At 39.0% G+C, this 144,179-nt stretch overlaps 5 protein-coding genes and 6 non-coding genes across 15 annotated transcripts; 6 read left to right on the plus strand and 5 right to left on the minus strand.

Annotated features, from left to right (window-relative positions):
* Positions 1-2,828: 2,828 nt before the first annotated feature.
* Positions 2,829-2,901, minus strand: trnav-cac. The gene has a single exon. It is a non-coding gene; the product is annotated as a tRNA-Val (tRNA).
* Positions 2,902-22,125: 19,224 nt separating this feature from the next.
* On the plus strand, positions 22,126-35,105 carry ncf1 (neutrophil cytosolic factor 1). Its single transcript, XM_041801462.1, has 11 exons — positions 22,126-22,217; positions 22,405-22,485; positions 23,416-23,491; positions 28,734-28,899; positions 31,404-31,462; positions 31,771-31,893; positions 32,001-32,108; positions 32,200-32,317; positions 32,993-33,106; positions 33,339-33,511; positions 34,274-35,105. Exons 1-11 carry the CDS (start codon positions 22,146-22,148, stop codon positions 34,429-34,431), a joined length of 1,248 nt encoding a protein of 415 aa, XP_041657396.1. The 5' UTR covers positions 22,126-22,145; the 3' UTR covers positions 34,432-35,105.
* Positions 35,106-38,342: 3,237 nt separating this feature from the next.
* On the minus strand, positions 38,343-38,414 carry trnaw-cca. The gene has a single exon. It is a non-coding gene; the product is annotated as a tRNA-Trp (tRNA).
* Positions 38,415-39,148: 734 nt separating this feature from the next.
* Positions 39,149-39,220, plus strand: trnae-cuc. Its single transcript has one exon. It is a non-coding gene; the product is annotated as a tRNA-Glu (tRNA).
* Positions 39,221-43,461: 4,241 nt separating this feature from the next.
* On the plus strand, positions 43,462-75,518 carry st6gal1 (ST6 beta-galactosamide alpha-2,6-sialyltranferase 1). Of its 2 annotated transcripts, none has more exons than XM_041801753.1 (9): positions 43,462-43,633; positions 47,099-47,191; positions 63,512-63,718; positions 64,101-64,469; positions 65,413-65,677; positions 66,520-66,617; positions 70,269-70,370; positions 71,372-71,546; positions 74,289-75,518. In XM_041801753.1, exons 2-9 carry the CDS (start codon positions 47,180-47,182, stop codon positions 74,558-74,560), a joined length of 1,500 nt encoding a protein of 499 aa, XP_041657687.1. In that variant the 5' UTR covers positions 43,462-43,633; positions 47,099-47,179; the 3' UTR covers positions 74,561-75,518. The 2 variants fall into 2 exon arrangements, with proteins under 2 accessions (XP_041657687.1, XP_041657688.1); XM_041801754.1 differs by lacking the exon at positions 43,462-43,633 and adding an exon at positions 46,688-46,770.
* A 12,826-nt stretch (positions 75,519-88,344) lies between these two features.
* LOC121519021 lies at positions 88,345-93,058 on the minus strand. The gene is made up of 4 exons (XM_041801783.1): positions 92,372-93,058; positions 90,580-90,785; positions 89,806-89,920; positions 88,345-89,017 (listed from the first exon to the last, which is right to left on the minus strand). Exons 1-4 carry the CDS (start codon positions 92,837-92,839, stop codon positions 88,775-88,777), a joined length of 1,032 nt encoding a protein of 343 aa, XP_041657717.1. The 5' UTR covers positions 92,840-93,058; the 3' UTR covers positions 88,345-88,774.
* Positions 93,059-94,036: 978 nt separating this feature from the next.
* trnad-guc lies at positions 94,037-94,108 on the minus strand. Its single transcript has one exon. It is a non-coding gene; the product is annotated as a tRNA-Asp (tRNA).
* A 2,534-nt stretch (positions 94,109-96,642) lies between these two features.
* Positions 96,643-96,715, plus strand: trnav-aac. Its single transcript has one exon. It is a non-coding gene; the product is annotated as a tRNA-Val (tRNA).
* A 3,113-nt stretch (positions 96,716-99,828) lies between these two features.
* trnav-aac lies at positions 99,829-99,901 on the plus strand. Its single transcript has one exon. It is a non-coding gene; the product is annotated as a tRNA-Val (tRNA).
* A 1,234-nt stretch (positions 99,902-101,135) lies between these two features.
* Positions 101,136-119,410, plus strand: LOC121518856 (putative monooxygenase p33MONOX). Of its 4 annotated transcripts, XR_005992674.1 has the most exons (10): positions 103,493-103,633; positions 106,901-107,030; positions 107,150-107,214; positions 109,291-109,466; positions 109,564-109,678; positions 110,959-111,086; positions 111,874-111,977; positions 112,123-112,298; positions 112,423-112,507; positions 116,266-116,347. XR_005992674.1 is itself a non-coding variant. In XM_041801520.1 (9 exons), exons 3-9 carry the CDS (start codon positions 107,190-107,192, stop codon positions 116,478-116,480), a joined length of 939 nt encoding a protein of 312 aa, XP_041657454.1. In that variant the 5' UTR covers positions 101,136-101,208; positions 106,901-107,030; positions 107,150-107,189; the 3' UTR covers positions 116,481-119,410. The 4 variants fall into 4 exon arrangements, 3 of the variants coding, with proteins under 3 accessions (XP_041657454.1, XP_041657453.1, XP_041657455.1); XM_041801520.1 differs by lacking the exons at positions 103,493-103,633; positions 112,423-112,507 and adding an exon at positions 101,136-101,208 and having other exon boundaries at positions 116,266-119,410; XM_041801519.1 differs by lacking the exon at positions 112,423-112,507 and having other exon boundaries at positions 116,266-119,410.
* Positions 119,411-124,024: 4,614 nt separating this feature from the next.
* LOC121519204 (rho GTPase-activating protein 24-like) lies at positions 124,025-137,281 on the minus strand. The gene is made up of 9 exons (XM_041802040.1): positions 136,795-137,281; positions 135,608-135,721; positions 135,273-135,480; positions 135,050-135,182; positions 132,340-132,413; positions 131,343-131,464; positions 130,812-131,046; positions 127,659-128,573; positions 124,025-125,161 (listed from the first exon to the last, which is right to left on the minus strand). Exons 1-9 carry the CDS (start codon positions 136,844-136,846, stop codon positions 124,924-124,926), a joined length of 2,091 nt encoding a protein of 696 aa, XP_041657974.1. The 5' UTR covers positions 136,847-137,281; the 3' UTR covers positions 124,025-124,923.
* Between the last annotated feature and the right edge of the window lie 6,898 nt (positions 137,282-144,179).

Genomic DNA, 144,179 nt, shown 5'->3' on the forward strand with positions numbered 1-144,179 from the left:
AAAGAAAGAAAAGTTATTGAATCATAATAAGATTTTTAAGAATGACAATACAAACAAGCAACAATGTAGCCTTACAATGCCCATTTTGTCCAAAGAATAATCATTTCCTGATATCAATAACTAAATAAATAAATATGCTTGTAGGGCAGCACACAAATTGTTCTTAGTCATTCAAAAGAAAGAAAGAAAAAAGGTTCATGAGAGAACGTTAAAAGTGGGTGCAAGCATGAACCAGGGAGTCCGCTGTCAAGGAATCCAGTTTAGTTTGGTGAACTGTGGCGCCTCCTAAAGGTCTCTGAGTGTAACTGCACTCAGAGTCCATCATTAACAACCTGCTTTAGTAGACAACCAGAGGAGGTGGAGACTCTGAAACCATGTCGAGGAACAAGGTACAGTCATATCTCTAGATGAGTTTAAACACCTGTGGTCAGCTGAGGAATATTCATGCAGTCTGGAGAGGCTAATTTAGTTTACTCTACATTTTACTATGATTAACTGAAAGCAGGAGACCCGGCCGCGCTGTGGTGACGACATTAGGTCCACCTTTAAAGTACTGTTTTAGGTTTAAAAACAGTTTATAAAAAAGAAAAAACAACAAATCAGATGGTTTTTTTTTTTGTTTTAAAAGCTTAAAAGCACATACTACATAATAAATAAAACCTTACTATTAATATTTCTGCATTAAGAAAGATGCATCTTTAACCACACATGGGGGGGGGGGGGGTACCAAATTATAAGTTCGCCTAGGGCACCAAAATGGCTAGAAGTGGCCCTGTGTGCAAAGCTGCTAGAAGTGACACATACAGGCAGGAAAAGTACAAAATATGGCAAAGAAAACCTGTTTTTCCTTTCCCCAGCTCAATTCAAAACAGCCAAAACTTAAATGTTGTTGGGTGATATTCTGGAAAATGAAAACAATGTTTCCGCCCGACTTCGAACCGAGGGCTTTCGCCTTCGCGTGGCAGGAGAAGGCTGACACCTTGGCGTTGTAGTACCCTTTTTCACCATAACGCTTCTGCCTATGAGAAAATGGCGCTGTTGTAATGTTTTCATTACTTTGGGTCATGAATGTAATCCTATAAACGGAGAATGTGTTTGAATGTGCTGTAGAATAAGATATCGACAAAAACAAATGGTCAAACTGACTTAAAACTACTGCCTAAGCCCGATGTTGAACCGTTACCGGGAAACGAGCATCGCGAACAATAATCTTTTACCTCCTTAACCTTTCTCGTCCATTTTCCATGGTAGCGCTTATCACTCCAGATGTAACATATTTTAGGCCCCTGTAGGAGTTACGGGGGCGTTAGTTTACTCTTTCATAAATGTAAGGAGACCCCGATTCACAGTGATGGTGTCAGAATTTCATCTTCTTACTTCATCGTTTTTGACGATACTAATCTCATGACTTTTCATCTAAAAATGTCAAAATTTTATCTCACAATTTTGACTTTTATCTCACAGTATCGACTTTTTTTTAAATCTCATATGTATGACTTTTATTTCAAAATTTTTCAACATTTCATCTCATTCTATCTCATAATTTTGACATTTTATCTTAATATGAGGTCTTATCTCATATTTACAACTTACTTTACCTTAATTTCGACTTTTTGTTATCTCATTCTTTTCCTTTGTGTCTTGTAATTTTGAGATTTCATTTTGTTGTTTTGACATCTTTTCTCCTAATTTTGAGATTTTATTACATATTTTTTTCTTTTTGGCTCATAATTTCAATTACTTACTCATCTCTCATATCATTTAACCAATTCTTATCTTACAGTTTTGACTTCTTATTTCATAATTATAATTTACTTTCTCAAAATTTCAATTTCTGATTTCATACTTGTTGAACACTGTTGTTCTTGAATGTGCTCTTACACTGACCATTGTCTAGGGGGTGTGGTAAAACTTGTTTCAGGTGCAGCAAATAAATAAATGACTGCTTGCCCCTGCCACGTCTGTGTGAGCATGCCAGTCAAACAAAGCTGATGGCCATTGAGTTATTTTTCCTCTGTCATGTTTTAGTCGGCGTTCCGTCTTTTTTATTATGGCAGCTTCAACAATACTTTTGTCCTTTTAAATTTTTGATTAATCTTTTTATCCCACAATTTTGAATTATTTCATAATTTGACTTTTCTCGTTTTTGTTTTTTTTTTGTCATAATAACTTATCTCACAATTTTGACATTTTTTCTCATAATTCTGACTTAGGTCTCATAAATTTAACATTTATCTTATCATTTTGAGGTTTTCATAATTTAAACGATTTATCTAATAAATCTAACATGTAGCTTTTATTTCATAATTTTGTCGTATTGTAACATAATTTTGACTGTCTGAAAATTTTGTCTTTTGACCTCTGCGCACTGCGCCTCAGCATCCGCTGACCTGCTCCGTCATTTTACATGGCCTACCACTTTGTGGCTGAGTTGCTGTCATTCCCAATCACTTCCAGTTTGTTATAATACCACTGACAGTTGACTGTGGAATATTTTGGAGCAAGGAAATTTCACCACTGGACTTGTTGCACAGGTGGCATCCTATCACAGTACCACACTGGAATTCACTGAGCTCCTGAGAGCGACCCATTCTTTCACAAATGTTTGTAGAAACAGTCTGCATGCCTAGGTGCTTGATTTTATACACCTGTGGCCATGGAAGTGATTGGAACACCTGATTTCAACTAGTTGGATGGGTGAGTGAATACTTTTGGCAATAAAGTGTACGTGTAGATCTTCTATCTTTTAAAATGTAATTGAAAGTGTTTTTGGGTCAGACATTATTTGTGTTTAAATATAAAAAAAATTAAATAAATAAAACCAATAATGTTTCCGCCCGGTTTCGAACCGGGGACCTTTCGCGTGTGAGGCGAACGTGATAACCACTACACTACGGAAACGCTGAGTATGTGATGCGTTCAGGGTACGTAGTTAAAGTGACATCTCAGCATCTGCAGCCACGACTCCGTTATCTTTGTGATGAGAAATTAGAAAACAACGACCGCGTTACATGTAAAAGGCCATACGTGAGGCAACTGAACGAGTAAGCTGTGTAAATCAACTGATTCTTCTTTATTCTGACCCCAAACTAAACTTAAACTAAACCTAAACTTTGACATTGTAGTCCTGCACTTAAATACGTCTTACATCAAAACTCAGTTCTTAACAAATATCATTTGAAGCCACTTTACCAACCTTTTACATATATTCAGACCCAGCATTAATCCATCACAAACAGCAGATAGTGGATATATAAACCTAAAACAGTACTTTAAAAGCGGACCTAATGTCGTCACCACAGCGCGGCCGGGTCTCCAGCTTTCAGTTAATCATACTAAAAAGGAATAGTAAACTAAATTAGCCTCTCCAGACTGCATGAATATTCCTCGGCTTAGCACAGGTGTTTAAACTCATCTAGAGATATGACTGTACCTTGTTCCTCGACATGGTTTCAGAGTCTCCACCTCCACCTAAACACATTGTCCGTTTATAAGATTACATTCATGACCCAAAGTAATGAAAACATTACAACAGCGCCATTTTCTCATAGGCAGAAGCGTTATGGTGAAAAAGGGTACTACAACGCCGAGGTGTCAGCCTTCTCTTGCCACGCGAAGGCGAAAGCCCTCGGTTCGAAGTCGGGCGGAAACATTGTTTTCATTTTCCAGAATATCACCCAACAACATTTAAGTTTTGACTGTTTTGAATTGAACTGGGGAAAGGAAAAACAGGTTTTCTTTGCCATATTTTGTACTTTTCCTGCCTGTATGTGTCACTTCTAGCAGCTTTGCACACAGGGCCACTTCTAGCCATTTTGGTGCCCTAGGCGAACTTATAATTTGGTACCCCCCCCCCCATGTGTGGTTAAAGATGAATATGTCTTAATGCAGAAATATTAATAGTAAGGTTTTTATTTATTATGTTGTATGTGCTTTTAAGCTTTTAAAACAAACAAAAACCATCTGATTTGTTGTTTTTTCTTTTTTATAAACTGTTTTTTAAACCTAAAACAGTACTTTAAAAGTGGACCTAATGTCGTCACCACAGCGCGGCCGGGTCTCCTGCTTTCAGTTAATCATAGTAAAATGTAGAGTAAACTAAATTAGCCTCTCCAGACTGCATGAATATTCCTCAGCTGACCACAGGTGTTTAAACTCATCTAGAGATATGACTGTACCTTGTTCCTCGACATGGTTTCAGAGTCTCCACCTCCTCTGGTTGTCTACTAAAGCAGGTTGTTAATGATGGACTCTGAGTGCAGTTACACTCAGAGACCTTTAGGAGGCGCCACAGTTCACTAAACTAAACTGGATTCCTTGACAGCGGACTCCCTGGTTCATGCTTGCACCCACTTTTAACGTTCTCTCATGAACCTTTTTTTTTTTTTCTTTGAATGACTAAGAACAATTTGTGTGCTGCCCTACAAGCATATTTATTTATTTAGTTATTGATATCAGGAAATGATTATTCTTTTGACAAGATGGGCATTGTAAGGCTACATTGTTGCTTGTTTGTATTGTCATTCTTAAAAATCTTATTATGATTCAATAACTTTTCTTTCTTTCTTGCGAAAGTGTTCATTATTACTTGTCTGTTTGTGTAACTATGTATGTGAATGTTTGTATTTATGTTTGTATGCTTGACAGGGGAAATGCTGGGGAGTATGGGCTAAGGACATTTGCAGGCAGATTTGGGAATGGTTTTACCTTTCTATGAATTGTTGTTTTTTACCTGTTCCTGCCTTGTTTAATTAAAAAATCTTCAATAAATAAAGATAATTTTCTTGTATAACAATTTCAAAATTGAACTAAATTAATTTCCCCATTTGTGAGCAATATTTTTACTATAGTTAAACTAAATTTACTTGCATTATTTCACAGCACTGTACTACACCATTTGGACATTTCTAAGGGAGGAGCAGTATTGTTTTTGACTCTATTTTATGTTTAAAAAATGCATTAGCAAGAGCCGCAATCTAAGTGGTGCAAAGTGGGAATTAAGATAGGTTAAAGGTAGCAAAACTGGTCAAACAGCAGCAAACACGGAGAGAAAAAGTGGCAAAAATGGATGAGAAGTAACCAAAAAATGAGTTAACAGTGGCAAAAACGATCCAAAAGTGGTGAGCACTGAGAGAAAAATTGGAAAAATGGGCGAAAAGTAACCTAAAAATGAGTTAATGGTGGAAAAAAATGGGCTAAAAGCGGCAATCTCTGGGAGAAGAAGTGGCAAAAATGGGGAGCCAAAGTGGCATTATAGGGCAGAAAATACAAAAATGGGTGGGAAGTAACCAAAAAATGAGTTCACTGTGACAAAAATGGTCCCAACATGACAGAAGCAATAAAAGTGTGGAAAATGGGCGAGAAGCAACAAAAAGAAGTGGCAAAAATGGGCTAAAAGTGGCAAACACTGGGAGAAAAATGGCAAAAATGGGCAGAAAATGCAAAAATGGGTAGGAAGTGACCAAAAAGTCAGTTAATGGTGGCAAAAATGGTCCAAGAGTGGCAAAAATGTAGTAAAAAATTAGTGAAAAGTGAATAAACTGGGCAAAAATCAGAAAAAAAGGTGGAAAAACGGCATAAAAGTGTCAAAAAATGGGCGAGAAGTGACATAAAGAAGTGGCAAAAATGGACTAAAATCACCAAACACTGAGGATTAAATGGCAAAAATGGGCAGAAAGTGGCAAAGATGGGTGGGAAGCGACCAAAAATGAGTTAATGGTGGTTAAAAAATGGTCCAAAAGTGGCAATAAAATGGCTGAAATGTGACTTAAATGGGCAAAAAGCATGTAAGAATGGAAAAATGGGAAATACCTTTCATTTAACTGCTCAAGGCAGCTTAAATAGGCGTTGAAAAGGAAGACATTTATATTCATTACAAAATAGAGTAACATCATCAAGAAACAGAGGACATTAAAAAAAGAGCAAGTGATAATAACAAGACTGAGGATTGGACATAATAACTTGAATTTCATGGATGCCAACTGCCGTTAAACACCAGAGAAGAGGAGAAGAAGAAGAAAAGTGACGTCACAGCCAGTTCGGCTGTGCTTCACGTGGAGAGCGGTAGGGGGCGGTGTGTATTTAAACCGGCGCCAACACATGGAAATCTGTTTGAGGTGGCCATGGCGGATCCAGCTGTGAAAGAGTGCTGAATGAGCAGCTAAGAACTTGTTCACAAACATCAAACGCGGCTAAGCTGTCTTTCACCGGCTTGTGGGCACACGAGGAGCCGCTTTGATGAAGAGCAGCATGGGTTTTGGGAGCCTTTGGCTGGAGAGCGACCCGAAGTTGGGCTGTTTCTGTTTGACAGGTGCGTGTGAATGCTTCCGGTTAGCTTGTGCTAGCTCGCTATGCTATAGGCTTTTCAGTTGAAAACATATCATGTTCTCATTTAACTTCCAGTGTAGGAATAAAGCATCTATGTGTTCGCTGAGTCTGTTGTCCACTAGCACTGAAACATCTACGTTGGCATTCCTGATAGCTTGATAATTAAACTGGGGCCTACTATGACTTAAGTCGGCCTGCGTTCAGGCCAGGGAGCATCCTTCACTAAAGTTATTTGTAAGACTATCTTCATTGAAGGTAATCATTATTGTTGCTTCTGCAGGATGGACATCATTGTGGCATGTCAAGGACATAGTGGACCACTGCTGTCATGTTGCAGAGAAGTGATGACTAATCTGCATGTCATGGTGAGAACAGGATAAATACCAATTTTCTACAAACTAATTTGTGCAGATTTTTTAGTGTATATTTTTTCTGTGATTAGGACAGATTTTTAGCATGCAAAAAAATATATTCCTATATTTTAGGGCCTTTGGACGTCCTCCATGTTGCTGACGAGCCTGGTTGTGTTCCAGCCAGTCGGACAAGGACCTGGACTGAGAGAGGGAGCAGGACTTGCTACACCCTCACTATGCACTATGCCCCCGAGTACCTGAACCTCAGGTAAATATTGTTTATTTTAGTGGCTGTTGTTTGCAGATGGTATTGATGCAGGAGTCTAGTCTTTTTAACTGGTACATTCTTATTTAAAGCATGTACAGTTAGAGTTTATTGTCGCTATTATTTTGGTATGCTTAACCCCTCAGGCATCACTTTAATTTACTATCCTTTAAAACCATTAAGAACATAAATGTCCACTTCCAACAAACTGCTACAAAAACTTAACAGATTTATATTTTTATATTTTTTTCTGCCTCTTTTGTCCATAAATCTCTTAAACAACTTGAGCTGTGCTCAAAACTACCAAACATTCAATCATTTTGAGGATTTTAACCCTTTAAATGCCAGTTTTATTACTTAAAGATCAAAAAATGTAATTTGAATGGGACTCAATGGGACGTTTTTGTCCATGAGTGACTTAAAAGGATGGTAGATTTTAAATCAGATGATACACAAAAACTAAATATGCATCAAAGTCAATATTTTGGCTAATGTTTGACATACCCAGGGCTGATTTAACCCCCCCATCTCCAACCTTAGTTATCTGGAAAATAATCAGTTTTGTGTGGGTTTTTTTTTTTAGAAAAAATATGACCATCCTGTAAGTTGTTGCTGCTCATCTCAGTTCAGTCTCTCTAAACCCAAAGAATGAAGCAAAAAAAACTTGGAGTAATTCTGGACAGCGATTTAAATTTTAAAAGCCATTTAAATCAAATCACTAAATCTGCTTTCTACCATCTTAAAAACATCTAAAAAATTAGAGACCTATTGTCAGCATCAAATGCTGAAAAAATTGTACACGCATTTATTTCAAGTAGACTGGACTACTATAATGGCTTATTTACTGGCCTCCCTAAATGCTCTGTTCAGCGATTACAGCTCATTCAGAATGCTGCTGCTAGAGTCCTGACCAGAACAAAAAATTTGAGCACATCACTCCGGTCCTCAGATCCCTCCACTGGCTTCCAGTTCAAAGTAGGATTGATTTTAAGATTCTGCTTCTTGTGTACAAAACACTGAATGGCCTTGCTCCTCAGTACATCAGAGAGATGCTGACAAGTTATACACCAGTGAGAACTCTCGGGTCTACAGGTAGTGGTCTCTTGACCATTCCACGTTCAAGTTCCAAAGCAGGGGCGGCTTCTTTCAGTTGTTATGCCCCAAGTAAATGGAACGCCCTGCCTGCAGACCTGAGAGGGGCTCCAACATTACATATTTTTAAAAGCAAATTGAAAACCTTACTCTTTGCATCAGTTTACTGTTAGATTTCATTGCCTGCTTTTCAGTGTGTGTGTTTGTGTGCATGTTGTGTGATATAAATCTGTGTGGAGAACTTTGGTGTTCATGTTGAGCTTTTACTTCTGCTCAGATTCTGTATATTATGTTCTTGATTTGTAATACAATGATTGTTGCGATCACTTGTTTTGACTGTGAAGCACATTGTGTTGCCTTGTGTATGAAATGTGCTATATAAATAAAGTTTGATTTGATTTGTAATCAAACTGGCATTTAAAGAGTTAAAATCCTGAAAATTATAAAATAATTGTTTTGATCAGAACTGAAGTTGATCAAAAGATTTGACCAAAATTTAAAGGGTTAAAATCCTCCAAATGATTGAATTTTTGGTTGTTTTGAGCACAGCTGAAGTTGTTTAAGAGATTTAAGCAAAAAACAAAACACAAAAAACAAAAAACAAAAAAAAAGAAAAAAAAAAGCAGAAACAAATATTGATATGTTAAATTTTTATAACAAATTTTTGGAAGTGGAAATTTTTGTCCTTAATGGCTTGGTTCCCCTGACCTATTAGAGCAATTGAAATTTGAATTAAAAATTTGCCTCGAAAGAAACTTTGTTGCAAACAATTAGACAGTATGCATTAACACAGTCAAAATGAAGAGCAGAGAAAGAGGAAAAATTTGCCCAAATGGACAAAAATGTCCCTAGTGATGCCTGAGGGTTAACACTCACAGTACTTGTTTGTTTGTTTGTTTTTTTAATGGAGGACTGTTGAATTTCTGGTTAACAGCACTGTACCCTCTTACTGCTTCTGCAGGACTAACGTCACCATGGCATGTCGAGGACATAGTGAACTACTCTTGTCATGTTGCGGAGAAATGATGACCTATCTGCGTTACATGGTATGTACTGGAAAAGAGCAATTTTGTATCCATTACAAACAAAGTAATTTAAAAACAGACAGTTATTAAATTTTGTATGGTTGGGGCAGAGTTTTTGCATGCAAATAAATACAATACTTATTTTAGGAGCCTTGGACCTCCATCTTGTTGCTGTGATGAGCATGATTGCCTTGCAGTTGGACAAAGACCTGGGGCTGAGAGGGGGAGCAGACTGTCTCTACTATTGTGGTATGACCAAGACTGGCCCATACGCAACCCTTTATAAGTGGAAGACTGCTGATTTTCCTGGTTAACAGCACTGTACCCTCTTGTTGCTTCTGCAGGATGGACATCATTGTGGCATGTCAAGGACTTAGTGAACCAGACTGTCATGTTGCAGAGATGTGATGACTAATCTGCATTTCATGGTAAGAACAGGAAAATTGCATTTTTCTATCAATGTTATGCAGATTTTATTTATGTGTATTTTTTGTATGGTTGGGGCTGATATTTAGCCTGAAAATAAGCTTTTTTTTTAAATTTTAGGACCTTTTGACCTCCTCCATGTTGCTGGGATGAGCATAATTGCCTTGCAAGGACCAGGACTAATTACACCCTCCCTAACACACGGGGGCTAAAGATGTCCAAGTACCTGAACTTCAGGTAAAATGTGTTTATATTATTGATTGTTGTTGTTTGCAGATGGTATTGTGCAGGAGTCCACAGTCTGTTTCTTCGTGTGAAGTAACGGGTGAATCAACCAAATCACAAAGCCTAGAAAACGTAAATAGATGCTACATTAGATTTCAGATTGTATGTTGATGTTGCTCAAGGCTGATCCATACAGTAGTCTTGTGTAAATGGAAGGTTAACCCTTAGAGCTCACATGGAATGGATCTGAGCCGCAGGCACATCCCTTTATAGATCACTTGGTAACGTGTTTTTTTTTTTTGTTCTCCGTGCATTCGTCTCTGATGACGGTGTCATCATGAATAACAAGAAGTGACAAGTTTATAAAAACGTTGATAACTTTTGAAAAAATAAGTCATAGCCAATTACTTGTTTTTTTCCTCTGAAAGCTGTCTTTCTTGTCATTTGCTAACCTCAGTGTCTCTGTAGCCCTAAATGACTCTATTTTTAATCAATTTTTAATCAATTTTCGATCACTTACTTCGGCTTTCTGCTCAGGGCATTGCCATGTTGTTTACCGCAATGCATTGTGGGAGTTGTAGTCAACCAGTTGTGTCTCTGCTGCTTTGGGACTGGCACAAATGAATCTAAGTGCAAAAAATTGCGTGGACTTTTCTGTGTGTTGTAAAAAAATTGCTGTGTTTCAAATTCTGATTTGTTTTCTTTTGACTTTAGAGTCCTGTAACTTGTTAAAAATTCAAGTGACATTACTCTAGTTGATATATTCTTAAAGCCCCGGTTGTCCTGGAAAAAAAAAAACACAGGGTTGATGTTTTACAAGCTTTTTAAGACAAAATGTCCAGGCAAGACATGATGGTGAAAAAATAACAGTGAGCTCTAAGGGTTAACAGCACTGTACCTTCTTGTTGCTTCTGCAGGTTGGACATCATTGTGGCATGTCAAGGGCATAGTGAACCACTTTTGTCTTGTCGCAGAGAAGCGATGACCCATCTGCAGTCCAAGGTGAGAACAGAATAAATGGCAATTTTCTATCAATTATATACAAAGTTCTGCAGATTTTTTTATTTATCTTTTATTTTGTGTTGATTTATAAAAATGAGCAATTGAATTTGAGAAATGTACCTTTTTTTTTTTTTACTAGGAGGAAACAAAATAAAAGTTTCATGTGCATCAGCAATCCTTTCCTCTGTTACAGTAAGAGAGAAATGAATTAGTTATGCTGTGTTTTGCAGAGTTAAGACCAATGACACAGAGAGGGAGACTGCCCTTTTAAACCTGTGAACACATGAATGAGAATAAGCAACAACCTTGATAAGAAGCGACTTCCAAGACCACCTTGACATGCATTCATGCTGTCCAGAGTTCCCTGCAGCGCTGCATTCCTTCTCATCACAGTGACACATTTTGGGAATTATCCTTAAATGCTTTCCTGGAGTTCCACTGCCAGAGCTGTAACTGAAGCCCTGAACTTCCCATGCCAATGGGTCCTTCAATTCAGAGGAGGAAGAGACACCAAGGATGGCGGGGGAGGCCTTTGTCCAAGCTGAGGTCTGGAAAACATTCTGCTCCTCGCCCACATACAGGCACTGGACGACAAAACGAATGATGGTAATTGCTGGGACTGACTTTCACGCTATATATGTGCTCTGTTTTGTGCACTAAGCTGTGACGTTGTCTGCTTGATAAATAGTGTAATCCTTGATGTGCCCCCACTCTCTTAAAATAAATGTAAATTATGCCCAATGTAAGCATGCTATCTTTTGCAATATCTACAGCTATACAGCTGCTTATATCCCTCCTAAAGTGAACTTCTTGGCAAAGCTAATTCAAAACAAGTCTGGCCTAAGATAGTTAGCCAACTGTAAACAATTGAGATATTGTAAAACTCTTTTAAACACTCAATATTTTTTATTCCTTCATATCAGTATCGGCCCCCAAAAATCCATATTGGTCTAACCTTAATGTAGAGTTAATACAGATGACATCAGAACAATTTGGTTATGCGTCATATCTCCAAATTGACTGATTAGTAAATCATGTCGAGGCACAGCTGTGAGACTGAGAGTGCCTGAGGAAAATCGGACTATAAGGGGCAGTTTGCATCCTCTTTCGAGGTTTTAAACATCTTGTGTACAACCCAAGTTAGTCATGCATGGGCTCTCAGTACTGCTGACAACTAGGACTTTAACACACTGCACAATCATGAAAAAGAGACAACAAAGCTAAAATCGTAAATGAAACTTGATCAATGTTGGTGTATGACCAAAGGCACTGAGAAGAGGCTAAACCTGTAGCAGCAGCTCTAGACATGAAAAGTTGTCCCTGCAAGAAACCAAATCAGTTGCTTACGATAAGCTGTGCAATTTATCTTATTTTTAGCAAAGAAGGTGAAGTTTTAAACTGTCAAACTATCATTAAAACTTGTGTAAATGAATGAAATTAAATGCTAAACATCTGCAGGTGTATTTGAGATATTCTGATCCTTTTTTTTTTTTTTTTTTAAGCACTCTTTCACATGAAGTCCATCACACATCAGCAATGAAAGACCCTGTGCTGTGAACCTTGATGAAATATCAGGTTAGTGGTTACACTGAACTTCAAGATATTTGTAATAACACTGGAATGTTTTCTTTATTTTAAAATGATTTTTTTTCCCCCTTATTAGGTTCTTTTGAAGAGGATGGAGTGGTGCTCTATGATGTTGACACTCAGATCAGTAAGCGTCCTCTGGATGTGTAGTGCGTCTTTGAGAACACTACACTCAAAAAAAAAACACAAGACAAAAGGGAAACCACTCTGGCCAGGAGGACGCTGCCTCCTGCATGAGTATCTATGGAATGACTGCCTGGACTAGTAGGGCATGGTTCCTTCTTTTTAGCAAGGCCAGACATCCACTCTAATTGTCCAGCAGGCCAAATGTACTGTTGCAGTAACTGTATGCACAGTAACTACAGTAACTGGCATGCACAGTTTTGTTAAGCCCTTTAAAAGTGATGTCACAGGAATAGAATATCTGGGGGATATTAGAGGTCAGTAAGTGGGTAGAAATTGGTAGCAGAGACAGAAAAATGCTTCATTCAAACATTTCTTCTCGTAGGCCACCCAAATAAGAAAACTGTAGACATTCATACAGTCCACATGGTCCCTTGGCTCACAAAAGGTTCTCAATCTTTACAAGGGCAAATTTTGATAACCAATTTTAAAGAGTACATGAAATGAAGTCCTTTGTCTAATAACCTAAGAAATATATCCTTTTAATCAATTTGATAATAAAAACAGATAAAACTGTATAAAAAATGAAATTTCCTTAAAAATTGCAGAAGCTGCTGGTGAGGTTGAAGTGGAAATTTGGTGGGTGTGGCACCATCAGTAGGGCCCATCCAGGCTGCAACAGGATGGCCGGGACCAAAAAATTGGTGCTACCTGTTGTGCCTTCGGCCATGTTCAGCTTGAAGGCCAGGGCTAAGCCTGTACCTCGCGCCGCTGTGTGACCGCAGCGATCACAGAAGGCAGCACACTGCCAAGGCTTCATCAGCTGCTTCCTGTCTGTGTCTTCAGTCTGTTTCACAGCCTGGGCAGCTGCAACTGTAGACACCTAGGTGGTCTGAGCCAGGGCGTAGAGTTCCTGGCGTCATTTTTGTCCTGACTCGACCTGTGGCATGGTTATCCACGGCACTGTCACAACCACAAGATCCAAAGTGTTGGATAATATGATGTTTGATTTGTGCTGGTCATTGAGTGGCCACATTTAGGTTTGACTGTAACTTAGTGGTTGTGTAGTCAGGTGTTTAGGTGTCCACCTGTGGAAGGCTGACTTCCTGGGCGCAGTGAAAGAAACATCTCAGACTGACTTGTGATCATCTGCTTCCTGGTTAGTTTTCATTTACATTCAGGGTTGGGGTGAGAGAAGCATCTGCACTGATCATTAGCTTTCTGTCTGTGGGTTATCCTGAAGGGTCTTGTCACACCCATTGTCCCTGTGCATGGTGCTTCACAGGGCCAGTGAGGCTTGAGGTGTAGAGTCTTGAGTCTCGGTGTATTGTGACTGCAGAAAACGCCTTGGTGTCCTGACAGCTCAGAATCCTGAAACCATATAATTGTGTACCTTTTACACAAACCCCTGAGCTCTCGGTGCATCATGGTTCTGTGGTTGCTGTATGCTAAGAAGCAGGACTCTCCCTTAAGCCTCGCAGGCCTTGTGGACCCCAGGCATGGTGATTTGGGTTTGAGAAGACTCCTCAGGTCAACCTGTAGACAGATGGCTGACTGATTAGTGTGCATGGTTGTCTTATTTTGACCCTTGAATGTGAATGAGACTACCAGGCTGTGGTTGATCACATCTTTGCCAGAGATGGGTGTTTTCACTGTGGGCTAGAACTCAAATTTTCACAGGTAGAATGTGCCTGTTCCCAGCTCCTTTACGTCTTTGTGATTGATTGTTGGTTTGTTATGTGATCCATTAGGACATGTCTATTCAGTCATGTCACAGTTAGGTGATAGGGTGCTTCTGGTAGACATGGTTTGTGGCAGTGAGCATAGACTCAGGATTACTGCTGTCTGACATCTCACTCCCTGTATTGGCAGAGATGGCTAGTTGTTAGCGTAGCATCTTGTGCCCTTTGCATGCAGCATCTGTGGGTAGTGTCTGATTGTCCTGCCGGCTCAGGGGTTTGTTAGAGGTACACTTTCATATGGTTTCGGGATTCTGAGCCTGTGGGATGACCAGATGCCACCTGCACCTGCCGTTTTCAAAACAGCAAGATGGTTAGATAAAGGCTTTACTGGCCTTGCAAGAGTGTTTGTGTAGATTAAAACTTGTTTGACTTTAAGGTTTTGTAAGCATTATTGGATTTGAGTGAGGAAGCTTAGTTGAAACTGCAGCCCCACAATGCCTTTGTGTTTTGTGTGTCTGTCTGACAAGTCCACCGGTGATCGTGTGATGGGCCTGGACTTGGCGAATCTGAGGCCAGTAACGATGTGTCATGGTGAAGACCTCCTAGGGGTCAGTGCTCTGCACTGTTCAGGTTGTGTGATGGTCTGACAGCATTCCATTACCGACATCACATTTCCAACATTTCATTTCTGTTTAATTCCATCCCTGGCTGTTTCCTGGCATCTGGAAGCCCCAGTGTTGCTGATATTAACCTCGGGGTGGTGTTGCCTCTAGTGATCGTTAAAGCGCTCCTCAGCAGCTCGACGTACAGGTGTAGCCCTGACCTCTCTGCTGGATGTGGCCAGAGGCTCTACAGGCAGCAACAATGGGGTCTCGGTCCTCCTGTTGCAGCCTGGACTGGACGACACGGGGTGCCACATCCACAACCTCACCAGCAGCTTCTGCCGAGGAAGCTGGGGCCATTACTAAAATGGCCCCCATCTACCTCAGCCAGGGGGCCAAGGAGCCCGGAGGGGCCTCTACCAAAATGGCCCCCATCTACCTCCGCCAGGGGGCCAAGGAGGCTGGAGGGCCTTCTACTAAAATGGCCCCCAGCTTTCTTGGCTTGAGGGCCATCTACTTCATTTGCTAAAGGCTTTAGCCGTTCCCAGATCTAGGAAGGGTTGGCCTTAACCTCACAGCCTTCCATTTACTCAGGATTTAAAGAACTGGTGCTGAACTACTGGTTGACAAAAAGATGGAGTGGTACAGTCAGCACACAGTATATTAGCTGCCTTTAAAACACAATGCTACTTTCATTATACAAGGAATGAGTGAATTCCACCACGTTGATTCACTTTCAGTGTGCACACAGTGAAATGCAGCATGTTTTGTTTGCTTGGCCTTGCATAGCAGTGTCATCTCATTGAATTATATCTGTTTTTTCACAATGAAAGCTCACGAGCTGCAGCTTGTCAGTGTGCTTGATCTCTGCTACTACCATATCTCTACGTCTGCCTGAACAAATGTCTTAAGACTGCTCAGTGTTTGGGGGTAAATAGTCTCACACTTGTAGAGTATAGACTTGTGTCTTGTTAACCACGTTATCCCTGAAGTAGAGGCAAAACAACAGGATTCGATGACTAATTTTGTTAAAAACCTTAGGCCTATTTTTGTTTAGATTTATCTTTATTTTCATTAACAACAATTTTGTTTTGTTTTGTTTTTGGATTTTTAGTTGGTTGTAGGGCAAAATGTAGATGACATCAGCCTGGCCCACTGCAGTTTCAGATTGCCAAAGGTGCAATTTTTATTCAACCTGAGTGTGTCAAATACCATTTTAACACAGCATCTTGCAAGCATTTGTTTGTTTTTTCTAGAATAATTAGCAAAAATTATTTGTTCCCTTCAGTACAAAAACAATCATATCAAATTTGCAGTACAAGTCAAAATATATATTTTAAGATGGTTATTTTTCCAGAATTTTTCAGCCCTAGTGTTATCTACCCAGTATGGTATTTGTTACAATACAGAATCATTTATTGCTCTGTTTTATTAAAAAACAAGATGACGAATTTAAAAATCCCATATTAAATGGCAATCAAAATTTTGGGAAAAAATCACACGTGAATAATTTTGCTCCAAACTAGGGCTGAAGGATTTGGGAAAATTTATCATAATATATTTTGTTCTATATATATTTTTTCTCCTTTTGTTCTATTATCTTCTAAGTTTTTCCATTTTAGTCCAGCTGCCTTGTTTCCTTGTCACAATGCCTTAATGGCATTTCTCTATTCAACGTTTAATCTTTGGTTCACTATTATTTTTTGTTGTTCAAGTTTTGAAGTCGTCACATAAAGTGTTATCACAATGAACTTTAATTGACAACTGGATAATCTCTCGTCTCTAGATTGTTTCTGTCGGTCTTGCAAATTGCTGGTATTGACCAATAATCCTGAGTAGTCAACATTTACACTACAATGGTGTCTCCTGTTGCCTGCTGACTGTGACAGCAGCAGGGATTGTTGGATTAAAAATGTTGGCTGTAATTTGATAAATCTAACTTTAGTTAAAAATGATCTGATTCTGGTAGCTTTTCCAGCAGCTAACAATTTTAATCCAACCATCTGTTGGTACATGCAGTTTTAACTTAACTATGCTTGCAAGAACAGTAGATATGAGATTACTTTAGGAAACACCTTGGGATACATGGTAGTGGGTTTTTGCTGATATGGTGATGTTTACAAATTGATTATGATAGCAGTATGGATACCAATATTTACATGTTTTACAGACCTAAAAACCCACTAATTTTTTTAGTTTATATAGCCAAAATTTACAGTCAATATATGCTGATGTTCTCAGCCAAAATACCAGCTGTAGATATCGTCAGTAACTAAAAAAACGGCAAATACCAGCAGATGTCAAACTTTCTATCTGCTCATACTGATATCAGACTGATGATATCATGCATCCCAAGAAACCTCTACAGATCACTCAAGAACAGTTGGAAGAAAAAAGCTTTGTGCTTTTACTTCATGACTTCTAGAACGGTTCAGAAGTCGACTGATTCTCTTTTATATCCTGTAACTGGTTGCAAACATGCTCTCATTCAAACACACTTATATATTAGAATGGGTTACTACCACAGCAATGGCGGCTTGCCCACTTCCTCGTCTTTCCCTTGTTCTATCAGTGTTGAAGATTTCAGCACTAATTATTGACCTGTTTAAGATCAAATTAAATCTTAACTTTGATAATCCATGAAATATTGTATTAATTTGTACAGTGTTTAATAATCAAATGGTAGAATCTGCAGTCTCAAGAATTTGGTATTGAAAATAACTCATTCTAACCAGAAATATTAAAAAAATGAAAATTCCCAAACCTTGTTGACAGGTTTAAAATTGTTCAAATGTATAGACTGCATTCATTACAACTCATTTAATTTTTGTTTTGTTTTTTCCACATTTTTAAGGTATCCTCTTCTGTTGACTTGAAATAAAATAACTGACCTAAAAATTAGTTTCCTATTTGTCAAAAGTCTTGCATATTGTGTGTTCCCTATGCCTTGTGTGTTTTGTTTTTTTGTTAAATAAATGTTGCTGAGAACATAAGGCTTCTGTTGTGATTGTTTGATAATTACAAGTTAAAGTAAAGATTTTTATGGGGTTTTACCCGTTTTATTATTGACTGACAAGTCGCCCTTCCAGACGCTTGTCAAGCCTAGGTTTGGGTGGCTTTTTGAGGTCTTTGAAAATTAAATCCACATCAAATCCGCCATTGAATTTTTTTTAACCCATTTTTAATGAAATTTCTATCTTGCCTTTAAATTTTAAAAGGAGCAGTAACATTTAAATGATTACCTAGTTAACAATTTTCTGGAAATTAGAAATTAGATGTCTCTTTCAGGACATACTGTGCAAAGTGGAGATGAAATTTAAATGCCAATTGAATAATTTTGGGTCAAAAAATGCAGATTCTTACTCAAAATCTCATTCATTTGTTGTTGTTTTTAGTATCGGTACTTGCGTGTAAATCAATGAATGTAATTGTGCTTATTCCAACAATTCACGTACACCTCATCGACTTGTATTACCTTACGTAGCAGACTTGCCTCTCGCAATATGGCGGCTATGTCAACGTACAGCCAGCATGTCAATAAGGCATTTACTGCCATGGACGAAAGTATTGGCACCCCTGTAATTTTTCCAGAAAATGCACCATTTCTCCCAGAAATTGTTGCAATTATAAATGTTTCTGGTATAAATGTGTTTTTTTGCTTTATGTGCATTGGAACAAAACAAAAAAGCAGAAGAAAAAAGCCAAAACTGACATTATTTTACACAAAACTCAAAAATGGGCCTCATTGTGACACTTTTTTACCTTGCAAAGCAGATGGATACGGCCGTTTCCTTGTTTCTCACTGGTGAATCCATCTCTCAAAGCTCCCATCTGAACCGTTTGGGCCCGGTTAGAAATTGACAGGACCAAATCAGCAACGAGGGGCAGTACTTTCAGGCGCAGCAGAGTCGTGTTGTAAACAAACAGGCAGGCAGAGGATGGACCAATCACATAGCTAAAATGTGATTTTTAAATAAACCCCCACTCAGTCCATGCTAGAATCAGGATGAAGGGTTATTTATGTGTTGGATGTGGTAACCCATACTCTGAGTCATGATCAGTGACTGTGGATGTGTCATGAGAAGGAAATCATCGGCTTTCTCTAAATAGAAACTCTTTGGGAGGAGAGAACAATTGAACCACGGTCAGAACTTTCCTCAGCAGTTGCAGTAGAGGAAGTCCAATCCTGTGAGTCTCTGTTTCTTTTAATGCTGTTTTTTATTTTGTTCCTCTTTGACTGTTGTGGGAGTTTTGGAAATCACTAGATGGACCTAAACATCCCCAAATATTAGCCAGTAAAAACAGAAGTGAAAAGCCTGTTTTTACATGAGTCTGGAACGCGGGGATTCCCCTTCTGAAGAAACAATCAGAGGGGAACTCTACCATTGCAGCATTTCTACTGAGAGTTTTCTGCTTTTCAGTCAAGACAAACTTTATCTACCAAACCAACATCTATTACTGTAAACTATTAATATAGCCACTGGGAGTGCTGGGAGTCTCCCAGTAGAGAGAGACAGGGTGGTTAACTTCTATTTAATGGATGTTTCTATGGATGGATGGATGGATGGATAGATGAGTAAATAAATGGATGGATGTACACTGCCTGGCCAAAAAAAAAAAAAATTTGCCACCAAAAAAAAGGTCACACACTCTAATATTTCATTGGACCGCCTTTAGCTTTGATTACAGCACGCATTCGCTGTGGCATTGTTTCAGTAAGCTTCTGCAATGTCACAAGATTTATTTCCATCCAGTGTCACATTAATTTTTCACCAAAATCTTGTATTGATGATGGGAGCGTCTGACCACTGCGCAAAGCCTTCTCCAGCACATCCCAAAGATTCTCAATGGGGTTAAGGTCTGGACTCTGTGGTGGCCAAACCATGTTTGAACATGATTTCTCATGCTCCCTGAACCACTCTTTAACAATTTGAGCCCAGTGAATACTGGCATTGTCATCTTCCCATTAGGAAAGAAAAAATCCATTGATGGAATAACCTGGTCATTCAGTATATTCAGGTAGTCAGCTGACCTCATGGATGGATGGATGATATTATAAATGGATGCATGTATAAATGAATGGATGGATGTATAAATGAATGGATGGATGGATGGATGGATGGATGTATAAATGAATGGATGGATGGATGGATGGATGGATGGATGTATAAATGGATGGATGGATGTATAACTGGATGGATGTATAAATGAATGGATGGATGGATGGATGGATGGATGTATAAATGGATGGATGTATAAATGAATGGATGGATGTATAAATGGATGGATGTATAAATGAATGGATGGATGGATGGATGGATGGATGTATAAATGGATGGATGTATAAATGAATGGATGGATGTATAACTGGATGGATGTAGAAATGAACGGATGGATGGATGGATGGATGGATGTATAAATGAATGGATGGATGGATGGATGTATGGATGGATGTATAAATGAATGGATGGATGGATGGATGGATGGATGGATGTATAAATGAATGGATGGATGGATGGATGGATGGATGTATAAATGGATGGATGGATGTATAACTGGATGGATGTATAAATGAATGGATGGATGGATGGATGGATGGATGTATAAATGGATGGATGTATAAATGAATGGATGGATGTATAACTGGATGGATGTATAAATGAACGGATGCATGTATAAATGGATGGATGGATGTATAAATGAATGGATGGATGTATAAATGGATGGATGTATAAATGAATGGATGGATGGATGGATGGATGGATGTATAAATGGATGGATGTATAAATGAATGGATGGATGTATAACTGGATGGATGTATAAATGAACGGATGCATGTATAAATGGATGGATGGATGTATAAATGAATGGATGGATGTATAAATGAATGGATGGATGGATGGATGGATGTATAAATGAATGGATGGATGGATGTATAAATGAATGGATGGATGGATGACTGGATGGATGGATGGATGTATAAATGAATGGATGGATGGATGGATGATGGATGTATAAATGGATGGATGTATAAATGAATGGATGGATGTATAAATGGATGGATGGATATTATAAATGGATGCATGTATAAATGGATGGATGGGTGTAAAAATGAATGGATGGATGGCTAAATAGATGGATTGATGGTATAAATGGATGAATGGATGCATGTATGAATGGATGGAAGGATGTATAAATGAACAGATGGATGGATGGATGGATGGATGGATGGATGTATAAATGAACGGATGGATGGCTAAATAGATGGATGGATGGTATAAATGGATGAATGGATGCATGTATGAATGGATGGAAGGAAGTATAAATGAATGGATGGATGCATGGATGGATGGATGGATGGATGGATGGATAAATGAATGGATGGATGTATAAATAAACAGATGGATTGTTAAATAGATGGATGAATGGTTGTTTCTGTAATATATTTTGTATAACTCCCCATTAAGGCCAAAAACTGACAGTTTCAGATCAACAGTAAAAAGCTGATATTCTGTCATGTTTCTATTATCAGTTTGAAGAAGGGGACATGTTTGTCTTCAAAGACATTATTACTTGGTTGATTTTAAATCTAGCATTGCACAAAAATCTCACAATCAAAAAAAAAAAAAAAATTCCAATCTTTGAAAGAAGAAGATGATAAAGCATCACACCACCATAATAATAATAATAATAATAATAATAATTATTATTATTATTATTATTATTAGTAGTAGTAGTAGTAGTAGTATAACTATCGTTTTTGTTATTTCTATTGTACATTTTATTATTTTTTTATTATTAGTAGTATAATCTTATCATTATTATTATAATCATTTTATCATTATTATTATTATTATTATTGTTATTATTATTATTATTATAACTATCATTTTTTGTTATTTTTATTGTCAATTGTATTAGTTTATTATTATTATTGCTATAATATTATCATCATTATTATCATCATCATTTTATCATTATTATTATTGTTATGATTTTATTATCATCATCATCATTTTTATTATTATTATTATCTCAATCCTGAAAATGACTTCATATCATTTAGTTTGGATCAGGACTGAGCTTGATGACCTAAAGGAACTGGTATTAAATATTTATAGAAATGTAACTTATACCAGAGTTCTAATAGAGTAAAAAATGACTGGTTAATTCCAAGGGTTTTACCTTTATCATGACATTTCAGAGGAATTATTGAGCTCTAAAACTCTGACAGTGTGAAGAACAGCATTTATATTCTATTTATGAGTTATTTTTGTCTTTAAAGCTTCGTCCTCAGTTCTAGTCCTGCAGCAAACGAGTGAAAGCAGCAGCGTTTCCTCATTTCTGTTCTCTGTGATGAAAACTTTTATAGCCACGTAAAGAGGAACCAACCGCTCATATAAGCCTGCTCTCTGCTGCCCATCTCAGTCGGCACCATGGAGGAGAACTACGTCAGACATGTGGAGCTGTTGGGCTTCGAGAAGCGCTTCTTCCCCAGCCAGCACTTTGTAAGATTTAAACATTTACTTTACTTAACGGATCCTGTAAAAGCCAACAGATTTAAGGAGTTTTTATCAACAGAGTCCAGGTTTAGTTCCTGAGCAAACAGAGAAGCTAAAGCAGAAAGCTGCTCTCTAAAAATGCAGCTATTTCTTAAATTTTGACATCATAAATGAGATTCTGGTGAATGTTTAGGTGTACATGCTGATGGTGAAGTGGAGCGACCTCTCAGAGAAGCTCATCTACAGGACCTATCCGGAGTTTCACACCTTCCACGTGAGTTACAAAAACATCGGGATGAAATTTAAACAAATGCAGCAAATTTAAAACAAATCAGTGATCATTTTATTAGGCACACCTGTTCAACTGCTCATTAACATTCATATCTAACCAGCCAATCACATGGCAGAACCTGATGCATAGGCATGGTGAAGACGACTGAAGTTTAACGGAGAGAACGGTGGATTAATGACTGTGTCGACTCTAGCGATCCAGCAGTATTTCGCATTCTGAGGCTGATATTAAAAATCTTGGCATCCTTCAGATAATACAGCAGACCTTTATAGACGTCGATAGTTCTGTCTAAAGGCAGGTATAGCTGAGTGTCATCTGCATAAAGGTGGTATTTTTACAAATCAAACTGGGGGTGTATGATAGGACGATCTCAGAGTGTGAGGATAAAGGTTGCATTAATAATCTGCTGCAGCACACAGCAGCAGGGATGCTTTAACTGTCAACAACATAACGTCTGCATGAGTCCAAATGTGGCCTTTAGCTGCTTCAAGTACTAATAATGCAGTGAGAAATAACAGGTGTGCATGAGAAGACTAATAACCTGATTCATAGTGTGAGGTTTGGATTTGTTCCCCCCTTGTAAAAATGGATAATCATTCAAACACTGCATTTTCTATTTACTTGGATTGTCTTTGTGAAATATAAAAATTGGTTTTATGATCCCAAACATTTAAGTGTGATAAATATGCAAAAACATCACAATTCAGAAAGGGGCAAATACTTTTTCAAGGCACCGTACTCCCTCAGTAAATATCAGTCTCTTCTCCTAAACACCTCCATGTTCATTTAGTAACTTAAGGTCATATTCAGAGCTCAAATAAATATGGTTTAGTATAAATGTCTTGATTTACCTGAAAAATAATCAATAAATATAATTAAAATGTTGTTTCTGGCTGTATGTTTATTCCACAGAAAACCCTCAAGGAGATGTTTCCCATTGAAGCTGGTCAGATAGAGAAGAAGGACAGAATCATCCCCAAATTACCAGGTATAAAATACACAGCAGTCAGATTCCTAATCATGATAATCACTGTATGATTTTATGGTTTAAAATTCAGTTACCTTACATTTTAAAACAATCATGCTTCAGGTTTATACTGATTATGTGAATGAATTCTTTCCTGCATTTGTTTGTGGATCATTTTATTAAGCTGAATTCAGTTTGACTATCCACACCCAGACCTGATTACTGCCAGACCTGCTGGATGAATAAATCCCTTAAATAGAACCTGTCAGATAGAGTGAAATAAGCCAAATGATCTCTAACACATCATGGAGCCATCTAAAGAAATTCAAGAACAGATGAGACACAAAGTGACAGAGTCACTGACATCTATCAGTGTGAAAGATTACAAAGACATTTATGAGGCTTTGAGACTCCAGCCAACCACACTAAGAGCCATTATCCTCAAATGGAGAAAACTGTGGACAGTGAGGAACCTTCCCAGGAGTGGCCAGCCTACCAACATGACACCAAGATCCAAGTAAATATCAGCCTGTATCAGCTGTAAATATTAGTCTATATCAATTGTAAATATCAGTCTATATCAGCTGTAAATATCAGCCTGTATCAGCTGTAAATATCAGTCTATATCAGCTGACAATATCAGTCTATATCAGCTGTAAATATCAGTCTATATCAGCTGACAATACCAGTCTATATCAGCTGTAAATATCAGTCTATATCAGCTGACAATACCAGTCTATATCAGCTGTAAATATCAGTCTATATCAGCTGACAATACCAGTCTATATCAGCTGTAAATATCAGTCTATATCAGCTGACAATATCAGTCTATATCAGCTGTAAATTTCAGTCTATATCAGCTGACAATATCAGTCTATATCAGCTGTAAATATTACGCTATATCTGCTGTAAATATCAGTTTATTTCAGCCTTAAATATCAGTCTATATTAGCTGTAAATATCAGTCTATTTTAGCTGTCAATATCAGTCTATATCAGCTGTAAATATCAGCCTATATTAGCTGTAAATATCAATCTATATTAGTTGTAAATATCAATCTATATTAGCTGTAAATATCAATCTATATTAGCTGTAAATATCAATCTATATTAGCTGTAAATATCAATCTATATTAGCTGTAAATATCAGTGTGTATGTATGGATAAGTTTGTGGAGTTTTAGGCCTGAACAACAGACCTTCATCAACTGAATCATACATCGTCATTGGCTATAACGTATTTTTAAATATCATAAACAACTACTGCCATATATCCAATACTGAGCATCCCTAGTTTTTGGTTGTTTCGCGGAGACAGCCCAGAGAAAATGAAAGCAGCTCCAGTCCTCGTCAGAAATCCCTACCTGCTGTAATAGTCTCTGATAGGAACCTGTGATTATCAAACTGTCGCTCAGCTTCTCCTTTTCTACTGCTGTAAAACTGAAGAAACAGCTGCAACAGCGCTGAAATCCCCATGTTGAAATATAGAAAGGATGTTTGGCAGCTGTGAGAGCTGAGAGTGAGAGCAGGAAAATAGAAGCAGGAAGCAGCTGACGGCCCTGAAACCGTCTCGGATGGCTTGGTAGTAAGGTCGCCCTGGTTCAAGTTCAAGCCTGTGGCTCCATTCCTGCATGTCATTCCTAAGCACATGGAACATAATCTGCTCCTGTCGGATCATAGTTTTTAATATTTGTCTTTAAGAGAGAACAGAAGAGAGAGAGCAGGAGCACCATTACCCACAGAGGGAGATGACAAAAGACATTCTACTGTATCAGACCCTCTAATGCGGCGTATTAGGGCCAAAAATTACAGAACACATATATAACAGTAAAAACTGATATATATTGATTTGTTCTTTCCAACTTCTTTTACATCGTTTTTAAATCAGCCCATTAATTGCCACTGCCTGAGGACTTGTACAAAGAAAACGGCTTCATCTGGTATAAATTTATACTTCACAATGGACTTTATAATCTCAAAAATTCAAAACTTTTGTACTCTAATTGTCTGACTTTTTAAACTTTAAAATTTCAGGGGTTTTTTCATAAATGTTTGCCTTTTTAAACTTTAAAGTTTTAGGATTTTTTTTCATAAAATTTTTGACCTTTTAGCTTTGAAATTTTATAATTCTTTTCATAAAAGTTTTGACTTTTTAAACTTTAAAATTTCAGGATTTTTTCATAAATGTTTGACTTTTTAAACTCTAAAGTTTTAGGATTTTTTTCATGAAACTTCTGATTTTTTAAACTTTAAAAGTCATGATTTCTTCATAAAAGTTTTGACTTTTTAAACATTGAAATTTCAGGGTTTTTTCATAAATGTTTGACTTTTTAAACTTTGTATTTGTAGGATTTTTTTCATAAATCTTTGACTTTTTAAACTTTAACATTTCAGGTTTTTTTCAGAAAAGTTTTGACTTTTTAAACTTTGAAATTTCAGGATTTTTTCACAAGTTTTGACTTTTAAACTTGGAAATATTTAATGATTTTTAAGAACTAGACTGATTCGATTTTCTTCAGTGCAATGGTTGAGTTTCAACTGTCATAATGTTAAAAATCTTAGTTTTGGTTCTCAGACATTTATGACTTTTGAACTCCTTTTTTCTGTTACACACTGGCTGTGTTTGGTCTGAGCTGCTGCTTGTATGATGTTAATTTTAAAGTAATTATAAAATACCTGAAATCTACATTATTTCAATCAGCAAACACAAAGAGAGTCTCTGTCTCTAGTGTCAGTCTGAGGTGTGATAAACATGAAATAACTGACAGAACTTCACAGCAGTCAGCATGTGGGCGACTACTGTGTATTACTTCTGTAACATTAAAACCCGCAGCAGCATCAGAAGAAGTAAACTTTTAAACAGGTCATTTTCACATCCATCAGAGGACATCAGCCAGGTGTGTTTAAAGAAATACTGGGCAGGTTTTGTGTTTCATTCTACTTTCTGTTCAGATGTTTGGAGACGGTTTACATGAAAGCAGAAGTCAGCCTGCAAAACCACCTAGTGACAAAATTACCAACAGAAATGTTGCAATGACCAGAAAGGGAAGCACGCATGATGCAACAGCAGCTTAAAGAGCCCACAGGTCTGGAAAAATCCTTCTCTGAGAGCGAAAAACAACGCGGCTGAAGCTTTTAGCGGCTGGATGACAGAGTTAGAAAAGCTCTGTTTACCAGCTGTTAAAGCTCCTGAGAGGAGATTTCAGCTCAATATGAAACAGGATAAATGAGCACTGATGTCTGAATATGAGCTACAGAAGATAACAGGATCATCAGCATATGTTAGCAGTTGGTGTGTTCTACAGCTGTTACTGAAACTAGCTCTGTCTCCGTCACAGTTTAAAAATACAGAAAAGAGCCACGCGCCTTTTCAGACAGCTCAGAGAAAACAAAGAGATGATAAAAATAAACATCCTTTTCCTTCCAGTCTGTTTTACATCTCTGGTTTAGTTCCTGTTTCTCCTTTTATATTTACCACCTCTTGTTTTTTTCTTTTCCTTCTCTCTTTTTTGTTTACTTCTCTTATTTTTGTTTAGCTTTTGTCCTTATTTTGTCTACCTCTGTCATTTTTTGTTTACATCTCTTGTTTTTTGATTACTTCTCTCAATCTTTTGTCTTGTGTCTCTTATTTTTTGTAAACGTGTATTTTATTTCCCAGTTTTTCATTTATGTCTCTTGTTTTTTGTTTAACATTCTTTATTTTTGTTTTCCATTTTATTATTGTTTGTTTACTGTCTGTTTTTTGTATTTCATTTCACATTGTTTACTCTCTCACTTTTATTTTCTGTCTTGTTTGTTTTCCTTCTATTGTTTTTGTTCACTGTCTCTCTCTTTTGTTTGCGTCTCTTGTTTTTTGTTTTTGTCTCATTTTATGTTGACGTCTTTTGTTTTTGTTAACAGTTTCTCGGTTTTTGTTTATGTCTCATTTTTTGTTTACATCTCTTGTTTTTTGTTAATTATCTTTAACCCATTAAAGCCTGAAAACACAAATTATAGCCAGGAAATTCTCATTTATTGGAACTGAGATGTTTATTTCACTTTCTACTGGAATCAAAAATATCCAAATTTCCATAAAATTTAACATATATATTTTGTGTATCTCATGTGATACATTAGGCGTTTTTAGTAACTGATAATCCATTTGAGGACATTTTTATCATTTATCAGATTGAATCCAGAAGTTTTCTTTAGTAATTTATGATCTTACTGATTAGATAGAGGTATCATAAAGTTTGTATCAACTATGATACAACAGGTTTTAAGGGGTTAATCTGTTGTCTTGTGTCTCTCATTTCTTGTAAACCTTTTTTAACTTTGTTTTCCATTTTTTTGTTATTTGTTTACTCTGTCTTGGTTTTCTGTTTATCGTCTTATGTATTGTGTTTTCTGTCTATTGTGTACTGTCTTTGTTTTCTGTTTTTCATTTCATTGCTACTCTCTCATGTTTTTCTCTTTTTTTTGTTCACTGTATTTCTTTTTTATACGTCTCTTGTTTTTTGTTTAAATCTCTCTTTTTTGCTCTGTCTCATTTTTTGCTCACACATTTTTTTCCTGTATTGTTTTCCCTCTCTCATACCTCTGTTTAGTCTGGTATTTAGTTTCTTGTTTTTTTTTGTTTGTTGTGTTTTGTTTATCTTTGTGTCCTGTTTTTTTTTCTTGCATTCCTTCTCTTACTGTTGTTGTTTGTTCATGTCTCTTGTTTTCGTTTGTTTTTTTGCTTTGTCCTGTTTATTTGCTGTCTCTTGTTTCTTTCGTCTCTTCTTTTGTTCAAATCTCTCATTTTTTTTCTGTTCGCCATCTCTCATAGAATTTTTTAACTGTCATTTTTTTTTACTGCTTTTTGCTTCTGTTTCTTTGGTTTGTCATCTCTTGTTTTTGTCTCTCTTTTTTTATGGCCCTACTTTTTTGTTTATCATCTCTTGTTGTTTGTTTTTTGTCCCCCGTTTTTCCATGCCTTTGTCCACATGAATGTCTCTGAACCTTCTCCTACAGTAGACTTAGATGAAGGGTATGATGGACTTGTGTTCACATTGATCAGATGGGACCAGACTTTGAGGGTCGAGGGTTCTCAGATTAGGATCCGAGCTGATGAGTGAATAAGGTCATTTTCACGTCTATCAGAGGAACCACAGCTCCCCCTCAGTTCTTTCTTTCATTTTAAACATCGGCCCTGGTCCCCTGATGTGACACCGTCCTCTAAATCTCTGATAATAGCTCCACCTCCATCTGCTCCTCAGTCACGTGTATTTCTCTGTTCGTCCTCAGCGCCGCGGTGGTTGGACAGCCAGAAGTCGACAGAAACCAGACAGAGCACGCTGTCCGAGTACTGCAGCACGCTCATCAACCTGCCTCCTCACATCTCCCGCTGCAAACACCTGGCCAGCTTCTTCAAGGTCCGACCGGAGGACGAGAACCCGCCGGCCCCAAACACGTCAGTGCACCAGTGACCATAATATACTTCATGTTATTTACTGTCTGGTGTTTAATTTTGAAAACACAGCTGATATTTCTTTTTGCTATAAACCAAAGATACCAAAGAAAAAACAGATAGGGGGTCTAGACTGATCAAATCAGGCGGATAGATTCAGTTTGAGGTGATCTACATTAGGGTATTTTGGAGGAAAATCTGAGCTCCAGCATGAAATCCACCATTTTGAATAAACTGGTCAAAATTGGAGGTGGTGTTTGCCTTCGAAGGGTCAATCAAAGATGAACTCATCCAAGTCAGTTCATCCAATTGAGCTCAAATTTGGGTTCCACATGGAGGAGACAGTAATGATGAAAATGTGTAAGGCTCAGCTGACAAACTCGAAGGGTGCGGCCGGGGCGAGCCCTCAGATGTGCTGTTTTTTAAGAAACAGGAAGTTGCTGACAACTCAGCTGTACATGGTCTGATCTGACTGAAACGTCTATGAATGTAGAGCACTGATCATCAACTGGTGGTCCGGGGGCCAGCTCAGGCCCCCAAAGCTTCCTGTCTGGCCCCGAAAGATCAATGAATTCAGAAAAGGAGAAAAAGATGATTTTAAGAGTATCCTTTTGCTTTAAATGTCTGCAGCTGTTAAATCCATCCCACAAACAATTAACATTGAAATAGTTTTAGAATGACTAACCATTTGATCTGTTTTTACAGAAATTTACTGTCAAAATAAGTCAATATTAAAAAAACGGTTAAGGTTGGCAGAAGTGTTGCAAAAATTGGCAGAAAAAAGTTGTGAAAAGAGGTTAAAATGTGTCACAAAGTGGTAAAGGAGGAAAAAGGGGCAAAAGGTATCAAAAATTGGTTACAAATGACAAACAATATTGCAAGAAAGTAAAGACAAGGGGTTAAAAGTGGCAAAAGTAGAAGAAAAGTGGCAAAAATGGATAACAAAGTGGTACAAAAGGGATAAAACATGCAGGAAACATGGTTTAACAGTGGTTAAAATCATGCAAAAATTGGGTTTAAGGGGCAAAAAGTATCAACAATAGGTTAAAAGTGGGAAAAATGGTTTTAAAGTTGCAAAAATTGTTAGAAAAATGTATCAAAGGGAGTTAAAAAGTGGCAAAAATAGAAGAAAAGTGGCAAAAATGGATAAAAGAGTGGCACAAAAGGGATAAAAGATGCAGGAAATATGGTTTTAAAGGGGTTAAAATCATGCAAAAATTGGGTTAAAGAGGCAAAAAGTATCAATAAGGGGTTAAAAGTGTCAAAATGGGTTAATGTTGGCGCTAAATGACAATTAGGGAGGGCCCATTCTCTTGGATTTTGAAGGGTCCTGCCAATCCTGTTGTTGGGCCTGTCTCCTTGTGGCTTGCTGCATCATAGATAATAGGGATGGGTCTCACTGGTAATGACTAAAAATGTCCTGTAGTATCAGACCAAAATGTTTATTTAATTTTTGTGTATTTGAAAATCCAGCCCCCAGAGTTTCTGTTGAGACTAAATCTGGCCCTTATGCAAATGTACTTGATGAACCCTGATGTAGAGGATCCAGACCTGAACATATTCATACTCTCATATCTGGCACAGATCACAGCGTTTCCCTCTGGTGGCAGGGAACACAGTGGTTTACAGCAGAAGCTACTGTTTCAAGTCCATCCAAGATACTTGTGCTCAATTTTGTCTAGATGTTGACTCAGATGTCGATGCTTAGGATGCTGATTCAGCTCTCTGCAAAAATCTGTGACTTTACGTCAGATGTGGTGGTCTCTGTGAGGCCTCGCCATAAAAACAGTAACTCAGCTCTACATCACCATATCTGAACCTAATTTCATGTGATCGAACACACCAATATGAAAAAGTTTCATCAATTTTGCAGCGCCACCCTCTGGCAACAGGTAATCACTCCCCGGGTCGCTACAAACAGTTTCTACAAGGTTGGCTGAATCTTGCTGAAATTCACCCTGGCAGTTCCCAAAACATGAACTTTACTTCTCTTTGAAGGTCAAAAGTCTACACTGAAGTGGAGCCATGGTGATGTATTGTTCACCATGAAACAGGAAATGGAACAGGATTTTGCAGGGCTTGAAACTCTTGCACAGCTATGAAACTTAGGAGTTTCCTCCTAAGTAGGATTTTGAAAACTGGTGGGCATGCGTATCAGATCAAGACCTACAAAAAAGCCTCTTGGAAAATTATCCTAAAACAAAAATATGACTGGCATTTTGATTTATGTTTCTTTTAATTTTTCGGTATTTCTGAGGCCCTGACCTACGTGAAGGTGAACGGGCCCCTATTGCTGCTTGCAGCTTTAACTGGATTCAACTTTTGGTTAGCTTTATCCAAATTGAACTTGAACACCTTAATCTTTGACTAATCTTTTACATGACTTATTCATACACTTTAGATTTATCTTACCACATATCTGCTCTCTTGTTTCAGCTGATGTAAACATGGTCAGTATGTGTTGATTGAATATACCAGGACTAAAATAGTTCTGATTTTGTCTTTAGGTTGAAAAGAAACGAGAACTTTGTGGAGTCTAGAGAGCTGGCGAGAGGCAACGCATCAGGTAAGAGTCCCATTTAAAGGAGCAGAAAGGTTGGTGCACCAGGAAGCTTCTGTTAAAGGAGTGAGATAGTGACTTTTCAACCAACGTGTTCAGAACACACCTTCATTTCAGACCTTTCTGAAACAAATATTAAAAATGTCAATTAAGCTCTTTTCCTCTGGTCTTATCTGATTCTGAATCATGGTTGCTTCCATTATATGAATAACTTAAGCTCTAATTTACTCTGTAAGCTTGATGAAACAGGACCCAGATTCATTTTTTCCTCATAAAGTCCCAAAATAAGACACCAATGTTTTTGAACCTCCTAGAGATTTCCAGCCCCATCATCCTGGACACCTACAGGGTGATCGCGGACTTTGACAAGACGTCCAAACATGAGATCAACCTGCACACCGGAGACCTGGTGGAGATAGTGGAGAAGAACCAGAACGGTAGCTACAGCACTGTTTTCAGTCAAACTAATGCACTCTCTATTTTTAAATTCTTCTTAAACGACGCCACTGTTTCGATCTGTCTCTGTCCCTGTTGTTCTGTTCAGGATGGTGGTTCTGTCAGTGTGAGTCTAAGCATGGTTGGGTCCCTGCTTCGTACCTGGAGCCTCTGGACACACCAGAGGAGGCGGAGGAAGCTGAACCAGACTATGAAGGTGCGCCGGTTCTTCAGTTTTCAGACTAAAATGTCCTCCTCAGTCTTCCTGTGAGGGTTTCTAACTGCTGTGTGGTCGTGTGTCTCTGCAGGAGAGCTACATGTCACCATCAAAGCCTACAAGGCTGAGCAGAAGGATGAGATCTCTCTGGAGATGGGAGAGACCATCGAGGTGATTCACAAACTGCTGGACGGCTGGTGGGTGGTCAGGTATGGTCTGCAGAGAAACACATGCAGTAGATCAGCTATAGGCCAAAAATATCAGCCTATGTGAGCTGTGAATATCAGTCTGTATCAGCTGTAAATATCAGTCTATATCAGCTGTAAATATCAGTCTATATCAGCCGTAAATATCAGCCTATATTAGCTGAAAATATATGTTGATATCAGCTGTAAATATCAATCTATATCAGCTGTAAATATCACGCTATATCTACTGTAAATATGTGTTTAAATCAGCTGTAAATATCAGTCTATATCAGCCGTAAATATCAGTCTATGTCAGATTTAAATATCAGTCTATATCAGCTGTAAATATCAGTCTATATTTATTATAAATATCAGTCTCTATCAGCTTTAAATATCGGTCTATATCAGCTGTTAATGTCAGCCTGTATTAGCTGTATATATATTTGCCTACATTAGCTCTAAATCCCACTCTATATTGGCTGTCAATATTGGCCTTATTTTAGTTGTAAGTTTTGGCTGCTTGTTTGAATACGTTTTTAAAGACAGAGCTATGTTAGCTGAAGTCTTTTCCTTTAATCAGTGGTTTTCCAACGTTTTTACACCCACTATGTCTGAAACTTTCCATCAAGGCTGAGGTTGAAAAATGCTTGGGGTTTCCCTAAGATTCAGTTGTAATATCTTGTATTTTTTTAACAGGAAAGGAGAAGAGACCGGCCATTTCCCTTCCATGTTTCTACAAAAAGCTGGCAAGAAGGAAATATATGAAGCCCAGCGGCTGAACGTGCAGAGACAGAAACCACCACCACGCAGGTCGGTCACAGATCACACCTTAAAAACTGCACATGCATGCCTTTTGTGAAGTAGAAGTCACGCAGAGTTTAGGATTAAATGTGTTGACTTCCTCTGCCACGCCCTCTTTTTTAAATAGAGAACTGTTAAATAAATAATGTCTCTGTTAAAAATGTCCTTCCTGGTAAACACTGTCACAGCAATAGAGGCCACCTGTACTGACCAGAATACCTCATTTGTCCTTCCCTCTCAGGTCGTCCATCAGCAACGCCAAGAGCATCCACAGTCGAGCTCGCCAGCGGATCAGCCAGGACACGTACCGCAGGAACAGCCGCCGTTACCTCCAGCAGAAAGGTGGCCTCCGAGCTGAGAACAGGAACTCCAGGAACGCCACAAAGTCGCCGCTGAGGGAGAGGAAGAACCAGGGTAACCACACTGATTCTAGACAGAGAATATAGAGATAGAACCGCTGGGTCAACATATTTGTGAGACATAGACAACGTGTAGGGGTTGGCTTACAACTTTTGAGAGTTAAAAACATGAATTTAGCCATCACTGGGTGCCTACGACTTCTAATTTGTATGTTTTTATTATAGTCGACATCATTTGATTTATATCACACCAGAGTTTAAAAGTCTAATAAACCCTCGCCATGAATATCCACCAGAACACCTGAACAGACTACCATGTCCTGCATGAATTGATGCTGAGCTTCATTTATATGTTGGCATCATTATTATCTGCATCTGTACAAATGGAACTGTAAACATCAGCAGGCAAAAAGACACGCATGCTGTGAAAAAAAAGCCTTGACTGGCTCTGGTCTAACTAAAGAGGGTCAGCCCAGGAAGAGAGGAGAGACTCCTAGAGCCCACTCTCCTGACCTTACAGCCTGGCCTGAGCCTCAGAGTAACGCAACCATCATCATCCTCTGTGGAGACACAGAAATATCAGAAATATGAGATACTTCTATTGCAGATTTAAGTGCTAAACAGGCTGATATTTACAGGCTAAAAGGGGGGATATCACCACCTAGGGTAGTGGAGGCCGACATGCTTTCTAGAGTAAACCAATTGTCGTGCTCTGCATGTCCTACACTGGGACAAAGACAGTTAAACATGGGAATAGAGCAATAGCCAAAGCTCAGCTCAGTGTGTAAACATACTTTCTGTGTTTTCAAACCAACAGATAACATCCCAGAGCAGTCTGGCTCTAACTTGGAGGGCGAGCTGAAGAAGGAGGCCCCGGTCATCCCTCCTCGGCCGAGCGCTGAGCTCATCATGGAGCGCTGCAGCGCCAACACCCGCAAGAAAGTCAGCATCCGCCTGTCACAGGTCAAAGTGTAAAAGTCACGAAAACATCTTCTGATTTATCTGCTTTGATCTGTCCAGATGTTTGAAAATCAAGAGTTAAAACGATGAGAGGTCGAGGTTAAAAATGTTTAAAGGTGTTTTTTTTTTTCATTTCACAGTCATAAATGGTCCTAAATGGTGTGAAAACAGTTCCTAGTCTGGTTTTGTCTAAAGGGTTTAAAACTTTTTCTTAGTTGGACTCAGAACAAGTCATCACCATCAAAACAACTCAGTGAGGACTGAAACCAAAGATGTGTCACTTAAAGTCTCTTCAAATACATCAAAAACAACTAGTTAATTTGCTGTAAATATATACAACCCAAATCCCAAAAAAGTTGGTACACTGTGTAGGATATAAATAAAAACAATGTCTGTTTAATCTCATAAACCCACAATAGAACATAAAGAACACGTCAGATGTTAAACTGGGACATTTTATCATTTCATGAAAAATGTTCACTAACTTTGAATTTGATGGCAGCAACACATCTAAAAAAAGTAGGGGCGGGGCCACCATTGTGTAGCTTCCCATCTTCTTTTAGCAACAGTCTGTAAACGTCTGAGAAGTGAGGAGACCAGTTGGTGGGAGAGGAATGTTTTCCCATTCTTGTCTGATGTAGGATTCTAGCTGCTCAACAGTCCTGGGTCCTCTTTGCTGGATTTTTCCTTTTCTGATGCTCCAAATGTTTTCTATTGATGAAAGGTCTGGACTGCAGGCAGACCAGTTCAGGACCCGGAGTCTTCTCCTGTGAAGCCATGCTGTTGTGATGGATGTGGTATGTGGTTTAGCATCGCCTTGCTGAAACAGTCAAGGCCTTCCCTGACAGAGACATTGTCTGGATGGGAGCATAATGTTGCTCTAAAACCTCTCTCTACTTTTCAGCATTGATAGATCCTTTACAGAAGTGTAAGCTGCCCAGCCCATAGGCACTAATGCAACCCCATACCATCAGAGATGCAGGCTTTAGAACTGAGCCAGGAGAACAAGCTGGATGCTCCCTCTCCTTTTTAGGCCACAGGACACGACATCTGTGGTTTCCTCTGACCACAGAACAGTTTTCCATGTTTCCTCAGTCCATGTTAAATGAGCTTTGGTCCAGAGAAGACGGCGGTGTTTCTGGATCCTGTTCACATATGGCTTCTTCTCTCCATGATCCAGCTTTAACTGTCATTTGTGGATGGCACAGCCAACTGTGTTGGTAGACAGTGATTTCAGGAAGTGTTCCTGAGCCCATGCAGTGATTTCAGTACAGAATCACGAGTGTTTTTAATGCAGTGGCCCCTGAGGGCCCCTCCAGCCTTGTCCCTCACAGAGATTTCTCCAGATTCTCTGAATCTGTTGATGATATTATGGACTGTAGATGGAGGGAGATTCGAGGTCTTCCCTATTTTGCATTGAGGAATATTTTTCTTAACTTCTTCCATTATTTTTAGACTCAGTGTTTCACAGGTTGGTGAATCTCTGTGTATCTTTACTTCTGAGAGACTCTGCCTCTCTTAATACCCAGTCATGTCTCTGTCCTGTTGATAATTAACCTGATTAGTTGTAAAATGCTCCTCCAGCTGCTTTTCATGAGTACCACTTACCAGCCTTTTGTTTCCCTGTCCCTACTTTTCAGAAATGTGTTGCTGCAATCAAAATCAGAATTATCCCCTTAAACCCTGTTGTATCATATTTGATACAAACTTTTATGATACCTCTATCTAATTAAAATGATCATAAATAACTTTTTAAAAATCTTCTGAATACAATCTGATAAATGATGAAAATGCCCTCAAGTGGATTATCAGTTAGCAAAAACACCTAATGTATCAAATGAGATTAAAAAAAAATGTGTTGAATTTTATGGAAATTTAGATATTTTTTGCATTTCATTAGAAAGTGAAATAAACATTTCAGTTCCCCAAAAATTGGGAACTGAATATGGGTTTGTGAGATTTGACAATCATCGACTCTTTTCTTTTTTCTTTTTTTTTCTTTTTCTTTTTTTTTTTTTTACCTTTTTCCACAGCGACCCAACTTTTTTGGAAAGTTTCATGTTTTAAAGCTAATTTCTTCAGCATTTGCTCTTTGCAGAAAGGGAATAATGTGCACCATAATGGATCTGTTGGGACTATTTACAGTGAGGATGGTGTGTTAGGAATGTCTTTATGGTACTGATGTCTACAATTATCAGCTTTTTATCATTTTTACACAATAGTGCAGATGTTTGCTATGTGAAAAAGAAATATAAGGCTGTTATATGTCCAACTCTGTCTGTTTTGGTGTACTTAACAAGATTTGCAACTCCAGTTTTGTGTCGTATGTTTATTGGCGCCATCTGCTGGTCACGAGAAGAGTCAAAGACAGATGAAACGACCTCTGTCTGGGTTTGTTCTGACTTTATCTCTGCGCTCAGGTCTCCTGTTTGCAAAATGAGAATATTTACATGGATTTAACTCTTCAGCACTCCTGGAGACCTTGTGTTTTGCTCTACCTCGCTCTTAGCTGCAAGAAAAACAAGCTACAGTATATTTTCCATTTCTAAATAAGAGCTGAATTTATTTGGCTTTAATGTTCATAAAAGGATTGGGAAAAAAGGAGTTTTATATTCCTGCTCATGACTGTGTGAGTTCTATTTCTGACTATGTTTTTGATCATTTTTATTTATTTGCCTCAAATGTGTTTGCAATAATAAAACAGAGTGAAGCTTTTCTTTCTGGAGTTTTGATGATTTTTTTTTTACTCAAGAGAAAAAAATTCCTGTGAATCATCTTTGGGGCATTTTAAGACACAATACCTCATTTAATTATTTCGAAGAGCAAAGCAGGCGAGGTTTTCCAGGTTTTATAGGACAACCCTTAGTTTAAATCCAGAAATAAGGATGTAGGTTACAGTGAAAGTAGGTCTGTCTTTAAAATAACACCAAGGTTAAAGTCATGGTGAATTTAGAAACAAGAATGAGGATGTGAAAGACAAAAAGGCTGATTTTAACACAGGTGATCCAGTTATCCCTTTGTCTGGCAGGTTATGAAAACCACTAGATATAAAGATTAATAACCAGGAAAGAAAGATGTGTAATTCATCAAATCACAGAGGATTCAGCAATTCTGCAGGGAAAATACATATCACTATAGGAATATCCCTTAAATAGAACCTGTCTGACAGTGAAGTAGGCTAAAAGATCTCCAACGCATCATGGAACCGTCTGAAGAAATTCAAGAACAGATGAGACACAAAGTCACTGACATCTATCAGTATGAAAGGGTTACAGAGACCTTTCTAAGGCTTTGGGCCCCAGCAAACCACGCTGAGAGTCATTATCCACAAATGGAGAAAACTGGGGACAGTGGTGAACCTTCCCAGGAGTGGTGAGCCTGCCAAAATGACTCCAAGAGCGCAAGGACTAATCCAGGAAGTCCCAAAAGAAGCCAGTACAACATCTAATGACCCTCAAAGGCAAGCAGGGAATGTTGAATAAGCTTTGATGACATCATTTTTAAGGCAAGGATGGGATATTGAATAAGCATTGATGACATCATTTTAAAAGGCAGGGTAGAATGCACTTAAGTGTCTTAATCGACCACAGATAATAAAAAATGTTGAAAGTTGACATTTCTCTGCGTGCTCTGAATAATGTATATGGAGAGTTTTTCTTTGTAATCACCCGACTCACACCTGCAGGTTTGGACTGAAACTCTTGCAATTTTTTTTCAACTATATGGCCTTTTGGCTCAATTGTTTTGGAATTTAAATTAGAATAATTTTCTTCCTGTGTACAAATGCAAGAAGAGTTCATGTAAAATTCAGGCGAAGGCTGTCTTCATTGTTTATAGCTGTTAATTCACCAGTTTTCAGTAGTATTTGCATATGTGACCTGGATCTCTGCTGACGTATAAATTCAAAGACACAAAATGAAAAAGTTTGACCCCGACGTGATTTGAACACGCAACCTTCTGATCTGGAGTCAGACGCGCTACCGTTGCGCCACGAGGTCCTGAAACCACATCACAAACCCTAACATATATGAACAGAATCTCATTCTTGAACGGCGACAAAGTTTTGATTTGATATTTGTTGTTTTATGTCTTAAATTTTGCTAATGCTCAAACCTAAACCAGGGGAGTCCTAGCAAAGAGCAGCTAGCATACAAGCTAAGCTAAGCTAGCTTCTCGAGGCAACACTAGTAACCCATCTAACTTAGACTAACACGACAAAGCCAATAAGAAGCTATTCTCTTTAAAGGGTAGATTGGAATAGAGTTTATTTACCCGACTAAAAACAGCCTCAGTGAGCCGTCAAGTGAGTAAATAAACAAATACAGTGTAGCCTACAGTAACGTTAGCCGCTTGACTATATTTGCCGTATTAACAGTGTTATGGTTAAAAGATATACCATGTTAACTGGTGTCACAGAAAGCAATAAAATTTACTCTCTGGGTATTGTTCAGATACATCGTTTGAACAAAATTGTATATGGAGACATTCACTGAGGCATTTTTTTGTTGTCGATACGGAGACTGTTTACGTTCTTAGCCACCAACGGAACAAATTTTGGGGTACAGTACCAGCACATGAGAGCCGATACGTCACAAATATATAACCGTTAAATGAAGGGAGTTTTCGTAAACATCGTCCTTGATAATAAAAGACGACTATAAGTTACACTATAGACTCAACAGCAGCTATGATTACGTATATAAAAGTAACGTTGTAGTAATTGCAATCACAGTCCCTGGTGGTCTAGTGGTTAGGATTCGGCGCTCTCACCGCCGCGGCCCGGGTTCGATTCCCGGTCAGGAAACACCGATTTTGCGATTTTTATTTCTTGATAGGAGGGGTACTGCACATGTAAAGGCAGTTCCCGAGTTGTTTTTTTTTGCATAGGTAGAACAAAAAATGTCAGTGGCAGTGCCCAGGACCTTCATATGAGAGAGCTTAGGAGCATCTACTAATGTTGGTATGAAAACACAGTCCTGCTTGTCTCTATAGTAAAGCTTACCTAGGGATAAAGGGGTAAGTCTTCTGGAGCCCCCTTCTTCTAAGATCAAAGTCAGAATTCCGACATTTATAACAGAATTTTGAGATTATAGTCAGAGAACGTCAGCATTCTGATTTTAATCTCAGAATTCTACCAAAAACATTAGATTTTCTCTTTATCTCATAATTCGAAGAAAAGGTTGGATATCACAAACAAAAACTGTTCAGTGGCCCTAATCCTCTTGTGTAAATCAGAGCCTGGCTGTGATTGGAATGGTAGCCGGGACTCTAGACTGGGAAAATGTTAAGGTTTTGTGTTGAAAATGAGGACAGGAGAACCCTTCAAACCTCCTCTGGCTTTAACATCGTGTCTTTCTTAGATCATAATGGTTTAAATGCTGTTTTGGCTCTGTAATGCACTCTGAGTTCCTTTAATTACTACTGACGCTCTTTCAGTAAACTTTCATCTCCTTACTGAACAATGAAAGATACCTATTTCAACACCAGCCCTATTTTTACACGAACAACCATTTAAAAAACACATAATGGTTGATAATAGAATAAGAAATGTCACCATCATCCTTGAAAACTCCCCATGTTTCCTTAAAAAACGGGTTTGTGGTGATATGTGTGGTTCTCTGGACAGGACGGAGGTCTGTGGTGAAGAGTAAAGATGCCCTCTGCCTCCTCTTGAGCCTCTTCTTCTCTCCTCTGCAGAGAGATTGCGTGTCTTGGCTGCTGCAGAGAGATCCGTCAAGTTATAAAGATTCAAACCAGAGAAAACAGGATGTGGTATGCTTATCCCTGCCTTTCAAAATAAAACAACCCCTGAGTTTCAAATTTGTGGTGTCCCATGAGGAAAACAGAATATTTTTTGAATGATGCTACATCAACAACATGTTTTCAGCTATAAAATGTTGCTTCAGGATAAAAATGTTCAATTACATATTAAAAAGAATAATAAATGAAGATATTCCTAATTACAAGAATTTAGTTTCTAAAAACTTAGATATACACGATTCACATTTATGCCTTCAATCATTATACAGTTATTTAAAATTTTATATTAGGTCTGCTCTAATTGAGCAAAAATGTGATCCATCCATCCAGCTTCTTCCTTGTATCCAGGGTCAGGTCCCAGTGGCAGAGGTAAAGCAAGTCAACCCAAACATCCCTTCCCAAGGCAATGTTTCAGTTCCTCCTTGGAGATTCTGGGGTGTTATCAGACCAGCTGGGATATATTATCCTTCCAGAGAGTTCCTGGTCTGCCCAGGGGTCTCCTCCCAGTTAGACAAGCCTAAATGACCTTCACAGGGATGAAACAAGGAGGCATCTGGTGCTTGAACCACCTCAACTGACTCCCTTTGGTTTAAAGGAGCACCAGCTCTACTCTGGGTTGCAATTTTTCAGATCTGTAATCAAACCTCGCACAAATGTTTGGATAGATGGGTGGTATACACAGATGAATGGATGGATGGTATAATGATAGATGGATGGATGGATGAATGATGGATGGATGGATTGATGGATGGATGGTATATACAGATTAATGGATGGATGAATGGATGGTACATGCAGATTGATGGATGGATGGATGGATGGATGGTACATGCAGATGGATGGATGGATGATTGATGGATGGATGGATGGATGGATGGCTTGATTGATGGATGGTATATACAGATGGATGGCTGGCTGGCTGGATGGATGGATGCATGGATGGATGGTACATGCAGATGGATGGATGGATGGATGGTACATGCAGATGGATGGATGAATGGACTGATGGATGGTAAATACAGATTAATGGATGGATGGTATATACAGCTGGATGGATGGATGGATGGTATAAACAGATTAGTGGATGGATGCAGCAGAAACTGCAGTTTCAATCTAGACATTCAGATTTAGACCTTTTTTATTTGGATGTTGTGATGAAGGGTCTGGATCGGGTACAGACACCGTATGAAATATAAAATTTGGTCATAATCTCATCAAATATCTGTGCATGTTTACAGTCATTCAGGTTTTCCAAAGTTTGACCCAAACACGATGCTTGGTTCTGTTAAGGGTTCTGAAAAGGTTTTGTCTCCTCTGAAAGGCTTCAGCTCTAAAACTGACTGGAGAGAAATGTTTGTGGACCATTAGCATGCTAATGACCTGGGTTTAAGAGTCGTTGGCAGAGTCAGTGACCTAGTTACCAATCAGAAACGTTCAGCAGCAGCCCCATCCCCCATGGTTCCTGGGTCTTTGTGAGCAGAGACACTTCAAGGATTTTATACTCCAGGACTAAATTCAGACCAAGGTTCCTGTGGTAACAAAGCACACTGGACCTCATTCACCATATATTAGACTTTTCTTAAGTTTGTTCTTAAGGTTCTCATAGTCCTCACGTTGCTGAATAGTACTTTGCTGTGTTCTAAAGCTGATAAATGACTCATGCTCGTAAGCTGGAAGCATGTGCACATTTCTCCTAAATGGCATAAAGAAACGCCCCTTTTATGCCCATATAAGGACATGAGACTGCAGGGCAGTGTGCAAAAGGAGACAGCACACAGGAGTGAGAGGAGAAGGTAGATATCAGTAATGAGTTTCTGATGATAAAACTCCCATAGAAAATATTTGGACAAAAGTATTCGGCCGCCTGCTCATTCCACCAACAGGGACTGTAATGACAAATCCATGTACTTCAATATGAAGTTGGCCCCCTTAGCAGCTCTAAAATCCTCCACTCTTCTTGGAAAGCTTTCCGCAAGATTCTGGAGTGTTTCTGTGGGAGTGTGTGCCCATTCATTCTGTTGAGCATTTATGAGGTCAGGCACTGATGTTGGACCAGAAGGCCTGGCTCACAATCTCTGTTCCAGTTCATCCCAAAGGTGCTGGATGGGGTTGAGGTCAGGACTCTGAACTCATCAAACCATGTCTCTATAGTCCTTCTTTGTGCTCTGGGTCTCAGTCATGCTGGAATAGAAAAGGGCCTTCCCCAAACTGTTGGCACACAGTTGGAAGCATAGCATTGTCTAGAATATCTTGGTATGCTGAAGCATCAAGATTGGCCTTCACTGGAGATAAGGGGTCTAGCCTAAGCACTGAAAAACAGCCCCATACCATTATCCCTCCTCCACCAAACTTCACAGTTGGAACAATACAGATATATTAATCAGTTTAAATTTTTAATGGCATTTTCACCCCAATCATTAATTAATCAAAATGCACCACTGTAAATATATTCTATATGCATCACTAAATGCAGCTATATGGAGACGTGAGTAAAAACAGTAGAACCATCAATATGTTAAAAAGATTGCAATTTTTAATTGCAATTAATCTAACAATTTCTGTAGTTGATCACAATTAATCTCAGGGAGACACTGAGAGGAATTAAACAAATTGTGGTGAAAAGGACGATAACACATGAGATTAATCTCAATAAAAAATAGTGCACTAATTGTTTACCTTAATTAACCTTGACAGTTCTAGTGAAAAGCATTCATAAGCAGAAATAATTGACTTAATTTCATGGTTAGTTAATTAAAATGCGTGTTACTTTTTGCAGTTGAGTCTGTTTAATAAGTTGTGGTGAAAGCTGTACATTTGTTCTTTACAGGTCACACTACTTGTTAAATTGAGAGCATTCTGCAATTCTTTAAAAAAATAGTGGGACTAACCAAAGTTACTCATCCTTGACTGTTTAGAAGCTATAGTCATCCAAGCAGTGCAAATTCATATCTGTGGCACCTTTCCTGCATGTCATCGGTAAAAAAACCAATAAAGGTTAAGTAGAGGGCAGATTGAATGTTCCTGTTTGATATGTATTAATGTACATAGAGCTTTATTGTAGCCGTAATTAATTTGAACGATATTATTTACTAATTTGTTAGAATCTGTTTGAATGTGTTCACTCTGAACGGTCACTCTCTGCTCTTATTTTGAAAACCTGAGCGGAAACGCGTGTCCTCCTCTGCTCTAACTTGTCGCTGAGTGCAGCCAGCTCTCACGGTGGGGTAACAGAGGGAGAGAGAGAGAGAGAGAGAGAGAGAGGGACACGGATCCGGTTCGTACTTCTCCAAATGCCACCGGACACCGACAGCGGCCTCGGAGCGGACGGACGGACAGCGGTGGGACTGATGGGGAACATGGCGGCGGGAACAACAACCTGCTCGGTACCGTAGCGACGACAAATCTCAGGAACGACACGGCTCAGTGGCTAGTAACGGTGGAGCATCACTTAACACAGGTCAGCAAATACGAACGTAACACCCAAGAAGAGCTTAAGATAGAGATGATGGAGGAGGGTAAACGAATCAATCCATCAATTTATCGATACAAATATTGATCCGAAGCCTTGTCTTGATCTTATACTGATCCTAGTTGACATGCGTGGTCTCTGACTATGGCCTGCCAATATTTATATCTGCCCTGTATTAGCTGCTGTATTTCAGGAATTGTTACTTAAAACACGTCCGTACATTAAAAAAACCGTCGTATTTAACGTTTTATTTATTAACTTTAATCCTACATTTTAATATATTCACAGATTGATATATTATTCATTTTTAATTCATTTTTAACTCTTATTAAGCCGTATTTTTTCTCATCATTTCATATTTTAAATTGATATAATTTCAAATATTTTTCTAAAAAATGAAGTGTTAAAAAATATTTTCTCTGTTTTCTATCTTCTCCATCCGTTATCACGCCTTTTCTGTCATTGTTTTACATTTTTTTAAATACAAACAATGACTGTCAAATCTCATAAACCCCAATTTAATTCACAGTAGAACAGAAACAACATGGCAGAAGTTAAACTGAGACATTTTACCATTTCATGAAAAATATTAGCTCATTCTGAATTTGATGGCCACAACACATCTCAAAAAAGTAGGGACAGGACCGTGTTTACCATTGTGTAGCTTCCCATCTTCTTTTAACAACAGTCTGTAAACATTTGGGAAGTGAGGAGACCAGCTGATGGGTGAGGAATGTTGTCCCATTCTTGTCTGATGTAGGATTCTAGCCCCTCAACAGTCCTGGGTCTTCTCTGCTGGATTTTTCCTTTTTGATGCACTAAAATGTTTTCTGTTTTGTGGTGTTTCTGGATCCTATGGCTTATGCCATATGGCTTCCTCTCCCAGTGATCCAGCTTTAACTGTCATTTGTGGATGGCACGGCCAACTGTGTTGACAGACAGTGGTTTCTGGAAGTGCTCCTGAGCCCATGTAGTGATTTCAAGTACAGAATCATGCCTGTTTTTAATGATGTGGCCCCTGAGGGCCCCTTCAGCCCTGTCCCTCACAGAGATTTCTCCAGGTTCTCTGAGTCTTTTGTCATATTTTGCACTGTAGATAGTGGGAGTCTTTACTATTTTACTTTGAGGAACATTTTTCTGAAATTGTTCCACAATTTTTAGACTCAGTTTTTCACAGATTGGTGAGCGTCTGCCCATCTTTACTCCTGAGAGACTCTGTCTCTCTAAAATGCTCCTTTTATACCCAGCCATTATACTGACCTGATGACAAGTAACCTCATTATTGTCAAAATAAAAATGAGCAAACGTTTTTCATGAAATGGTAAATGGTGTTAATTTTTGTCGACTAAAACTATGACTAAAAAAGTTTGTTGACAGCCTTTTTTCTATGACCAACACTAGCCTGAGACTAACAAAAATAGATCTGTGATGACTAAAACTGACAAAAGTAAGTTTAGTGTTCATCATGATGACTAAAACTAGACAAAAATGTAATGTAGTTTTTGTCGGACATTCAAAATCTGTGATATTTCTTTACTGGTGGTAAATCTGCCGACAAAATGCATTTGTATCCGTTTTCCTTCTTAGCTGTAGAAAGCAGGGACCCCAGGTTTGGCAGAGTGCAGAGAATATGCTACCATGATTTGGTACCAGATTTAGGTAAGAACATAAATGCTTGGACTAAAAGTAAAGACTAAAATGAGAGGACTTTTTATGGACTAAAACTAAAAAGGGTTGAAATGACTAAAATGTGACTAAAACTAAAAGACATTTCCTCTAAAGACTAAAATTAAAATAGCTGCCAAAATTAACACTGATGGTAAAATGTCTGTTTTACCAAGTGACCCAACTTTTTTGGCACTGGGTTTGTAGAAGAAAAATACACAAACACAATAAAAGGACTTAAAGAAGGGGGAAAAAGTGCTAGGGAGTAAATAAAAAAGGGGAAACCAGCAGACATATAAACATGATAGAAAGGGAAGAAAACACAGCATTTATCAGTTATAAAATGTTTTTTTCAGATGTTTGCATTTCTCAGCAGATATAAGGATGTGAAACTCACTGTTTTTAGATGATACTGTGGTGTAATTAAACTGAAAGCAGCAGCATTTTTTAAAGTGAAGATTAAAGATAGAATAGACCTTTCTTTGAAAAGCTGTTTGCTTTCCAAAGAACAACTTTATAGTACAATAGACGAGGAATCAGTGATTACTTGACCATTTATTTCAGAAAGATAAACAACAGTGAAAGAGTAGTTTAGTCAGAGAAATCAATGGCACTTTATCACATTTTCACCTGTAGTGGATATGTGTTCAACTTTTCTTTGTCAGCTGGAAGAGCAACCAGCTGGAGCGTTGTTAAGTCCACTGGAAGGGTGATTTATCAACCAACCAACCAACCAGTTATTCAGTAAATCAGTCAATCAACCAACCAATCATTCAATCAACCAAGGAATCAGTTATCCAATTAGTCGACAAATTAGCCAAAGAAAAAAATTAATCGATTAATGAATGGATTGATTGATTTATCAACCAGCCAATCATTCAATCAATCAACCAACTAAGCAATCCATCAATCACTTTTTATTTAGGTAGCATCAAATCATAACCAAGGCTATCTCAAGAGACATTACAAAGAGGGCAGGTCTTGGCTGTAGTCTTCGACTCTGGAGGACACTTTGTCATTTTAAGTCCACTAGAAAGGAACCTTATGGGGGTGGGGGGGCACTTAATCACATTGATTCAACTTAAAGGGCATTTTACACTAACCCTAGATGCCGCTTTGTTTCATTTTGACCACTGGAAGGGCACTTTGTCATGTTTTTTAAACTGGAGGATGCCTGAGGGGGCACTTTATCATCTTCAGTCCACCTGAAGGCCACCTAAGGAGGCCCTTTTTCACATTAAACTTGCTGGACGGGTGCCTTAAAGGGCCATTTTCCCCTTTTGTGGACTGAGAGAAGACTCTGTGTTGAGCTAACACTGGGGCATCACAGTGTGGAATTTTTCACAGCATTCGTTCAAACACATGGCACCAGAAGAGGAGAGGCTGTCGCCCTCTTGATTCCACTAGTGAACATCGGTCATGCATCAACGACATGATGATGCAGTCAGATGACATTACAGGTAAATTATCATCTACCCTCAGATTAATTGGTGCCAGTGGGGAGATTCAACAAACAGACATTTACTTAGAGAAGCAGAGGTTGTAATCTAGGAACAGTGAACAAAGAAACACTCAAACACAGAGGTTAAATACCAGCTACACCATGTTTACCTAGAGTACAGCAGCTCTGTTGGAGTTCATCTTTAGAGCTTTTTGAGGGTGTGAGACATATGAAAAGCTTTTGTAAGTTTAGGAGTTGGATAAGTCTGTCTTTGTGTTCATGTTACATCACCTCATACCCAAAGCTGGCTCCATGTATTAACTTTATATTTATCTCTTTGTCCATAGAGGCGATGAGGGGAACCTGAAGGCTGCAGCCTGTTTCTAAGCAACAACAACAGCAACACTGCGAGCGCTAGCACACTCACCATGGCTTACAAGGTAACATCACAGCTCAGTCTCATCCACAGAGTAAAGATCTGAAAATCTGTTCTCAGTGTTAGAGAGCTGCAGCGGTTTTCTTCAGAAATGTGAGCCTCCTGATGACTCACGGCTTCAACAGTAGTAACAGTTACTGACGCTGCCATGATTCATTCATCACTCTGATACACCTACAGTACCATGAATTATGCAGATTTAAGCACAGCTGCTACAAAGAGAAGAGTCATAACAGACGACTGGAAGGAAATTTAAGACGTCTGCAAGAAGGCCTGAATGGAGGAGAAACTGCTTACTCATTATTGTTTTATTTCATTGGAAAAATAATCAGAAACAGCAACAACAAAATAAAAGCACGTCTCTCTATGAGGTACGTGCTCTGGGATACATATGTGTTCAGCTCCTTTTAACAAACGGCATAAACATAAGATAGGGCTGCTGCTGTTGGACGTGACTTTTCCACCTTAAAAAAATCTTTTCGAAGTAAATCCAACCTGCTAATCCCACATACTCCGAGCCTGTAGTGCTGCGTGTATGCTGCAGTTCTGCTTGAAATGATTCAAATCCACGTTGAATTTTGACAGCAATGTGCCACTTTGTGGACCCTGGAGGGATCCTGGAGGAAATCAGCTTTATTGGCCAAGTATGATCACACAGCAAGAAATTTAACCCTGGTTAGCTTTGCTCTAAGTGTACAGGAATGAAACTTTCAATAGAAAGAATAAATCAAACTGGAAAAAAGTATGAAAAATTAAAATTTGGGTGTGTACAAGCTCCTGTTAGGTATTTTCCCAGTATAAACAAGTCTGTGTGCATTGATAGTGTGGTTGCAAGATGCACAAAGGATGCACAAATGCTGACTAGACATGATGAGAAAATATGCAAGGATGTGGGCAGCTTTAGATATGGTAAAGAAAGGTCATTTGAAATAGTTCACATTCATTAGTGCAAATGTGTATATGAGGTGAAGCATTTTACCACAGGGAGCCTTCTGACAGAATTCAGGTCAGGTATGGGTGTATATGCCGGTTCAGCACTTCACCATGTCAGCCTTGGTCCTGTACTGCTCTGGCCTCCTGAGAATCAATTGTTCAATCCTGCACCAGGCCCTGATGAAAAGTTGTCACATAGGAGTCCAGCCAGTTCCTCTGGCCATTGGTCAACATCCAGTTCTCATAAGAGTGTAGTAAGACCAGAAGGACCAAACATCCGAAGACTTTAGTCCGCATGCTCAGATACCAGGCACCACACAGTCTTGCTCAGCGAACCAATCGCCCCATGTGTGAGTCCAGGTGAGGACAAGGGAAACCCTCCTTTTTGTCACTTGCCAACTACAGTCTACTATCTGGCAGAAATGGAGGGAATGAGCCCCAGCTTCACCAACATTCCATCCTTGCCTTTTATGTCATCCTTAAATATTTATAAAACATCCTCGCCACTGAAGATGATGTCATCATAGCTTATAAACTTTCCAGCCTTGCCTTTGAAGATGATGTCATCCTTTAGTGTTTATAAAACATCCTTGCCTTTGAAGATGACACCATTAAAGCTTGTAAACATTCCATCCTTGCATGCAGGCCAGTCTTTACTCCCACTGACTCCCAGCCACACTCCCTCACTTTCTACCCTCTGTCTGACATTCGACTGTCATCAGGATCATGTGACTTCTAACAACTAGAGTATAGGGAACAAACTGGGACGTTCTAGTCTCAAAAGACACGTTCAGTTTTGATTCATCCTGTTTTTTTTTTGTGTCACTCAGAGTTCACCTGTCGGTCAAAGTCAGAGCAGAGACGCTCTCAGGTTATCGGCTTACATAACAGCCTTTTTTTCCTCAGTGTCAATGCACCAACAGCAGATTTATCACATTAGAGTCCAGAATCAGCCTCACTTTGCTTCCTGTGTCTGTGAGACTCGTCTGATGTGTGCTACCTAATACCGCTTCATGCGTCTGCTCTGTGGTTTACATCTAGTTAGCAGCAGATTTAGAGCGAGAAGCTCGACGGCTCTGTGGTTTCAGTGTGAGGAAGCCTACGGTCTGATGACAGTAAGAACACATCCACACTGACTTACACCTCCTGCAGAGATAGTGAATCTAGGCCTGGCCCATAAATAGAAAGAATTTATTCAATAAAATTTATTTGTGGAAAATCTAGATTTTCTCTTTAACTTCCTCTGATCAGTCTGATCAAAAATCTGATCAGATTTTTGTTTCATCTTAAAATAAGTAAAAAATATCAAAAACAAGCTAATTTCCATTTATCGTCTAAAAAGCAGAACGTGGAGGAAAAGTGCCCGTGTCCATTTCAGGGAATATGACATTAAGCTAAGAGTCAAAAGTGTTTAATGAAAAAATATTCTTATTGTCCATCTCTTGTTGTTTCCTTTTTCATTGTTTGTTTTATTTTTTATAGGAGGATTTTCACTTTCTGTCAGTCATTTTTCATCACGTTTTTCATTTTCAGTCTCTTATTTTTACGTTTTTTCCACATATTTTTTATTTGAGTTTCTCCTTTTTGACACTTTTTTCTTCACTTGTTTTTTGTTAATTGTAAAACATTAGTAAAGTATTTTACTTTTCGCTTATTTCCGGGCTTCCTTGTCTTGTTTTCTGTGAGTGGAATTTCACTTTCTGCCGCTCAGTCTTTGTCACAGATTTTTCATATTCTGTCACTCTGAGTTTTTCCTTTAGCAGCACTCCGTCTCTTATTTTCTGTCCCTTTTTTTGTTTGACTTGTTGACAGCAGCTGAGAATGGTGGCTGCCTTACAGTTTTGCTCTAATATGATTGTTAAAATGCCTTCCAGACCGGCACTGTCGTACACAACAAGAAGTGACACAGTTTACCAAAAGTTAAATAACTTTTGAACCATAAATTATTGCCTCTTACTTGTTTTTCCTCTTTTTTTGCCTTCCCATTGATGCTATTGATGTCTTTGGATCCCCTACAGCAGCATTTTCAGCGAGCCTGGAACTTGTGTGACTTTTGGGGACTTTAATGATTAAATCCACACCAGTAAAACCAATATTGAACGTCTTTTTATCCATTTTAATTGAATTATGATCATTCATTACTGCTAGCTTGAATGCTAGGGGTCACAGAAGCAGCACAGCCCGTTTATGGATCAAGCCCTGTAAACATAAATCAGCAGGGATTTGCTCTCTGATGGAGGAGTGGAAGCATTAATGTGGACAGTAAGCATCAAAGATCTCTCCTGTTTGATTCAGAGTTCTGCTGCTGACACGTACACAGCCACCTCACGCTCTTCCTCTTCCTCCCCGACAGATTAAAACACACAGTCCTACCTTTTAATCTTGGGTACTTGATGGCTCCGCGGGCCCGTGCATAACACAGCGCTCTTCTGGCTGTAGTGTGTGCGTTAAGGCGGGGGATTTAGGGCGACATCTTTAAGCAGATATCTGGTGACACCACCATCTGTCTGAAGCTTTAAAGCCTGCAGCGCTGCAGTGATTCAGCCCTTATATTAATACTTTCATTTCTTTTATTCACTCACTCACAGGAGCCGACAGGCGTCCCATCCTCTGGTGGCTGTGTTCAAGGCTGACAGCCACATCTTACATGAACAATCATTCACAGCTCTGACATCCTCGTTTATTACTGCACGTTTCCTTGTGGGACGTTTCAACAAAGTCTGGCTGTTTTCTAACCTTCTGACTGTTTCTGCTGCTTCATCAAAAATGTCCACCCATAGCAGAGTTTATCCCAGACCGTAACCATTCACCCAGTGAGCACAAAAACAAAGTAGCGCCAAACACCGGCTCTGTCACTTTCTCTCTCGAGCTCAGAGCAACTGGAACGCTTTCAACTCAGGCGTCATTCCCAGCTCCGACATGGGAATTCTGAAGTAAATAGAACAACAGACACCCCCTCAAACTCTGGCTTTAGTTACTCTATAAATCAAACTCTGGCTTTAGTTACTCTATAAATAAAACTCTGGCTTTAGTTACTCTCTAATCAAACTCTGGCTTTAGTTACTCTGTAATCAAACTCTGGCTTTAGTTACTCTGTAATCAAACTCTGGCTTTAGTTACTCTTCAATCAAATTCTGGCTTAAGTTACTCTTTAATCAAACCTTGGCTTTAGTTACTCTATAAATAAAAAAGAAAAACTCTGGCTTTAGTTACTCTATAAATCAAACTCTGGCTTTCGTTGCTCTCCAATCAAGTTCTAGCTTTAGTTACTCTATAAATAAAACTCTGGCTTTAGTTACTCTTTAATCAAACTCTGGCTTTAGTTACTCTATAAATAAAAAAATAACTCTGGCTTTCGTTACTCTATAAATAAAAAAATAACTCTGGCTTTAGTTACTCTATAAATAAAACTCTGGCTTTAGTTACTCTTTAATCAAACTCTGGCTTTAGTTACTCTATAAATAAAACTCTGGCTTTAGTTACTCTATAAATCAAACTCTGGCTTTAGTTACTCTATAAATCAAACTCTGGCTTTAGTTACTCTTTAATCAAACTCTGAGTTTAGCTACTCTTTAATCAAAATCTGGCTTTAGTTACTCTACAAATGAAACTCTGGCTTTATTTACTCTCTAATCGAACTCTGGCTTTAGTTACTCTTTAATCAAACTCTGGCTTTAGATACTCTTTAATCAAACTCTGAGTTTAGCTACTCTTTAATCAAAATCTGGCTTTAGTTACTCTACAAAAATAACTCTGGCTTTATTTACTCTCTAATAGAACTCCGGCTTTAGTTACTCTATAAATAAAAAAATAACTCTGGCTTTAGTTACTCTATAAATAAAACTCTGGCTTTAGTTACTCTATAAATAAAACTCTGGCTTTAGTTACTCTTTAATCAAACTCTGGCTTTAGTTACTCTATAAATCAAACTCTGGCTTTAGTTACTCTATAAATCAAACTCTGGCTTTAGTTACACTATAAATCAAACTCTGGCTTTAGTTACTTTATAAATCAAACTCTGGCTTTAGTTACTCTTTAATCAAACTCTGAGTTTAGCTACTCTTTAATCAAACTCTGGCTTTAGTTACTCTATAAATAAAAAAATAACTCTGGCTTTCGTTACTCTATAAATAAAAAAATAACTCTGGCTTTAGTTACTCTATAAATCAAACTCTGGCTTTAGTTACTCTATAAATCAAACTCTGGCTTTAGTTACTCTTTAATCAAACTCTGAGTTTAGCTACTCTTTAATCAAAATCTGGCTTTAGTTACTCTACAAATGAAACTCTGGCTTTATTTACTCTCTAATCGAACTCTGGCTTTAGTTACTCTTTAATCAAACTCTGGCTTTAGATACTCTTTAATCAAACTCTGAGTTTAGCTACTCTTTAATCAAAATCTGGCTTTAGTTACTCTACAAATGAAACTCTGGCTTTAGTTACTCTCTAATCGAACTCTGGCTTTAGTTACTCTTTAATCAAACTCTGGCTTTAGATACTCTTTAATCAAACTCTGAGTTTAGCTACTCTTTAATCAAAATCTGGCTTTAGTTACTCTACAAAAATAACTCTGGCTTTAGTTACTCTTTAATCGAACTCTGGCTTTAGTTACTCTATAAATAAAAAACACTCTGGGTTTAGCTTCTCTTTAATCGAACTCTGGCTTTAGTTACTCTATAAATAAAACTCTGGCTTTAGTTACTCTTTAATCAAACTCTGGGTTTAGTTACTCTATAAATCAAACTCTGGCTTTAGTTGATCTCCAATCAAGTTCTGGCTTTAGTTACTCTATAAAAAAACTCTGGCTTTAGTTACTCTTTAATCAAACTCTGGCTTTAGTTACTCTATAAATCAAACTCTGGCTTTAGTTACTCTGTATTCAAACTCTGGCTTTAGATATTCTTTCATCAAATTCTGGCTTAAGTTACTCCATAATAAAACTCTGGCTTTAGTTACTCTATAAATAAAACTCTGGCTTTAGTTACTCTATAAATCAAATTCTGGCTTTATTTACTCTTTAATCAAACTCTGGCTTTAGTTACCCTGAAGATGATTGTGTCTTTTGTTGTTCATTTAAAGGATTTAGGATTGAAATCGTCCTTTCTTTCTGTGGATTTTAATGTCCATTGTTGTTTCTTTATGTTTCAATCAAAAATGGAGGATCCTGCTTTCTTGTACAGACAGCCTCATTAACATTCAGATTTTCAAAGTGCTGTTTTCTAGTAGTGGTGCTGAGTCAGCAGACATCTTCCTCCTTCAGTTGAAGCCAAGTGGAAGCAGCTGGTTTCCCCCTAAAGCCTTTTTATTTTCTCCCCAGAGGTCAGCCATTGGAATCCTCTTGGTCTTTTCAGTGTGGTTTATCTCAGCTGGAAGTGCAGATGGTTCATTCACACTGATCTGGACTCAAAGGGATTCATTCTTCTGAGGAGGAGAAGTCACCGATGGCCTGTCACTGTTTATTTCATACTGCAGGAAATGTTCCAGCGTCTCTGCATTTCAGACTCCCACAGCGTCACTTTACAGTCACACAGACTTCAAATGATATCTGCATCTAAAATGTGACAAGTTTGATTTTTACTGCTTTTTGAGAAGCTTCAGAGCTTGCCTCTGGTTCACACAGCATCATATTAAGTATTGATAAGTATCATCACCACAAAAATCAACTTCACCTGCACTCTCTCTGAAGTGAAGAAATCCTGAGGAGAATATTTAAATTTCTACCTTGATAGTAAAGATGAGCGAAGTCTTAGCAGCTCTTTTAAAAGGCCTTATTTTAAAAAAAGGAACCATCAGCTTATTTATTTCTTTCACTCAAAGAACTCACAAGAGAATCCAGAGATGGTCACTGTGCATTTCTGACAGAACAGCCATCATGGTGCTGTTTTTTCATGTCAGACAGCAGCGTGTGGAGCCTGTGGCTGTGTTCAAACCATCGACTCTACATTAAGTATAGAAATAACACAGCAGCAGCAGCTCTGTATTGATTCGAAAAGCTCTTTGCACTCGTATGCAGAATATTGTGCAGTCATGTGTGTGTTTTTGGATCCATAGGGTAATGTTCTTTACTGTAATTCTCCTCTCATTTACTGCAGTGCATTTCAACATTTTGATACTTTCCTGTGCCAATTATGTTAAAATGAGGCAGTTATTTTAAGGGGTTTTGGCAAGCATTTGTACACCTATCAAACATAGAAGTTATGGTCATCTCTAAATAAGCTCTATTCCTGTTCCTTCCTCACATTTTCTAACACTCCACAGCGCCACGGTTCTGCTCCGACTGTAGGCGAGCGACCTTACACACTGGAAGCATCTCGATCAGCCTGACACAAGAGGGCAGAAGTCACAGGGGAACTTGGGTTCACGCTGGAATAGTTAATAGTTAACAGTGGATTATTTTGCCTTTTTGGGGTTGGTTTGCCATTCATTTGGACCTGATTTCATGATTTTATTGCTTCTACCGTGGGTGAACACCTGCAGTTAAAAGGTTATTGTTTGCTAAAACGAATCTGTGGTTTCACTTTTCCTCACCAATGGCACTGTTGCGGCCCTGTGACCATCTGACCTCCTGATGACCTTTTGCTTGTGCTTATTTGGCCAGACCCTGACTAGAGTGGGACCGCTCAGACTGACAAGAGAGGGAGCAATTTACTCGCAGTACGATTCGCTGGTGGGTCGCAGCACCGCCGCTGTTTGTAGAGGCTGGAGGTTAGCCCTGAGGAAACATTCTATAGATTCCCTCATGGTCTGATTTCTTTTTACCTGGCACTTTCCTTCCTAGTCTTATAATTGTCCTGAGACTTTTCTGTCTGTTGCCTTTTCATCTGAGGTCTTGCAACTTCATCCTGGGACTGTGTTGTCTAAAGTCTGATGCCTTTCTTGTAAGAACATGTCCTCTGAAGACTGAACCTTTTCGTCTGATCCTTATCTTTTTTTTAATGCCATTTTGTCTGAATCTGATGACCTTCTTTGGGAAATCTGAGCCTGATGCCTTTTTTCCTGTGACTAAAGGCTGACATCTTGTCTTCCAAAGACTTTTTGGTCTGAAGTCAGATACCTTTCTGTCCGAGACTGATTTGTCTACAGGGATCGTCTAAGGCAGTGGTTCTCAACCTGGGGGTCGCGAAACACTAAGAGAGGGTTGCCAGATGCCTTATAAAAATGGTGAATACTTTTGAAGTAATTTTTTCGTTACTATTATTTGCCACTTTTCATCAATTTTGCACAATTCGGACGGATTTTTGCCACTTTACTCAATTTTCACCCATTTTTATCCCTTTTTACCAAAATTTTTTGCCACTCCAAACCCATTTTTTTCAATTTTAAACCCTTTACACCACTTTTTACTGCCTTTTTACTTCTCAACCAATTCTTGCCTCTGTTGATCCATTATTGCCACTATCAACCCCTTCTTATTGCATTTTACTCCCATTTTTGCCCATTCCAACCACATTTTACTGTTTGATATGCCCATTTTGACCAGTTCAACCCATTTCTGCCTATTTATCTGCCCCAGCTAACCCATTTTTGCCAGTTCAAAGCACATTTTCCCACTTTGAAATCCCATTTCCCCAATTTTTGTCACGTTTAACCTATTTCTGCCACTTTTTTATCCCCTTTTACCACTTTTTGTGCCTGTTTTGCCACTTCAACCCATTTTTGCCTTTTTTTGTTCTTTTTGCCACTGTTATCAAATATATGCCACTTCTAACCCATTTCTGCTACTTCTAAAATCCCATTTCACCACCTTCCCCGCCTTTTTTGGGCTTTTTTTTTTTTTTTTTACTATTTCAATTCTATTTCAATGGATTTACATTTTTTAAGATGACTGTATACTACAGCAAAAATGACTTAAAAAGATATCTGTTGCTATGTTAACAGTGCTTATTATTCAGGTTAAGTATAAAATATGGATATGGATATCTAGCTAACTTTATAATGGACCATGATTTTCTTGACCTCCATGGGCCCCCAGTTTTGCTGGGTCCCAGAAAGTCCACCCATTTATCCCCCTTATGGGCAGCACTGTCTTCTCATGACTGTTCTTGAATCTGCATGGCTGTTCATCCCATTTCAGGTACAGTGGCCCCTGCTCTCTGGCACCTTTATTTTGGGGGTCGCGGGCTGAAAAGGTTGAGAACCACTGTACTAAGGGATTCACATGTTGAGATTGTTAGCCTCTTCTCCCTCCCCTTCGCTTCTACTTGTGTTTTTCAAAAGCCTGTGGATGTGAAAGCAGAGGGTCTAATGCTATATGATACTGATGCTAACACATTGTGAAGGGTTTACATGGACATATAAAAGTAGACACACTGACCTAAAGTGTGAGTTAAATTGCACCCCTGGTTCTTGAGATATCACTCACAAGTACTTCCCATGCTCAGCGTATGGGACAGACCAATGGGTGGCCTGGAAGATGCTGGCATAGAGGCATAAAACAGTCACTTATGTAATGACATCATGGTTATTTGGGCTTTGGGTTTTTCTCTGGGACAGTCATTTACAGAATATTTAAGGGCCCTTCAGAGAGATCCAGACCACTTTGACCCAGCAGCAGCTGGTTTGGAGACCTTCCCGGGGGGTTCATTTGAGCCTAAATCAGCACCCTGTTTGACATCAGTGATCCAAGTCAAGGGTTAAGAGTTGTTACTGTGGTTGAATTGAGCTTTAGAGGGCTTCTGAGGGCAGAGGTCTTCTGTCTCTCACAGGCCTAAATCCAAACAGGGACAGAGATTTAAACAATGTTACCAAACGTTAAAGTCATCCTGCAGCTGCTGGGGCTGGGTATTTGGGTTAGTCATGGCTCACAGAGAGAGTTTAATGATTACAGGAAAATGAGGTGCTGAAGTGAAATGACACTGACCGTGTTTATACGCAGTCAAATGAGAGGAACACCTGCACGTACCTGTCCATTCTGCTACGTGACACACCTCGGTTTCAACAACAAACCCACGGGACTTAGTCGTGGGTTTCAGGGGTGTGCCCAGACTTTCTGAGCTTCCCCAGCTTCACAAACATTTCGTCATCTGCCTTTGAAAATGATGTCATTGAAGCTTATAAAACATTCTACCTTTTCCTTTAAAGATAACATCATCAAAGCTTATAAAACATCCCACCCTTTCCTTTAAAAAAATGATGTCATCAGAGGTTATAAAACATCCCACCCTTTCCTTTAAAGATGACGTCATCAAAGCTTATAAAACATCCCACCCTTTCCTTTAAAAAATTATGTCATCAGAGGTTATAAAACATCCCACCCTTTCCTTTAAAGATGAAGTCATCAAAGCTAATAAAACATCCCTCCCTTTCCTTTAAAGATGACGTCATCAAAGCTTATAAAACATCCCACCCTTTCCTTTAAAGATGACGTCATCAAAGCTTATAAAACATCCCACCCTTTCCTTTAAAGATGAAGTCATCAAATCTAATAAAACATCCCTCCCTTTCCTTTAAAGATGACGTCATCAAAGCTTATAAAACATCCCACCCTTTCCTTTAAAGATGACGTCATCAAAGCTTATAAAACATCCCACCCTTTCCTTTAAAAAATGATGTCATCAGAGGTTATAAAACATCCCACCTATACCTTTAATGATCTTTAGATGATGTACAGGGTTCTTTTGGGACCTCCTGGATGAGTCACCTGTGCGCTCTTAGAGCCATTTTGGTGGGCCGGTTATTCCTGGGAAAGTTCACCTCTCTTGTGAACAATCCTGTTCCTATGCTGACTGTTCCTTGTTGGCAAAAAGGCCCCAACATCCCTAGCGTCACCAAAATACACCTGTGCCTTTGATGATAATGTCATCAAAGCTCATAAACATTCCACCCATACCTTTGAGATGTTGTTCTGGGTTCTTCTGGGACCTCCCGGATGAGTCGGCCGTTGCTCTTGGAACCATTTTGGTAGGTTGGCCAATCCTGGGAAGAATTACCACTGTTCACAGTTTTTCTCCGTTTGTGGATAATGGCTCTCAGTGTGATTTGCTGGAGTCCCAAAGCCTTAAAATGTCTTTGTAACCCTTTCCACAAATGGGGAAAACTTTTAACCATGGTGAGCCTTCTTAGGAGTGACCAGCCTACCAAAATTACTCCAAACTTGCACGCAGTGTTTTTCCCAATGCATGTTTTTGGGAAAATATTATGTGGACTGACCAGACAAAGGCAGAACTTTCTGGAAGGTGTGTGTCCAGGAGTCAAACGTGGTGGTGGTAGTGCGATGGTCTGGACCAGGACCTGGACCACTTAACAATGAATTCTGCTTTCTATCAGAAAATCCTGAAGGAGAATGTCTGGCCATCAGTTCATGACCTCAAGCTCAAGCACACTGCGGTTATGCAGCAGGACAGTGATCCCAAATACACCAGCAAGTCCACCTCTGAATGGACTAAAAACTAAATGAAGGGTCTGGAGTGGCCGAGTCAAAATCTGGACTTAAATCTGAGATGCTGTGGCATGACCTTAAACAGGCCGTTCATGCTGGAAAACAATTCTGCAACGAAGAGTGGGACAGCACTCCTCCACAGTGATGTGAAAGACTCACTGACAGTTATCACAAGGGTGGAATAACCAGTTATTAGGTTCAGACCGCCGTCTACCGACTTACTTCCATCAAGCATAACCGACAGTCGCTTTCAACGCACTAGGATCAGCCGTGCATTGTGGGACAGAGTACAACCATGACTCCTGTAAAGTCCTCCTCTGTTTCTTCCTCTTTTATCCTCTCCGGGCCTTTCTCGTCCTGCTTTCCCTCCTCTTTTCTTTACAGGGGATTCATCTTTCCTCTGGTGAGCAACGCCATCCTCCTCCTCCTCCTCCTCCTCTTCCTCCTCTTCATCTTTCTCCCTGACTTCACTCATCACCCGAGGCTCTGATGGCACGCTCCACTGTCCTTATTCCTCTTTGCTGTTTTTCTCTTTCCCTTACAGTAAGAGAAACAGGAAGTCAGAGGGAAATCTGTATTTTGCTCATTAAAGAGGCTGATTTTAAAAACAAACAGTATTTCTGAGTGTTCCGCTTGCGGCGTTTATCTGTGTGGATGGTTGTTGGTTTTTGGTCTGTGTATGATCATTTTCCACCGGGACGCTTTCCCTTAGACGTTTTTATATTAATGATATAAATGAGATGGGACTGAAGACATAATCACAAAGACAAGCTGCATGTGTACATGTGTGTCTAGAACAAAAATAAGTGGTAAAATGTCTCTAAGGGCCAAATCAGGCCCCCTACATCTTCCCATCCAGCCCCCAGAATGTTATTAAATTCAGAAATATGCAGAGGAAAAAAGTAGGTTGTTGCATATAGAGCATCTTTTTAAACATTTCCTACAGCTGTTTTAAAAAAACAATTAAGATTTACAAAACATGTCCAGATTGATTTCATAGAAATCCACTTGTCACCAATTGTTAGCCTTTACGATGTGTGATAAACACATATTTTTAGTTCATTCTAGATTTAAATAAGAGTTTTCTTTTGGCCTCAAGCGTTTTCCTGCCTGAGAATCAAAACTAAATACCTTTCCTTTGCACAAGTTTTTATCCAATCAGGGCAGACCATATTAGAACCGAACTCAGTAATGGAGAACACAACTGTCCAATGCATTCAGCTAAAATATCTCAATTGCCCCCTTGTGGCTGGTTATGGTATAGGGACTGAGCTTACTTTAAAAGGCTAAAAATGGCATACATTTAAAATGAAATAAAATATTTTAAAAAAGGTTATTTAGGCAAGTGTACTTGTATAGCACATTTCAGCAACAAGGCAATTCAAAGTGCTTCACACAGGACATTAAAATACTATGACAAAGGGAAAAAGAAAGACAATAAAAAATTTTAAAAGAAAAAAAATTAAAAAGTGATTAAAAACAGCAAATAAAACCCACAAAAGATAAAAACACAGATATTAGAGTAAAAGTTACAGTGCAGATTTGGAGTGAAAATAGAAAATTGGAAAAATGATAGCTTTTTAGTCAAAAGCAGCAGTGAACAGGTGTGTCTTCAACCTTGATTAAAAGAGCTCAGACTTTCAGCAGACCTGATGTTTTCTGGGAGTTTGTTCCAGATATATAGACATAGAAACTGAATGCTGATTCTCCATGTTTAGTTCTGGCTCTTGGGACACAAAGCGGACCTGCACCAGACGACCAGAGCAGTCTGGATGGTTCATACTGGACTAGAAGGTCTCTGAGCCTAAACCATTCAGTGCTTTATAAGCTAACAGGACTATTCTCTGAGAGACAGGGAGCCAGTGTAGAGACCTCAGAACAGGAGTGATGTGGTCCACTCTCTTGGTCTTGGTGAGGACTCGAGCAGCGGCATTCTGGATCACCTGCAGCTGTCTGATTGACTTTTTAGGCAGACCAGTAAAGATATTGTTACAGTGGTCAACTTGACTAAAGATAAATGCATGGATAAGTTTTTCAAGGTCCTGCTGCAACATTAGTTCTTTAATCCTAGAAATATTCTTGAGGTGATAATAAGCTGACTTTGTAATTGTTTTTATGTGTTTTTTAAAATGAAAAAATAATTACACATTTATTTGAAAGTCCAGCCCCCAAAGCATCCATCAAGGAAAAGCCTGGCTATTTTAGAAATGTAGGTAACTCTTAGGGGTCCCCTATCATGCTGGCATGTTTTCATCATGTGCTACTTTTGTCACATGACAGCATGAAAACAAAGCCATGCTTCTCATTGCAATCACTTCGTGTGGAAAGCATGATCTTTCAGCTTTCTTTCAGTTATTGTTTGATGTCAATAAACCAAGTAAAACCAGAAATATGATCATTTTAATTCGATATAAAAATTAATGTTACACAGGGGACAGTGGACAGTCCTGTACAGGACTAGCACTGGTATTTTTTCATCATTTCAACACATTGTTATTTCTTTTAAAAATTACAATATATTGTTTAAATATCAATTTAAAAAAAAATCAATTTTGTGTTGTGTTTTTGGAGGCCCGATATCAGTAAAATAAACTTTAAAAAATATAGTTTTCATTTTATAAAGTCAAGGCAGTGCCAAAAAGATCATACCAAACATGAATATGGTTTACATTGCCTGAGGGATTTATTTTGTCAAAAGAAAATTAATGAAATGGCAAAATAGCTAGTGGACCTCCAAGGGTTAATGACCCATGGTTTATAATGTGCTTTTTTTTGAAGGACATATCTCTGTCTCTTTATTCCTGTGCATCTTTGTTCATCTTAAGTTCAAACTGCTCCATTTTTCATGAAAACATTTAGTTGTGATTGAAAAATGTAAGAAATAGGAGTCAGGATTTGTCGTTATGGAGGTGATGGGTCCTGGGACCAGGGCAGTTGAGAATCATCGTTATAGAGGTTTTGCATTTGAGCTGCTGCTTTATCCAGAAGGTGATGGATTGTTCAGGTACCAGGAAGATCTGTCTAGCTGGTCAGTCCGGTCAGGACCAATCAGAGTCATTTTAGGAGAAAGAGGCGTGGCTAAGAGGAAACATGACTAGAGTGGGTTTCAGAGTAACCATTGGCTTGATCATGATATACAAATCTGCATATTCACAGCTTCGAAGACTGAAGCAGTTCCCGTTGACCACTACATAGGGCTGCAGCACTCGGATCAAAAGGAATGCATGAATACGGCTGTTTTTATCCCAGTCTGACCTTTATACAGCACATCAACACACACAGATAGTTTTCAACCTTTATGTAAAAACAGACTGGTAGAATCCTGATGTCTCTATTTGACCTTTAAAAGCAAACAAAAGATTATTGATGATTTTCGTCATCTATGACACAGAAGCAGAGTTAGATTTACTGCATGCAGACCAAACGTGCCTTACATGACTATTTCCAGAGACAGGATTCAGACTGAGTTCTGTGACTGATTATTAAATTCAGCAGCATGTTCAGGATCACTACCTATCCATAACCAGAGTGTAAATACAGGACAAGATGGAGCAAAGGGGGTCACCAAACAACAGAAGTTTCTGACTGTCACTACCTTTTGCTTTCATTACTCAGTTTGACCTCTGTTTTCTTCTTCGTGTGTTTCTGGGAGCGGATGCTGTAATGATCCAGACTAACACTCCTCTGCTGTGACCTTTTATCATTCCCTCGACTGTGCAGACATTTACAGTCTGACACATAGGGTTGCTGTAAAAATGATTGTACAGTTATGATTTTATGTGGAACACATTTTGTGTGATTCCTGCTGCAAAATCCAGGTCCTGATGTTCACTAATCAAGTCACGAGTTTCCCCCTTTATATCACATAGAAGAGAAAACACAGTGAACACTGGTCGGGGATATTTAAGTTCACATTTCTCAGTGTAGAGTCACCGATAAGCAGAGATTTATTCTCAGCGTGTGCGCTGCTGAGTGGGAGAATCTGTTCAGTTGGTGGTGGGTGTTTGGGTCAATAATGTTGTGGTTGAACTCTGGCCTTCTAACACCCTCCTAGCCTGCACGCCTCCATCCTCCATCCTCTGACCCAGGAGGTTTAGGACCTAATGTCTCAGACTCTTCAGGTTCACCTGTGGTTGCTCTGCGGCTCTGCCCAGTCTCCAGGCCACAGCTGGGATCAGCTGTCAGCCCCTTTTTTTGTTTGCACGTTATAGCTCATCTGTAGTTTCAGACTCTGAGCATCCTGCTTTTGTCTGCCTCATTGGTAGGATCAGGTACCCAGCCCTGATTTTGATCACCCATACTAGATGAGATTTATTCATCTCTCAGGTTTGCTTTGTGGCATTTACTCTGACCTTTGCTCTTTGGACTTTACATTTTTTTGGACTTTTGGATAATTTCTGCACCAGTTTGGTTGGTTTAATTCTCAGTTTTCGACCCTGGCCTTCTGCACTGTAAGCTTCTTCTTTGATTTTGTTTGAAATAAAAGAGACTTTAAATAAACCAGCTTTAACTTTAACTCTGATTTTTAACATTTATGACACTGCTGTTCCTTTGGGGCTGGAAATCACAGCCAAGAGAACACACCTCAAAAAAGTAGGGACAGGGCAACAAAAGCTTGAACATGAAATATGGGTTTATAAAATTTGAAAATCATTGACTTCTGTTTTCATTTACATTTTACGAAGCGACCTGACTTTTTTGGAATTGGGGTTGCACATTACATGACCATAGGTAGGATTAAGTTAGGCAGACTAAACTTGTGTCTTTTTGGCTTAAAAGCTCAAACAGGACTAGTTTCTGCAGTAAATCCCAGTAAAGACCTAACCTGCTAACTAAACTAAAATGTGTCAGTATTTAAAAATATAAACCCGATCATTTCCTCTTAGTAGGGGGATTGTGGTCTCTCTGAAGCTGTACCTCCCCTTTATGTTGATTTAAGTCCACACCACCTTCCTTCTTCCAAGTCCCTTCTGTGGTTTCGGTGCTTTTGTCTGACCGTCCGTGTGCTCTGCAGATCCCCGGAGCGGCGATGGACAGAGTCAGCCTGTTGTGGCGTCTAAGGCGTCGGGCTCGCCGTGGAGCTATCTGCATGGCCTTCTTCTGCGTCTCCATGGCTCTGCTCTACGCCATCTGTGCTGAAAACAGCGTGCCCGTCACTGACGCCATCTTCGGGGTTCGGGCGAGAACCCGAGCCCAGCCTCGAACACACTCTGTCATCAAGGTGAGCTGCATGCTACACTGTCATGATGGTTCAAAGAGCATCCAATCAGAAAAATCACAAAAGGACTGGGACTTGTAGTTCTACTCTGAGAGTGTTCATGCATCATTTTAGCTGATCAATAGATCAACGACTGTGAGCATGGTTAGCTTTAGCTATAAAAGTCTCTCACCACTTTCTTCAGGTCTAAAAAATGTCAACAGGTATTAGAGTAACTTCCTCTTTACAGACAGGTGTTAAAGTGGAAGCTCATCAGCTCTGCTCCAAAGACCAAAAATAGAAATCTTGTCCACTGATGAGTGTTGTCCTCTTTAAAAAATGCTGGAGAAATATTAATCCTTCATGTTGGACCTGTTGCACTCACATTGTACTCTGACCCCCTCAGGTGCTGCGAGGCGGTGCCAAGCCCATGTACATTGACCCCCAGAAGCTCCCAGGTGTCGTCCCAGGTGACCCTCACCGCCCAATCCCAGTCCTCTCCTCTCCTAACAGAACCCAGGAAGCGTTGGAGGCGACGCCCAAGAGAAAGACCAGAGATAGAGAGCCGTCTGGGTTTTTCACCCGGATGCTTCCGCGCCCCTTCACTCGTGCACTGGAGACCCTGTTTGGAGGCAGACGGAAGGGCGAGCTGAGCGGCAGAAACGGGGACGCAGAGTTCTTCGGGCCTAACGGGCTCCTGGGGGAGGTGTGGGATGACGAGATGTCCAGTAGCATGCTGGGAAACAGACTCAGGAAGGTGGTTCAGAATTACCAGGTGAGTGTTTACGGTCCAGAAGAGAAATGTGAAGATAGAATTCCTAAGAAAGATTTGACATAAACAGACCAGTCACGCTAGCTCTGCCCATTGTTGCCATGCTGTTCTCCAGGAGACATTTGTTTTGATCTTACTAAGAGAGTCCCAACATTCTATCACACACACACCCACACACACACCCACACACACACACACCCATCATCTCAGTATTCCAAGCCTAGAACTCCACCTCAGTTCCTCTAAAATTTATACATCTACTAGAATTCTATTTGGGGCTGACAGCCCAGACAACTTTAAGCTAAACCACATTAAAAAAAAAACACTTTTACATATTTCCATTCCACTCAGAAATTTGAGATTAAAGTTAGACATCTGAAATTAAAATCGGAAATCTGAGATTAAAGCTAGAAATCTGAGATTAAAGTCAGAAATCTGAGATTAAAATCAGAATCTGAGATTAAAGTTAGAAATCTGAGATTAAAGTCAGAAATCTGAGATTAAAATCAGAAATCTGAGATAAAAGTTAGAAATCTGAGATAAAAGTTAGAAATCTGAGATTAAACTCCAAAATCTGAGATTAATGTCCAAAATCTGAGATCAAACTTGGAGTTCTGAGATTTAAGTGAGAAATCTGAGATTAAAGTTTGAAATCTGAGATTACATTCATAAATTTGAAGTTAAAGTTCGAAATCTAAGATTAAAGTCAGAAATCTGAAATTTAAGTCAGAATTATGAGATTAAAGTTAGAAATCTGAGATTAAAGTCAGAATTCTGAGATTGAAGTTAAAAAAATCTGAGATTAAAGTCAGTATTAAAAAAATATTCAATTATGGATTGTTTTTTCAGTGGCTCTAATCCTCTGTCATGTGATTTAAAGAATCTTCACCACCAAGTGTTTTCTTGTTTGTCTCCATCTTTGTCTCTTTCTTTGAATGTCATTCAGGCAATGAATAAATACGGCGTCCAGGTCTCCGGTCCTGGGGGTGTGTCCAGCAGACCCAAGCTGAGTGGCCCAGAGCTCCTTTGCCAGCTGAAGGAAAAGGTTGAGGTCCTAACTTTGACCCCTGACCTCCATCCGTTCTCGTTGCTGCCGTGGGCTGCCCAGCTGCCGCTGCAGCAGCTGACCTCAGACCTGGGACCGTACAAGAGCTGCGCCGTGGTGTCGTCTGCGGGGTCGCTCCGAAACTCTGGGCTTGGCAAAGAGATTGGTGAGACAGTTTATATGGCAATATTTCTAACATGCTATCTTAATAACTCTTAAGTCATTAATATTTACTGTTTTAAAACGTTCCATCCTTACCTTTGAGGATGATGCCATCAAAGCTTAAAACGTTCCTCCCTTGCCTGTGAAGATGATGCAATCATAGTTTAAAACATTCCATCCTTACCTTTGAAGATGACGTCATCAAAGCTTAAAACATTCCATCCTTGCCTTTGAAGATGATGCCATTAAAGCATAAAACAATCCATCCTTGCTTTAGAAGATGATGCTATCAAAGCTTAAAACCTTCCATCCTTGCCTTTGAAGATGATGCCTCAAAGCTTAAATCATTCCTTCTTTACTTGTGAAGATGTTGCCATCAAGGCTTACAACATCCCACCCCATCCTTACCTTTGAAAACAATGTCTTCAAAGCCTAAAACATTCCATCCTTACCTTTGAAGACAATGTCATCAAAGCTTAAAACATTCCATCTGTACCTTTTGCATACAGGCCATTGTTGATCCTAAGCTGTAATTTCAATCTAGCCAGTACCCCGCAAGACTTCCTGTCTAAATGGTATATCAGTGTTTCCTTTAAAAGCATGTTTGTGACAAAACTAGGGAGAAAAGCGGTAAAAGAGGCTCAGCTCATTAGACCAGCACTGGTCCAGAAGAAATGTACTGTGTATTAAAGTGAACACGAGTCTCTTTGTTTATAATGTTTTTTCTTTCTTTTTTTTTTTTAATCATCGAGAACCAAACCGTGCTGTGTCTTCATGTCTTTCTGTCTTTATCACTCAGTTATTTACATAGTTTCACTTCTTCAGCTGTGTCTAAAAATCTTTCAGATTCTCATGAGGCTGTGCTGCGCTTCAACGCCGCCCCAACTGTAGGCTATGAGAAGGACGTGGGCTCTAAGACCACGATACGCCTCATCAACTCACAGGTAACCACAACCATCTGCTAACAGACACGAACATACCTCCTTATCTGACACTCACATCAACAGTTAGGAGAAGAGAGGTTAGAGACCAGGAACCAGAATGGGGCTCTGTGTCAGGTAGCAAAAACCTAGGACGGTTTGAAATGTGAAACGAGCATTAATCAGCTTCAACCTCTGACACCATTTTAACCCATTTAGACAACCACAGTTTAAAAAAAGTTAAATAAAATGTTTCTGAAATAGTCCAGGCCTTCCCTGAAAGAGACATTGTCTGGATGGGAGCATATGTTGCTCTAAAACCTCTCTCTACTTTTCAGCATTGATAGATCCTTTCCAGATGTGTAAGCTGCCCACGCCATAGGCACTAATTCAACTTCATACCATCAGAGATGCAGGCTTTAGAACTGAGCCAGGAGAACAAGCTGGATGCTCCCTCTCCTCTTTAGTCCACAGGACATGGCGTCTGTGGTTTCATCTGACCACAGAACAGAACAGTTTTCCATTTGTTAAATGAGCTTTGGTCCAGAGAAGTCAGCAGTGTTTCTGGATCCTATTCACATATGGCTTCTTCTCTCCATGATCCAGCTATAACTGTTATTTGTGGATGGCACGGCCAACTGTGTTGACAACCAATGATTTCTGAAATTGTTCCTGAGCCCATGCAGTGATTTCAGTACATAATCATGCCTGTTTTTAATGCAGTGGCCTCTGTGGGCCCCTCCAGCCTTGTCCCTTACAGAGATTTCTTCAGATTCTCTCAATTTTTTGATGATATTATGGACTGTGGATGGAGGGAGATTGAAGGTCTGCACTGTTTTTGTTGAAAATGATTTTTCTTAAAGTGCTGCACAATTTTCAATCAATCTTTATTTATCTAGCATCCTTCAAACAAATTCGGTTGCAATTCAAAGTGTTTACAGGAGAGTAGAAAAGTAGATGAGAAAAAAGGTGAAATAGTAAAAGGATTTAGAGACAACCACAAAACTACACTACACCAAAACTAGTGTAATAAAATTTAAAAAAAGGTTTTTTTTTAATAAAAAGATATTGATATAAAACAGAAACTAGTACAGGAAAATATTAACAAAATAAGAAACATAAACACTAAATTTAATGAAATATAATAAAACAATGATGAAAGATTAATTAAAAAACCTAAATAATTAGAGCCCATAAAATTGTTTATAAAATAGTAGCTAATCATTCCTAGAGCTCAATAAAATCCATAATTAATGCCATAAACTAGAAATTTAATAAAATATAAAATTGGGATTAAAAAAATCAATCATTGTTTTTAGACTCAGTTTTTCACAGATTGATGAACCTCTGCCCATCTTTACTTCTGATAGACTCTGCCTCTCTAAAATGCTCCTTTAATACCCAGCCATGTTACTGACCTGTTGGCAATTAGCTTAATTAGCTTTAAAATGCTCCTCCAGCTGTTTCTCATTAATACCATTTACTTTCCCAGCCTTTTGTTACCCCATCCCTACTTTTTTGAGATGTGTTGCTGCCATCAAATTAAATATGAGCTAATATTTTCCTGAAATGTTAAAATGTCTCAGTTTAATATCTGATATGTTGTTTATTTTCTATTGGGAATAAATTATGGGTTTATGAGATTTGACAATCTTCGACTTCTGTTTACATTTTACACAGAACCCAACTTTTTTGGAATTATTGTTATACTTCTGAAAATGAATCATTGTTTTTTTTTAGTTCCTGTGGATTTTGTTTAGCTGATTTAGAATTGGGCCCAGTGGCATTTATAAATAATTCTGTAGAAGCCTTACTGACCCCGAGGTTCATTTCTATGCTGATGATACCATCAAATGCGCTTCACTGTCTTCTTTACAAAGTCTGACTTATAAACTACAAGCTGTGTTTAATGTCGAGAGAAACCTCTGTGATTTAAAGCCACAGAGACCAAAGGAAGCCCTTCTAAAGGTCTAAGTCCTGAGTTCATGTTTTTACTCTGAGAAATGAAAAGACGGAATAAAAGAAAACCTTGTCAGAGTTGGCGGACCAGGAGCTGGCAGTTTGCTGCACATGTGATTTCCTCTTGTCTTTGTATGTTTGTCTCAGTATGCTCACAGCTGGGCGGTGCAGGATGTGGTGAACGGTTCGTAGAGCACAGCTATCATTCATGGTCATATTCTAGCTGTAACTCAGATCAGCTTTATCAGCTGTGAAGGTTTGACCAACATGAAATACTCCAATACTCACCATTACTCTGACTACTCAGCACGTTAGGATGCAAAAAGTCCACGTTGTTTGATTTAGTTAGATTACAACCCAAATTCCAAAAACGTTGGGGCACTGTGAATAATTTTAATAATAACAATGATGCAGTGATTGTCTGATATTAACCCATATTTTATTCACAGTAATTGATTGGAATTTTCATGGAAATTTTGGGATTTCTACTTATTTGGAGATTTGATTTGCAATTTTTAATTTTGGATATTTATAGGAATTTTCTTTAATTTTAATCAAATTTTGGGGAGTGTTTTAGTAAATTCTTGGGAATTTGAGAGAAGTAATGTTAGGGGGTTTAACCAGGGTTTTTTTTTTCTTAAGATTTATTTGTGGGCTTTTCATGCCTTTAATCGATAGGGGAGGACAGTGGATAGAACCAGAAAGGGAGAGAGAGTGGGGAGAGACATGCGGCAAAGGGCCACAGGCCGGATTTGAACCCAGACCGTTTGCGTACATGGGTAATGCCTTAGACCACTAGGCCATCTGCAACCCTGACCTGAAAATTTTGAGGTGTTTCATGATGATTTTGGGGATGTGTTAGTATTCACTGAAAAAATTAATTGGATGTTTTGGGGTAAATTTGCTTCAAATTTTCAAAAATTATTTTCTTGAGAATTTGGGAAATACATTTTTTTTCTAATGAATTTGTTCTTGAATTTTTAGGTATTTTCATTGAAATTAGATAAATTCATTTGTAAATTTTGGGGAACTTGATTAGTATTACGGTTGGTGGTGTGTGTGTGTGTGGGGGGGTATCCTTTGAAATTTTAAAGATTTTTCTTGGAAATGTTTTGGGGGGAGGGTGTCAAGTCTTAGGTATTTGGTTAGAAATTGTAAGGTGAATTAGCTTGAAAATTTTCAGGAATTTTGGGGGAATTGTAATTGTAATGTTTCAGATTTATTATAAAGTTTTACTGAATTATTTTGGGAATATTTTAATACATTTTGATGTACCTTGTGGGATAATTTCAAAAAATATTTAAGTATTTTCACAGAAAGTTTCTGTCAATTTTGAAACAGAAATTTTGAATGAAATGTTGGAACTTTGACTGTAAATTCCAATGATCCATGTGATGTGGTCCGTCATCAAAATGAGTCCCCCGTCCCCCCCTTAAATGACAGACGACCCCCACCAACACTCAGTCTAAACATCTCTTCTAAAACCAACCCAGGTCTGGATTTTCTGCAGAAACAGGACCTTGTGGGCATCATTTTTGTCTAAACTTCCTATTCAAAAACCAGGTGGAGGTTTAATCTGTCAAGGTCCTGCTGATCTAGATCAGAGGGAGAGACCATAAAAGCATTCTAGACCAAAGCTCAGGTCTCAGGAAGTTAACACAGGTTAAAGATTAAAAATTGATTGTTTCAGTGATTTAATGTTGAATTTTTTTTCAGGTGATGGCCTCTGATGACCATCGTTTCCTGTCCAGCTCTCTGTACAGCTCTGGTGCTCTGGTGGCCTGGGACCCTGCCCCCTTCTCTGCTGACCTCACTCAGGTGATCACAGTAGACAAGTTTAAGCTTTTTTAGCCATGACTGAACACCTTGAACGAAGCTTATTTTAAACCTTTAATAAAAGATCCTTTCACTGCTGATTTCATCCAATAGGAACATGAGAAATAGACGTTACTGACACATCATCAATAAAAAAGGTTAGCCTAATGATATCAGGGGTTAAACCCCCAAGTAAATATGGAAGCAGTTTTTGTTGAAAAAACTCCTCAGTTCTCTCCAAGTGGAGGATAGTGAATCTGGCCACAGTCCAGTCTAGAGAAATACTCGCTCTTTCACCTTATGTTCATGTTTGCACCGAGCACAGGCAACAGCACAACAGTACCCACAATCCTTAAGTGTCACAACAATGTCTCTGATTAGTTGAGATCGCCTTTACGTGGGAAACAGCTGCATTCTCAAGCTCTGTCAGGTTGTACAGGGATCAGGTGTGAACAGCCCTTTTCAAGTCCAGCCACTAATTCTCTGTTCGATTTAGGTCTGGTCTTTCACTCGGCCTCTCCAGAACATTCCCCTTGTTGTCTTTAAACCATTTCTGTGTAGCTTTCTCTGTATGCTTCGTCTCATTGTCAGACTGGAAAATAAATCTTCTCCCAAGCTGTAGTTCTCTTGCAGACTGAATAAGATTGTCTTCCAGGATTTTCCTCTATATGTTGCTGCATTCATTTTACCCTCTACCTTTCCAAGCCTTCCAGATACACTGTAATGTTTCTGAATTAATGTGAGTAATCTTGGCAGCTCTGAGATAGACAGTTCAGTGTTGGAATTCAGTCAAAGATCGGTACATGTTGTACCTTTAAACTACAGATATTTCACTAGTTTACCCTCTGCCAGTCATATCTGAGTATATTCTCTCCTCTGCAGAAAAACAAAGAGGTATCAGTAAGCCAACACATGAAACATGGGACAGAAATATCTGTAACACCCCCACACTGACTGCAGAGCTGCAAACGTGTCCTGTGTTTTTTTCTCTCCCTCCTCTGTAGTGGTTCAACCGGACAGACTACCCAATCTTCACCCAGTACCAGAGGTACAGGAGGGTCCATCCCATGCAGCCATTCTACATCCTCCATCCCCGCTTTGAGTGGCAGGTTTGGCAGCGAGTACAGGACAACATGGCCGAGCCCATCCAGAAGAACCCGCCTTCCTCAGGCCTGCTTGGTACGCCAGCGTCACAGACAGGAGGATGTTTATAGATGGCGGCAGAGGTGTACTGTCACACTTTCATAGAGGGCTGTCTGTTCTTAAAAGAATCATTTTTGTCAAACCAACTCAAAAGTTCATTTATCTTAACCAGTGATGCTCAACTTGTGGCTCTATGTGGATCATTTGTGATGATTTGTGGCTCTTTTGTGTTTTAATTTGAAACATCATTTCTCCAGAAAACCTTAAAAAGGAAAAATTTACCTCAAAAATTATTCATTGCAAGTAACATTAATCAGTTTGTTTCCCTGTTGTTTTACACTTTTAACCAGCTTTTGCATTTTTCCCACCTTTTTCACATTTTTTGCTACCTTTGCCCATTTAAGCTGCCTTTTGCAATTAAATGCCACTAATTTGCCACTCTTTGATGCTTTTTGCCCATTTTTCCAACCTTTGTTTCTGATTTTTGCCCATTTTCATCACTTTTCACTCATTTTTCTCCACGTTTTTGCCACCTTTGGACCATTTTTGCAACCTGTAACTCATTTTTTTTTGCCACTTTTCACCCTTTTTTACCACTTCAAGCCCAATTTTGGCACTTCTTTTTGTCACTTGCCTCCCCTTTTTGACACTTTAATTCTGCTTTTAGCAATTTTTTTGCCCCTTTTTTCCACTCCTTGCTCATTTAAGTTACCTTTTGCAATTAAATGCTACTTTTTGCCCATTTTTCCCACCTTTTTCCTGATTTTTGTCCATTTTTGTCACTTTACACTCATTTTTCTCCACGTTTTTGCCACTTCTAACTCATTATTTGGTCACTTCCCAACCATTTTTGCCACTTTTCTCCCAATGTTTGCCGCTTTCTGACCATTATGCCACCTTTAACCTATTTTAATTGCCACTTTTCACCACTTAGATTGTGGCTTTGAAAATGTATTTTTCAACAGTTTGGCTCTTTGGTTGAGCGGGGTTGAGTAACACGGATCTAAACTCAGTATGTTTTTTTTTCTAAAGGTTTATTTTGGGCATTTTGTGCCTTTATTTGATATAGGAGAGGATAGTGGATAGAGTCGGAAATGGGGAAGAGACATGCCCAGGCCGCCCGCGTGTATGGGTTGCCACCTGCGCCCCGAAACTTAGTATGTTTGAGTGAAAATCATCAAAGAGCACCAACGCACTAAAGAGTACTTCTGGTGAAAAAGTTAGAAACTCTGCCCAGGAATAAATGTCTTTTTTGTGAATAAATCAACAACACTGTAATAAAACTAATGATGAGTTAACTATGTAACTGTGTAGCGTTAGAAATATCATAAATGAATATTTCAATAAACCTCAAATTAATGATAATAGTAGGGGGCCGCTACTATAACGACCGCTTACAAGGATTGATTATTTAATAACCAATTTGAAAAATGTAATTCGGAATTAATTACAACATTTAAATTAATTGATTTATAAAATTAATTATGAATCAATCTCATACCTCAAGTATTTATTAAGTATTAATTAAGTATTAATTGGACCCAGCAAACACACCACCCATCTGAGGATTTTGGATCAGAGTCGCCTAAGTTTGCCGTAGAGGAGAGAAGAAGAGCTGAGATTCAGCTGGGTTGAACCTCCAATCAGCTGGATAAAACCCTTTGGTCTGCCGAAACAAAGCTGGAGTGTCCCTGATGATCAAGCAGCGCTTAAAAGAGGTCTCTCAGATGACGGTGAGCTCCGGCATCGATCTCTTCCCCTCAGGGTCTAGTTGACTCGTCGGGTCCCAAAAACGTCATCCTTATTTGACCCAATTAACTATCAAAAATAACAGTGTCTCTGGCCAGTTGACACCACTTCAATTGAGTTATTCTGGGAACTCAGGCAGGCGGATTTGACTGAACCGCCGAGGCCTGTTGGATTCAAGAGATGAAAAAAAAATTGGAAAAAGTAGTTGTGGCGATTAAAGAAAGCCACAACTACTGTGATGGTCACAAAGACACAAACGGGGGAATTATTTTGACATGTGCTATGAAGGCTCTTCATCATATTTTGTCCACATGTAGGCCTTTCTGACTGGCAGGGCTCCATGCAAGTTCTGGTTCTGTTTCCTGAATTTTGAACTGGCCGGCGCATTCAAACTAGAATTAAAAGGTTCTGAACCTAAAAAGTTGGTTCTCAGCTGGAACCAAAACTAGCTGGTTCTTTCTTGGGAACCGTGACATCATCAGTGGGCGTGTCACATTCTAGGTTGTGAAGACAAGCAGAAGATGGAGTAAAGTGGTCTGCTGGTTGTGATCCGGGCATCGACAGAATTCCAGGTGAGGCTGGAGAGTAGAACAAGGAAGAGCGTGTTATAATGCAGAAGAGATAAAAAAGGCTGGGTTCAACTGAGTGACAGACCAAATAATTAGCTAACTCAAGAAACTGAAGAAGGAATCCCAAGCCAGCAAGAAAGACTTGGTGATGCATGTCCAGCATGTCCTCCCACTTTAGTTTGCGGGATGGTTCTCCAGAAAGCACCAAGGTTCTGAGACTCCAGAACGGAACCGGAACCAGAACCGTGTCTGTCTGAAGTACCCTTAGAGGGAGCCAGAGGGCCCTTCATCATGTTTATCTCCTACAAAGGCATCTAAAAGCACTCTGAATCCACTGGTGTATTTAATAGCAGCGTTAAGACCTATTGAGGGAGAATAGATGTTAAAAAGTGGCTCCATCACTGATTAATGTTATTACATCCATTGAAAGTGCTTCTCTCCTTTATGCCCCCCCCCCCAGGCACCGTCCTGATGATGTCGCTGTGCGAGGTGGTGCACGTTTATGAGTTCCTGCCGTCCCGCAGGAAGACGGAGCTCTGCCATTACTACCAGCGCTTCTATGACGCCGCCTGCACACTCGGCGCCTACCACCCGCTGCTGTACGAGAAGAACCTGGTGAAACGGATGAACCAGGGCTCAGACCGCGACATCTTTACCCACGGACGGGTCGCGCTGCCTGGCTTCAGCAAACTGAACTGCACCCAGGCTGCAGGAGGAGCGCCCGAACACTGAGCGGAGAGGGACACTCACACATGAAAGCGAGATGTGAAGCTGCATGAAGACACGTCTGGATGAGTGGAAACGCATGAACACCTCACACCCACTGCCGACCTGAAAGAGCGCTGTGCCACTCGCTATAAACACGCCGAGACATCATCATAGGAAGTCAACACCAACACAGTCAGCCAATGGATGTGCCTGCTCTTCTCATGAACATTTCTTTACATCCAACCTGATAATAGTCACCCCTTAACCTCCATACTAACTCCTAAAGGACCATACCGCTGTTGTTTCACAGTTTTAGAAGACAACCAAAAATAAATATAAACTAAGCAAGATTTCAACGAGCTTCCTAAAGTAGAAGAGCAAGTTTAACCGGATTTCTTGACTTCTAGATGCAAACTGTTGACTCTATAGGTCAGTCATTAGACAGCCTGGTCTGGTGTTTTATTCAACAAATAACAAGGAGTACATTTGATTTAAATCATCAGAAAGAAGTTTGACTAAAAAGGAAATTATTTTAAGGAAGTATAGCTTTTAAAAGTTGTTTAATTCTACACATGGATGCATGACAGCAAACCAGGTATGAAAAAAGCAGGAATTAGCCGCAGCCATGGAGGAATACTGACAACCATAACGTTCAAATATTGCAAATTAGAGCCAGATCATTAGACAATGATACAGAAGTGTTGAAATATAAGCTCAGAAATGTCTTACTTTGATTGGTGAGATATTTAAGAAAGCATTTTGACTGAGATGGGAAAGCATCCTTTATTCTGTCTGTCTAATGCTGATAATAACATAAACATTTTAGCCCATACTGATGTTGGTCCTGCAAAAAACTCACAAACTCACTCATACATACAACTGTTATTTAAAGCTCATATATGCCAATATTTACAGCCAATAAAGGCTGATATTTACAGCTGATATAGACTGATATTTACAGCTGATATAGACTTATATTAACAGCTGATATAGGCAGATATTTACAGCTGATACAGACTTATATTAACAGCTGATATAGGCAGATATTTAAAGCTAATATAGACTTATATTAACAGCTGATATAGACTTATATTAACAGCTGATATAGACTTATATTAACAGCTGATATAGGCCAATATTTACTGTTGATATAGGCCAATATTTACAGCTAGTAAAGGCCAATATTTACAGCCAATAAAGGCCAATATTTACAGCTGATAAAGGCCAATATTTACAGCTGATATAGGCCAATATTTACAGCTGATACAGGCCAATATTTACAGCTGATATAGGCCAATATTTACTGTTGATATAGGCCAATATTTACAGCTAGTAAAGGCCAATATTTACAGCTGATATAGGCCAATATTTACAGCTGATATAGGCCAATATTTACAGCTGATATAGGCCAATATTTACAGCTGATATAGGCCAATACTTAAAGCTGATAAAGGCCAATATCTACAGCTGATTAGACAGATATTTACTGCCAATATAGGCCAATATTTACAGCTGACATAGCCTTATATTAACAGCTGATGTAGGCCAATATTTACAGCTGCTCTAGGCCAGTATTTACAGCCGATATAGGCCAATATTTACAGCCAATGTAGGCCAGTATTTACAGCAGATATAAGCCAATATTTACAGCCAATGTAGGCCAAAATTTATAGCCAATGTAGGCAAGTATTTACAGCCTATATAGGCCAAGATTTACAGCTGATAAAGGCCATTATGAACAGTTCATATAGGCTGATATCTACCACTGAAATAGGCTGGTATTCAAAGCTGATTAAGGCTGATATTTACAGCTGATATAGGATGATATGTAGCTGAAATCAGCTGTTGATATCAACAGAATTCTTTTTATCTGCTGATACTGATATCATTTTTATAATACTTTACATCCTTTATTTTTAGTCTATTATTCTCACTGGCCCTGAAAAACCAACATCAGTCAACCCCTACCTAAAACTAACATTAAAGCTGCTGAATCAGCAGAACTCTGAGCCTCAGCCCTTCTTTGGACCAGAACGGTGTTTATTAGTCTAAGTAGAACTTTAAATAGTCTGACCTTGACTCTGAAAGAGGTGTGAAGCCCCTTCTGATACAGAACTTGAACCCGGTTTGAATGGAGCCCATTTCTGCATGAATTATGCAAGTCTACTTTACTATGCAATAGCAGGACCACCACCCAGGTGGGGGTGAGGAGGCTCAGGCTTCTCCATTCAGACTTATTCGTCATGTACCTGAACGCTCACAGTTCCACCTCTGCTTCTTATGCAACAATTAGCCAGCAACAGGCTGTAGATGCTAGCAGAGTCAGAACATCTCCTCACATTTCTGAGACTGATCCGAACTTTAGTCATCTGTTGACAGCGTTACTTTAAACAGCTGCACACTGTGATTTTTTTTTTTTAAATATTCAGCAGGAGAAAAAGGGGCATTTATTTAAATTATTGAGCCGGGCATTAATCTGAACATGCACCTCTGTAGTCGACTCTGGCATGTCTAAACATCTATAAAACGCTCCTGATGCATCTAAAGGTGATAAACTGGCTAATATTTACTGTAATACCTCTAGAACATGTAGCATGCTTTGGAAACTGTGCACCATGAAGACGAAGTCAATATTTTTATTATTTACATGACTGAAATGTGAAAAAACAGCTGTATGGTCCTTGGATATACGTATAATAACTATATTTAACAAACCAAAGTGTTGGACTGAACTGTGGAGAAGTGAAAGCTGGTGAGAAAGATGTCTTTAATCTGAAAACAGACATTTTTACATGTACATACTGTAACATAGCAGTCATTTCACTGGTTTAGTTTTAACACTGGTTAACCAGTCTGCTTTCTTTGACATCCTTCTTCTCATGGTTTTCATTCTGAGTTTGATCTCTGCTGATTCAGCTCCATTTTCATCCTGATGACCCATCGGACTGAAATTAGTCTGAGGAGTTCAGAAAGACAAACATAATCCCACTGGTAGATAACTGACCTGTAAGAACAGCTGCTTGGCTTCAGTTTCAGGCATGCTTGGGTTTTAGTTGAATGAATTATTTACTGCCCTGTTTTCAGGGCTTTGAAAGCACTTCTTCTCTTCTTCAAGTAATTAGCCTGTTTTAAAAATGTGATTGTATTTGCTCTCACACAGGGAGAGAGAAAAGTTGTCCCACTAGGAGGAGATGCAGTGGACCAGTCATTATATTTAAAAAAGGATCCATCTTTTCCTCTCCAGGTCAGCACATCTGTTCATTCTAGCCTCAAACATGAAAACACACCTGCTGGTGAAACGCTGCACTGTGGATTATAATTATTATTATTCATCATTATTACACTGGGTAACAACCAGATCTTAGAAAAATACACCACTGACCCACATTAATGACAAGTGTCTGAGATTAAAATCAGAATTCAGGAAATAATCTCAGAATTCTGAGATTAATGTCATAATTCTGGGATTAGAGCCAGATTTCTGACTTTTTTACTCTGAACTGAATTGAAAATTGATCTAAAACAGTTTGGCTCTGGCTCAAAGGCATAAATCATTCCCTTTAGAATTTAAAATCTCTTTTTCTTAGTAATGAAATTGTTTTGTTGTTAATTCAGTTTTTATGGACAGGAGTGAAAGCAGTTTGAGTCCATGGACTTTGTGCTGGATGGAGAGTAAAAATGTTGCACTGCTCCTTTATAGAAACCTGTGTCGGGATTATAGAGCTCAGAAAACACATGAATGTCTCTACAGCTCAGAAACACACCTCTAACCTATCTAATGAATAAATACTGCCTGTCTGTGGACCACCAGTCTCCTGTTAATAGACGAACCTGAGATTATCTACCCCTGTAGCACCTTTACAATAATCTGTTTAATGTCGACTGAAGTGTAAATATATCACAGCCTCTTTACTGTGGAGCAGAGGAGATCAGATTAGTTCACCAATAATCTGAATTATACAGCTCATCTCGATGACCTCATCATTTAGACTTCTTAATCCCATTGTTTGGAGTTTTTAATCTTATAATTGAGCTTTTATCTCATCATTTACACTTTTTAATCCCATTGTTTTGAGTTTTTAATCTAATAATTCAGCTTTTATCCCATCATTTTGACATTTCTCCCATCACAATGACTTTTTATCTCAAAATGTTGACATTCTATCTCACAATAATGACTTATCTTGTTACAGTTATTCATAATTTAGACTTTAACTCATAATTTCAACGTTTTATCTAATAGTTTTGACTTTTCAGTTCATCATTTGCCCTTTTTTCAATCATTTCAACCTGTGATCTCAAATTTTTAATTTTTATATCATATTTCTAACATTCCAACATTCTGTCTCTTGATAAAGACTTATCTTAGTTTCATAATTTCGATTTTTATCTCCTTATTTTGACTCTTTGTCTCATAATTTTGACTTTTGTTTTTATTTTGATTTTTTCCAATCATTTTGACTTTATTTCAAATTCTACATTTGTATCTCATCACTTTGACCTTACCTCATAATTCTATTGTAAATATTGATCAGTGACTGGTAATAATGATGGTGCAAAGACTGAGTAGAGTAAAACTCCTCTGCTTGCTGTGTCACGGTCATATTTCAGTACGATCACAGTAAAGAGGACTTCTATTAGATATTACTGCTGCATGCACGTTTTCTCCACAGTAGAGTAGCAAAGGGAGAAACCGTAAATAAACTCTTATCTGTGATGAACAGAGAAACGATCCGCATGGAACAAAATAACCAAACCTGCCCTTTAATATCATGTATGTTAGTCAAATGTAAACCAGGCTGTTAGCATGCAAACCAAACCCATCCCTCAATCATTTTTAAATATCAGACTTTTTTATGAATGCTGCCTCATTTAACATGGACGATTGTTAATAATAAAATGTTGACTTAATGCACCACTAGGTGGCGCATGATAGCATTAAAATATGACTCCTTATTGTTCCGTTAAACAGAGACTAGAGAACGACGGACTTAAACGCTCATTTATACCATGTAGCAAACTTTAAGTTCACTGTTTGTTTAAAAAGAAAAATATGCATTTTTTATTCCTAACTACATCAGGATAGAGGATATTTTTCATTTCTGATGTCAGAGAATTGAAATAAAAGTCACACTTATTCATCCCAATGCCATAACTTTATAAAATCCTTAAAAACAGTCAAAGAATGGTGATAAATCCCTTTGTAATGGTGGAAACAGTCATGGTTCAAAGACAGTGAGTTATGATGGCACTAGCGCCATCATCAGGTCAGCATACTCAGAACCAGATGAAACATTCCCATTTGTTTTTGTTCATAATCTACTATTAGCACGCGGCTAACCCACTGAACATCAGTCACTGATTTCTATGTAAAGATGCTGAGGTTTGGCCGCCATCTTGGAGAGGGATAGCCATGGCTCATAATGAATGCTAGCCTACCACAGTGGGTTTACATCCATAATTACCGTGTTCATAAGTGGCTGATCCAGGAAACATCAGAGCTGTTTTTATGATCAGGATACTTGGTTAGAGAATAGTGGGTTTCATGCCGAAATGTATTATTTATTTATATCGATGAACGTCTGCCAGCACTATTGTCTCACAGCAGGAAGGCTCCAGGTTTTAATCCAGGCTGTCCTTCCTGTGTGGAGTTTAAATGTTCTTTTATGTTTACACCTGTCAGTAATTTCATCTTTGAGAAACAAATTTTAACAGTTGCTCATCAGCTCCATCACTTTCAACTCATCAAGTCTGTCAGCGAGCCGCCTAATCCATCAGTTTGCTATCCACTCTTTCAGATGATTTTTTTTTTATTTTAAAAAAATGCATTTTTGCTGTTGAGTGTATTTTTGTTTAGTTGTTAGAAAAGAAGCAAATCTATATGCAATAACATGCTATCTATTTTAAAATGTTACTTTAATCTGTATTTTATTAGCTTATTTAAAGGGGACATATTAAGCAAAAATCACTTTTTCAGGCTTTTCTAGCAAAAATCCCTGCCCCCCTCTCTTTCTCCACCTTTCAGAAAATGTTTGCTGAAACAAACTGCTCTCAGATTTTACCCTCATGATGTCATGCAGGGAGTAAGCCCCGCCCCCAGGTTTGGTTGGCCCTCCCCACTTGGGAGAAAGTTCTGCCCTCCTTTCCTGAGCCCAATGGATGTGGCTCTCCTCTCACATCCATTAAGCCACATCAATTTCGGAGGGGCGGAGTCAGACAACTCATTAACATTTAAAGCCACAGAGACAGAGACAGCTTGTTCTGAGCAGGGCTGAAACAGAGGGGTTTTTAGACACGCAACACTAAAATACTGGAGTTTTTTTCTTCACAGGCAGGTTTTGGGGACCTCTGAGACCAATATTAACTTGTCTTAAAAGGGTCATTTTAATGTTATGTATTTCATGCATAACTTGTGTGAATTATGGATCATAAATGAGGGTAAACATCTCATTAGTATCCTGGATCATGAACACGTGTCTGACGTTTGTGACTGAACGTTTCACTGATTATTGACCATTTTTATGGCGGATTAAACTTCTCGCTGTCGAAGACTTCTCAGTATGGCGGCGGCCGAGGCGGTGTCTTCATGTAGACGTCTATGACCATCAGCATGTTAGCATCATTATTACAAGCATGTTAGCATGTTGATGTTAGCCTTTAGCTTGTAAATATGTGGGTTTATAACAATGAAGCTGCCGTGTTTATGTGGCTTCTACATGAGGAGACCATTGTAGCTAAAGAGGTGAAACAGGAGGACTGTAGGTGGCGATGAGGAGTCACTGTAGGCCTCAGAGCTAGCCCAGAGTCCATTTAGCATGGTGTGAAGCTACAGCAGTCGGAGACATAAAGGGACTGCTCTGCTCTTTCAGTGTTTGTACTTTCACTGGAATTATTGATGTCATTGCATTAACGAGGAAAACTAGGACTCTTTTCTCCCTATGCAGCCGTACTCTGGTCCCAGCTCCTGCTCCATACATTTAGCCGTCAGTGAAACCTTTAGACGTTTTAGCTTACTCTGGCACTTTTCCCTCGGCTTTGCCTTTGTCCTCTTGGTTTCTGAGAGGAATGCTTGTTGAGCTGGTTTATATATTATTTAGGTGCTTGTTTTACTGATTTATTGACTCTTACTTGATGTTTGAACAAAAAAATGTAGAGAAAAAGGCTGCAGGATTCAAACGCTGTCATCACTTCCTGTTTGGGTTTCCTCTGACAAACTCTCATGCTGCATCAAGAACAAAATAGCTGTTGTATTGTATTGTATTGGTCTCTTTATTTAACAGTGTTAAAGTCAATAGAACAAAACTGAAATATCTCAACAACCATCAGTAGGATTGGTGCTAAACTAAGCAGAGACGTTCATGGTCCCCTGAAGATGTATCCAGGTCATTTCTGAGAATCTGGCATCCTCTATAGTGCCACCATGAGGTTGACTTTGATTTGTTCTACTGTCTTCGACTGTTGGAGGAATTTTTGTAATGTTTGATTGGGAAATTCATAGCCCTCAGTGGATGTCTCCAAGTATGTTTTTCCATTCTAGGTTAAATCTTCCAACTCTTATAGAATTTGTTTGAGACCACCATGGCTCTCAGAGGTTGAACCCCCACTAACTTTAGCAAGACTTTAAGAGGTCTAAGTTTGAGTTTTCTATGATAATGGATGAGTTGGCATTATTGGTTTAGACATTCATGATCCCCAAAGGATGTTTCCTTGTCACTTTAAAGATGCTGGCTTCCTCTATAGCGCCACCATGAGGTTGACTTTTCAAATTCAGGTTTATTTCTTAAAAACCAATTCGATTTATTGTATGCATCATTTGTTTCAGACAATCCTGGTTCCCAGAGTATGAATCCTGGTGAGTTTGGTGATTTTATGGCAGAATTTGGAAGTTTTACATTAGTGTTTTTTGTTTTAAAGGTGTAGTTGGCAGGGGTGGAGTTTGTTGAAACATTCATGGTCCCACATGGATGTACCCTCTTAGCGGATTCCTTATTGTTTCACAAACAAATGTTGACATTTGTTTAGTTCAAGGTCTAATTCCAGTTTTTTGGCGATTATTTGTGATTACCATGGTTCCCAGAGGTTAATCCCCAAATAACTTTAATGTATTTTTCCAGCATTGAAGAGGTCCACACTTCTGTTTTCCTGTAAGAACTGGAATAATAGACGCACTTCCTTAGATATTCATGGTCGTCAGTGGATGAACCCTAGCAACCTTTTGAGTTTTTGATTTTGGTGCTCTTTGTAGTTGAAGGTTAAATCTTCAGACTCTTTTAGAATTGGCTTTAGAAGATCATGGTTCCCAGAGGATGAACCATAATAGTTTGTGACTTTAGGTTGTTGGTATTGAGGAGATTTACTTTGTGATGACTCAAGAACTAAAGGGTGAATTTTTCTTAAAAATGTGTTGAAACAGTTGTGGTTCCCCAGAGGATGTACCCTACTAACAAGAGTGATTTTGATGTTGACATTAGTTTTGCTCAAATAAGCTCCAGATACAGTATTTTTAGACCTTTTTGAGAGAGTCTTGGTTCCCAGAGGTTGAATCCTCATAACTCTGGCATAACTTATACTTTCAATCAAACTCCGACTTTAGTCACTCTTTAAATCAAACTCTGGCTTTAGTTACTAAATCAAACTCTGGCTTTAGTTACTCTTGAAATCAAACTCTGGCTTTAGTTACTCTTGAAATCAAACTCTGGCTTGAGTTACTCTTGAAATCAAACTCTGGCTTAAGTTACTCTTGAAATCAAACTCTGGCTTAAGTTACTCTTGGAATCAAACTCTGGCTTTAGTTACTCTTTAAATCAAACTCTGGCTTTAGTAACCCTATAAATCAAACTCTGGCTTAAGTTACTCTTGAAATCCAACTCTGGCTTTAGTTACTCTTGAAATCAAACTCTGGCTTGAGTTACTCTTGAAATCAAACTCTGGCTTAAGTTACTCTTGAAATCAAACTCTGGCTTAAGTTACTCCTCAAGTCAAACTCTGGCTTTAGTTACTCTTTAAATATAACTCCGACTTTAGTAACTCTTTCAATCAAACTCTGGCTTTAGTTACTCTTTAAATATAACTCCGACTTTAGTCACTCTTTAAATCAAACTCTGGCTTTAGTTACTCTTTAAATCTAACTCTGGCTTTAATTACTTTTGGAATCAAACCCTGGCTTTAGTAACTCTTGAAATCAAACTCTTGCTTTTGTTTGTCTTGAAATCAAACTCTGGCTTTAGTTACCCTTTAAATCAAACTCTGGCTTAAGTTACTCTTGAAATCCAACTCTGGCTTTAGTTATTCTTGAAATCAAACTCTGGCTTGAGTTACTCTTGAAATCGAACTCTGGCTTAAGTTACTCCTCAAGTCAAACTCTGGCTTTAGTTACTCTTTAAATATAACTCCGACTTTAGTAACTCTTTCAATCAAACTCTGGCTTTAGTTACTCTTTAAATATAACTCCGACTTTAGTCACTCTTTAAATCAAACTCTGGCTTTAGTTACTCTTTAAATATAACTCTGGCTTTAATTACTTTTGGAATCAAACCCTGGCTTTAGTAACTCTTGAAATCAAACTCTTGCTTTTGTTTGTCTTGAAATCAAACTCTGGCTTTAGTTACCCTTTAAATCAAACTCTGGCTTAAGTTACTCTTGAAATCCAACTCTGGTTTTAGTTATTCTTGAAATCAAACTCTGGCTTGAGTTACTCTTGAAATCAAACTCTGGCTTAAGTTACTCTTGAAATCCAACTCTGGCTTTAGTTATTCTTGAAATCAAACTCTGGCTTGAGTTACTCTTGAAATCAAACTCTGGCTTTAGTTACCCTTTTAAACAAACTCTGGCTTAAGTTACTCTTTACTTCATGGCTGGAAAGTCTGAGCTGTGAGTTTTTCGTCTCTGGGCTCCAAACAGAAAGTTGAATCCCTGCATGTGTCTGGCCTCGGAAACCACTGCTGTAAATGTAAAGCCAGGCTTGTGTTGGATTTTTGTTCTGATAATTATTATTACGTATTCTGAGGACTCCTCCTGCTGTCACTTTACTGTTTACATGATGTTTGGTTAAGGATTGTATGTTTCCGGTGTCACGTCAGCCATTATTTCTGTGTAGGCAGGAAGTTGTGATAATCTGGAGAATAACATCCAGATGTTTGGATGAAGTAAATCTTGTGTATTAAATCTTTAAACCAATAAAGAACTGACAACAACATGGCTCTGGAAATCCTTCTTCTAACATAAAGGATAATTACCAATCAAACAGGGTACAGTATAAAGTTTTTTTTTCCATTTTTAATGCTTTTATTCTGTTCAGAGAGCCAACTGATATATGGCATAATAAAAAAGATTTGTCTGCTATTTGTGTCCTAAATTCCACCACCAGGGGGCTCTATATCAGTGCCTTTAAAAGTATTGACCCCTGGATGTTTAACCCTTTTTATTGATTTTATAAGTCGATCACAGTCAATATAATCTGACTTTTTGACAAATAAAACAACAACAACTAAAACCCTATTTAATGTCAAGGGGGAAACAGATTTATACAAGGTAATGTAAATGGATGCAAACCTGCTGACTTTTTGATGTGTCTGAAGCTCTGTCATTTACAAAAATGAAGGATTTCTGTTTTTGAGAACAATTTGGACATGTCTGAGGTAATATAAAAATTCAACTAAAGATATATTTAACAGCAGTGTTTAATATATAGATATTTTAGTATAAAAATGTACATGTACCTTTAAACTCTGCTGGCCCTCTGACTGCAGGAATGGGAGGTTAACGCCATCTGCTGGTCAAATGTTTTCATACAAAAATGTTAGAGTGGTGCTTAGATAAAAAAAAAATAACATAGAGGTATGCGCCTATCTTTAGACACGCATGTCCCATAAAATAACATCAAACTAACAAAACAAACATGAACAAACAAACAAAATCAAAATACAGGGTTGTCCTCAGCTTGTTCTCCTAAAGCCTGTGTCTCTGATGGTATGGGGTTGCATTAGTGCCAATGGCGTTGGATTGTTCCAGGTGTTTTTGGAGCATGCACAATCTTTTCTTGCCCCTGTCCCAACTTCTCTAAAGGCGTCAAATTCAGAATGAGTGTATTTATGTAAAATAACTTTAAGAGTTTGAACATTAAATATCTTGTCTCTGTGTTGTATTCAGTTGAATACAGGTTGAAAAGGATCTGCTAATGACTGTATTCTGTTTACATTCCCATTTTACACACCCTCCTATTTTTTATGAATTGGGGTTGATAATTTTGTTGCAGTGGTGCTGAAACTATATTTCTAAAGTATAATGTTAAAATTTAAATTTCTGGTAATGTAACAAATGAGAACAAGCTCATATGTCTCGTATTCATGGCGGTGGCTTCTTTTTGATCTTGAGGTTTCTTCAGCTCAGACAGATAGTCAGGCCAAAGCCTCGAGAGAAAGCGAGAGAGAGAGAGAGGGTTTTAGTGTCTTACAGAACAAAAGACTATGAACGATTAAATGACGTTAAAACCATTAATACAGTGAAAGCAAAAACAGGTGAATCCAGCATGTAAAGCTAAATAAGGTGTTTACTTTTAAAAGCCAAAATGAGGTCTGTAGGAGGAAGTTTGAAGTTTATAAAACATCATTCTGCCTGATTCTTTTACTGAAACATCAGGAGCAAAGGTTAAATGTTGACATTTTGATTGTGTTCTTGACAGTTCAGCTTTATTCTGTACATTTTGACGTCATTCTCAACACTTCAGTTTCAATCTTAACATTTTCTTGACACTTCCACTAAAAAATGTGAAACTGTTTTCACGTTATTATCAAAATCTAGACCAGTGTTACTCAACGTGTGGCTCTGGAGGCACATGTGGCTCTTTTGTGATGATTTGGGGCTCTTTTATGTCTTCATTTCAAATATTATTCACCCCGAAACTTTGACTTCAGAAATTATCTATTGCAAGTCACATTCATCTGCCTCAAGCCCACTTTGGACACTTCTTTTTGCCACTTTCATCCTGTTTTTGCCATCTTTCACCAGTTTTTGCCTCTTTTATCCTACTTTTTGCAAATGTTCTCTCTTTTTGGTGTTTTTTCACCTGCTTTTTACTCATTTAAGCTGCATTCTGCCATTAAATACCACTTATTTCCCCATTTTTGCCATGTCATGCTCATTTTCCCATCTCTTCTGCTGCTGTTTTGGTCACTTTTCACTTATTTTTGCCAGGTTTTGCTACTTTTTGAACATTATTGTCAAGTTTGTCCCTTTTTTTGCCTGTTTTCACTAATTTCTCTCACTTTCTACCCATTTTTCCCATCTTTTTTGTTAAGTCACATTTAACTCATTGTTGCCATGTTTTTGCCTCTTCTTGATCATTTTTGCCACATTTATCTAATGTGTCACTTCTCTCCCATTTTTCCCCCTCTAAATCAGTTTTTGCCTTTTTTCATGAGTCTGTGCCTCTTTTATCCTGCTTTTTGCAATTGTTTGCTTTCTGCATTTTTTCCCCTCACTTTTCACTCATTTAAGCTGCCTTTGCCATTAAATGCCACTTTCCCCCCATTATAGCAACTTAATGCCCATTTTCTCACCTATTTAGTCGATTTGTGTCTGTTTTAGTCACTCTTTACCCAATTTTGCCACCTTTATCTCATTTCTTTGTCACTTCTAACCCATTTTGTCACTATTTTGCCCCTTTTTGAACATTTTTGCCACCTTTAACTTATCTTTAATATCACTTTTACCCATTTTTGCCACCTTTCACAACTTAGATTGTGGCTCTTGCAAAGGTACTTTTCAACAATTCGGCTCTTGGGTTGAGTAACACTGTAGTAGACAATAGTATCAACATTTCAATTTCATTTTTGACATTTTGACTTTAATCTTGAAGTGAACATTATTTTCTCCTTTCCCTCTGGCCATAATCCTCTCTTGTAATAAAATGTTTCTTCTTCTCTGAAACTGATAGTTTGTGGTCAGAATGTGGTGAAACAGCATCCTGTAATGTTTGATCCCTTTGAAAAGCTTAAAATAAAACTTACAAAGACAAGTTGGGCTTTTATTTCAGATTTCATCAAAATTCCATACAGTGGTACCAACATTTAGAAAAAAACAAAAGAGGGACAATAAAGGACCTTAAGGGACGCCACAACTCAGCAAAACTGTTAAAGAAAACATGCTGCCAATAATGATGTCACAAATAGAAACTCAACTCACAAACAGAACTCAAAATCTCAAGATTCCACATAGAAACTCTTCATAAATTCAATCAACTCATCATAATACTCCGTCAATGATTCATATTTTGGTCCTCTTTGCTAACAGTCAAACCCTCCCCCAAACACAAAACGTACACAATTACTCCTTTTGTTTTGTTGTTTTTGTTTAAATTATTTGTTTTGTTTGTTTTGTTTAACTACATATGACAATATCCTGTTTATTTACATCACGTTTGCAGCTTCTTAAAGTAAACATAAACAAATGTTTTCCTCTTTTTTCTGTATGTTTTTTTAACCTCATGATCATATTTACATTAATATTCAATTGTATTATTTATCTTCAATTATTATTAATCATTATCACAACAAGTTACTATTATTATCATTATTAAGTAGGCTATTGTTGTTGTTTTGTTTTTTTTTAAATTATTTTTATTATCTTTTATAAGTATAATTACTATTTTCTTTCTTACTGATTCATTTTAGATACTCTTTCATTTTCTCTGTGTTGTTGTGTTTATATCATTTTGGCTCCTTACACACACAATTTCAGACTTTCTTTTAGACATATGTTTTTTTTTTTAATATTCAACCCCCCCCCCCCCCCACACACACACACACACACACACACACACACACTCACACACACAAAAAACTCCTGATCAAATGCCTCCAAACATGATATTCTACCTCACCAACATGCTACTGTAGTATGTCATTGTCTTGTTTTGATGTTTTGTGTTCCTTGTTCACTATTCTGTCACTACTTTCTTGTAATGTTTTTGCACAAATTAAAAAAAAATGTCACAATAGAGTCTTTTTGGTGGAGTATCTCATAAATATACCTCTATAAAACTGAAGTTTTCCAGTTTTTCACATATCTAAAAGTTTGACTTTTTTGTCTCACTGACAGCAACAAGCCAAAAACGAAACAATGAAATAGTTCATTCATTCATGAATGTTTGAGAAGCCTTAACAGTGAAGGAAACAGTGAAGATTTTAGAGTATGCCCATCAGCCTTGGATCAACTAGGGAAACTTCCACAGAGAGATGGTTAATATTGAGGATACGGGAACATAAAGGGCCTGTGTGGATAATAAACATCTTGATGACCGGTGGCAGTTTCTTCTTGCTCTTCACCTCGCCACAGTGGATACGGACAGTCAGGCCATAATTGGCCCACGATCTGATCTGCTGTCGGGTAGTCATGAAAAACGGTTTCACGGTTGGTCACAACGGATCCTCTCTCACAAAACGACAGACTGTTTCTCAGGCGGACCACGTTAAACCTCAGAACCTAAACCAGGAACAGGAAAGACAGAGAGAATGGTAAGAGAACACTCTACATCAGGGACAAAAGGACTGTTTAAGTCTGGATCTGATCCAAGTTTATCACCAGTCTGGATCTGATCCAAGTTTATCACCTGTCCAGTGTAGATTTAGGTCTATCTTTAATCTGGTTCTGATTCAGGTTTATCTAGTCAGATCCAGGTTTATCACCAGTCTGGTTCTGATCCAGGTTTATCACCAATCTGGTTCTGATTTAGTTATTGCTTTTTAAAGGAAGGTTTTCCTATCTTGCTGATCAGAGCTGAGGTTCTGGTGGATCAACATTGGGTTTTCACCGCTAGCAGAACAGAGCTCAGTCTAGACCTGCCCTCTTTGGTAATTGTGTGTCAATAGCAGCTGTTCTGTTTCAGAGCTGTTCTAATAAAGTTTGGTTCATTATTACCTCCGCTAAGGAGGTTATGTGATCAGCAGGGTTTGTAAGTTAGTTAGATTGTTAGCAACATAACTCAAAAAGTCATGGATGGATTTTCATTAAATTTTCAGGAAATGTCAGAAAAGGCATGAGGAAGAACTGATTAGATTTTGGGAGTGATCTGGATCACTGTCTTGATCCTGAAATTTTTTAAAGGATTCTGTACTATTGGGAGATAGGGCTAATGGCGGAGGTCTGCACTCTCCGAGTGCTTTTCTAGTCTGACGCTGTTTTCTTAACTGTTCTGTTATTTAGTTTGAACCTCGAAGGACTACGTAGGACAAAGAAAGCACAGGTTAGGTTTATCTGGGCTTTTCAGGTACCTGATCATCCACATGGAAGGCGATGGTGACATTATCCCAGACATAAAACCGGGGCTTCCCACAGCAGCGCCTCGCTTCCAACTGTTTCAGACTATCCCTACGGACCAATTCATATCTGAAAAATTCACAGAAAAATAAACAGTAACTATAGTACATGAGCACACAAAGCTTGACCCATAAGGGTCGACTTGACAACTTTCAGACCACCTTGACATTTTTCAGTTTTCTTATGTTGCTGTCTGATGCTACAGTAAAGAAAAACACTTTTTTCTCCCTATCTTCCTTCTCAGGGGAGAAGGAAACCAAGAACCTGATAGTGACTCTGACTGAGCTCCAGAGATCACGAGTTCCAGGATCTCAGACTGGGCCGAAGGTTCACCTTCCACCTTTACGGTGACCCTAAGACCACAGCCAGGACTACACAGGAGTGGATTAGAGACGACTCTGAGAACATCCTACAGGGGCCCAGAGCCCAAACCTGAACCCTCAAACATCTCTGGAGAGACCTGAAAATGTCTGTCCACCCACAGTCCCCATCCAACCTGACTGAGCTGGAGAGGAATTACAAAGAAGAATGGCAGAAAAATCCCCCAATCCAGGTGTGCAAAACCTGTTGGGTCAGATTCGAAAAGACTGGAGCCTGTAACCACTGCCAAAGGAGTAATTAAGATTTTTCTTTCTTTATGTTTTCTGTTGTTTTTTTATATTTTAATCACATTCACAAAACTTGAACAGTGAAAGATTCCAGCGTTTACTTCCTGTGAGTGTTCTTACTCGTGTGTCTCACACATCGCCTCAGGTCTCCACAGGAAGTAACCGTCTCTGTAACAGCAGACTGCGTCCGGGTCCTCTGTCAGTAACGGATACTTGTTGAACTGTTCCTGATTGGCTGGGCTGTGGACCAGGACAGCATACATCACTTCCTGTCTGTAGAGGTGGGTCTCAAACACTCGCATCTCGGGCTCAGCTCCTCCACAGAACTGGAGACAAGGAAAGATGTATAAACAGGTGCATCTTATCCACCATCTCTCCCCAAAATTGTTGCAATTACAACATTTTGGTATACACATTTTTATTTCCTTTATGGGCTTTGGAACAACACGAATAAGAAGAAAAAGACTAAATTTACATTCTAACTGGCTTCAGGTGTGATTTCTAGATTGCCAGCACCTGTTTCTGCCACAGGTAAGTTTAAATGAGCATCACATGCTTGAAATAAAATGATTTACCCACAGTTTTTAAAGGGTGCCAAAAATTTTGTCCGGCCCATTTTTTGAGTTTTGTGTAAAATTATGTCAATTTTGGCTTTTTTCTTCTGCTTTTTCTGCGTTGTTCCAATGCACATAAAGGAAATAAACATGTGTATACCAGAAACATTTGTAATTGCAACAATTTTTGGGAGAAATGGTGTATTTTCTGGAAGGATTCCAGGGGTGCCAATACTGTCGTCCATGATTGTAACATGTAGAGATTCATTTTTCCCTGATTTACTTCCGAAACTTAAAAGTCCACGCATTCTAGATGCATTTCATTCAAAGTAAATTTTCAAAGATTTTTATTTGTTTGTCAATCAATGATCATGGCTTACAGCTCATGAAAATCAAGAGTCCATTCTCTCTGAATACCAGAATATTGTGGGAAAGTCCAGTCAAAGGTTTCCCGAGGCTTCATTCTCTCACTCTGGTTCAATTCACTTGAACACAATCATGAGGAAGACTGCTGACTGGACTATGGTCCAGAAGATGATCACTGACGTCCTCCATGAGGAGGGTACGTCACAGAAGATCCCTGCTGAAGGCCAGGCTGTTCTCAGAGGCTTCACAAGGACTTGACTGAGACTGGAGTCAGAACCACCACACAGACGGGTCCAGGAAGTGGACAGTCATTGATGGTTTGGGGTGCCTATTGGTCCACTGGTCTTTATCAAGTCCAGAGTCCACACTGTCAGCTGTCTACCAGGAGATTTTAGAGCCCTTCATGCTCTGCTGAGAAGCTTTATGGAGATCCTGATATCCTTTCCACCTGCCCACAGTGAAACCAGAACTACCAGAAACTGTTTTACTGACTCTGGTGTTACTGGGTTTGATTCTGACCTGAACCTCACAGAGGATCTCAAGATGAGAGAAACCAGACTTGACAATCCAGACCAGCTGAAGGCTGCTATCAGAGAACCTGGGCTCCATAATACCCCAGCAGGACCACAGACTGATCGGCTCCATGACATGAGCAGAGATGCAGGAATTCATGAAGAAGGAGCGCAGACCAAGAACTGAGCGATAAATGAGGAGGATTTAACAGAAGGTCCACATCATTAACCCTATGTTTGTGAGATTCTAATATTTAGAGAGTGAGCCGTAATCATCAAAACTAAAACACAAAAACATCTGAAATATTTCACTCTGTATGAGATAAGTCAAGAATATGGGGGAATTTTACTTTTTGGATTAAATCACAGGAGAAAATTGAACTTTGAATGATACCCTGACTTTAATAGATGCACCTGTATGTTTAAATGAAAATTAAAAACTAAACTAACAAAGGACCACTTTAGAGTTTTATATTTTACCTGCTCCTTGTAGGCTCTGATCACCTCCTTCAGGGGGAAGGTGAAGCGGAATGAGCCCAGTCTGGAACTGCTCAGGAGGACCGGGGAAGAGGCGAACTTAGACAGCAAGCTCTGCTGCATCTGGATCTGCTCCTCAGTCCGATCTGGGTAGGTGGTCTCCAGGAGTCTCCTCTCAGCTGAGGCTCTCTCCTCTGGACCCACGTCCAAACTCCACCACACAAAGCCTTCACCCCAGAGATTCATGAAGCCCTCCTCCCTTCTGATGCCCCATAATCCATCTCCGTCTGTGTCATGGCTCAGACGACACACATGAAACTCAGGCCGGGGGTAGTCCAGGATGTCTTCTTTGAAGAGGTAGTTATTATGAACACCACTGGTTCTGGCTACTTCTTTCAACTCGTTCAGCTTCAGATGGCGACCTGCTACAGCATGATATTTGAATCCTCTCCTATTTGTACGTTCCTCCATGACCAGACAGCCGATAAATTGTAATTTAAGAAGTTAAAAAAGGAAAAAAAAACTTTCCTGTTGGCGGGCACCAGCTCTCAGCTGGAATTATGAAGATAAGCCCCTCCTACTTCCTCTTTCCAGAGATAACCTCACTGCAGCTTTGTCTCAAATTCCCGGATCCCCCAAAGGTGAGGCCAGAGTCCTCATGTTAACTCTTGAACACACATTTGAAGCAGGCTGGCGAGTGTGCGTGATTGCGTCATAGGAAGGGGACCATATATGCGCCGGAACCAGAAATCAAAGTAGGAGGGGCACTAACTATACTGTGAAGATTCTGTGTAGTTCTTTAGTTGTTGCTCTCCCCTCCCCTCCTCCCTTTCTTTCTCTCTCTGCAGGGTCTGTGTGAGGCAGGGTGAAGCTGACTCTGCTGCAGCCGATTAGTCACACTCAGCAAATTAAGCTCCCTTTGAAAGCCTGGTCTGAGCTCCACTTTTCTGCCAGATAACTCCATCTAGTATGGCAGAGCTCTACACCCTTTGTCTCCAGTGTTTTTTGAGAACTGATACTTTGATTTTTGCTTAAATGTGTTTCATCTGTTTTGCTCAGGTCTCCAGTATGCCAAGCTGCTGCTCCAGTCTTTGCCTCACCAGCCTGAACTCTGTCTCCACAGCCTGCTTTACGTTACTTTTTGTTAACAAACTTGTTTGAGAAATCTTCCTGCCTCCACCTCTGCTTCTGGGATCCAATTTGAGTAAAACACAACATGTACAACTTTTACCCAATGTCATCCAACATGCAATTAAATAATTGTTTAATCATAAAATAGATAATATTATCGTATTCATCATATAATAATATTATAAATATAATCATATAGAGTGGTGCACTCGTGACGTAATTTTGTAGGCAAACCCTGAAGTTAGCGTAGCATGGGTTCCCTCGGCGTTGAGCCTATGGGATTTTTAAAAGGGTTTTTGGATTATCATTGAAAATATGATCTGTGTCCAATAAAAGTTTATGAAACTTACACATTTTGTTCATGAAGATAATCTTCATTTATGATCATAAGCATCATATCTGGTTCGTTAATCCAACTGACAAAAGCATAAAATAAAAAGCTAACGTCATGCTATATTGAACTACATGGTCGACTTTATTTTCCTTCAGCATGAAGGCTTAAATATTGTTTTTGTGTCAGAAAAAAATAATTGTTGCCTCCCCGTCGGGGAATCGAACCCCGGTCTCCCGCGTGACAGGCGGGGATACTTACCACTATACTAACGAGGACAGCCATACATGTCTTTAGGTGCAGTTCTATTTTTAGCCATGACACAGAGGTCAGTGGCCATGTGGTGCTGTTTCAATGTTTGATGGTTTCAGCACAACGATAGCGAGAAAGCAGGGCTGTTCCGGTACTGAATACTGATCCAATACCAGTGTGAACTTTTCTGGACTGACTGTGCAGACTAGCATATTATTTTAGACCTATATTTGACTCAGAACATGGCTCAACAAATAGAATCATAAGGTACAACATCTCTGTGACCCTAAAGTTGTTCTTCTGCTGAGTAAACAGCTAGCTTCAAGAGGAAAAACAAGTGAGAGGCAACGATTTATGCTTCAAAAGTTATTTAACTTTGGATAAACGATGTCACTTGCTGTCATGTTTGACAGCGCCGGTATGGATGGTATTTTAATGATCACATTCAGAGAAAACAGTCACACAGCCGACATTATTTGCTGCTACAGCGGGTTCTTTGGTTCTTCTTCTCTGCTCAAGAAATGATAGCTCCTGCATGCAGTGTTTCAGGCAGTGAAGAATTGATTTCCTATTTATAGTGCTAACATTTAGCTTGACTAAACAAAGTAAAATTAAACCAAAAGCTATTGGATCGGTGCATTTTAAGCAGCATCAGACAAATTTCCGATCCTGGAATCAGAACAACCCTAAGATAAAGTAAACTACTTTTACCATTGCTGTGGATCTTTCAAGAGAGAAAGATCTACAGTCAAACACTAACATATCAAATCACATTCATTTTAGGGACAACCTGCTGCAAATGTGGGAAACAAGTGCAAAATCTACACATGGAAAGTGTCCCACCTCTGCTTTGAATGCAGAGACTAGTTCCCAATAAACACTTTATACTGTATGATATAAAAATTCAGCAGAAATACTTGCTACAAGGGAATTCTATACTGCGAAGGTACAGAATATGAACAGTACGTAAGGGTTAAAACAGGGACTATCCCTGGAAGTCCCTGTTTTACACATAAAACCACCACAGCAGAAACAATAAAGGAATATATCAGACTACAAATGATAAAGAGACATAACTCACCCTTAGCAGCTCTCGTGTTCTCTCATGATCAGAATATTCCATCAAAAACAGAAAGAGTCCCCACAATCTAAATTCAGTCAGATATTAAGTCTGAACAGGAGAAAGTTTCGTACGCAAGAAAAAAAAGTTTTGTTAGAGTGCAGGTTGTTTTGAGAACCCAAGGAGAAGGTTTCTTAAGTGAGGAGAGAAAATTTCATACAAGCAGAGAGCATTTGAACTCAGGCAGAGAAGTACACGCAGAGAAGGTATGAAAAAAAATCAAGGGAAAGTTTCACTGGCAGGGTAGGTTTTGAGCAGCAAGTTCTGAGTGTATGCAGTATTAGTTTCACATGTAGACTAGGAATGTTTTTGAAGATAATGAAAATTTCATATCCAACAAGAGAAAGTTTTGTATGTACGAAAAAAATGTTTTTATTACAGAATAAGATGAGGGCATGTAAGAGGAGGAAGTTATGTACATAAGAGAACTTCAGAGAAAGTTTTCATTGTAAGAACATGTTTAGTCTGACAGGTCTTTTTGAGGGGACGCAAAGAAAATGTTGTACCAACAAGAGGAAGTTTTAACACTAGAGGATACAGTTCCTGACACGGGTCGATGAAGTTTTGAGTAAACAGAGAAAGCTTTGAGGGTCATTTTATACATGAACCAGAATAATTTTTTACACTAGGAAAAAAAAAAAAAAAGATTTGTATGTGGTCGGATTAAGTTTTGATCTCACACAATTCAAGTTTTTTTTAAGGCAGAAAAAGTTTCGTATGTAAAAAGAAAAATAATCTGTCAGTTTCACGAAAAGGCAGAATCAACCTAAAGAGCCAAATGGCTTGGTGCAGGAAATTTAAGCAGCTAAAGACATGAGAGCAAGCAGACGGGAGCGTAAAGGCAGGTTTGAATGAAGTTTGAAGAAAAATCTGATCCTAAATTATGTCAACTCTGCGTGTTTGCTCAGTCTTAATGATCTGAAGATACCAAAGTTAACAGAACATCCGGAGGGGCCACAATCCTAACAGCTGGCAGGTATGTTTTGTTTGTCCTGATGTTGAGATATGTCTGTTTATTTCTACATGCAGTTAGGGCATTGGTTTCCAACCTGGGGTCTGGAACCCTTTGGAGGGGCGCCAGAGACTAGAAATATATTTACTCACCAAAAAAATCATGATTTAATTTGTATTAATAATTTATATGGAAGACTTGCTCAGGAGTTATTTTATTTGGGTTTAAACAAAAACAACTAAAAGTGCTGGGGTTTTTTGACAGTAATGTATCACTAGTTTTACTTGCTGGTCCTTGGAGGCCTCAGCAGGAGTCACCTGGGAACCCATGAGCTAGTATGTTAAGTTGGTTTATCTACTGCTAACTTACTGAAAATGCAGAGAAAATGCTTCAAAACTTCAAATATGTCAATATTAAACCAACCAGAATTCTTCAACACTGATCAACCATAGCATGAATAGAGTTCATGAAAATTTCTGGACCACCAAGTTTCCGTAGTGTAGTGGTTATCACGTTCGCCTAACACGCGAAAGGTCCCCGGTTCGAAACCGGGCGGAAACATTGTTTTCAACTGTACCCATTTATCCTATTTAAAAATGTTAACAGTACAGTACATAACAGTATTACCAAAGTGAATCACAAAATATTAAAATCACATGTAAACATGAACAGTATGTGCATTAACACAATGTTTCCACCTCTTTCAAACAGGAGACTTTTTCCCATCTGGCACCATGAATACTAGTCCTTACCTTTTCACATTCATTCTCTTTGGTAGTTTTTATTGCTTAGGATGTAATTTATTTTCGGTCACTATGGAGACTGGGGGGGGGGGGCTCTTTCACCCTTCTGCTACAGGGATGTTTGAAAGACAGCCAGAGCAGCAGGACAAAGACCTCCGTCATATTGCCAGCTGTGTGATTGCCAGTTTTTGACAAAAAACAGTCGAACTAAACAAACGTAAGTCTAGCTTATGTTTTACTTAGTCTATCGATATTCCTGAATCTGATGTTTTTTTGCTCACATGTGACTTGTATCTGATTTTTTCTGACAGTGTGAGCAGTGCAAGTAACATTGAATCTGACCAGTTCGAATCAGATTCAGGCCACTTTCATATGTGGTTCTAAATCAGACACATATCTGATCTTTCAGATGTCAACTGCAGTGTGAACAGGCAAACAAAAAATCAGACATGTGAACGTAGCCCATGAAAACCGCTCAAGATGGAGCAGTCATAGGATTTATGGTGTGAGAGAAGGGGCCAAGAACAATGAGAAAATGCTGGAATTTACCACCAAGTTAAGAGCAGCTATGAAACTCCCTGAGGAAGAAATCATGGGCACTGAACGGCGCACAGACCATGTTTTCAAAACAAAGAAACTACTCCGGATCAATTTAGTGAAATTCTTAAATTTCAAGGCAAAGCAGCGGTTTCTACAGAGAGCATGGAGCACGAGAGATGTCACATATGAAGAAAATTGGATTTGTTTTGACTCATAAGTAAGGAGAGGAAATTTCACTCAAGACAGTTTTGTAAACATGAAAAAATGAAGGTAAAGTTTCGTAATCTGGCAGAGTTAAGTTATGAGCAGTGTTGTAGTACTCGAGTTCAGGACTCTGACTTGAGTCCGACTCAAGACCTGATTTGGTGGACTCGTGACTCGACTTGGACTCGAGCGCTGATGACTCGGACTTTGACTCGGACTCGAGCTTTAACTGCGTCAGGACTTAAGGATGATGAGGACTCAAACCTCTTTAGCTGAAGACTGTTTTATTTTGTAATATTTATTGCCTTTGCAAACTGAGCCTGTTTGTTTTGTTCAAAATTTTCACACGTTAAAAATAAAAATCAAGCTCATGTTGTTCCACTCATGCTTGCACACTGGCACTGAAATTTACACCTGTCCATTTTTTTTTTTTTTCTGAAACAGGATAAATTTTATGCAGAATTTTGCATCAGTCTAAGGCCGCCCACACACTAGACGATTTTTTAATCTGAAACAATTTTAGAACCGTGGGAGACCACAGACTTAAGGACAATTTCCAAAGATTTTTCATTTTCAATCCTCTGAACGCACACACTAGACAACTTAGCTAGATTGTCAGATCACTGGAGACCACACATCTGCCGACCTGCCTATGGCCTTGCGTGATCACATGACTTAAGGAAAAAAGAAACAGCGAAGTCCGTTGATACCATCTTCCTGTCTCTCCACAACAGGCTATCCTGGCATGTGTAACAGGTGCAGCAAAAATCATAAAGCAAGTGAAAGACTCGGGACAAAATCCTGGCTGGAGTTAAGGTACAGTTGTGTTTATGGTTGTGAGTGGTGAAAGTATGTATGATCCGTCTGGTGACGCTACCCGTTGTGCTCGCTCTTATTGGTTATTGTGGATACTCTGTCAGGAGCACTACCACCTAGAATCTTAAATATCAAACATGTTTGATACATGTCACTAGAAATAAACTGGTTTACAGCCTGGTTAAAAAATACACATTCTACAAATTTTTGCAGTGAAGGCAAATAAAAATCTGTGGGACTCAGTGTTCAAGGTCAGAGTGGGTGACATTTCTTCGGATTACGGATCAGAAAAAACTAATCCAAAAATAACAGACCCAGTGTGTGACGACCTTCAAATATGTCAACTCTGTGTGTTTTCTTGTACTACACCTTCTAATACTCCCTTTTTCCTGGGATCAGGGTTGCCAGATTTGCGGTTTTCCCGCAGAATTGGGCTACTTTTAATGTACTGCCATGGGTAGATTTTTTTGTCTGCGGGTTGAGCAGACCCATTTTTATGTCTCGTGTATGCGTATTTAGTTTCTGTAGTAGAACAAACTACTCTATACTCAAGTACAACTACAACAACCAGCAGAGAGGCAGGAAAACATGGAACATGGCACACAGACATACACGCCACCCACAGAGAAGCAGAATGTCTGTGGGCAGTCAAGCAATATATAGACTAGAATAGAATAGCCTTTATCATCATGTAATGTATAATGAAATTACAGAGAGCTGCTCCTCTCACAGTGAAAACCAACATAATGTGGCATACAAATAGTGCAATATAACAAAAAGAAAAAGTGCAATGTAACAAGTAATTGTGCAATATGCAATGGCCTTCACATTTTATAGGTTCACAGTTGTTTTACATTGTAAATCAGTAATGTGCGAGTTTAGGGTTGTTATGGTATGGTTGTTAAGGTGTATGTTATACACCTGTAACGCCTGCCGGAGGGCAACAGGTTGAACAGATGGAAACCGGGGTGTGAGCTGTCCTTGATAATGTGCTGTGCTCTGCTGAGACAACGGGAGGTGTAAATGTCAGTCAGGGGGGCGAGAGGGCAGCCAGATATGGCAGACTTGCTCAGGAGTTATTTTATTTGGAATCAAACAAAAACAATTAGAATTTTTGTTATTTTTTGACAGTAATGATTCACTAGTTTTATGTGTTAATCCTTGAAGGCCTCAGCTCTCTTAAAAGGTAGAGGCGGATGGACACCACTGAGCTAGTATGTGAAGTTGGTTTAAATACTGCTTACTTACCGAAAATGCAGACAAAATGCTTTAAAATTCCAAGTAAGTCTATATTAAATACCAACCAGAATCCTTCAACACTAACAAAACATAGTTTGAAAACAAAACACGGGACCAGGACTTTGCCATCAAGTTTCCGTAGTGTAGTGGTTATCACGTTCGCCTAACACGCGAAAGGTCCCCGGTTCGAAACCGGGCGGAAACAACCTTTTCATCTCACCCTAAAAATATACAATTCTAACAGTATTACAAAAGTGAAACCCAATATATCAAAAACACACGTTAACACAAACACCATATAAAACGGAATTCAAAATCTATGTGTCCGCCCAATTTCGACCCAGGGACCTTTTGTGTGACAGGCGGGGATACTCACCACGATACTAACGAGGAGAAAGCTTAAGTAATGATGTTGTAGTACCCTCTTTCACCATAATGCTTCTGCCTGGTGCTGTTGTAATGTTTTCATTACTTTAGGTCAGGGGTCACCAAATGGCGGACCCTGGTCTGATACTGACCTGGACCCAGAATCATTCAGCATAACACAGTGGTACTCAACCTTATTCTACCAAAGAGCCACATTGTCTAGAAAAAATTTTAGCAAGAGCCACAATCCAAACCGGAAATGTAAGGTAGATAATAGATCAGTTAATCTGTAGTTGAAATGAAATAAAACTGTGGATTTGTGGATAATTATGAGGTTAAATGGGATGCAAATGTCTGTATAGTGTCAGAGGAACCAATGTGTCACTGATAATGAGCATGTTGTTATTTTATCTATCACTGACATCAGGCTAAAACCTTGTATCTCAATTTGTCATGATTTTAATTTGTTTTTATGTATCATATTTTTATCATTTTATAAATTATACATTTTTTATTCCCTGAAAAGTGATCATTTTGGAGATAACAGTCTTTGGCCCAACACCAAAGACCACTATTATTTTAATTCTTTAGTTAAAGGTGGAGGGGCCTCATATTGGTCTTTGCTCTGGGCCTCCAAATGACTAAAACCAGCCCTGCCTCACACCTGCAGCTCTCCAGAAACATCATTTCACCCTTCCTCATTTTGGAGCTTTGGTTTTACATTTCTGCTCTTTTGACAATATTTATAATCATTAGTGCATTAAAGATCAAATAAAACACCCATGTTTTAACAACTTTAACTAGATATTACATAAGACGTTATCTCCATGTGTAATCCATGTGAGTTATGCTCGTTGATGATGTGCATCAGCGTAATTGTCATAAGATCTGGGTGTGAGAGAGCATCTGCAGATGTGGCTGGAGACAAAGTTAAAACGAGGAAATGGGAAGCTTCAATTTGAACATAAGACAGCAGACCTCAATGCAGAGGCTGCGCAGGACTTTTTTGTTGTCGGTCGCTCCTTTAAAATCCCGCTGGATCCATCCTGACAGAGAGCTTCATACAGCACACACTCATGCGTCACAGCGCAGAGACAAGTAGGAGAAATGGAGAACAACTTTCTAATGCTGTCGCTGTTATGACCTGTGAGTAGGTTACAAACATATGCCTTTATCTGTTAGATTTCCATGACTGATATCATGGAAACTACGGTGTTAAAATGAGGTTTACCACGAATCTTTACTGATGACAGTGTTTACCTTCATAAATGTTTTAAGATAAAGGTGTTTTTTTTTCAAGTAAGCCTTAAAAGGGCCGCGACTGGTCACTAAAGAGCCCATGCTCGCGAGCCGCGGGTTGAGTATCACTGGCATAACGTTTGCCAACGTTTGTTATCTCGGCTATTACAGATAAGTTCACGAAGCTAAGTTCCAGAAGTTAACGTTAGTTTAACTAAAGACCTTTGGACAACAGCTACGACCACCAAAGGATAAAAACTAGAACAAAGAATGCCAATGAACTCCCAACAAACAACGTGACACAACAACAACGCAGCTAGGAGCTAACGTTAGGCTAACTTTAGCTAACGTCAGAGATGTTAAAGATAACTTTATATTTCTTTCCAGCAAAGTGACAATATGCTGCCTCAAATACGATGTTGGCTTACCTTAGAAGAGATGTTGTTAATTTAATCCACACTGAGTTAGTTGTGGTCTACTGCAAAGCTTTTATCCAAAGAAGACACTTTTCTCGGTTTAGATGTGACTTAGGAACGGGTAAAAAATACAATCCTTCGCCCAGCCTCTCTTGATACCTTGTGTTGGAGTCGCATGTACCCCATCAACACCGTTTGACCATTTTTAAACTTTAAATCTAAAAAAAAAAAAACCCTCATAAAACCAGACGAAAACTGATTTTCTCCTCTTCATTTCAATAGACGTCCAGGCAGCCGATGTCTGAGTGTATTGGTGGCTATACGCACTGTGATTGGCTCATAGCATTTGAGGGTGGGACTTAGCCATAGGTCAATTCCTCCTGTAGATACTGTAGTTCCCTGTAGTTGCTTAACGACCCAATACGTGTCTGCATTAAGGTAGTCTAATATAAAGCAGACGGACGGACACTGAGGATGGAGAGAGATGAGGAGAGAAAAGTTACAGTCAGGAGTAAAACACAATGCAGTATCAAACTGCATGGATTTTTACATATTGCGAGAGTAAAGAAATTTTAGGTAACAGGTTTACTTTTAACCATTTAACTTTAATGGGACCTTCTTATTAAGTTACTGTCACTGTCTGAGAGAACAGAAGGATTTCTTCATTTACGTTACAAACATCAGTTAAGATGTGATTATACATGTGGATGTGTTCTATGTTGGAAATATCTGACTGTTACACTGGTTATAGTTATTTTATGTCAGGGTTATCAAAACTGTGGCTCATTGGCCAACTGGCCCTTTTTCTATAAATTTAAGGTTATTTCTATTTAATTAGTGAACACTTTATTTGTTTACATAAACAGGGCATTCTTTTTCGTGGTAAAATTAGTGGAAAGGTTAAAAAACGGAATTCCAAAATATTAAAACGGATTTTGGCTAGCTAGATATTATGACGTCCCGGACCTTTGGTTTAATACATTTTCTCTGACTAGACCTCTTTGAATTTTAATTGATTAGCCCTGCTTCAGGTCATGAATATAATCCTACAAACGATGAATGTGTTCAAATGTGCTGTAGAATACATTTAACAATAACAGTTTTAACAAAAACAAATGAAACAAGTGAAATTGACTTAAAACTAATGTTTTGAGAAGGTTTCAGCCCGGTTTTGAACCGTCACCAGTAAACGAGCATCGCGAACAGAAGTCCTTAATCTCCTTATCTTTTCCCATTCATTTTCCATGGTAGTTCTTATAACTACGGATGTAATATATTTTTGGCCACAATGGAGATTTGGGTGGCGCTGTTTCACCCTGTGGTAAAGTTAAAGAGATCCCGATTCACTGTTATGGTGACAGACTACAGTGACAGACAGCATCTGCAGGAAGACGGAGAGGGACCTGGATGCAGCCGAGGACCTCTGTTGAAAACAAAAAAAAAGAAGGAATGACAATACAGAAGCAAGTTAAAGCCAATATTTTTTTTCATATATTACCCATATTTCTATCATTTTTTTATGGTATTTGTCTATTTTTTTAATTATCCTCATACTTTTAGTTGGTTTAAAGAAATGTTTTTGTCATTGCCTTTTGCCACACATTTGATGCCTAAATAGAATCAGCCGTCAGGAGGTTTTTATTTGATTTTTAGCCACACAACATTTTTGGGGCGTATTTATGTCATTTTAAGTTTTGGAAGATTTTCTGCACTCTTCCCGTTTGCCCCTTTCTCTCGCGATACTCCACGAGAGCTGCCAACGCACTGTACCGTGATATCCATCGAGGAAGCTGGCGTTATTCATCGGACACAATAATGGCTGCTATCCAACTCCACTGCCCTTTTCTCCGCTGTCCAGTCGACTTTGGAGAGTCACCAATGCTTCAGTCGTCGTCCTGAAGCCGCCATTACCTCCGGTGAGATAAAACAAAGTACATTAGGATGAAAACACCTCCTTGTTTAAGCATCCTCGTTACAAGTTATGGTGTCTCGTCCTTCATCCTTTGGCTCCGCTATCAGAGGACGAGCAACCGCCGAACTACTTACAAATAACAGGATATTAAAAGATTTAGCGTTGTTTGTTTGACGTATTCGGTTTTAAAGTCAAAATTTAGAGACGTCAACGTGTAACTATAGTTTTTTTCATTCGGCTTGAGGAAATTAGGCAAAGAAGGATCTTTTTTTTTTAAAAACAGACGTTTTAATGGTGGCTGTTCGAGTTTCCTCTTACATCGAAACACTAAAAGAAACGACCAACCTTTAAATGTTAGATGCTCTCAGATGATTGGGATATTTTTTCAGTATAACATTTTATGTAAATTATGAGCTGTTAAACAATGGACGACTGTATCTGTTTAATCAACTAATAAAATACCTGGAATAGCACGTCTCATGAGGATACAGCTTATAAATCCCTGTCGTTAAAGTTGTGTCTTTTTTCTCTGAGATGGAGTGATTATAGACATTTATTTATTTAACTGTTTGCTGAAATTATATAAACGTTAAATAGAGGAACCAGTGCTCAAACAATCTGCGTGACACAGTGTTATCCAGTCTTTTTAATTTAGATACTAGTTTTAATTTATTTGCCATTAGGTCCACTTTATAGGAGCTGGATTACTAACTACAAGCCTAGCTTGACAGGTCCTGTGGGACAAATTTAAGGGTTAAATTTGGAGACAAACCTGTGGTGTTTACCACTGATGTAGAGTGTGTGATGCTGCAGCAGCAGGTGTTATGTAATCCAGCCTGTCTGCCGTCATCTGCTGGAATAATCCTGCAGGCTCTGCTGTTTATAGGCTCCTCTGGTCATGCTTCTACACTTTAACCATTTCACTTTATATTCCTTCTTTATTGCCATAATCACACTGTTCTTCTCTCAGCATGTTTTATCAGGTATCCATTTTAGATGGAGGAAATAAGCTTGTTTTGTTTGTATAGCAACAAGAATCATTTTAATCAGCATAACATGGATTTTATGAGGGTGGCTTTGAAATGAAGTGTCTTTCAAAAGACAGGCAAGAAAGATGCATTTGAAATGTTTAGAGAAATATATAAAACACTAAATAAAGGGTTGCAGGATACTATCAGCCATGCTATAATGTGTCAGCAGATACTGTATTAGCTCAAAAAGCTAATTATATCAATATTTTCAGTAGGGGTAAACAATTTGAGAAAAAAATCTAATTGCTATTTTTTTCCTCCAGTACTGCAATTGCGATTTGATATGTGATTATTTCCTAAGCTCCTTATATTATGTTTTTTTAACCAACAAACACAAGCAATACATCATTCTATAGTATAACCAACACAATATTATGTCATTCTCATATTTAATAAATAAAACGTATAAAAAGTAGGATTTTTGTAGACTATTCTAAAAAAATTGCCTGTGGATGATTGCATGATCTGTAATGCATTACATCTCTGCTGCAAAAAAAAAAAAGTTTTAAACTGCTTTTTTGACACAAATTTCAGGTTGCACCTTCTGTGATTTTAAAATTGCAGCAGGCCATATTGCGATTTAATCTGATTTTCCATTAATTTCCCAGCCCTAATTGGCAGATATGAAAACTCTTGCTGATATGTGCAACCAATATATCAACTAGGAATGTGTGATATTGTTTTATTGCGGATGTCCCATGTGCCAATATTGATACTGATATTTAGATATAGTTCAGACCTAAAGCTGCCATCCCTAAAACACACAATGTAAAGTTTGAGTTTGAACAAATCAACAATCTTCCGTTCTTCAAACAGACTTTAAAGTGTAAGGAATGATGATAAATAAAGAAAAAAGGCTCCAGCTGATGTAGGTCTGTTGCTCCAGCCTAAAAATTCACTAATCCATTTGTTCATACGGCTGATATTTACCGCTGATATAGGCTGATTTTTAGTAGGGCTAGGCAGTTAATCGCAAATTAGATTAAGTCACTATATGGCTTGCTGCAATTTACAAATCACTAAAGTTGCAATAATTCTTTAAAGTTTTTTGCAGCAGAGATTTTATGCATATAATACAAACTTCATATTTTTAGAATAAAAATACCTGCATTACTATACGTATATGTTTGTCTTATTTAAAATGCGATTGACATAATTATGGTTATCCTCTCCAATATAGCAATTGATATCGAATTTGCAATAGTGCCAAATATTCACAGTTAGATATTTGTTTTATTCATTTTCCCTAGTGTAACTTATATCATGTACATTATAATTTAGAATGATTTCTTGCTTGTACTCATTGAAAAATATATAAGATGAGGAACCGAAAAATAATCGCATTTTAAATCGCAATCCCTATATATTGGCAGATATTTTCATTTTCAAGCTAATATCTGCAGATACCAAAATCATACCAGCAAAATCCTACATCCCAAACGTCAGCTTTTAATGATGGTATATATTAATGATGGTATATACTAGTTGTTTATATAACAAGTTGGTGGAATTTTAGGCACTACCAGATCTTCAGCTGAAGTTTTTTCCTTGTTCATCATCATTCTTTAAAGTGGGACTGAGTGGTATCCAGTTTTTAGTTCTGTTATACCTTTTGAATTTTTTCCTGTGGTGCACAATATTTCTGCCATAAATTTAAAAACCACATTATACAAGAAGCAGGTCAGACTATCACCAGACCAAGACCAGCAAGCAGAGTACATGCCTATAGGCTACGCGTTTTTAAATCAGTTCTCTTATGAAGTGCTCCAACTTCAGGTTTTTTCTCTGCTGAAGGATTTTTTCAGGCTGCTGGCAGTGATTTATAGTTGCAGCATTGTTTTCACACTTAGCAGGTAAACTGAGTTACTTCAGGAGGAAGACCTCCAGGGGTCCTGTACCCCATGTTGGGAACCATCGGCCTAGTGGTTTGGTTTGGTTTGATTGTCCCTCCTGAAGTAACTCAGTACCCCATGTACCCCCATGCAGGCAGCCAGGGTTCGAGTCCGGCCTGTGGCCCTTTCCACATGTCTCTCCCCAGTCTCTCACCCTGTTTCCAGCTCTACCCACTGTCCTCCTCTATCAATAAAGGCATACAAGCCAAAAAATAAATCTTTAAAAAAATATTTCCACAGTCAGTGTAAATCACAAATTAATTTTAAATCAGTGAACTCTTTAAATGCAGAATCATTACAGTTTGGTTGTAGAACACTTGACATCTGACCTCTCCTGTCTCCTTTCAGTTCCTTCCCTGGCCTGGCTGCTTACCCACAATGCAATGCCAGAAGACTTTGTCTTCCTGTGACAGACCAATGTAACGGTTTCCACCTCCATTTCACCAGCAAACCCGCCTCACAGCTTCACCGTAGGAAGGTACTTAAATAAACTCTTCTATAATGCTGTAAATATTGTGTTTTAGTGCCTCATTTCATATCTTCTTATCTCTGTAGTAATCTTTTATTTAGACATAATCCTCGTCTGTCTTTTTCCAGGTCCTGTCCTGTTCATCTCGTTCTTTGTCTGACTGAAATCATGTCTGGCTCAGGAGAGTTACCAGGTGGGTTTTTACTGCTGCAGAAGTCACACAATGTTTCACATTTGGTCTGTTTTCATGGTTTAAGTTTGACCTTTTCAGTTCCTATACAGGGAGTACAATGATGTTTGGGCTTTGGTTGATAGTTTGGGGAGGTTTTTTCTGTTTTAGCATGGCACAACCCCCTTTTACACAAAGCCAGCTCATTAAAAAGGGCTGTTACATCCGTTTGGAATGAATCAGAGAAGCTGACCGTGGGTAGCCTCATCTCCATACAGTACTTAACTTTGCTAATGCTTCTTTAGAGAGAATCTCCTAAACTCTTTAAATAATACATCACAACAACATAATAGCTTTCAGTAAAACTAAAATAAAACATGAACCAAAGAAGCCAGTTGATGCCGGTAGTCTCATAATAAGTGAAGTGGGGATCAACTGAGTGCCGTGAATGTGTTTCCCTGCATGTATAAATATTCAGGCTTAAGGCGACGCTGTCGTTGTCATAGATACACCGACATGAAGCTCGAGGCAGATCTTTTTTCAGGAGTGTATGCCAGCCATAAGCAGCACTTTGTCCCAATGCTTGTAATGCCGCAGCCACATACATGGTCTGTTAATGGACAGGTTTTGAGCTCTATGTGTGCTACAGTTAGTAAAATCTAAATCTGATTTCAACATCTTTCCCACCATTTTTTGTTATTATTAACCCATTTTAGTTATTCTTAACATATTTCAATTCTGTTTTAACAAAAGGAATTAATTTTTTAAGAGGGCTACTTACAAAAGAATTAAAATCTGTTTCTTTGATAAGAGTGGTTATTTTTCAGGTTAAATATAAAATACCACAGCTTAACTTAACAATGGAGCATGATTTTGCCCCCCAATGGGCAGCCTTTTCTGCACATGACTATTCTTGAATGTGCATGGTTGTGTTCAGCCACCTTCAGGTACAGTGGAGGTCCCCGGTCTCTGGCACCTATATTTCTGGGGTCCCGGGCTGAAAACGTAGAGAACCACTGATGTAGACTAAAAGTAACTTTGACAGTGTTAAAAGTGGTGAAGCTACAGCAACAAAATAACAAGCATAAATAGTTTGGGAGGTTTATAAAGAATCATGTTGTCTTTACCAAAACATAGACTACAATGAAAGTAGGAGGGATGTTTAAATTTAATAACTGAAAATGACTTGGTGAAGTTCTATTTTTTTGTTTAAAATAAAAAAACAGTATATATGTCATGGAAATAGTATTGCAATATCAAGTTTTCTAGTATTGTTCACTCCTAATCCTGACCCACCTAAACCCTGCCTCCTATGTCTCAGTCTTTGATTCCATTCTAGATTGAACCGATCTGTTGGTTTGTGTTTTTATATTGGAGGTTGTAGATTGGATTACACTAGCAGGCAGGAGAAACACTCCATAGCAGGGGATTACACAGATTGTAGTCTGTCACACCAGATAAATCTGATGAGATTAGTTTCCCCAATAATCAAACACTCATGCTATTTGTCACATTTTCTATCAGTAGTTACTGTCTGTGGAATTCCCATTACTAAAGAAGTGCTGCATGAAAACCAGTTTCTAGCTATCAGCTAAACTGAGAGACTGGCTTGGAGTGTTGTCCATATTTTATGCTGTTCTAAACACAAAAAAGGAGGGAGTTTTTACATCTTTCGTTATTCACAATCTAGTTTAAACACAACTATCAAAACTTAAGTCTTCCTTGAAACCGCGGCATTTGGAGGATGTGTGACTCAAAGATCACAAATGCTGGAAGGATAGATAGATAGATAGATAGATAGATAGATAGATAGATAGATAGATAGATAGATAGATAGATAGATAGATAGATAGATAGATAGATAGATAGATTATGAATTGAAATTTTTTTTCATTTTGTCTAGTATATCGACAGAATGTACAGGCAATTGTGAGAGGAAACCAGACCTGGCCATTTATAGCCATATATAGCTTTAAGTTGTTTGTATCTGTCCGTTGTGCCGTTTGCTTGATGTAGTGTGATAGAGCAGTTTAGAGAGCTTTTAAGGAGAAATCAGAAGAAGAAAATGAGTCATTTAGTCGTCTTGTTGTGTCTCTGCAGCCATCGAGGGTTCTGGGATGGGCGGGATGAAACTTCCCATCGGGATGACCCGGCGAGCCCTCAGCTATGACGATAATCTGGAGGCCCCCATGTCCACGCCCCCCCATGACATCAGCATCAACAACCTGTGGAGGCGACCCATCATACCGGACAGGAAGTTCACACACCTGGCTGAGGTGAGACACTTTAAGACACAGTCAACCCAAGGCTGCTGATTCACCGTTACATCACTGTTAATCTCATCAGAAATACATAATGATTATTTTTTACCAGGAGGATGAAAGTGGTGTAGTGAGTCAGCCTGTAGTGCATGAGAGCACCCCCTCCAGGTCACCAACTGTAGTGAAAGCCAAGGCCTCCTCCATAATCATGAATTCTCTCATCACCAGTAAGTTCAAATCAGCGATACTACATAATAAAGATAGTAAAAGCTGAAAACAGACTTCAGAAACGGACATTACAGCAACTTTACAAAAGATTCTAAAGCAGGGGCGTCAAACTCAATCACAGCAGGGGCCGGATTCTGGATTTAGGTCTAACCTGAGGGCCTAACAGGGTCAACAGCACTGATGACAAATCATTTGGGAATTAAAAAAAAGTTAAAATGATAAGTTTAAAGGCTGAAATTTAGGATAAAAGTTCCAGTATATTAGTTCAAAAGATCAGAACACAATATTAAAAATAGAAAAATAATGTTTTTAAAGAGCAAATATATGAGGAGAAAGTTGAAATCATAAGTTTGAAAGGTCAAAATACGAGATCAAATTTGAAATCATGAATTAAAAATGTCAAAATATGACTTAAAATTTTGAATTGTGAGTCTGATAGGTCAAAATATGGGATTAAAAAAGCCAAAAATTAGGTGTTGAAAATGTCAAATATGAGCTAGAATTCAAAATGATGATTTAAAAAGTTTAAAATATGATTTAAATTCAAATTTGGGAGTGTAAAAGCACAAAATATGATATTAAAAGTAAAACTCAGTCATTTAAAATGTCAAAATATGAAAAAAAAGAAATAATGTTTTTAAAAGTTAGAACATGGGATTAAAAAGCCAAACTAAGGAGTTCAAAATGTCAAAACATGACTTCGAATTTAAAATTGGGAATGTGACAATTAAAGTCCAAATTCTGAGTTGAAAAGGTCAAAGCATGAAATGAAAAGTCAAAATCATGAGTTTGAGTTGTAATCTTGAGATGGAAAACTGAAAATATGAAATATAACACAAATTAATTTCTTTCCCCACATTCTTGACTTTTTATGAAATCTTTCTTACTCTTTACTTTTTCAGATTTTTATGGCTTCACAAAGATATTTTAAATAATCATGTTAAAGTTTACATTTTTATTCTGGAGGAAATTTGCAGACCTCATACTGATGGGCCAGTTATAATACAAATATGATATGATCTTGTGGGCCAGGTATAACTGTTTCACAGGCTGGATTTGGCCCCTGGGCCTTGAGTTTGACACCCGTGTTCTTGAGGAATTTGTTATCTTTTCTTCAACATGAAATTTTGTAGTTTTTACAACCATTATCGTCACTGAGATTCAGGATATACCTAAGCTTATATTCCGAGGCTTAACCGTTGGAATTTCTGTTATTTAATATACATTAAGTTCCCTTTGAACATAACAAAAAAACCTTTCTGTTCTCTTTGCCGACCAGAGCAGACTCATGAAAGCATGTACAAGTTTGAGCAGAGGGTGGGGCTTAGCGACACCAGCTACACGCCTCACAAAGGCCTCACTGCTGAGGAGACGAGACACCACCGCCGTATTCCTGAATCCCTCCAGGTAAGACACAAATCTGTACACTTAGACCAAAACTACAAAGGTATAACAGAGGTAAAGATGACTTTTACACTATCATCACTCTTTCTCCTGAATTATTTATCTCCAAACCAACCGAACCATACTGAGGCATGACCATTCGCTCGCATTGCTCCAGGCCTGAGCAGGCCACTCTTGTTCATGCTTCAGGGTTTTGTTAACAGGAAACACAGTCACAGAGTCAGAACATTTAAGAACACACAAACATAACTAAGACTTGATGGACTTTGTGGCTTATTTTGAATTGATATGGTCAGATAAGGCTCTCTAAAACTCCAAGGTTTCTCTATGATAGAAGCAGCACTTCCATTTCATTATTCTGTGAATCTCCCCTTTTTTTGTTCATCTCCCTTTTGACTCACCCTGAATTTCCCTTTTTTCTCATTTTCTGAATGTAACTTTTTCTTTTTGTACCTCCATATCTCTCTTCCTTCATCTCTTCATTTCTCCCCTCTATTCCTTAATCTTTCTCTTCTTTCCTTACATCTCCCTCTTCTCTCTTTCTGCATCCTCAACTTACATCTTACATCTTCCCTCTTCTCTCGTTCTCTATCTCCCTCTCTGTTTTTTATTAGTCTTCCTTTTATATCTTTCTACGTCTTCCTCTTCTCTCTTCCTGCATTTCCCTCATTTTCTGAATCTTCCTCTTGTGTGTTTTAAGATGATTTTGGTCATGAATTGGCAGTATAAAAATAAGGATTATTGGTTGATTTTATGTCACATCCATATTACATACCTTGTTTCTGTTTAGAAACTGCAGATCCAGAGTTTGGAGGCCAGAGAAGAGCATCAGAGCGCCTCCTCCCAGTCCACTCCCGCTAGTACACCACACACCTCCCCTAGACAACTCCGCAGGTAGGAGCACAAACACAGGAGTTGTGTCCCCATCCTGTAACCCGTATCTTTGAGAACGTGTCTGACTGCTGACCTGGTTGTCGGATATGAACACTAAGAATCAATAACCAGGCCAAGTTTACTCACAGCATGTGTGTTTTTGTAGGAGTTGGTTCAGCAGCACGGGTTCAGAGATAAGCATGAGCTCCTCCAGCAGCAGCATCGACATGGGAGGAGGCGGAGAAACGGCTGGAGGCGCGGTTGAACGCTGGAGTATGTTTGGTCCGCGGCCGCATGTACACAAATCCACCTCTGACCTGGGATCAGACTCCACTACTGCAGGTAAACAACATCGCCTGACTGACTGGGGTGAAAGAAAAGAGTGGTAGGGAAGCCCTAACGGGACATACGTTCATATATTTTTACATGGCACTAGGGCTACTTAACCATGTTTTGTCCACACTAGACAATGCTGTTCCAGATTTTGACCACTTATAGGGCACCCTAGAGGGCGCTTTACCAAGTTGGTCCACTGGAAGTCACACTTCAAGGTACTTTACTATATTTTGTCCACCGGTAGGGTGCATTAGAGGGGACTTTACTGAAATGTGTTGAATGTAAGGGCCACCCAGAGGGTACTTGGTCATATTTGAACACTGGAAGGGCACCCAAAATTGAATTTGACCACATTTTCACCACTGGTATTGCACCCTGGAACGTATTTTATCACATGAAGACCACTGGAAGGCACTCTGGAGGACATGTATTTTGTCAACTTTAAAGCACCATATAGTGCACTTCGACTATTTTTTTGTCCACTGGTATGGCACCCTACGGGGAATTTTATCTTGTTTTGTGTAGCAGGGGTTCTCAACCTTTTCAGCCTGTGGCCCCCAAAATAAAGGTGCCAGAGACCAGGAACCCCCTCTGTACCTGAGTTTGTTTGAAGCATAGTTGAAACCAGTTGTGCACATTCAAGAGTAGTGTGCAAACATATACAGTACTGTGCAGAAGTTTTAGGCATGTTTGGGCTGAAATTTGAGGCTGAAGTAAGGCTGTAATAGCGAGTACGCCCACCTAAGGGCCCCATTGGACGGGGAGGAGGATTTATACAACTCAGGTAATGCTCTGGATGTCTTGGTGCATTACCAAGGGCATGGAAAAATAATCTGATGAAAACAAAACAAAAACCACAGCTTTAGGGTGGAGTTATGGGTAGATGTGGTGCTTAAACATAGCCTAGGGTACTGTTAGGGCGGGTAGGAGGGTTGCCACAACCCCCTGGTTGTCATGTGTATAATCTAGGCACCTGAAAACTGTTGGTGGTTGCTGGGCATATTACCAGGGTTGCAAAGGCCCAGACAAAAGAAATGCTGTTAAGCTCGACCTTGTCTGCTGAGCGACACACGTACATGTCAAATGTGTCAACACTGACTCTGGCCGCCCTCCCTCCTCTCTTCAACCAGGGGTTGTGGAACATCAGGACCTGTGAAGAACCATTAGGGCTCTACATGCCTAATCTTATGTATCTTTAGGATTTTTTAGGGTTTTTCCTCCACCTTGAGTTAAAGCGTGCAGTATTACATGCATGCCAGTTTAGTGGGTCTCACACAGCAGGGCATGTAAAGAAGGCCATCGAGAATGTTCCTAAACAAGAAGCTTCACTTAATTTTAAAGTAACAATGGGTAAAGAAAAGTGAGGAAGGAAAACGTGATGTTGCAGCTCCAGTTGCACTTTAGAAATTGCACTGAAATAGCAAGAGTGCCTTGTATTTGATATTTGGGTTTGCAGTGTTAATGTTGTGGTTCATGTCTCAGATTAAGCTGCTACATTTTAATAGGAATTGTTTTGAATCTGTTTGATTCGTATGTTTTTGATCCTATTCAAGTTAAACTGTTTTGACTTCAGTTTTTGTTGTGACTAATACAGTCAAATTAATATACAACTTTATTTACTGACGGATTATTAAAGTGAAACAGAGCTAACACACCATTCTGAGCAGAAATATGATTTTGTTTTTACAACAGTGTTGGCTGTTCTGAGTTAAATGGAATAAATTTGAGACATCTAGTGGTTATTGTGTTTACTTCAGTTATTTTTGTAAACAAAAACAATTGAAACTCTAATCCAAGTAATTATGGATATCGGATCGGGACTCTGGTATCAGCAGATATTCAATATTAAAAGATCAGATCAGGATCGGAAGCGAAAAGTGCTGATTGGGACAACCTTAATTTTTACTGAATGCTGCCACTTGAGAGACCTGACTAGACTGTCTCTAGCTGGATTTTACACAGTCCTAATTTTTCTAGCACAAAGACTTAAAAAAGAAACACAAGAGCTGAAGTGAATCCAGGTGACCTCTGATGTAAGGACTCTGATCTGGTTAGACTTTCTCCCTGTGTTTATGTAAGCTGTTATGTCTAAGATTTGGGTTAATAGGCGAGCCAACGACCTTCAGACTGACTGTAAACACTGAGCAAAAATGTGGCACTGAGAGCCCTCTGAGTCTGGTTACTTATTGGCTTCCTATTTACTAATAGTGGAACAGATTTTTTCTGCAGCCGTGAGCTATAAAAGTCAGAGAACGAGACTCACACTTGTCGCATCTGACTGCTGCAGAGATACAACATCTAGATTTCAACATGTGGAACGCTTCAGTTTGTTATGAGAGCGATCAGACTCTCTTCTCATGGATGAGTACGGGTAGGTAGAAACAACTACAAGATTTTAATGACTTTAATTTAAGGGGTAAATGAATGAAATCAAGCAAATCACAGAGAGCAGATATTCACAGCTACAGAAGCTGTTCGATTTGGAACTTAAAACACAGCTGTGATACCTGATGTTTTACAGCAGTGGTTACCTGGACGGCCCAGGTAATTTTGCTGGGCAGCAGGTGCTGAACCAGGAGTTTGCACGGGTGGCTTCGGTCCCACTTGAGATGACCGGTCAACTAAATTCCTAAATCACCCACGCTGTTACAATGTTTGTAGCTTTCTTTACATTTTAATGTGATGCTCTGCAAATATTTTAAAAGTAAATGCAAGTGTATTAAAATTTTAACTAAACAAGATTAATCCCAGCCTCTTCCATGATCAATCAAAAATATTGAAATGGATTTACAATGCTGGTTTTGAATAATTGCAAAACGATATTAATAGTTAATACAATTTTTTTTTTCTTTTTTTTCCAAAACAGTCGCTACAGTGTGATCAAGTACCAACTTTTTTGTGAAGACTTTATTTTATTTGTAAAATTAAGGAAAATCATAAACAATTCAGTGCAAGGGGGAGCAGATAAAGTACCTTTGTGAATGAGCAGACTAGAAAACATTATCTTGCATGAAAAAAAAAAACATTTTCTTCTGCAGAAGAGGAGGCCGTAAGGCAGTGTTACTCAACCCTGCTCCACCAAAGAGCCAAACTGTTGAAAAATACCTTTGCAAGAGCCACAGTCTACAGGGTCAAAATGGGTTAAAGTGGAACAAAAAATAAGTTAAAGGGGGAAAAATGGTCAAAAAGTGGCAAAAAAAATGGATGAGAAGTGACTAAAAGGAGTCACAGGTTGCAAAATGTGGAAAAAAATGAGTAAAAAGTGGCAAAAATGTGCAAAAAGTACATAAAAGAGGCAAAAATGTGCAAAAACTAGATAAATGGCAACATTGGGGTAAAGGCAGTGAAAAGAGATTAACAGTGGCAAAAAAGGGGAAAACATGTAAATAAGGGCAATGGAAATAAACAGACAAAAAAAAAAAGGTTCACCATTAAGTTGACAATTAAAGCCTACTGTAGAAGTGAGGGAAACTCAAATGATGAGCAATGAGTAATTTCTGAGGGCAAAGTTTCCCTTTTTTCAGCTGCTCTGAGGAATAATATTTCAAGACATAAGACATAAAAGAGCCACATGTTGAGTATCACTGCTGTAATGTATACTTATCATGTTACTGAGTAATTATTGAATGTGTCACTGCAGTGTTTGCTTGTTATAATTATAACACTCTGATCAGTAACAAAATATGCCTGCCTTGGTGTGATAGGAACGGTGATTAGATAACCTCTGAAGATGTTGGCTGAGTCACTGTCAGTCTGCATTATAAACAGTCAAATATTAAACCTTACAGAGTGATTATTTATCTGATATTATACAATGACCCAGCACACCATCTTTTCTGCCTCTCTAAAATGCTCCTTTTCTACCCATCTACACTACACTGTCATGTAGATGACCCAGCCGAATGTTTTCAGGCTCTTTTTCTCATTTAAATCATTTGAATCTTAAACATTTTCCTCCTCTCTTTTCTCGCAGCAGGCTTTGCGGTGCAGGCCTACCGAGGCGCCCAGAAGCCAACCCCCATGGAGGTAATGAAGGCAGGGACCACACGGCTGGGTGACGCGCCTGTAGCGCAGTCAGTGACTCCTCCCAAAATGGAGATCCCCATCGTGGAGAGTCGGCGGCAGGGGTCGAGACCGCACAAGCTCAAAAACAGAGACATGAACATCCTGACGCCCTCTGGCTTCTAGGAGAACTCATCACACCCGCCGCTCCAACTCCAGAGGTCCCATGGAACAACACTCACAGGAAAAACTCTCGTCATGTGAACATTTCTGACCTGATAGCGTGTCAGATGGCATGTGTCAAGCCATTTGGGTTAACAGGAATCTGATGAAGGTAGATGTCTATCATCCTAATTATAACGGCACCATATTTACCAAACTCACAAACAACAGATGGTAAAATAGTGAGCCTGACAAACTGATAAAATCTGCAGATTTTACCAACTAAAGTGGTGCACCAAGTTTAATTTACATCAGGAAAACAACCTTTAGGACTGTGTTCAGATATCTCTGTTCTTAAATCAGACTTTGGTTGTGATAAACTTGGATGAAACTCAAATTTAATGTTTAAATTATCCTTCTCAGACACTTTTGAGGGCCATAACATTATGTAAAATATGTCATGGGTCCTTTGAAAGCAGCTCCAACATCCAGATCAACTCTGTACCATCAATCTTCACCCTCCAAACATTCAAGGATCAGAAAATTAAGCTTTTACCATCTGCTTTCACTGCTTTTAGAGTCACTTAGCTGTAAAAATCTAATCCCTCACTGTTATAGCTGTCACATCAGACTGCAGCATACTGACATGATGAACGGTTTGTTTAAGTTTAAGGGGAAGGAGATCCTGATCCTAGTTTGAGATGATCCCCCTGTTTATGCACTTTATACCCTCTCTTTAGACTCTTTAGACCCTTTCACCTTTCTTTAACATTTCATTTGTCAGCTTTTATCGGACATTTCCCTGAGCAGGGCAGTAATCCAAATGAATTCTGTAACATACTTTTAATACACAGATGAAAACGGCTCAGGAAATGAGAAATTTAGCTCCTGCTCACTGAAATGCTCCACCGTTTTTTTGTTTTGTTTTGTTTTGTTTTTTCATTTTTAGATTTTTTAATGTATAAATTGAGTTTTTATGTCCTGTTGTAATGACAGGGGATCAGAAGAAATGCATTTCCACCTCAAGTGTGAGAAAAAGTCAGAGCTACATGTAAACAAGGCTCACACGGATACTTTAAGATTATTATATGAAGGAGAAAGCTTCAAGCATGTTTTAGTTTTCAGTGTGTGAGCTTTGTTAATATGTCAGCCTCTGTTTTTCATCACCCTCTGTTAGATATGAAGGTTTCTGGTTGTTTTTTTTAGGATGAGTTTTTGGTGCTTCTGTGTTAAAGGTTGACTAAATGATCAGTACCTCAATACTTTCCAATACCACATGCTTTAAAACCAACCAAGCTGAGTTAGCTTAATGCCGGGGTTCTCAACCTTTTCAGTCCACGACCCCCAAATTTGTTTTTCCACAACAACTGAGCTACCTGTTTGAGGGCGCATCTGAGCCCTCATTGAGCTCTACAGTCTGGTCTCTGCACAGTCTGATCTGATTGACTTTACATTGTTTTAAAGCAAAATACAAAGAGCAGACCGACGACGCCATACGCCGTTCTTCTCCCTTTCTCTCTCTCTCTCTCTGTCCCTCCGCAATCAATAAAGAAATAATAATTCACACTTATCAAAAAGAGAGAATTTTACTGCATAGATGCTAAAGAACAGTCCTCTAATTATTTATCTATGGGTCTCTAGGATAGCAGAAATCATTTCTTTGGATTGGGCAGTGCTTTACTAGTGCCAGTTAAATTTAAGACTCTATCTTGGGCTAAATGCTTTAAAAATCTTAAGCATTTTATTTTTAGACAGTCTAGAACCGCTTTGACGTCACCTTGGCACGCTTGGAGGCGGGCCGGCTTGCTTTTGCCCCGCTCCAGAGCAGCCAAAAGTCATAGTGGAGAAGTCCCATTCGTGTACTTTGAGTTTTCAAAGTTTGATTTTAACATAATGAGTAAAATCATGATGAAACACATTGGAGTTTCTACAAAAAAAAAAACCTGTAGAAGCGTTCCTGTACGGTTTTACCAAAAAAACACTTAAATGGATGTTGATTTCTGGCAAAAATACGTAAATTTTTTCGCATGGGTCTTGGGGCGGGCCACCACTGGTCAACTGCACAAACAAATTTAAGTTTTTTGGCATTTTTGGTCATTAAGTTACTCTGTTTTGGCAGCCTAGGACTTCTGTCTTTCTTGCTGTGGTGTTAAAAGGTATTGATGTAATTTGATTTTTTTCTATAAGAATCTGGCGTTGTGACGCTGGCTGACGAAGGCACGGCTGATGTGCAAACTTGTTGCATCCTGCAGAAACTTAAAAAAAAACGAATCTTTCATTTTTTATTTTGAGTCATTGTGCATTCTTGTGGAAAAAATGATTTACTGCCTTACAGTGACTGAAACTGACTGATTTTGTATTTTATTGAAAAAATGTACCATGTTCTCATCAGTCAGTGCCTCTACAGTGCTCCCATTCTGCCACTTCACTGGCTTTAAGCAAAGTTTCTGCAGGATGAAGCATGTGCATCACACCAGAGTTTAATGAAATGTAGCACCTTACTGGTCATTTTTGTTTTTGCACTTTTATTGTGAAGTCCAGGCGGTCTCCTTACTGCGTTGATTCATGCGTAAAAATACAAGAGTGCAGTCTGTTTAATGGCGTGAACATTTCAGATCCACTCGCCGCTGTGATTCTGCTGTTCGATGTTCTTCTGTGGACACTAAAAGAAGAAAACACTCTGCTGTCAGTCTTAAATATTAAATGACTGTCTCTGTTTAGTTTCACGGTTTGTGTTCACGAGTGCTCTGTGTTAAAAGTGTAACGCTGTTCCCTTTAAATCCCTCCTGGACTGAAGAATCACACCTGAGTATCCTCTGTACAGTAGTGTCTGTGTTTGAGTTATTTTTGTGTTTTATCCTTGAATTTTATTTTCCACGTGATGTTTAAAGATGTTTTTGTACAGTTACTTTTTCTTTGCCAAAATAGTTTGAGAATAAATGTTTCATTCTCGTCACATGAACAAGACTCGGCTCTTTATTTTACTCAGTAAAAAACAGATATTGCACTTTTATTTTCAAAGGTTTGTGATCTCAACAGTCAAATGTCATGTAGTTGTAGTTTTATATTTCCTCCTCTAGAGGGCATCAGTTTACCATCATTTCTGTTGATTCATAAAGACAGATCAAACCAGTCAAATCACACTGGATGGTTCATAACAACTTTAGTTTTTAAAATTTGGTTAAAATAACTACAACCCCAATTCCAAAAAAAGTTTGGGCGCTGTGCAAAATGCAAATAAAACCAAAATGCAATAATTTTCAGGTTGTATAAACCCACACTTTATTCACAGTAGAACAGAAACAACATATCAGATGTTGAAACTGAGACATTTTACCATTTCGTGAAGAATATCAACTCATTTTGAAATTCATGGCAGCAACACATCTCAAAAAAGTAGGGACATAAACATCTGGGAAGTGAGGAGACCAGCTGCTGGAGTTTCTGGAGAGTAATGTTGTCCCATTCTTGTCTGATGTAGGACTTTAGCTAGGTCTTCTTTGCTGTATTTTCCTTTTTTAATGCTCCAAATTTTCTTTTACTGGTGAAAGGTCTGGGAGGCCAGTTCAGCGCACAGGCTCTTCTCCTGTGAAGCCATGCTGTTGTGATGGATGTGGTATGTGGTTTAGCATCGGCTTGCTGAAATAGTCAAGGCCTTCCCTGACAGAGATGTTGTCTGGATGGGAGCATATGTTGCTCTAAAACCTCTCTCTACTTTTCAGTATTGATAGTTCCTTTCTAGATTTTAGAGCTGCCCACGCCATAGGCACTAATGCAACCCCATATCATCAGAGATGCAGGCTTTAGAACCGAGTCAGGAGGACAAGCAGGATGCTCCCTCTCCTCTTTAGTCCACAGCACACGGTGTCTGTGGTTTCCTCTGACCACAGAATAGTTTTCCATGTTTCCTCAGTCCATGTTAAATGAGCTTTGGTCCAGAGAAGACAGCGATGTTTCTTGATACTGTTCACATATGGCTTCTTCTCTCCATGATCCAGCTTTAACTGTCATTTGTGGATGGCACGGCCAACTGTGTTGACAGACGACAATTTCTGGGAGTGTTCCTGAGCCCATGCAGTGATTCCAGTACAGAATCATCACTGTCTTAAATGCCTTCAGCCTTGTCCCTTTCTCACAGAGATTTCTCCAGATTCTCTGAATCTGCTGATGATATTATGGACTGTAGATGGAGGGAGATTCAAAGTCTTCATAATTTTTGCTGAGGAGTATTTTTCTGAGATTGTTCCACAAATTTTAGACCCAGTTTTTCACAGATTAGTGAACCTCTGTACATCTTTACAGTCATGTTACTGACCTGTTGCCTATTAACCTAGTCATAAAACGCTTACTTTTCCAGCCTTTTGTTGTCCTGTCCCTACTTTTTTGATCTGTGTTGCTGCCATCAAATTCAAACTGAGCTAATATTTTCACGAAAATGGTAAACTGTTTCAGTTTCAACATTTTAAATGTTGTTTATGTTCTATTATAAATAAAATATGGGTTTATGAGATTTGACAATAATTGACTTCTATTTTTATTTACATTTCACACAGCGCCCCATCTTTTTTGGAATTGAGGTTGTTACTTTGATCATTGCATGTCACAATATTGAACTTAAATGTTCCTTTGAGTCTGTGTCTATTGGCAAACTCCTTTGCATTTAGTTTAAAATGAATAAATAAATAAATGTAAGTAAGAATCGACCAATCAGGGATAGCTTGCACGTAACCATTAAGTATGAAGGTCTGTGTCCACAGTCGCTGTTTCATGCTCTTGCAGAGCTCCTGTTCATTAGAAGGCCAATGTAGTCCAGTGCTTTCAGCACCATGAGCCGCTCCTGCAGCGCTCTCAGCCAATCAGAATCAAGAAGAGACAGGACTTCTGCTAATGTTGAAAGAGAAACTCATCCAATCATCATTTTTAGGGTAAAGTTTCAGGCATATAGCTGCTGCTGATGTCAGGACTGACATCCTTTACATTGTTTTACAATCTCCTGGTGATATTTCCAACCTAGCAGTTACAAGCACAGGTGAGAGGCGCTCTGAATGGGAGGGTTGTGGCTGTGGACACAGGTCCTTATCCAGGTTCCATTGTACAATCAGGTAGCTTGTGTTAAGACTAACTTGGATTTCCTGACATTATGGTTAATAATGAAATACACTATGAAAATGAATGGGAATCTTACTTCTAGAACCACACTGTTGGAGTCTTCAATGCCTGCACTGTCGGAGTCTAGTTCTTAAAAAGCAACATCATTTATTACAGCATCTCTGCCGTCCATTATCTGGGAAAGACACTGTGGTAGCCAGTAGAAAACAGGGAGTCTATTCAGGTATCTTTATCAGGAGTGGATTAGACGAGGAATCCATTCAATTCATCATTTTCACATTCAGGATGTCCCTCCATTTATATGCAACAACTGAAAGTTATTAGAGAGCGCTCAGTTCCTTCCTGTGAGTCAGAAGTTTGACTGATTTTGGTCCTGAGCTGTGAAAAACAGAGAAACATGGACAGTCAAGTCTTCAAAACATGAAGTTTCTTCTTGATACTGATTGGTCGCTTGGTGAATCCAGTTCACTCTGAGGTAAATAAACATGGAAAAGATGATTCCACAATTTAGTTTGAGTCAGGTCACGATAAAGAGAAAACTCACCTAAATGTTCCTCAGTGCAGTGGTTCTCAACCTTGGGGTCAGGACCCCTTTGGGGGGACACTGAGAGGGGGTCACCAGATGACTTATAAAAACGATGAATATTTTTTAGATAACATTGTTGCCACTTTACACTAATTTTACCAAATGTTAACCCCTTATCATCACTTTTTAACACCAATTTTGCCACTTAAAATCCAATTTTGTCCATTTCAAACCCTTTCCATCACCATTTCTGCCTGTTTTTGTCACTTCTAAACCAATTCTTGCCACTTTCTGCCTATCATTGCCTCTATCAACCCCTTTTTACCCATTTTAACCAGTTAACCCATTTTTGCCAGTTTATATCAATTTTTACCCCATTCCACCTAATTTCCACCAATTTTTTTTTTACTTTAAAGCCATTTCAGCCACTTATTAATCCCTTTTTACCACTTATTGTGCCCATTTTTGCCACTTTAACCCATTTTTGGTTAGTTTTTGCCACTTTTATCAAATTTTTGACACTTTTAAACCACTTATGTTTTTTAAAAGTCCAATTTCACCACTTTTTCACCATTTTTCCATTATTAACCAATTTTAGCTATTTTTAACCCATTTAAATTATGTTTTTATTTAAAAAAAAATCATCTATAGAAGGCTAAATGAATAAATAAAGATGTCTGTTTCTCTGATAAGAGTGGTTATTATTCAGGTCAAAAATAAAATATGTTTTTGCTGACCTCCATGGGGCCCCAGTTTGGCTGGATCCCAGAAACATCCCCCTTTTCCCCCTTATGGACAGCCTTGTCTGGACACAACTATTTTTGACTGTTCCTGGCTGTTCAACCACCTTCAGGCAGTGGTTCTCAACCTTGGGGTGGGGACCCCCATGGGGGTCACAAGACACTAAGAGGGGGTCTCCAGTTGCCCTAAAAAAAACTAAGAAAATTTTTTAAATTATAGTTACCACTTTACACCAATTTTGTCAGTTTTTTTTTTACCCCTTTTCATACTTTTTTCCCACTAATTTTAACACATTTTACCATTTAACGCCTATTTTTGTCAGTTTTAAACTCTATTCACTTCTTATTTTCTGCCTGTTTTTGCCACTTCTAAACCAATTCTTGCCACTTAAGCTTAACGTTGCCTCTGTTGACCCATTATTGATACTATTAACCCCTTTTTACCACTTTTTACACCCAGTTTTTCCCCATTTTAACCATATTTCACCATTTTATATGCCTATTTTTGCTTGTTTGATTGAATTTCTGCCAATATCTGCCTATTTTTCTTTCTCAGTTAACCTTTTTTTGCCAGTTTATATCAATTTTTCTTTCCATTTCACAAAATTTCCACAAAATTTGAACTTTTTGCTAATTTAAAGCCATTTCAGCCACATTTTAACTCATTTTTACCACTATTTATGCCCATTTTTGCCACTTTAACCCACTTTTGCCATTTTTATCTGATTTTTGCCACTTCCAAACCATTTATTTCTGCTACTTTTAAAATCCAACTTCACTACTGTCCACCATTTTTTTGCCATTATTAACCCATTTTAGCAATTTTTAAACCATTTTAATTCTTCTTTTAACAAAAGGGATTTACATTTTTAAGAATGCTTTTTACTACACAAATGATTTCAATAAGAAATTTGTTTCTTTAAGAAGAGTGGTTATTATTCAGGTCAAATATAAAATATCCATATCACAGCTTAACTTTACAATGGACCATGGTTTTACTGACCTCCATGGGTCCCCATTTTGGCTGGGTCCCAGAAATCTCCCCCTTTATCCCTCCTTATGTGCAGCCTTGTCTGCACATGACTATTCTTGAATGTTCCTGGCTGGTCAACCACCTTCAGGTACAGCGGGGATCCCCGGTCTCTGGCACCTTTATTTTGGGGGTCAAAAGGTTGAGAACCACTGCCTTAGTGTTCAAGCTCTAAAGTTGTCCGCTCCAAATACAGAAGATGATAAAAACTTCTGTAAACATCCCAAAAGGCTGAATACAGGCAACGTAACTTTGGTGGTGATTTTCCAGCCCTGGATGCAACTTTAGATCCTTTTTTGAGAGGGTGATCCATGCTTTGGCCTGCAAAATGTTTGTTTACTTCTAAGAGACATTTTAAGACTCTTCTTGACCATTCTATTAATCCACAGATGTTTCTGCAGAGATGTGAAAATGAGTAATTTCAACCCATGATTGTTGGGATATGTTAGGTGTCTTCTGAAGGGTTTAGTGTTGGAGGTAAATCCTGGACAGTCTGAGTATCAAGAGAAGATGAAGCAGAGATGCAGCAGAAATCAAGGTTTTTAAACTGACCTCAGATTTGTAAATCTTTTAGCCACCATTAAGCACAATGGTTGTCTATGACTTGATCCTGTTTTCCGATATAACAGCCCCACAAATGGGAATGTTTGGACATTCATTGCATGGGAGTAAGGGTGAGAGCATCCAGAAATGATTGTAACAATTAAAACTTCCATCTTTTATCAATCTTTTTGGGAAGACACAGTCTGGTTTCAAAAAGCTGGATCGATATCCAGGACTTTATCTGGCTGACCGGTTCAAAATTCCAACAACTGGGGAAGTTTAGATGTTTAAAACTTGGTTAAATAAGCTTGAAGCATCCTTTTTTGCCCTCCTCTTGCAGACTGATTTAAATCTACATATTTTTCTTTTGATAATCTTGCATTTTTTGCCATCCAGAAAGTCTCTTTTGACCTCCTCTGTCTCAACCTTTTACCATCACTCTCTCTGTGCAACAAACTTCCATTCCTCCCCGATTGTCTCGTGACTTCTCTAAGTTCCATCTATCTTTTCTGTCTGTCTTCAGAGACTCCCTCCTCCTCTCCCTCCATCGTCTCCTCCTCTCCTGAACTCTCCATACATTTGGAAGAACAGCTCCATCTCTCTCTGCAGCGTGGTGTTTCGGAGGTCCGCGTCAGCTTTAGCTCGCTCCATGTTGCGGATCTTGATCTCAGCGACGCTTTGGCTGCGTTTCTGCTGCTCCAGGCTGACCCGCAGGACTGCCACCTGCCGCTCCAGGACGTCATTACAGCGCTCCAACCTGCAGCAAGCACATGCACCATAAAATGTAGTCCACGTACAAGGTTTCATAAAAAAAATTATGATGATTGGACATGCAAAACCTGTGTTCATAGACCATGTTTATGGCATCAGCCTTCTCAATGCAAGAACATCCATCATACATCAGCTGATTACTTTGTGGCCTCAGTTCAAAATAGTCTAGGTCAGCATTACTCATAACCTTGCAAAGCAGATGGATTCACCCGTTTCTGTGTTTCTCACTGGCGAATCCATCTTGCAAAGCTGCCGTCTGAACCGTTTGGGCCCGGTTAGAAAGTGACAGGACCAATCAGCATCATAGGGCAGTACTTTTGGGCGTGGCGAAGTCGTGACGTAAGCAAGCAGCAACAAGAGGCCAGTGCAATTATGCTAAAGCGTCAGTTTTATCAGAACTTGACGACCTTTCTTCATTAAAAGAAGAACAAAGAACAGCAGTGAGTTGTTTTCTTTTCAAAAACGACAAAAGTCGAGTACTGACATGTCCTCAGTCGCCATGGTTCATGTTATGCAGCTCTTTATAGAGTTTACACCTCGGTCACAGCTACGATGTCAAATGTTTTGTTGCTCTGATTGGCCCGTAAAGATGTGACAGACAGAATGTTCATCCAATCACCCTCAGAGTTTTTTTCAAAGGCTCTGCCCTTTCCCAAATGTAATCTAAGGAAGGTTTGCAGGTGGATGTGTGAACCAAATCCATCTAACCTGTCAGATTACGTTACTCAACCCTGCTCAACAGTTAGAGCCAAACTGTCGAAAGATACCTTTGCAAGAGCCACAATCTAAGTGGTGAAAAGTTAAAGTGACAAAAAATTAGTTACAGGTGGCAAAAACTGGGTAAATAGTGGCAAAAAATCAGTTAAAGGTGGCAAAAATGGTCAAAAAGTACCAAATATGTAGTAGAAAATGTGTAAACAGTGACTATGACAGGGTTTATCTATGACAGGGTTTATCTATGGCAGGGTTTATCTAAAACAGGGTTTATCTATGACAGGGTTTATCTATGGTAGGGTTTATCTATGGTAGGGTATATCTATGACAGGGTTTATCTATGACAGGGTTTATCTATGGTAGGGTATATCTATGACAGGGTTTATCTATGACAGGGTTTATCTATGACAGGGTTTATCTATGGTAGGGTTTATCTATGGTAGGGTATATCTATGACAGGGTTTATCTATGGTAGGGTACATCTATGACAGGGTTTATCTATGGTAGGGTATATCTATGACAGGGTTTATCTATGACAGGGTTTATCTATGGTAGGGTTTATCTATGGTAGGGTATATCTATGACAGGGTTTATCTATGACAGGGTTTATCTATGGTAGGGTATATCTATGACAGGGTTTATCTATGACAGGGTTTATCTATGACAGGGTTTATCTATGGTAGGGTTTATCTATGGTAGGGTATATCTATGACAGGGTTTATCTATGGTAGGGTACATCTATGACAGGGTTTATCTATGGTAGGGTATATCTATGACAGGGTTTATCTATGACAGGGTTTATCTATGACAGGGTTTATCTATGGTAGGGTACATCTATGACAGGGTTTATCTATGACAGGGTTTATCTATGGTAGGGTATATCTATGACAGGGTTTATCTATGACAGGGTTTATCTATGGTAGGGTATATCTATGACAGGGTTTATCTATGGTAGGGTATATCTATGACAGGATTTATCTATGACAGGGTTTATCTATGACAGGGTTTATCTATGACAGGATTTATCTATGACAGGGTATATCTATGACAGGATTTATCTATGACAGGGTTTATCTATGACAGGGTTTATCTATGACAGGGTTTATCTATGACAGGGTTTATCTATGACAGGATTTATCTATGACAGGATTTATCTATGACAGGATTTATCTATGACAGGATTTATCTATGACAGGGTTTATCTATGGTAGGTTTTATCTATGACAGGATTTATCTATGACAGGGTTTATCTATGGTAGGGTATATCTATGACAGGGTTTATCTATGACAGGGTTTATCTATGGTAGGGTATATCTATGACAGGGTTTATCTATGGTAGGGTATATCTATGACAGGGTTTATCTATGACAGGATTTATCTATGACAGGGTTTATCTATGGTAGGTTTTATCTATGACAGGATTTATCTTTGACAGGGTTTATCTATGACAGGATTTATCTATGACAGGATTTATCTATGACAGGGTTTATCTATGACAGGATTTATCTATGACAGGGTTTATCTATGGTAGGTTTTATCTATGACAGCGGTTATCTATGACAGGGTTTAGCTATAACAGGATTTCCATCCAAATGTTTCATAAAATTTGAACAGAATGTTTTAAACTTGGCCAAATAAATTAAAAATACATTCCTGTTGTATTTGAGTCAGTAATGCTGCTGTTTGAGAAATGAAGGGTAAGAAATTCTTCATCATTAACCACAGATGAGTTATCATGATAGTCATCTTTACTGGTGCTGGACTCTTACCTCTGGATCCTGGCCTGGTACTCGGCCTTCTGCCGGGCCATCTGTCGCTGCAGCTCAGCCAGCAGACAGTGAGCGTCTCTGGGCTCTGACTGAGCCTCAGGCTCCTGGATATCTGGAGGACTGGAGGGAAGGAAAACCTCTGAACTTCCTGTACTCACAGGGCTGAGTAACGGACAAGAGGCTGGAGAGTTAGGGTGGCTGACATCGTCCTCATCGTCATCTTCATCAGAGTCTCTGCTTTTGTCCCCGTCGTCATCTCTCTGGTTGTTTTCCTCCTCTAAGATCTGACCTGAGGGGATAATCTGAGGTCTCTTTGGTGACACATCAGGACTGACTGTGTCTGCTTCATCCCTGCTCTCGTCCAATGGTAGGACCTCACAGGACGACCATGAAGAGGAGGAGTCTTTAGTCTGCCATGCCTCCTCTAGCTCAGCCACCTCTCCACAAGTGTCCGGATTGTCGGTTTCAAAATTCCCTCCTGTGACCTCCGCCATGGCCTCACGCTCACACGATCCATCCAGGTTATCGTAGGCAGAGAGGGTGCTGTCGTCCTGAGCCTCACTGCTGCCACCGCTGGCTGTTTCTGGAACTGCAGTCTCCTCTGCAGCTCCAGAGCTCCAGAAAACATCGGATTCTCCTGGAACCCACCAGGCCTTTGCCAGCCCAATGACGACAGATTTGGGCTGGGGGTCTTGGACCTGGATGATGGCCGAGAATATCTGAGTATTTGTGAGTGACGGTCCTTGGACGGCATTGTCATGGTGATAATTTAAGTCTGAGTGGGGCTGATGGGACTGACTAGAGGAGGGTAGGGGGTAGAAGCAGTTCTCTGGGTGGGAGGAAGTGTAGCGATGGCCCAGGAGTCTCTTCTGACTAAAAGGTAAGTCTGACTTGGCAGCAGACAGATAGGCACAGCTGGAGAAATCAGGGAAAGGAAGGTTGGATATCTAAGAAACATTTGAACAAAAGACAGACCACACTATTGTGACATGAGTTAGTAACTGAAGATGGATTGTGTTAGAGATGGGATGACCTTAGTAAGAAAAGCTGTTAGGTTCAGGAGGCCATGCAGGAGAAGACTTTCCACTGGATAAGAGTCATCCAAGCATAGTTTGAGTCCCACAAAGAAATAGCGAAACCACAGGTGGGTGATGTAGACCTAGGATGAGTAAAGAATAAAACAATGAAAAGAGGAATCCAGGTCTGGAAAACCACAATAACACGGTAAAATCTTTAGTGTGTTTCTGCCAACAAACCTCAACAAAATCTCTTCAGTATTTGAAAAGATGTGCATCCATATACAGTACTTAACAAATTCATTAGACCACCTGTCATATTTGTCTCAGAGACCATCCAGCATCATGAAGTGCTTTAATGCAGACTCCTTCATTTCAGTGAGCTCTCCACATTTTACCATTTTGAACAGGAATGAGGGATTTCAAATTGAATTCACCCAAATTTGAGTTGGCTCACTGGGCTTCTCTGAGAAGTCAGAAATTAATCAAGCATAACATTCTAGCATTAAAAATATCATTTGGGTTAAAGAGCTTCTACATATTGGTGTATTAACCATTGCAGAAACATAAAAAAATGATTTTGGTAATTACCAATGCTGTTAATTTAGGGCAGCGGTGGCATAAACCTTACTTTGGGTGGTGGTCCAATAAATGTGTTAAGCACTGTACAGCCCTGATTCCAAAAAAGTTTGGGTACTGTTTAAAATGTAAACAAAAAAAGAAAAAAAAACAGAAAGCAAGCTGGGTCAGCAAAAGGCCAGGAAAGTAAGTGGTACCAGTGAAACACAGATGGAGGTACAGTTTGCAACTGATTAGGCTAATTGGCAACAGGTCAGTGAGATGATTGGGTATAAAAGGAGCATTTTAGAGATGCAGAGTCTCTCAGAAATAAAGATGGGCAGAGGTTCACTATTCTGTGGAAAAAGTGAGTCTAAAAACTGCAACTAAATATTGGGAAACAATTTCAGAAAAAGTAAAATTGCAAAGATGTTGAAAATCCTACCATCTACAGTTCATAATATCATCAAAAGATTCAGAGAATCTGAGGACTAAGAAAAATTGGAAAACTGTTCTGAGGTCAAAATATAGAATCCTGCACTAGAAATCACTGTACGGGCTCAGAAACACCTCCAGAAATCATTGTCTGGCAGCACAGTTGGCCGTGCCATCCACACATGACAGTTAAACTTGGATCATGGAGAGAAGTAGCCATATGTGAACAGTATCCAGAAACAAAACCGTATTCTCTGGGCCAAAGCTCATTTAACATGGACTGAGGAAATGTGGAAAACTGTTCTGTGGTCAGATGTAACCACAGACGCTGTGTCCTGTGGACTAAAGAGGAGAAGGAGCATCCAGCTTGATCTCCATCACATCATTATGGCTTCACAGGAGAGAGTCCGGGTCCTGAACTGGTCTACCAGTCCAGACCTTTCACCAATAGAACACATTTGAAGCATCAGCAAAAGAAAATTCCAGCAAACACCCAGGACTGTTGAGCAGCTAGAATCCTACATCACACAAGAATGGGACAGCATTCCTCTCCAAAACTCCATCAACTGGTCTCCTCACTTCCGAGACGTTCACAGAATGTTGTTAAAGAAGAGGGGATGCTACACATGGTAAACAAGGCCCTGTCCCTACTTTTTTGAGATGTATTGCTGTCATGAAATTTAAAATGAGAAAATATTTTTCATGAAATGATAAAATCTCTCTCAACATTTGATTGGTGTTTATGTTCTATTATGAATAAGATATGGGTTTATAAAACTTGAAAATTATTGCATTCTGGCTTTATTTGCATTTTGCACAGTGCAACTTTTTTGGAATTGGGGCTTTATCTTTAGGACCTGCTTGGTTCTATTAATGAGTCTCACAATAGCACTGTTTTTCCCTTTGAATAGAGTAAGTTTCAGACAATTTCTGATGAAAAACATTAATAACAATCTTCTAAAAAGAAACAAAAACGACTGGTTATGATCGTGCATTTCCTCTTATGGCTTCGGTATAGTTACTCACTGAAGCTCCTCTCCAATGAATAGTGCCTTGATTTATACTCAAGAACATATCCAGAGTGATGATGGCTAGATAGTGATTCTCTGAGATGTTGTTAGTATGGTTGTTTTGGTTTTCTTACCTCGGGTTTAGTCCATCTGTAGCCGTCTGCCCCGCCTCTCTGGAGCGCTCAGTGATCAGCGGCAGAGACAGCTGGCGGTGGCAGGATGGTGGGTGGAGATGGGGTTGTCTAAGAGCACCTGGTGAGGCGCTGGAACCTGCAGGTCTACGAGCGGAGACGGCTGGAGGGACTCTAGCAAAGAGAGACTCGTGCTCTCTGATGAGCTCCAACATCAGGACCTGGACCAGGGCTGCACCTACAGCACAGACAGAGACAGATCTTAGAAGATGCCTGACGGGGGGGAGTCATCTTGGTGGATGTTAATGCGAGAGTTTACCATGCAACTTAGGAGACATACTGTATTGTGAAGTCTGCAATGAAGTGGCTAACACCACAGCTAGTAACAGTGTCCCAAACATTACAGAGAAAAAAATCTGCAGCTCATTCAGGGTGCAAAAGATACAGACATCCAAGATTACCCCTCACCTTTAAGTGAAACAGACCAGAATTTGGAAAACTGATCAGAATTCCTATGCCACTATAAATGTCTACCTCCCATGATGCTTTGAGGGTCTTCTGCTTTGGCTCTGAGGATATTTGGCCCGAACACAGTGGCCAGGTTCTGGCTGCTCATCTTATTGCTGCTGGAGTAACTCTGGACGTCGTTTAGAAACCTGTCCGCACACAAAAGAGGAACATTTATGCACTTAACATTTCTGGATCATTATCTATATCAGGGGTGTCAAACTCAATCACAGCAGGGGCCAGATTCGGAATTCAGGTCTAACCTGAGGGCCTAACAGGGTCAACAGTAATGAATCATGGAAAAAAAAAACTAAGCACTGATGATAGGATGATTTGGAGATTTAAAAAGTCTAAATGATAAGTTTAAAGGCTCTTTTTGCACTTTTAATCCATTTTTGCCATTTTTGTCAAAGTTTTGCCACTTCCAACCCATTTATTTCTGCTACTTTTAAAATCCAACTTCATCACCTTTTACACCATTTTTTGCCATTATTAACTCATTTTAGCATTTCTAAAACCATTTTAATCCTTCTTTTAACAAAAGGGATTTATATTTTTAAGAATGTTTTTTACTACACAAATGATTAAAAAAAAGGTTTGTTTCTTTAAGAAGAGTGTTTTTTCAGGTTAAATATGAAATATGGATACCACAGCTTAATTTTAATGGTCCATGGATTTGTTGACCTTCATGGGCCCCCAGTTTGGGTGGGCACCAGAAAGCTTTCCGATTTGCCCCCCGTTTAAGGATGACCTTGTCTGCACATGACTATTTTTAATTGTATATGGTTGTGTTCAACCACCTTCAGGTACAGTGGGGGTCTCCTGTCTCTGGCACCTTTATTTTGGGGGTCGCGGACTGAAAAGGCTGAGAACCCCTGCCTTAGGGGTTTCTCTTATCCCTTGTTGTGCATGTTGCATGTGCATGCGTCTCATTTTGATCTTCTTTCTTTTGCACATAAAAACTCAAAGAACTAGAGAACTTTAGTGAAGCTCTGGGTCTAAAAACAGTTAGGAAGATTCTTACTGGCAGATAAAGTTGAGTAAATTGAAGTTTGCGACTGGTAACTCATGAAGAAGACTCCTCAACTCTCCTAAACCCTGAGAGAGGAAAAAGAAAAGTGAGACAAAAATCACAAGATAAGAAGAAAGGAAAGTTTCAGTTCCATGTTTTGTGTGCTGCCCTCTGAGGGCATTTAATGTCATCATAACAGTTCTGTATATATTTAAGCTGTGCCTTTATGGTTTGACTTTCTTGGCCTTTCACGGCTACCGTAGTTCAGTTTAGAAAGAAGCAGGAGCATAGACATAATATATACGTAGACGCCGCATTGGCCAGTGGGCTGTAAGTCAACGCCGCCGCCATTTTACCAGAGGCATTCCAGGGCAAGATGCCTCACTCCTGTGCTACGAGGGTCTGCACTAATAGAGGCACAGAAGAGACAAGTTAGCGTGGAATAATTTCATGGGTAAGTTAAACAGATTTTTCATCATATTAGGCTGGAATAACAACACGTGTAGAGCCAGTTTCCCTAACATTGTTGTTAAGTAGATTAATATCCATGGTTAAGCTAGCTTTTTAACAACGTTTTGCCTAACGGTTATTTTAGAGAAGGATGACTCAATTGCTGTCAGTAAAATAAGATTTGATGTAAAACGTATCATAGACAAAGAAGAAAGTATCCATATAAACAATGTAAGTGTATAGATAGAGATTATTATATATATATATATACCATAAAATACCAAATAATAGCCTGGGCATTTGTTTCAATCACTGAGCAGACCAGGCGGCTATTTGAGACAGGCGTTAATTCCTTTTTCACAAAAATCTTACCTTGCAAAAAAATGGAAAAATATGGTAAATTTAATCAAACTATTTACACCAGTATGAATATTCCCTTTACATTTTTAAGACAAGACTACAGTACCATAGTTATACTTTTGTCTTCTTCTGTCAACTCAACACTCTCTAAACACTTTAAATACTGGTAAAGAACTAAACAAACACAAAGCTTATACTGGTGAGCAAGTTAAAAGGTAAAAGGTAGATGATATAAGACCAAAGGCTAAATAATTTTTCACTGCAATGGGGCCATGGCACTGCTATCTCACTTGAGAAAACCAGCAAGGGAAGGGGGTGCCCCAGCCAATGAGGAGGCTAGTACTCGCAGCCAATCAGGCTCAGGTCAGAGAGAGCGTTCCTATTGGCCGCTGTAGCTTCCGTATCTCAGCTCAGTGAGAAGTTGGTTGAATGGCAGAATTACGGCGGTGTTTGGTCCTGTGTAGAATTTGTTCATGATGAGATGAAGTGTTTGCAGAGCAAAATCACTCCATGAGCGCTTTGCCACCATCAGGATTCAATTCAGCGGACATTCTCATCCGCGAGGAGGTATGTAAGCTGAGGGGCGGAGCTACGGAGCTCAAACAGTCAAACCATGAGTCAAACACAGAGAAGAACAGGAATGGAGGGGGGAGTTGAGAGTTGATTCTATATGGTTCTCATCGAAAGTCACATGGTTTGGTATTTTACGATATACATATACATCTATCTATCTATCTATCTATCTATCTATCTATCTATCTATATATATACTGTATAGTAACTTAACCATGCAGTGTATTAATAGGCTACTTGAATAATATACATTTTTTGGCTCTCTGAGTCATTTTGAATCATTTAATTACCAAAAAATAAACCTGTAAACCATTTTGTATACAAACGACTCAGCATCACTTAAATGTAAACGTGTGTTTTTTTAATCAGAAAACCCTTCATCCCCTTTATATTTGCGTTTGTTTATGGAACAGTCTTGCCTCTGGCAAAATGGCGGAGACGTTGACATATAGCGGCAGCGGGCAAACAGTCAATGAGGCGTCTACGTATATTATGTCTATGCAGCTAAGTGGCAGACCAGAGTCAGCTAATGTCGGCTTGAGCTAGCAGTTTTAAGTTCGCTTTTAAAGAGTGTTGGAAACATATGCCTGTAAGTATGGTTATTTTGGACTACTTATGAGGCTGTATGTTGAAAATGTGTGATTTAAGTTTCTGATTTTATAGTTAGAAAATTACCGCGATCGCGATGCTAATTTTCGTTAGCCCGTAAATGGGATTTTTCATTATGTGTTAGCATTAAGCTAACAGATCTTTTTTGACTTTGTGTGAGATGACTGCATTGGTATGCTAGCTTTACAGAGCATCATGTTAAGACGTGTAATACAGTTTGGTTACAGTGAAAAGTGAAAATGTTGTTTTTAGTCTGTATAGTGACAAATTATATTCTCTGTTATTTTACAGTTTTACTGAAGAAAGTGCCTTTGTGTGTGAGGTCTTAATAAACGGCCAGACCAAGAAGAAACAATCTCTCATTTCACAAAGAAATGTTTATCTATCTGCCAAACCAAACCTGAACGTTCACAGAGGGCAGAATATTCTGTCAATTGTGCATGCTAATTTGCTAATGCCTCCATTTTTAACAGTTTTACATCATGATTACAGGATACTGTAATGTTTTTGACCACCAGTAGTGCTACTGGACAATCTTTCCATGACTTGTGCATTAAAATGACTATAAAGATTAATGTACAAAGGCACAACGGTGGCAGGATCAGAAGCCCTCCTTAATTTAGTCAACAATATATACATGGAGTCAAACCACTAGAGGTCAGTAGAGGTGCTGTTTCCAGTGGGTCTGAAACTACTCTGATACAGTCAGTTGTTTTAAAGTTGTAGTTACCCGTGGGCGATCATTCAGCAGCTTCTGACCACAGACCAGGAAGTCCTGGTATCGTCTGTAAGGAACCAGCGGCTCAGGCAGCTGTCTGAGGTAGAGCTTCAGCAGTGATGCCACCGTGTGGACATCTGTGTTACTGCAGGAAAAAAACACATACAACAAGCTAACTGTTTTAAAATCACATCAGAAGAACATGTGATCGAGAAAGACACCAGTGTGGCCGTACCTGTCGAAGGACGGTCTCTCTCCTGCATCAAAAGCCTCCTGCAGCTCTTTGACCAAACTGGCCTGCCCCGGCTGACGAAACAAACCAACCTCATGCAGGCCACGGTCCCTGATGAAGGTCACGCACTGCTCCACGACCAAAGGAACCAAACGCACGCCATAACGTCGCTCATAGAGCACCGTCTCCTCCAGGCGCTGACCAAAGACCCCTGAGAGACAAGAAGGCAGGTCTGAGAGTGTTTCTGTAAAGCTTTTAGACGACCGGTCTAAGACTATGTGCTATGAACAAGCATAGGGGCCCTATGTTAAGGAAACTGCACTGTGCCATTGGTCTACCTGTGAAAGGGATCCAGACTCCCTTGTTGAGGCTCTTCAGCCACTCGTCTCCCTGACCGGCGCTGTTTGAGAGGAAGAAGTACGAGCCTGGGCTGGCCAACACGTCTCTGTTACCTTCAGACACAAATGCCAGGTTTATAGGAAACTCTTAGAAAGCAAGTCCATCACTACTGATTAATATGATGGAATAATCTAGCTCAAGTTTACTTATAACACAGCTGGTCATACTGTCTAACTGGGATAGCATCATTGCAATGATAATTTGAAAAACAATTCATCAGAAGCAGAGATAGTCCCCAAACTCCAAACCTCTACTAGACTACTAGATTTGTTAATACTCAAACTTTAAATTCTGTGCTTAGGGTGTTAAGTTTAACTGTAAATATTGACCAAAGTCAAATGTTGTGCATCCCTAAAAAATGCCCCAGTTCTGTTGTTCTGCTCGGGGTTCTGCTCCCTCTGTGTGCAGTCATACAAAATGAAATGGTAGAAACTCATCCAACCAATCACAGGCAGCCATTGGGGCCATGATTGACCATCACGTCCTCGTACACTGCACGAACAATGAATGATGGGGCTGAAAGTTACCTTGGCATGCAAGTGAGTCATGTGACTGAAAATCAAAGACAAATTCTGATCTGTTTTTGTGGTCAAGCATGAAAAAATGTCCTGTACGTCAGTATCATTGTCATCTTAAACATTGGTATCAGCCCTGGCTTTCTCAATCGGTGCATCTCTTATTTTGCTAATGTAAATATTGGTCATTCAGGAACATTTGGATTTCATAGATTGATGTCAATGTCATAAAAACACTGTAAAACCTACCCATTAATCAGGTTATCCATTTTAATTGATAAACCGCCACAACCAGCTGGCATCAACCCTTAAATCCACCAACTCTCACTCTTTTTTAACCCCTATCCCTGCACTGTCTCGTTAACTCTCTCCTTCACATCCCATCATGCACTGCTGTCGCCTCTCGTCAAAGTCATAAGCAAAGACACACAAACTCAAACATGCGTGCGCGAGGGACACACGTGCACACAATGTCACCTCAGACAGAAGCCTGAGTCAGCATTTATTAGATGTCAGTTAAGGGCAACACATCCAAACACTCAGCCTTACAGTGGAGGGATTAGTGGCTAATATGTTGATGGTTTGAGTGTAGCAGTGTATGCTTGCCTCACCTTTGTGCCCTGTACTGTCATGTTTCCAGGACTTGAAGCAGCTGAGGCCCATGCTGCAGCGCTCCTGCTCGAGATTCTGCCGTATTGTTTGTCAATGCTCAGCAAAAATCAAAAAATGTTAGGAGATGTTATTGTTCAACTTAAGGACAGACAAATAAGCCTTCTCACCTCCTTCAGTCCTACTTTAAGCTACTCAAACTTGGACAAAATGTAGAGAACTCTTGTTTTTTTATCCATCCTGGAAGATAACACAAAGCTGCTCCAGTGGAGTTAAGATCTTCATTAAGTTGTGTTTTTTGCAAGTACACCCCTTAAACACAGGCCCCTGGATGCTTGGCTTCAAAGGGATGCATTTTCATCTTTGGTAGGTATATTTAAGAGATGTCCTGGGTAAAATTGTTGAGTTCTGCAGGATGTTACCTCTTGAAAATTGTTGTAGCAAACTAAAGAAACTCCACTTAGGTGATTTGTCTCATCTGGAAGTAGATTTCAGCTATTTAAAACCCATAATGGAAAAAAGACATATAATTGCAGGTGTTTATCAAGGAAAATAAATCCTGCAGGAAATGTAACCATATGATGAAATCTGACTATTTGAATATTACAGGAGGAGATTTGGAGACTTTTTCTGCTCATTTACACCTTCAAAAGAAGAGAAACTTTTGAATTTTGACCAAAAAAACTGCACAACACTTATGACAAGTTAACCTATGGATATAAATCCTTAAAGAGGGGATCACTCCCAATATATAAGACCAAAAAACAACATTTTTGCATAGTGTTTCAAGGCTTCAGTGTTGTGAACATGTTGGAAAGACTTTAAGGAAACACATCTTCCAGGAGAGAGTTTTGCTCTGAATTCGGAGGATTTTAGGGAGATATTTGCAGGATTGCATCTTCAGGAGTGGTTCCTCATGGAGCAAATATCCTAATAAGGGTTCATGGTTGATGCAGAGTGTTTCAAAGAAATATCTCTTCTCCTCGTAGATATTTTAGGGCTTTCGGTGGAGATTCTTGCTGGATCGAGCTGAAGAAAAAGCTCCTGTTGACAGAGAAAAGTGCAAGGATTTTGCAACAGAAAAACAAGACTCCTTAGGCCAATCTTAAAAATTTGGCCCTGCATTTTATATTTCCATGGCCTTCAAGACAAGAGCCATCTTTTCAGAGCTAAAGTGACGAACATAAGCTACCAAAATCTTTCAAGTAGCTCGTTCTTCTGGTGGGACATGCAGATTCCTGGAAGAAGAACCCCTCAGAAACATCATCGTTCATGTCTTAGGATCTCTTTCAGGTGCGTTTGTGCAGAGCTGCAGACATCTAGTCTTCATTCGTCCTTTAAATGCTCCCAAGAGGACAGACGCCTTGCTGATATCTGTGTCCATTCTGCACAGGCATCAGGAGTGAGACGTCTAATCACGCTGTCGTTGGAAGATTCCCATCTCTGAGACACAATGTCAGCATTATTCCACATCTGTCTCGATTTTCCAACTTTTACGGTATTTTTACTCCTCAAATGGTAAGAAAATGAGCTCTTTATGTTCTTCTTGCACCCCTAGAGTCAAACTTGTGCATCGTCCAAAAGCAAAAAGACGATTTTAGCATTCCTTCATGCATCCTGCCTCATTCCTCGTCTCCCTCCCTGTCCTAAAGTGGACGCCCTTCTTCATCTCCATCCCCAGGCTTCTTTATCTCAACGTCCACATCTTCCCCATCTCTGTCCCTCTTCTCCTCCTTCCCTCTGTCCCGTCTTTTCCTTCCTATGTCTCTCTCCCTGTCCCTCTCTTTGTCCCCGTCCAGCTCGTCCTTCTCTATCCTCTCATCCTCTCCCTCTCTCTCTTCCCATTTCCCAGCAGTCTGTGTGCCCCCTTGTTGCCCCCCTCCCCATTTACCTCATCAATAACCATGCTGTGTGTGCGTGAAGGCTGTGCATTAGCAAAATTGGTTCTCTGCGACGCAGCGCTGTTTTACCAAAGTAATCACAGCTGATGGTGAGAGAGAGAGAGAGAGAGAGCAATGATCTGGCCTGAAATCTGCTGCTGCTGAAGTATGCTCTGCTGCAGCACGCTGCGGCCATGATTCAAGTGGAAATAAAGAGAGAGAGAGGCCGGACGGCCGAGTCAACTTTTGAACTCCATTAAAATATAAAGAATCTCTCTCTCTCTCTCTCACTACTGTAAAATTCAATAAGCTTCACTGGCCCCCAGTACAACAGAGAATACAGTATAGAGCTTAAACTGTCTAATCAATACCAGCAATCTAATCTTTTCAATTGAACCGTCTACACAGTGTTACTCAACCCTGCTCAACCAAAAAGCAAAATGGTTGAAAAATACCTTTGCAAGTGCCACGGTCCAAGTGGTGAAAAGTGGCAAAAATGGTCAAAATGCTAACCTGACACGCCAGATGGATTAGTTTCACATATCCATCTGGGAAAGCTTCTATAGGAAACGTTTGGGAATGGGCAGAGGCTTTGAAAAAAACTTGGAGTGTTATTGGATGAACATTCTGTCTGTCACATCTCTACGGGCCAATCAGAGCAACAAAACACGTGATGTAGCCGCTATCAAGCTGCGCGTGCGCAGCTACCGACGAATAACTTGAAACATGGCCACTTCAGACATGTAAGTACTCAACTTTTGTTGTTTTTGAAAAGAAAAAAACTCACTGCTGTTCTTTGTCCTTCTTTTAATGAAGAAATGTTGTCAAGTTCTGATAAAACTGGTGCTTTAGCAGTATCCGCGCTAAGCTCTTCCACCATAATTGCACCAGCCTCTTGCTGTTGCTTGTTTATGTCATGACTCTGCCGCGCCTGAAAGTACTGCCCCTCGTCGCTGATTGGTCCTGTCACTTTCTAACCAGGCCCAAATGGTTCAGATGGGAGCTTTGCAAGATAGATTCGCCAGTGAAAAACAAAGGGAACAGGCGTATCCATCTGCTTTGCAAGGTTATCAAAATGCAGCAAAAATGGGTTAAAGTGGGGAGAAAAAGTGGAAAATGGTCAAAAAGTTGCAAAAATGGGTGAGATGAGACCAAAAAAATGAGTCACGGGGGCAAAAATGGTCAAAAAGTGGCAAAAACCTGTCAAAAAAACAGGTGAAAAGTGACTAAAATGGGCAAAAAGCTGTCAAGATTGGCAAAAAATGGAAACAAGTAGTATGTAATGGAAAAGGGTGGCTTAAATGGGCCAAATGTGGCCGAAAAAAAAATGGTGACAAAGGTCAAAAATGGGAAAAAGAGAGGCAAAAACTTGGGAAACAAGGAAACAAGTGGTATTTAATGGGAAAAGGTAGCTTATTTGGACTAAAGTGGCAAAAATGGGTTTAAAGTGGCAAAAATTGAGAAAAAGTGTCAAATAGAGGTTGCAAAATGGGAAAAAAAATAGGAAAATAGGGGTGTGAATGGCAAAAAGTAGGTTAAATGGACAAAAGTGGCAAAAAATGGTGAAAATGGGCAGAAATAGGATAAAAGTGGCAAAAATAGGGAAACGTTTGCAAATAGAAGTTGCAAAATGGGCAAAAAGAAGTTGCAAAAAAGGGGTGTTTAGTGGAAAAAATAGCTTAAATGGGTGGACAGTAGCAAAAATGGTGAAAATGGCAAAAGGTTTTTCCTTTTTAAGGTTTTCGGGGGAATATATTTAAAATTTAGACAACGGTGAGCCACGCGTTGAGTAACACTGGTCTACAGGATGAAATACTCAAAGACATGTTGGGTATGCACACAATCTATGGACAAATGTATTTGGCCACACCTTTTAATTAGTGAACTCAGGTGTTTTAATCATCACGGGTGTATAAAACCATCACCTAGCCATGCGTCTCCCTTTACAAACATTTGTGATCCTAAACGGGTCGTTCTGAAAAGCTCAGGGACTTTAAGTGTGCTACTGTGATGGATGTCACCTTTGCAATAAGGCAGTTTGTGAAATTTCATCCAGGCTGGATTTTCCAGTCAACTGATAGTGATATTAAAAAGTGGAGGTGTTTAGGAACAACAGCAACTTTATCTTGAAGCAGAAGACCTTCGTGAATGGGTTTCCATGGCCGAGCAGCTGCATGCAAGCCTCACATTACCAAGTCCAATGCCAAGCATCAGATGGAGGGGTGCAAAACACTCCGACACTGGACCGTGGAGCAGTGGAAACGTTCTCTGTGGAGTGACCAATCACACTTCTAAAGTTTGGTGGAGGAGGGATAATAGTATGTGGCTGTTGTTCAGGGGCTGCACAGCGGCGCAGGGGTTAGTGTTGTTGCCTCACAGCAAGAAGGTGGGCTTCCCGGTCAGGGCCTTTCTGTGCGGAGTTTACATGTTCTCCTCGTGCATGCCTGGGTTCTCTCCTGGTTCTCCAGCTTCCTCCAACCACCAAAAACATGCTGGTGAGGTTAATCGCCTCTCCCAATGACAGCTGAGGTAGGCTCCAGCCCCCTTATCCAATGGGATGAGCGGTATAGAAAATGGATGGATGGCTGTTGTTCAAGATCTGGGCTTCACTTATCTCCAGTCAGGGGCATAGCTAGGGATTATGGGCCACCAGAAAGAATATATCACAGTCACCCCTTTACCTGGCTAGCCAAACAACAACTGTTGCATCATTTTTTACAAGTATATATTAATTTTTCTGTATTTTTGAAGCATAATTTCCCCATTTATGAACAATATTTTTACTATGGCTATACTGAATTTACTTACATTATTTTACAGCGCTAGACTATACCTTTTGGGCATTTTTAAGAGAGAAGCAGAGGCCCCCCAGTATTTAATTTACTCTGTTTGATACATATTCCAGCCTGTTGACCTATTCATTTTTTGCTTTTGGTTCAATAATGACACTAATTACTAGAAAAAATAGATAAAAACACAGTTTTTATTGCAGGCTCTCCTCCCTACTGTGGGCCCGGGTAAGCAGTACTCTTTCCCCCCTGTGCTGCGTCCATGTCTTCTGTGGAGACACGATTCTAAAAATTCAATGTTTTTTCTCACAATAGGTCAAATGGTGCCATCTGGTGGAAAGTAGTAAAATTACAACTTTTACAAAAATAATACTGAAAAATCACCATGCAGTTTTTTATGTTCTTATGGCTCCAGGATAAAAACAAAAATTCTAATGGAGGTAGATGGGACCAAAATTGACACTAGGGACACAAAGGTCAGGATTTTTTTTCCCCAAAAAATTCAAAAAATTCCCAAAACTCACGTCTGAAGCTTGAAAACTTATATAACAAAATTCAAATCACCCCAAAATGGTACAAAGGAACACATGATGGGTAAAGAACTGGTCTTGAAGAGTTTGGGGTGAGACTGACCCACACAGAGACCTGACCTCAAACCCATTCAGCACCTTTGGGATGAACTGGAGCGGAGATTATGAGCCAGGCCTTCTGGTCCAACATCAGTGCCTGACCTCGTAAATGCTCTTCATGCAGAATGAATGGGCACACATGCCCACAGAACACTCCAGAATGTTGTGAAAAACCTTCCAAGAAGAGCGGAGGCTGTTATGGCTGCAAAAGGGGGGCAACTCCATATTAAAGTACAAGTATTTGAATAAAACATCATTACAGTCCCTGTTGTTGTAATGGTCAGGAGGCCAGAAGATTATTTTTTTCATACAGTGTATCTCGTTATATCTGGCTTTTCTCTTCTGATGTTTTTCTTATTTAATATCTGTAGAAAAAAAAACAGTGTACAGCAGGGATGTCAATCTCAGTCACAGCAGGGGCCGGGTTCTGAATTTGGGTCTAACCTGAGGGCCTAACAGGATCAACATTTAACCACTGACTATTAACTATTAACCTAAATGATTTTCAGATAAAAAGGTCAACATGATGATTAAAAACTCAAAATCTGATATAAAAAGTCAAACTTATAAGTTTAAAAGGTAAACACAACATTTAAAGACAAAATAATGTTTTTGAAAGGCAAAATATGAGATACAATACTGAAACCATGATTTTTTACAGTCAAAAAATCATGAGATAAAACTTGAAATTCTGATTTTAAAATGTCAAAATATGAGATTAAATTTCAAATTCATGAGTTTTAAAAGTCAAAATATGAAATAAAATTAAAAATCAGGAGTTTTAAAGGTAAAAACATGAAATAAAAGTGAAAGTTGGGAGTTTAAATGTCAGCAAAATAGATGAAATTAAAAATCATAATATTGAACAATTAAAATATGAGATAAACATGAAAAATGGTGAGTTTAAAATGTCAAAATATGAGATAAAGCTTAAATTTGGGGGTTGAAAAAAGGTCAAAACATGAGATAAAAGTTAAAATCATGACTTTAAAAGGTCAAAATAGGGTTTAAAATTTAAAATTATGAATCTAAAAGGTAAAAATATGAGATAAATAGACAAATTTATGAGATGTTAAGGTTATAATATGAAATAAAAAGTCAAAGCCGTAACTTTAAGTCAAAACTGTGAGATGCAAAATTGAAAGTATAGAGAAAACACTAATTTCTCCTATGTTCCTGATGTTTTATCAAATTGTTTTAACTGTTTTTCTAATTTTTATGACTCAACAAGGATGTTATAAATCATCCAGGTTTAGTTCACATTGTTATACTGGAGGAAATCTGCAGACCTTATACTGGTGGGCCAGTTCTAATAAAAATATCATATGATCTGGTGGGCCGGGTATAACTGCACCACGGGCTGGATTTGGCCCCCGGGCCTGAGTTTGACACCCCTGGTGTACACGTTATCACATTGTTGGACTGTTGTTGAGCCCAGGAAGAATAGCAGCAGCTGATGGGGATCCTGATAAACTAAACTAGACTATCTCAGCAAAACCAACCAAAATCAGATGCATGCACCAGCTTCTGTAATAAAACACTGTTTCAAACCTGTTTCTTTAGTCATATCTATGTTCAGGAGTGTCCGAACACCAAAAATAAATCATGCTGACTACCCTTAAATCATGCTGACTACCCTTGAATTAGATGCATTACTTAATGTCTGCATGTATTCAGTAGGCTGGTTTTAATCTGAGCTGAGAGCTCTCACATCTGTCTGTCAATACAGCAGCATGGCCGGCATTCTCATCATTACAGAGAGCTGTTTGTTCGTGTGTGCTCTCCACTAAATGAAACGTGTCACCTGCATGTCTGTAATGAATCACAGCATGGACATACTCACCAGGAACCGTCTGTCTCTGGGAGAATAAACTGACCTCACTGTCTGCATCCTCCTCCAACAACAGCGCCCCCATGTGGCCACAAAGGACAACTACCCACTGTCCAGTGGGTTTGTTGAGCAGGAGTAAAGGAGAGTCAGTGAAAAGGGAAGAATCTAGATATCTAACCACAGAACTGAACACAGGCCCACTGCCCACCTTATTAGGTATACTTTTTAATTGCTTGTTAATGCAAATATCTAATCAGC

Source organism: Cheilinus undulatus, linkage group 12, assembly GCF_018320785.1.
Source record: "Cheilinus undulatus linkage group 12, ASM1832078v1, whole genome shotgun sequence".
Lineage (NCBI taxonomy): Eukaryota > Metazoa > Chordata > Actinopteri > Labriformes > Labridae > Cheilinus > Cheilinus undulatus.

Excerpts from the sequence above, each read along its gene's own strand:
- st6gal1 (XM_041801753.1), top strand. Across the intron at positions 65,678-66,519 it reads TGGGCTTGGCAAAGAGATTG|ATTCTCATGAGGCTGTGCTG; the intron begins GTGAGACAGTTT and ends AAAATCTTTCAG. Across the intron at positions 70,371-71,371 it reads TCTCTGCTGACCTCACTCAG|TGGTTCAACCGGACAGACTA; the intron begins GTGATCACAGTA and ends CCTCCTCTGTAG.
- ncf1 (XM_041801462.1), top strand. The coding sequence starts at position 22,146 with ATGGAGGAGAACTACGTCAGACATGTGGAGCTGTTGGGCTTCGAGAAG. Across the intron at positions 22,486-23,415 it reads CGGAGTTTCACACCTTCCAC|AAAACCCTCAAGGAGATGTT; the intron begins GTGAGTTACAAA and ends TTTATTCCACAG. Across the intron at positions 32,318-32,992 it reads GACGGCTGGTGGGTGGTCAG|GAAAGGAGAAGAGACCGGCC; the intron begins GTATGGTCTGCA and ends TTTTTTTAACAG.
- LOC121519021 (XM_041801783.1), bottom strand. The coding sequence starts at position 92,839 with ATGGAGGAACGTACAAATAGGAGAGGATTCAAATATCATGCTGTAGCA. Across the intron at positions 90,786-92,371 it reads TCAGAGCCTACAAGGAGCAG|TTCTGTGGAGGAGCTGAGCC; the intron begins GTAAAATATAAA and ends CCTTGTCTCCAG. Across the intron at positions 89,921-90,579 it reads GCGATGTGTGAGACACACGA|ATATGAATTGGTCCGTAGGG; the intron begins GTAAGAACACTC and ends TGAATTTTTCAG.
- LOC121519204 (XM_041802040.1), bottom strand. The coding sequence starts at position 136,846 with ATGGGCCTCAGCTGCTTCAAGTCCTGGAAACATGACAGTACAGGGCAC. Across the intron at positions 132,414-135,049 it reads TGCTGAATGATCGCCCACGG|GGTTTAGGAGAGTTGAGGAG; the intron begins GTAACTACAACT and ends TTCCTCTCTCAG. Across the intron at positions 128,574-130,811 it reads ACAGATGGACTAAACCCGAG|CTGTGCCTATCTGTCTGCTG; the intron begins GTAAGAAAACCA and ends TGATTTCTCCAG.
- LOC121518856 (XM_041801520.1), top strand. The coding sequence starts at position 107,190 with ATGTCTGGCTCAGGAGAGTTACCAG. Across the intron at positions 109,679-110,958 it reads CATGAATTCTCTCATCACCA|AGCAGACTCATGAAAGCATG; the intron begins GTAAGTTCAAAT and ends TTTGCCGACCAG. Across the intron at positions 111,087-111,873 it reads GTATTCCTGAATCCCTCCAG|AAACTGCAGATCCAGAGTTT; the intron begins GTAAGACACAAA and ends GTTTCTGTTTAG.